Source organism: Rhinolophus hipposideros, assembly GCF_964194185.1.
Source record: "Rhinolophus hipposideros genome assembly, chromosome: 8".
Taxonomy (NCBI): domain Eukaryota; kingdom Metazoa; phylum Chordata; class Mammalia; order Chiroptera; family Rhinolophidae; genus Rhinolophus; species Rhinolophus hipposideros.
The window spans coordinates 5225558-5369736 of NC_138054.1; the positions used below are offsets into that span (position 1 = coordinate 5225558).

Genomic DNA, 144179 nt, shown 5'->3' on the forward strand with positions numbered 1-144179 from the left:
TTTTTGTTTTCAAATAGATGCCAAGTTAGTGGAGAACATTTCAATAAAATTATGAGCAATTTGTATTTAGTGTCTGGTTTAGCTAACTACTCTTTTATTGCCTTTTCCAGCTTCTGCTTTGTCTTTTAGTCATGGACAATGATATTTATCCCTGATTTAGAACTCCACTTCTATGAACATTTACCCTAAAAAGACTGTCTTGTGTTTGTAAAATTCCTTTTTAAGAAATACATGTGAAAATATTTTGTTAGACATTGTGTTTTTGTTTTAAAAATTAACCTTTAACACTTTACTATCCTATTTGGGAGACCACCATTTTGTTACAGAAATGTAAGAAATCTTGTTGAAAATCTATTTATTCCTAGAATGAATTTGATAATGATGAATATGAATATATTTCCAAAGGTAAGATAAACACATACATCAGTAAGTTTTACATCAGCATATGTTGCAGCTAGTGCTTTTGAATAAATTCTCAATCACATTTGCACCTTTATTTAGATTTTTCTGCGAGACTTGAATTCTGCAGCTTGAATTACTTAAAAGGTATTCCTATCTTTTAGATGCCTATACTCTGTAGCTGCGTTTTCTTAGCCTTATGTCACGAATTCATTTTGAATTTTGGATTAAGTTCAGGATCAGAACTTACTTTCTGGTGCTAGAAAAGCTGTAGCTTGGGTCCTCTTTCTGGTATTCGGGACTCTCCCACCTCATTAGCTTTGAACGGAACAGTCTCTTCAAAACGCTTTCTTTAAGAAACTTGGAGATAATCTTTTCCCTTTGAACATTACTGAATACTTTGCCTTCTGGAAAACTGCTGATCTTGTCACATCCACCATGGCAGAGGGGAAGAGGAAGGTGTTCAGGACACATAACAGCCCTCTTTGGAACAAAAAAGGGAATTGCCATTCACCTAAAGGTCATGAATAAGATCAGCCTAACTAGAAAAACAACCCAGAATCCTGCAGCTGCTATGCTGAGAAACCAATTTAGTTAACAATATAACTGCTAGCACTTAAGCGGTGCTGCTGGCCTTTCAGAGCAACTCAAGTCACAATAAGAAAAGAAGTGCTGGCTTAGGAGGATTCTTTTTCATCTTTTCTTGTGGGAAAATAACATATTACAAATGTGGTTATGAGAAGGTAAATATGAAGGTCTAACAATTAAGTTCACAAACTCATCCTAGAAAAAATGCTACACACCTCATTGCGGAGTGTCACTACGGTCACCTTCGAAGTACTCCCCTTGGGAAGCTATGCACCGACGCCAGCTCCTAGTCCACCATTCAAAGCCATGTTGGAACTCTTTTTCTGGAATGGCCATCAGAGCTGGCGTTGTATTACCCTTGATGTCCTGAATGTCATCAAAATATCTTCCTTTCAATATTTCCTTTATCTTCAGGTAAAGAAAGAAGTCATTGGGGGCCAGATCAGGTGAGAGGGGAGGGTGTTCCAACACAGTTATTTGTTTACTGGCTAAAAACTCCCTCACAAACAGTGCCCTGTGAGCTGCTGCATTGTTGTGATGCAAAAGTCATGAATTGTTGGCGTAAAGTTCAGGTTGTTTAATTTTTTCACGCAGCCTTTTTAGCACTTTCAAATAGTAAACTTGTTAATTTTTTGTCCAGTTGGTACAAATTCATAATGAATAATCCCTCTGATATCAAAAAAGGTTAGCAGGGCCAGCCCCGTGGCTCATGCAGTTGGAGCGCCCTGCTCCTAATGCCAATGTCACCCGTTGGATTCCCACATGGGCCAGTGAACTGCGCCCTCTACAGCTAAGATTGTGAACAACGGCTCTCCATGGAGCTGGGCTGTGGTGAGCAGCCAGAGGTTGGCGTGAGCTGGCGTGAGCTGGCGAGAGCTGCCATGAGCTGCTATGAGCAGCCCACCAATGGATGACTGGCGACCGACTGCCTCAGCCAGGGGGGAGTGCAAGGCTCATAACACCAGCATGGGCCAGGGAGCTGTGTCCCACACAACTAGACTGAGAAACAACTACTTGAACCGGAGAGGGAGTGGGAGAGGCAGAAGAAAGGAGGGGGAAAAAAAGGTTAGCAATAGCATTACAACAATTTTGCGAACTTAATTGTCAGACCTTCGTACATTGGACATTGAGGAATAGAATTGGAAATAAGTGGAATACAGAACAACATATATGTGGGAGGATTTGTTTTATCAAAGACTGTTAGTGCCAGGGCCTGAGACGTGGTTGGCTGCAATCAAGATCACACAACTAGTTAGCAACAGGGCGTTGGCAGCCTCCATTCTTGACTGTTAAGTCCCATCCTGATTCACCACACCAGAATTAGAGAAAATGAATTAGGTTGGTTCCTTGAAGAAATATTTCCCATTACAAAAAACATTTATCCATAAGATAATTTATTTTAAAATAAAATCTAATCATTGTGGCCTACTTCTGATTTCAGCCAAGATGAATAAACTTCAGATAGAAACATTTTATCAGTTGCTATTTGGAGCAATGATTAAGAATAGATGAGTCAATTTACATGGAGTACAAACAATCAATTTTAATAGATCACTTCCTTGGCCTGTTGAATGGCTTAAAACATGGTTTGTTCTTTTTTATTTACATAAATGAGGATTTAGAATAATAAACTCAAATTTGCTTGGAAGAAAGAAGCTTCTGGCTATCAAAATATTCTGCCCCCATGACCTCCACCAATTCCTTTCTCTCTCATAAAACACCCATGAAATTATGAGAATCACATTATATTTAAGTGATTCTGCTTAGCTATGTATTTTACGTACATTTGTATTTAAAGCACACGTTTTGTTCATTTTTTCAACTTTTACTTTCTAAGTTTGCAAGTTGAAAATTAAGAAGTGGAATTGTGTATCTCCTACTCTGGGCCCTAACGTATCATAGGATATAATCATAATTTTTTATAGTCTTGACCAAAGGTTTTTAAGTGTGGTAAGAAGTCGGCAAACAGTGCCAGATTTTGCCTAGCATGCTATAATGCGGGGCAGCCTGCGGGGTCTCTGGTTCCGCTCCCCACATAAGAACGCAGGACATGGTGAGGCCAAAAAGGAACACCCACGGAGCCACAGATAGAGGAGTCACACCACTATAGTCTTGCTGGCGGCTGGGTTGGAGACACAGGAGGCAGGAGCCACACTATCCGCAACCCGCCATCCACTTGTCTCTGCCAAACAATCTCACTTGCTAGCGATCTGCTTCTCTGCAATCTGCAATCCACACTCCGCCGCTTGCTAGCTCAGCCACCATCATCTTCTTGCTAGCCCCCATTTTCTGCTAGCGTAGCCACGGCAGTTATATTCGTGGCCAATGGCTCACTGGTTACAGCTGACGGCCAACTAGCCACAGCTGATGGCCCTTTGATCACAGTTGATGGCCATTTACTTCCTGAGCCAGCACCTTTCTGTGTGAGGCCGAGAGCCTGGAAACTGCACTCCTGGCTCTGTCCCCATACATGCTTGGCTTGCAGGATGTTCCTAGTTGCTCACCACCTTGCAGTGTGATGACCCAGTCAGTTCCCAGAGTAGAGCAATTATGGGGAAACTGGGTCAGGTGATGAAGCATGCTGAGATTAAGAAGTAGCTATAACAAACCTTATTATTTCCATTTTTCCCCCCAAATCTGGAAGTAGTTCTTGGCAGCTTCTATCTTGTTTGGGGCTGTGCTATCAAGCATGATGGTTTAAGATTATTTAATGTGTTGTCATGCAGGGTTTCAGCTCCCGCTCCCGGCACAAGAACGCAGGATGTGGGGAGGCCAAAAAAGAAACACCAATGGAGCCATGGATAGGAGAGTCATACCACTATAGTATCGCTGATGGCTGAGTTGGAGACACAGGAAACGGGGTCCACACGATCTGCAACCAGCCGTCTGCTTCTCTGCCAACCAACCAACCTCACTTGCTAACTGCAGTCCATGCTTGCTAGCTCAGCCACCATCTTCTTGCTAGCCCCCATCTTCTGCTAGCGTAGCCACAGCAGTTATATTAGTGGCCAGTGGCTCACTGGTTACAGCTGACGGCCAACTAGCCACCGCTGATGGCCATCCAATCACAGTTGATGGTCATTTACTACCCGAGTGAGGGTGAGAAACTGCACTCCTGGCTCTGTCACCACATGTGTACTGCAGGATCTCTGCTCCCGCTCTCCACACAAGAACGCAGGATGTGATCAGGCCAAAAAGGAACACCCATGGAGCCATAGACAGGGGAGTCAAACCACTATATTCTCACTGGCGGCTGGGTTGGAGACACAGGAAGCAGGAGCCACAATCTGCCGTCCACTTCCCTACCAACCAACCAACCCCACTATCATAGCCACAGCAGTTATATTAGTGGCTAATGCCTAACCGGTAACAGCTGATGGTCACCCAGCCACAGCGGATGGCCGTCTGATTAAAGCTAATGCCATATAATAACTGAACCAGCACCTTTCCATGTGAGGCCAAGAGCCTGGAAACTGCTCTCTCCACATAGTACTTCTATTGTCCTCTGCTTTTGATCCACAATGAAGAATGGCTTCTACCAGGAAAGCTAGAGTTGAAAATTTTGTTTGTTTACTTTGTTTCCTCAGTGCTAATTGGGTTAAGAGAACAAGAAGCAGTTGGGCCTCTTACCTGAGTTAATCCAGACATTTCCTCAGTTTTGGATGATGAAGCTCTTTTCTCAGTTCTGCTTGCAAACTGTGCTGATGTAACTAACCACTCTCCCTCAGGGTCTGGAAGGTCTGTGGAGCATTAATTATGTACAAACGGGGTGCACATCGTCTAGATGCCAGACGGGAAAATAGCACTAGATGTATACACACCGCTTTCCCTCTTCCTTTTAGGAAAGCACTCTGTTTTCCTCAGGTATTGTCCATGACCAGACAGGAAACTGGAGTTTTTGCCTAAAATCCCTGTAAGACTTGTCAAGATATTTTTGACAGGCTGATCTGATTTCCTCTGGTTTGAAGATACAGGATGAGCACTTAGAATTCCAGGCTAAGATCTGGGCCATTGTGACTCTCAGAATGCTAAGCAATTAGAGACCAGGAAATAGATTCTATGACATCTTCTTGGAGATGGAGAAAGAACAAGTGCAAGGGACTTCACTCTTCAAATTCTCTATTTGTTCTCTGGAACTCAGTGAGTCATCATGGAAACAGCCCAAAACAATCAAATTGTACTGAAACTTTCACTTGTTGACAAACCTAAGACACCTAAAAACTATGACCATCCTGAAGTTCTGCGTCACACCTTTGAGACACTATCTAACCTTCACAAGCTGCTTCCAAATCATCAGCTGGAGATGCTTTATTCCTATAAGAGTGAACAGGACCAAAAAAAATGTATGTGTATAGAGGGAGGAGGTGTGTGAATTCCTTTAGTAAGCACGTACTTTATCTTGGTACAAGCTGCCTCTTCTTTCAGCCATTAGTAAACACTTATTCTTTACATTGCAGGTGTGCTCAGTCCTTGAGACCCATGCGCCATCGATACTGATCATGCTATAGGGGCTCATGTTCCCAGAGCTTACTGTGGAATTTACTCATGCACTGACTTCACAATTACTTCTTTACGTGCCTTTTATGAATCAAGATATGTCTGTCACTCTTCTTTAGCCAAAGCATACCTGTGGAAAGATGGAAAGGGGCCTAAGTTGGAAATACCACTAAATTTACAATTTTAGCTTTAGATTTGATTTTAAGATTAGTGAGAGAACATCTAAGTTGAAGGTCAAGTGTTGAAGTTTATTCCTTTGCTCCATTTCCTACCCCTTCCTCCTATTGCCAGGATTGTACAACCACAGAGAGGAGCTGGGTATCTCCCCTGAGGATTACACGCAACTTTCACTTATTGCAGTTTGAAGAAGCCCGTCACTCCTGAAGTTCCATCAAGGCAGTTGATAACTGGACTGCTTTGCAAAATTGAGTGTAGCCTGCCTTCTGGATTGTTCACACTTAAGTGAAAGACAAAAGGTAGATGGTAGCCACTTGTGCCTATGAACTTAGAAAGCAAAATAGCAGCTGCCACAGTGATTAAGACACAAGTTTTGGGTAAGAAGTCAGGTATTGGAGTAATGATTTTAAAACATTATGACAAATTTGTCCATTTGAATTCTGATCAATCTCTAATCTTCAAATCCACAATATTGTGAATCAATACTAATATCCTTATTACACTAAAAATTACATAAAATCATTAATAAAAATATAAGCAACTTAATAGACTAGATAAATGTTACAGACAGGCAATTCACAAGGTGAAATACAAATCATCAACAAACATGAAAGATATTCAAACACTCCAGTAATCAAGGAAGTAAAAGATAAATCAAGAGGATGTTCTTAGGTCATTATACTGGTCAAATATAAAAGATCGATAACGATGAACCTGTGGGGACATAAATACCCTCATAATCGATGGCATGTTAACTGATTCAGGCTTTTTCAAAGATAATTCCAAAGTCTTGTCAAAATTAAAATGTATGATACTGGCTTATTAAATGAGTTGAACTTGGTAAAGAGGAGGCAGAAAATACTTTTCTTTTTCCTCACAACTTTCCCCTCCGGCCCACTCTGTGGATCTTCACTCATCACCTTTGGATGACATCACAAGCATATCTCATAACTTTCCTCGCCATATTTAAATAATAAAAAGTTCATTCACATCTGAACTCTATACGCTTATCCAATTTAAAACCTCTCTCCTCCCCACCACTCTGGTAGGCCTGGCAGTGTAGTTCTTTTTCTTGCTCTGTGTGCTCCTTCACTGGCTATAGTTTGGTTGACGAAGGTGACGGTGGGAGGAACTGAAAAGCTTTTCCTTGACTGGTGAAATAAATTGTCGTCTGTCATTCTAGCACTCTGGGAGTGGCAGCTTTCAAAGCTGACATTTTCATTCCTGGGGCATTTTTGTGGGTTCTTCGGTGATTTCCTGCTGCTGGAGGTCTCTCACTTGACAGACTCCTGCTGATATTTCCCCTCTTCCAGCTCCATCCCCTCCCCAGCTTTGGCATGGTACACTTCCGTCCTGTTTCAACAGAGATTGCCTCACCCTTTGGATGAAACCCTCTTGAAATGCTTCTCAAGATGATTCAAAAACAACTACTTTCCAGGAGGTTCACATACAGCTTTGAACCCCTGCCCTCCATATCTTTACCCAGTTGGTGAAAGTACAACTGGCTTCCAACACTGGCTTCTTTTCTCTGTGGCCACAGGCGACTGTGGTCCTAACCGCTTACTGATAGACTTTTCTAGGTGTTAGGGACTGAATTGTGTTTCTCAAAAAGATATGTTGAAGTCCTAACCCCTAGTCCTCCAGAATGTGATTCCAGAATATGGCCTTATTGGGAAATAGCGTCTTTATAGAGGTGCAGATGTAACTGAATTGAAGTCACACTGGAGTAGGGTGAGTTCTTAATTCAATATGACTGGTTCTTATAAAAAGATAGAGACACACAGGGAGAAGATGGCCATATGACAGCAGAGGCAGAGATTGGAGATTGGAGATTGGAGATTTATCAGTCTGGAAAGTAAGGACTGTGAGCAAACAATAGAAACTAGGAAGAAGCAAGGAAGAATTTTCTCCTAGAGGTTTCAGAAGGAACAAGGCCCTGATGATACCTTGGTTTTAGACTTGTAGGTTCCAGAACTGTGAAACATTAAATTTGTTGTTTTAAGTAACCCATTTTGTGGTCTGCAATTAAGTTTGCAAACTTGCCACCGTGCACTTACATTGGCAGCACTGTACAAACAGCTCAGTAAGATATCATAACCATGGTATATCAGTGTCTCACAGCTGTGTTCATGTCGACGTGTGGCAGTGTCTTCCTGAGTGGCGTTCATTATTGTTGTTGCATGTTTTTGTGTGCTGTCGAGAATGTCTGGACTTGAATTAGAGCAACCAGCAAACATTAAATTTCTTGTTAAACTTGGCAAGAGTGGAAGTGAAATCAGGGACATGTTAGTCCAAGTTTATAGGGATAATGCCATGAAGAAAAAGGCAGTGTAAAAGTGGATTAAACGTTTTTCTGAGGGGACAGAATGCGTCACTGATAAAGAGAGGTCAAAGAGGCCAGTAACAAGCAGAACTGATGAAAACAGTGCAAAAATTAATCGAATTGTATGTCAAAATTGTCACTGACTGTGAAAAGTATAGCAGACCAAGTAACATATATAGAGAAACCGTTAGGAAAATCTTAACTGAAAATCTTGGCATGAGAAAGATATGTGAAAAAAGGGTCCCGAAGGAACTCACCGATGAACAAAAGCAAAGGAGAGTCGAAGTTTGCCAAGACCTTTTGGAGAGGCAAGATGATGTTTTGGGCCATGTTATCACTGGTGATGAAACATAGGTGTACCAATAGGACCCTGAAACAAGGAGTCAAAATGCACAATGGAAGTCAGCCAATTGTCCACGACCAAAAAAGTTCCGTCAGTTCAAATCCAGAGTCAAAATGATGTTGCTAACCTTTTTTGATATGAGAGGGATTATTCATTATGAATTTTTACCAACTGGACAAACAATTAACCAAGTTTACTATTTGGAAGTGCTGAAAAGGCTGCGTGAAAAAGTTAGACGAAAACAACCTAAACTTTTCGCCAACAATTCATGGCTCTTGCATCATGACAATGCACCAGCTCACCCAGCACTGTCTGTGAGGGAGTTTTTAGTCAGTAAACAAATAACTATTGGAACAGCCTCCCTATTCACCTTATCTGGCCCCCAATGATGTCTTTCTTTACCTGAAGAGAAAGAAAATATTGAAAGGAAGATATTTTGGTGACATTTAGGATATTAAGGGTAATACGATGAGAGCTCTGATGGCCATTCTAGAAAAAGAGTTTCAAAATGGCTCTGAAGGGTGGACTAGGCACTGGCATTGGTGCATAGCTTCCCAAGGGGAGTGCTTCGAAGGTGACCATAGTGATATTCACCAATGAGGTATGTAACACTTTTTCTAGGATGAGTTCTCAAACTTAATTGTCAGACCTAGGAAAGTAATTGGCAGCCCTAGGAAATTAATAAATGAGGCATTAGTGGACATAGTCCAGTACCTTCATTTGCCAGGGAAGATGCTACAGTACATAGCACTACAGTAACTTTGCCTAAAGAAAACTTCACTTGCCTTGAAGAATGTTTAGCTTTTTCTTATATAGATAAGTATGTTGTACATATATGGGTACCTGGCACCTACTGAATTTTTCTCAGACTGTGTGGCCTTAGGACAAAATAGAGACAACAGAAAAATTCATATTTTAACACGCCCTTCCATATACATGTTCTTCAAGTTAGCAATTCCACTTTTAGTTAGTGTTCTAGAGAAATACTCACACCTGTGCACACAGGTGTGTGAACAAAGTTGTGTGTTGAAGCATTATTTATAAAGGTGAAAAACTGTAAACAGCCTAATGTCGTTTGATAGTAGAATGATTAAATAAACTGATACACCCATACTGTGGAATCTATTTTTTAAAAAGTTAACATTAAAATATCTACAGAACACACTGTAGAGTTTTAATAAACTGCAAAATAAGAAACAAGGATTCCATTTATGTCCGAAGAAGACCATATTTTGTACATACAAATATGTATGTAAATATATAGAAAAGAGTTCTGAAAAGAGACACACCAAATTCAGGACAGTGGCTATATCTGGAGAAAGAATAGAAAGTGAAGGAAAGAAGACTTTCCTTTTGACTATGTATACTTCTTTAAGTTGTTTGATTTTATGTATCCTAGTGGAAATCTCTCCATGTATTCTTGTAATTAAAATGTGATGTTAAAATTGAAAATGCAGTGAGTGTTCATGTGAGATTGAAGAAATGATTTATCTTCTGTTCCCTTATCTGCCCAGTTAGATACTGATGGATATTGATACACCTTTGGCAAACAACAGGCATATAAAACTGCTGCCCATACTGTCTGGGCCTTTGTTTCCAAGGGACTTGGCAACCATCATTGTCTGCTGTGCTTGGAAGCCAGTTTAAAAACATGCGCACTGCAGCTGAGGTGAATGGTGTTGGGGGAAGAAATGTCACCTCTGTGTTCCAAGTCTGTTCCTTGAAGGACCTGCAACCTTAAGGCAGGATTCAGTCACTGAGGGGACATTAGCCTTTGACGCCCTGACTTCTTCACTTCAAATGTTTGCTTCATTTCCCAAATTCCATTCCAAATGTGTAGTGCTTGCCTTGAAGGTGCATCCTGAAGGGATGACCCTATTTCTCACACTTTCTTTCATCAGATTATGAATTAGAGAATGGATACCAATGTTACATTGCTACCATATCTAACGCCTTCCTTGTATAGAAATTTCATCTGACTTTCAAAATGGGTTTTATCCTTCCCCTGGCATCTGCCTCTTCATCTGCATGGGAACTTTCCTTTTGTTAGCCTGTATTTGCTACTCAGAGCCATTGCAAGAAGAAAGAAAGAAAAAAAGAACTAAAAATTTATTGCTAAAAACCCAGGTTTTCCTCTCTACTTTAAATAACAATGAAGTTAAATCATAAGGACAACATAAAACTGAGAAATGAGGATCCATTACATATAAGTATTTAGATATACTGCTGTCCAGAAAATTGTCCCCAAAACATCATAAGACTCTACAAGACGTTCCCTCCCTCTTCCCACCCCAGCCCCAGTACAGCAATGTAAGGGGCTATGCTGAGATCTCGGTACCACTGGCTTTATGATATTTAATACATTCTCCATATCACTTTCCTAAATGACCGAGCAGCACCAAACCAATAAGTAGAAAGTGGGAGGAAGTTTATAGCTTTTTTTTGTTGTTTTTAATGCTTAAGAAGATACCTCCCTTGGTTAATTCACTGCTTCTATTCCCTCTTCCCCAAATACTTAACTGGGTGGTAGGGAAGTGCAGGGAGAGGTGAAGCAAGCAGGAAGAGTGGTTTCCACAGAGTGAGTGGCCTTAGAGAGGAGACTAGTGGGCAGCTCGAGAAGCAGTGTGTGCTGGTCACACGTTTGCAGTTGACTAATGGCCACCAAATCGATGACTTTTGTTCATACATTGAAGACAATTCTGAGGTGCAAAAGTAACAAATCACCTTACAGCCCAAAGTTTTAAGTTACCTGTTTTTACTGTCTCTGGTACCATGTTTCCCCCAAAATAAGACCTAACCAGAAAATAAGCCCTAACATCATTTTTTCAGGATGCTCGTAATATAAAATAAGCCCTACCATATTTCCCCCAAAGTAAGACTGGGTCTTATATTAATGTTTGCTCCAAAAGACACATTAGAGCTTATTTTATATTACGAGCATCTTGAAAAATCATGCTAGTGCTTATTTTCCGGTTAGGTCTTATTTTCGGGGAAACACAGTAAATACACACAACACACAAGCACACACACATGCAGTAGCTTGTGTACTGGTTTATATACCTTATTTATGCTGATTTGTGTTGTGATTACTAATTTATCAATCCATTCATCTGTTCATTTATCCATCAACCATGTATTGCATTCCACACATTGAAATAAGAAATTAAAAACAAAAAACATCCAAGCAACTTACAGTTCAATATCTCCAAAATGTCATCTATAAATTGACAATCAATAGTTTTTTACTTCCAATAATTTCTGGAGCTGTCCCTATGTTTACTGTACTTTCTTTCAAAACCAGGGAACTTGCTTATAATTTCAAATAAGGTGAGCTGTATGACCCAATTAAATATTCAAAGTGAATTCTGAGTTTTTATCTCATTTTGGTTACAGTACTAAATATACTTATCATACTCGAGAACGTGAAAATTTGTAAATATTATTCTCTTTAATTTATCCCTAGTTGCTTACAAAAATTATACGAGGCAGTATGCAATGCTGTATACACAAAATATGTGTATACAACAAGACAATCAAAAAAATTATTTTGAGGCAAAAAATTTTTATTTTAACTGGATGTCACCAAATACCTGAATTGGGTTGATTAATTTAGTTGAATATTAAATTTAGCTATGAAATTCTGACAACCAAAACAAAGCACATGCTTTTCCTATTGTTTGAGTGTACCTGTGAGAGTTTCTGGGTGCCCCAGCTGTGTGCTCACTGAGCTAATAAACTGCTACTAAGAGCAGTGTGTGGGAGCTGTCTGGGCCAGGCCTTGACCACTGGGCAGGAGCCCCAGATTCCAGTCCTGTTTTTCACTCACTTGGAGTGGTTGGGGGGCCTGTAAGGATCAAGCTATTCATTAAGTCATTATATCATTTAGATTGCCAAGCTGAGGTGCCTCGAGCCAGTTCTTTGTTCTTTGGGGGTCTCTGCCTATTACCCTGTCTGGCAGGAATCGTCAGTGGTTCAGCATGAGAAACAACAGGGGATGGACAAGTTCTGATCTAATTCCTATGAAGGGTCACCCTGAATCTCTCTGACGCTCAGCTTCTCTTCCTGCACTAGTTTATGGCAGCTCTTTTATTCTCTAATACACCTAAACGGATTGCTGAGCTACTCACAGTGTAGACTGCAAGCACCAGCTGGCAGAGATAAGAAGCTTACACTACAATATAAGTCAACTATGTCACTAAATAGTTCAGCTATTATGTAGTTCAGCTGACCCTTTCCTTCTTTCTTCTTCCGTCCCTTCTTCCCTCCCTCCTTTCTTCTCTGCCTCATTCCTCCCTCTCTTCCTCCCGCTCTCCCTCCTTCTTTTTCTTCTCCCTTCTTCCCTTCCTTCATTCGTTCCTTCCTTCCTTCCCTCCTTCCCCCCTCCTTTCTTTTCTGTCTTCTTTCTTTTTCTTTTTCTTTTTTTTTGTAGCAGGACTGTTTTGATGAAGGAAAGTGTATTGAATTACATTCTGAGGCAGGCTCTTTGTCTCATTGCAGATGGGTAATTTGGTTAGGGGCCAATTGAAGTCAATGTGAAGCAGTGTATGTGATGTAAATGAAGAATGTCATTGATATCTCTGAAAATAAAATAATTGTAATGACAGTAATTTGCCATTAGTTTGAGAATAATGCGTAAACTGTACAAATAACCTTCAATATGTGTGGTACGAGCATATCTGCTCGTTCATTCATTCACTGGGCATCTATTAGATGTCTAGGATCAGGCTAAAGTCTAAACGTTGCTCAGTAATATTTTTGTAGTGAAGGAGCAGAAGAGCTAAATAACAATTATTAAGTGGCATAAATATTCTTTCTCAAATTAATGTCATGTTATTTACTCTTGCTATGCAAAAATGAAGAGGAACACTGAATTACAGTAATGCTTATTCTATTACTACTAGGTGAGAATTCTGAACTCTCTGGCTTAGAAAGGATCTTAGCAAGACATCAGTTTCCAAAGGAGATTAATCTGACCCCAAAGCCAAGCAATATGCCCCTGTGGAAAAGAAAAACCATCAACAATGAAAATGGGTGGAAGAAATGCCACTTGTTGAATAAAAACATAAAATATTCTTCAATGTCAACTATAGTTGTCAGGTAGGTGTCTAAACTGTCCTATGCAGACATATTTACTGATATACAGGGTGATCACAAACTCTCTTTATGACTTAGCTAAAAAAATGACTTAATATTGTCTTTGAGTTAGATAGCAAGCATAAAAACAAGCATTGCTCTGTATCAAAGCACATGAACCCCATTTTCAAACAGCCCAAGTGTCTGGAAGAGCCCTCATTGGGAGAAAACTCATCGAGATAAGAGAAGGCATGTGGGTCCCCCAAGGTTCTTCCATGCTGTAGCATGTATACTTTTTAAGGCTGAATAATATTTCATTGCATGTGTACACCACATTTTGTTTTATACATTCATCTGTCTATAAACATTTGGGTTGCTTCCACATTTTGTGAATAATGCTGGTATGTATACGGATGTACAAATATTTGTTTGAGTGCTTACTTTCAATTCTTTTGCGTATATATCTGGAAGTGGAATTGCTAGATCATAATGATATTTCTATGCTTAATATTTTGAATTCCCACCAGCAATACACACAGTGTTGCAATTTTTCAATTCCTTGACAATATGTGCTACTTTCTGAGTTTTTGTTTTGTTTGTTTGTTTGTTTTTGATAATAGCCATCCTAATGGGTTTGAAATATTATCTCGTTGTTTTGATTTGCATTTTCCTAATGATTAGTGATGTTGATAATCTTTCCATGTGCTCATTGGCCATTTGTATATCTTCTTTGGATAAATGTATATTCAAGTCCTTTGCCCATTTTTATTTTCTATTTATGTTTTTCTTTTTTTGCTTCAAAAATCTTTATCATTTCAATTTGGTCCACGGCATGGGATAGAGCTCCAGGGTGGTTAGAAGGCTGCCTACTGGTTGCAGGGAGAGTCTCAGGCAGAAGCCCAATGCCAGAGGGATGCAGAGGGGTGCTTCAAAGCCTCTGGGCTCCAAAGGCTCCTACTCATACTTAAGGGGGAGCCTTTCAAAGAGATACTCACTCAGTCCAGCCTGCGGGCCAGGCCAGCCAGCCTGTGGAGATTAGTCAGGTAGTTGCCCATCTTCTTGATGAGTTTCTCATTCTCATCTAAGAAGCAGTTCTCCAGGAAGTCACAGAGATTGGGGGCTTGTGTGGGCAGAACCCAAGGAATGCAGGTTCAAAAGGTCCTGGTTTAGGTTTTGCTCAATGACCAAGGTGGCTTCCATGGCATCCTGAGTTTTACCCCACTCATCTTGGAAAAGCTTCTGCAGGTCCTGGAAGAGGGTATAGCCACCATGCTTGTTTTGTATCTCCAAGAGATGTTCAGCACCCTCACGCTTTTCATCAGCAACCCGTGGAAGAAGAGGCCCATGGCCTCTAGAACCACATCTTTGCAGTTGAAATCCAAGCCCAGTGAGACGTAGGTGTAGGAGGCCTGCAGATGCAGGCTGACAAGGCAGTTAACAGGGGCCTTCACCTCGGTGGAATAATTCTGATGAACGTGGGAGCTCATGGTTGCTCGGCAATAAGGAGTTAAGCTCAAAACACAGTATTGTCTGGGGGCCAGCTGGAGGCTCAGGCAGTTGGAGCTCCACTCCTAATACGGAAGGCTGCCGGTTGGATTCCCACATGGGCCAGTGGGCTCTCAACCACAAGGCTGCCAGTTCGATTCCTCGATTCCTACAAGTCATGGTGGGCTCCGCCCCCTGCAACTAAGATTGAACACGCACCTTGAGCTGAGTTGCCGCTGAGCTCCCAGATGGCTGTTGGTTGGAGTGCGTCCTCTCAACCACAAGGTTGCTGGTTCAACTCCCGCAAGGGATGGTGGGCTGCGCCCCCTGCAACTAGAAAATGGCAACTGGACCTGGAGCTAAACTGCACCCTCCACAACTACGATTGAAAGGACAACAACTTGACTTGGAAAAAATCCTGGAAGTACACAATGTTCCCCAATAAAGTCCTGTTCTGCTTCCCCAATAAAATTAAAACCAAAAAAACCCCAGTATTGTCTGGCCTTGGGGGCTACGGATGACTGAGATGGTTCTGAAGGTTGCAACTGGAAGAGATTGGAGGTTAGTCGGAGGCTGAAGAAAGGGGTCTGTTCTGTCCAAACACGGTTGAAGACAGAGACAGATTTGGAGGACCATGGAGGTCACTGTGTCCTTTCTCATTTTTAAATTGAGTTATTTATTTTGTGTTGTTGAGCTGCAGGCATTCTTTACGTATTCTGGATATTAATCCTTTATCAGATATATGAATTGCAAATATTTTCTCCCATTTTGTGGGTTTTCACTTTGTTGATAATTTTCTTTAATGAACAAAGTTTTTAATTTTTGATGAATTCCAATTCATCTATTTTTTTTCTTTTGTTGCTTCTGATTTTGGTATCATATCCAAGAAATCATTGCCAAATCCAATGTCATGAAGTATTTATCTTATGTTTTTTTGCCAAGAATTTTATACTTTTAGCTCTTACATTTAGGTCTGATCCAGTTTGAGTTAATTTTTGTGTATGGTGTAAAGTAAAGGTCCAACTGTGGTGAGTACACAATGTGATATATAGATGATGTATTATGAAAATGTACAATTGAAACCTATGTAATTTTAATAACCATTGTCACCCCAATATATTTAATAATAAAATTTTTTCCAGAATTAATCCTAACATCAGAATATATCAATTTTCATATGTAGAATGTATAACTTAATGGAAATATACATGTTTTTGTAGATAAAATAGAAGTAGCAGAAACATGATGAAAGCATGATTTAATTGAAAGGATGTGAAAAAGTTTGGTTATATTTGTTTTAGTTAAAGAGTTCGTGGTAAAGGATGCAAGTCAAGAAATAAACCTATCTTTAGAACAATAACAATAAAAAATTCCAACTTTTTTCTTTGCATATGGATATCCAATTTTCCTAGCATCATTTATGAAGAAGACCATCCTTTCCCTATTAAATGGTGTTGGCATCTTTGTGGAAATCATTTGATCACATATGCAAAGTTTTATTCTGAGTTCTCTATTCTATTCCGTTAGTTTATAGGTGTGCTTTTATGCCAGAACCACACTGTTTTGATTACTGTAATTTTGTAGTAAGTTTTGAAATCAGGAAGTTTGTCTACCAACCTTTTTTTTTCAAGAATGTTCTGGCTATTCGGGATTCCTTAAAATTCCACATGACTTTTGGGTGACTTCTATTTTTGCAAAAAAGAAAACACCATTAGGTTTTTATAGAAATTGCATTGATTCTGTATATCACTTTGGGTGGTATTAATATCTCTACGCTATTAAGTCTTCCAATCCATGAACATGGTATATCTGTCTATTTATTTATGTTTTATTTAATTTCTTTCATCAGTGTTTTGTAGTTTTCATTGTAAAAATCTTTTGCCTCATTGGTAAAATTTATTCCTAAGCATATTCTTTTTGATGCTATTGTAAATGGAATGTTTTTTCTCAATTCCCTTTTAGATTGTTCATAGCTAGTACATAGAACCGCAACTGATTTTTATGTGTAGATTTTACATCCTACAATTTTGGTAAATTTGTTAATTCTATCATTTTTTGATGGAATCTTTAGGATTTTCTATATACAAATCACGTTGCCTGTGAACAGAGATAATTTTACTTCTTCCTTTCCAGAGTGTCTTTTTTTTCCCCCTTGTCTAATTGTTCTGGCTAGAATGTTTAGTACTAAGTTGAATAGAAGTGGTGAATGCAGGCATTCTTGTCTTGTTTTTGGTCTCAGAAGGAAAGGTTTCAGTTTTGGAAAGATGTCATCTTTGGGGTGCTTATCTCTAGTGTTTTCTGAGTGTGAAGGTGAGAAATACACTCACAGAAACCTTTCAATAGATATATTTAACATTCCAGAGGTAGTATGGTTCAAAGGTTACTGCATGACATGGTTAGCCTTGGAATAGTTGGCCACTGACTTCCCCCTCTAAATTCCCCTCTAGAATTAAGGTTATTCACTGAAAATGTTCTGCATCATATTTAAAAAAAAATTAAGTGTTAAAAAAGGTTTTTCATATATGGTCTATATTATATTGAGGTAGTTCCCTGCTATTCCTAGTTTGTTCAGTGTGTTTATCATGAAATGGTTTTGAATTTTCTCAAATGCTCTTTCTGTATCAATTGAGATGATCATGTGTTTTTTCCCTTATGTGATATACTACATTGATTGATGTTCGTTCATATGTTGAACCATCCTTGTATTCCAGGAAAAATATCTTACTTGGTCATAGTATATAATTTTTCTAATATGCTGTTGTATTTGTGTTTGCTTAGATTTTGTTGAGGATTTTTTCATCAATATCAATAATGGATATTAGTCTGTAGTTTTCTTTTTATTGTAGTGTGTTTGTCTGGCTTTGGTAGCAGCGTAATGTTAGCCTCATAGGATGAGTTAGGAAGTGCTTCCTTCTCTTCAATTTTGTGGTAGAGTCTGAGAAGTATTGGTGCTAATTCTTTAAATGTTTCATAGAATTCACCGTAAAGCTAACTGATCCGGGGCCTTTCTTTGGGAGGTTTTTAATTACTGATATAATCTGCTTACTAATTATAGTTCTATTCAGAAGTTTCATTTCTTTATGATTCATTCTTCTTGGTAGGTTGTGTGTCTAGGAATTTGTTCATTTTATGTTATTCAATTTGTTGGCATACAGTTGTTCATAGTAATCCTTTATATTTCTGTAAAATTGGTAGTAATGTTCTCTCTCATTTCTGATTTCAGTTTTTTAAGTCTTTTTTCCCTTAGTTTTCTCTATTGTTTTTCTATCTATATTTTACTGTTGCTCTAATGTTAATTTTTCCCTTCCTTCCTTCTGTTACTTTTCCATTTAGTTTGTTCTTTTTCTAGTTTTGGGGGGGTGTAAAGCTAGATTGCTGACTTAAGACTCTTCTTTTTTTAATGTGAGCGTGTACAGCTATAAATTCCACCCTTAACACTGATTTTGCTTCATCTGGTATGTTATTTTCATTTAATTTGTCTCAAGACATAATCTAATTGCCCTGTGATTTCTTCTTTAACCTGTTGATTGCATAAAAGTGTGTTCTTAATTTCCACTTATTTGTAGATTTTCCAGTTTTTATTCTGTTATTGATTTCTAGTTTCATTCCATTGTGAATAGAAAATACTTTTTATATGATTTCAGTCTTTTAAATTTATTAAGACTTGCTCTGTGCTAATATAATCTCTCCCAGAGAATGTTCCATGTATACTTGAGAAAAACTGTATTCTGTTGCAGTCAGGTGGGTTGTTCTGTATATGTCTGTTAGGTTCAGTGGGTTCATAGTGTTGTTCAAGTCATATTTCCTTAGTGACCTTTTGTCTGGTTTTCTATTCACTATTTAAAGTGAGGCATTGAAATCTCCAACTGTTATTGTAGAACTATTTCCCCCTTCAATTCTTTCAATGTTTGCTTACACATATTAGAGTTCTAATATTCGGTGTGTAAATGTTTATAATTTTTATATCTTCTTGCTGGATTGACATTTTTATTGTTATATTATGTCCTTAACTCTTCCAACAATTTTGAGTCTATTTTGTGTGATATGAGTATATCCATCCCTGCTCTATTTTGGTTATTTGCCTGAATATCTTTTTTCATCCTTTCATTTTAAACTTATGCATGTCCATAGATCTAAAATGAGACTCTTATAGGAAGTGTGTAGTTGAATCATGATTGTTTTATACATCTGTCAATCTGTGTTTTTTGATTGGAAAGTTTAATCCATTTACATTTAAAGTAATTGCTGATAGGAAAGCACTTTTGCCATTTTGTTTTTTGTATTTCATATACCGTTTTTTTTTTTTTTTTTTTTTTTGGTCCCTCATTTTCTCTGTTATGCTTTCCTTTGAGTTCTGTTGATTTTTTTTTGTAGTGACACATTTTGGTTCCCTTCTCATTTGTTTTGTGTGTTTTCCATAGACGTTTTCTTTGTAGTTACCATGGGGATTGCACATAACATTCTAAAGTCATGACAATCTATTCTAAATTGTTACCAATTTAACTTCAATTGCATCCAAAAACTACTGTTTTACAACTCTGCTCTCTGCTTATAAGGTCTGACAATTAAGTTCACAAATTTGTTGCAATGATGTTGCTAACTTATTTTGATATCAGAGGGATTATTCATTATGAATTTGTACCAAGTGGACAAAAAATTAACTAAGTTTTACTATTTGGAAGTGCTGAAAAGGCTGCCTGAAAAAGTTAGACAACCTAAATTTTTGGCCAACAATTCATGGCTTTTGCATCACAACAATGCACCAGCTTACACGGCACTGTCTGTGAGGGAGTTTTTAGCCAGTAAACAAATAACTGTATTGGAACACTCTCCCTACTCACCTGATCTGGCCCACAATGACTTCTTTCTTTACCTGAAGATGAAGGAAACATTGAAAGGAAGACATTTTGATGACATTCAGGACATCAAGGGTAATATGATGACAGCTCTGATGGCCATTCCAGAAAAGAGTTCCAACATGGCTTTGAATGGTAGACTAGGCACTGGCCTCAGTGCATAGCTTCCCAAGGGAAGTACTTCGAAGATGACCATAATGATATTTAGCAATGAGGTATGTAGCACTTTTTCCAGGATGAGTTCACGAACTTAATTGTCTGACTTCATATGTTATTCATGCCACAAATTACATTTTTATACATTGTATACCCATTAACATAGATTGCATTTTTCTCTTAAATCTTATAGAAAATGAAAGTGGGGTTACAAACCAAAATTGTAGTATTATAAATTATGTTTGTGCATGTATTTACCTTTATTGGAGCACTTTATATTTTCATGTGGCTTTGAGTTATTATCTAGCATCTTTTAATTTCAACTTGGACTCACTAACACTTCTTATAGTGCAGGTCTAGTGGTAAAGAAATCCCTCAGATTTTGTATAGAAATCTCTTAAATTTTCCCCTCATTTTTGAAAGACAGCTTTTCTAGATGTAATCAGTTGACAATTGTTTTATTCTTTCAGTACTTTAAATATATTATCCCACTGCCTTCTGGCCAGCAAGGTTTCTGCCAAAGAATCTGCTGGTAGTCTTATTGACAATCCCTTGTATGTGGTAAGTTGTTTTCCTCTTTGTCTTTATTTTTGACAGGTGTCTCAATGTAGATTTTTTATATATATCCTGGTTATAGTTCATCAAGCTTCTTGGATTTGTATATCCACGTATTTCCTCAAATGTGGAAAGTTTTCAGCCATTATGTTTTCAAATAGAAACTCTATCCTTTTCTCTCCCCCTCTTCTTTCACCTGTGCGTGTATTAATCTGCCTAATGGTATCCCATCAGTTCCTTGAACTCTGTTAACTTCTCTTCAATCTTTTCTTTTTTTGCTCCTTGAACTTGATAATTTTAAATGACCTCTCTTTAAGTTTGATGATTCTTTCTTCTACCTTTTTGAATCTGCTGTTGAAACCTTTTAGTGAATTTTTTAATTCAGTTATTGTAATTTTTAGCTCCAGAATTTGTTTAATAATTTCCATCTTTGTTGATGTTCTTATTTGTTTACATATCATTTTCCTGATTTCCTTTAGCTCTTTCTCTGTTTCACGTTAGCTCTTTTGAGCATATCTGACAGTTATTTTAAAGTCTTTGCTAGTAACACTGATGCTTATGCTACTTCAGGGACTTTTTGTGGGGATTTTGTTCCCTTGAGTGAGCCTTAGTTCCCTGTTTCCTTGAATGCCTTATAATGTTTAGTTGAATATTGGACATTTGAGGGGAAAAGAAGAGCCCATTCTCCTGGTGTTTGCACGCTGGTGTGTGTCATCTTTTTAAATTAGTGAACCCATGAGTTAAGATCAGACCAGGACTTCTCAGCTCTTTTCTGGGCATACTTTCTGTCGGAGTCGGTGTGTATGCTTTATTATCTTTTTAAAAACTTTCCTGCAGATGCTTTTAGATTCCTTTATTTCCTAAACAGTCTCATTCCAGATTTTTCTTAGGGCCTTAAATGGTCTATTTTATTCCTCTCTGTGTAATATCTTCCCCTACATCTGTTACTGTGTGAAAGGTTTCGCTGTTCAGTGCACGAATGCCAGAACTTGAGAGAGTGGTGGAAAGAAAAGCAGGTTTATTAAAAAATGTTGGCGTTCTGGGAGGGAGGTAGACTCCTGTGCAAAGACCATGCCATCCTCCTCTCAGTTTGGCCAAAATGTTTTATAGGCAGGTGAGAAAAGGCAGACCAAAGGAAAGGGGAAGTTGGAAAAAGGTACTTCCCAGGGACTGGTTTGTTTCAGGGATAGGCGTGAATTTTACACTTGATGTAAAAATTTCTTTCAAATCAGTGTCCTGGAGGTTTCCTTCCTGGAACTAGAGTTGTTGCTCCTGGTTGGCATATGGTCTGGAGTAAACAGAATCATTGAAACTGGTATGCATAGTAAATGTATAGTAAACCGTATCATTAATGTTTGGCGTGAGGAGAGTAAAGCAAAGAAAAGGAAAACTTTCAAAAAGTCCCAAGCTTAACTACTATTAACTTGAATTACACTAGAGGTTTAAATCTCAAAATTGAAGAGATAGTGTCACCATTACACATCCACAGATCTGCAATCAGCTGTACTTTTCATGTGTTTCATTGCCTGCCGCTGCCTTCTGTGACTTCTAACCTGAGATCCAAACTATGCCGATGTTTCCTGTGTAAACATGAGTGAGGCAAGAGAGCAACCAGTCCCACAGTCAACTTACAGATAGGCCAGAATGTTGCAAACAACTTCCACTCTGCTCCTTCCATCCTAATGGAGGGGTCTGGGAATTACGTTAATTCCTTCCAACCACATCATGCAAGGGAGTGGGTGGGCCAATGGCAAATAAAAATGCCACAAATTTCCTATATTTTTAATGTGATTTTTTTTCTTGGTTGGACATTCACTTGTAGATGTTAGACTTGTTTCTATCATTGTTCATTTCATGTTTCTATGGGAGAAATGAGGGCTTGAAACTTCCTAGTGTTCCATCTTGCCGATGTCAAGATGTCAATCTATTTATGTTCTCCCAATATTTTCTTCTCTTTATCCTTCACATTGTTTAATTTCTATTGATTTATCTTCCAGGTTCATCAAATCCTTCTTTTGTCATTAAGTCTGCTAACAACTCCCTTCAGAGAATTTTTGTTTTAATTTTAGATTTAATTGTTTAATTGTTCAGCATTCTAATTTTTATTTTGTTCTCTTTTTATAATTTGTGTTTCTCTGCTGAATTCATATAGTTTTAATCATTTCAGGTGTGTTTTTCTTTTTTTAATTAAATTTATTGACGTAACATTAATAACATAAATTTCAGGTGTACAATATTATAATTCAATATCTGTGCTCATTGCCAAAAGACTAATTTTATTCTGTTACCATATATTTGACCCCCTTTATACAATTCATACCTCCTCCACCCCATTCCCCTCTGGTATCTACCATTTTGTTTTCAGTATCCATGAGTTTGTTTTTGTTTGTTTTCTTAATTCATTTGTTATTTTTTGTTTTATATTTCACATATTGTCGCTTCCAGCGCAACACAGGCTGTGGGGATGCGAGAAGAGGCAGCTTTGGGTTACCTTTAAGAAAGAAGCAGAGACTCAATGCGGTTAAATCTCAGAGGGCCAAGGGTCTTGCAGTCTCGAAAGACTGGAGCCCCAAATCAGACCGACTGATGGCTTTTATTGATCACATACAAGGAAGTGGCATTGTTTTAGACACAGTCTGTGAAACTCTTTCACTACGTCAGAAAATTATCTCAAACCAAAACTACTTGTCCCAAAACAGCAGAAGCATATAGTCCCATGATGACTAAGGTGCGGTATGCACCTCCCTGGGGGGCAAGGTCTCTCGTGGTGAAACAATTCCTTGAGCTGAGCAGAAAGAGCTTGATCTTATCGCTCTAAAGACCTCTCTCACAATTAGGTGAGAGAGAGCAGCAAGTCAGCAGCAATTTTTCTCAAGCATGGGGAAAAGGGAGGCAAGGCCCTTTCCCAAATCTCATAAGGCAGCTCATCGGGGGTCTCTGTAGGGTCCTGTCTGGCTTGAGTTGTTACCCCCATGGGGAATCTTACTTGTCATTGGCTGCAGACCCTCTTTTGGAGACCAGACAGAGAGACATAAGATGTAATAAACTCAGTCCCAGAGAAGCACAGTCCCACAGACTCTTCTTTCCTTAAGGAAAGGTACAGGGGGACAGACGGCTAGGCTGTTGTGTGACTACAACATATGAGTGAAATCATACCATTTTTGTCATTTTCTGTCTGACTTATTTGGCTTAGCATAGGATGCTTAAGATCTATCCATGCTGTCACAAATGGCAATATTTCATCTTTTTAAGGGATAAATGGCATTCCATTATATATATCACATTTTTATCCATTCATCCTTCTGCAGACACTTAGGTTATTTCCACTTAATGGCTATTATAAATAATGCTGCAATGAACATAGGGGTACATATATCTTTATGAATTAATGTTTTCATATTTTCATGTAAATACCCAGCAAAGGAATTGCTGGACCATATGGTAGTTCTAGTCTTAATTTTTAAGGGAAGCTCCATACTGTTTTCCATAGTGGCTGTACCAATTTACATTCCCACCAACAGTGCACGATGGTTCCCTTTTCTCCACATCCTCTCCAATACCTGTTATTTCTTGTCTTTTTGATAATAGCCATTCTAACAAGTGTGAGGTAATATTTTATTATGGTTTTGATTTGCATTTCCATAATAATTAGTGATGTTGGACGTCTTTTCATATGCCCATTGGCCATCTGTATGACTTCCTTGGAAAAATGTCTATTCAGATTTTCTGCCCATTTTTAATCAGATTGTTTTTTGTTATATGAGTTCTTTATATATTTTGGATAGTAATTCCTTATCAAAGATCATTTGCAAATATCTTTCCCCATTCAGATGGTTGCTTTTTTGTTTTGTTGATGATTTCTTTAGCTGATCAGAAGATTTTTAGTTTGATGTAGTACCATTTGTTTATTTTTGTTTTTGTTTCCCTTGCCTTAGGACTCAAATTCACAAAAACACCTCTAAGATCAGTGTCCAGGAGGTTTGCACCTATGTTTTCTTCTATGTATTTTATTGTTTCAGATTTTACATTCAAGTCTTCAAGTCTTTAATCCATTTTGTGTCAATTTTTGTGTATGGTATAAGATAGTGGTCTAGATTTTTTTTTTTTTTTTTTGCGGTCCAGTTTTCCCAACACTTTATTGAAAAGACTTTCCTTTCTCCATTGTATATTCTTTGCTCCTTTGTCATAAATTAGTTGCGCATGTACGTGTGGGTTTATTTCTGGGTTCTCAGTTCTGTTTCATTGATCCATGTGTCTGTTTTTCTGCCAGCACCATACTATTTTGATGACTGTAGCTTTGTAGTATATTTTGAAATTAGGGAGTGATACTTCTGGCTTTGTTCTTTTTCTTCAGGATTGCTTTGACTATTCAGGCTCTTTTGTGGTTCCATACCAATCTGAGGGTTTTTGTTTTATTTTTGTGAAATGGGCTATTGGAGTTTTCACTAGGATTGCATTAAATCCGTTTATTGCTTTATGGACATTTTAACAATGTCATTCTTTTAATCCATGAACATGGAATCACTTTCCATTTCTTTGTGTCTTTTTCAATTTCTTTCAACAAGGTCTTGTAGTTTTCAGCGTACAAGCCCTTCACCTCCTTTGTCAAGCTTATTCCTAGGTACTTTATTCTTTTCATTGTGATTGCAATGAGATTGTTTTCTTTATTTCTCTTTCTGGTATTTCCTTGTTAGTATATAGAAATGGAACAGATTTTTGTATATTGATTTTTGTATCCTGCAATTTCACTATATCTCTTTATTATTTCTAATAAGTTTTTGGTGGTCTTTACAGTTTTCTATATATTAAAATCATGTCATCCTCAAATAGTGAGTTTTACTTCTTCCTTTCCAATTTGCATGCCTTTTATTTCTTTTTCTTGTCCAATTGCTCTGGCTATGACTTTCATTATTATGTTGAATAACAATGGCGAAAAAAATGGCAAAAGTGGACATACTTATTTTGTTCCTTACCTTACAGGAAAAGGTTTTAGTTTCTCATCATTAAGTATGATGTTAGCTGAGGGTTTGTCACATATCTTTTTCTGTTGAAGTACTTTCCTTCTATACCCATGTTATTAAGAGGGTTTTTTTTTTTCATAAATATATGTTGCATTTTATCAAATACTTTTTCTGCATCTACTGACATGATCATATGATTTTTATCTTTCATTTTGTTAATGTTGGTGATTGATTTGTGGATGCAATCATCCTTGCATCCCTGCAATGACTCCCACTTGATTGTGGTGTATATCCTTTTAATGTTTTGTCATATTTGATTTGCTAGTAATGGCACTACCATGTTAGAGATCCGGCTGCTTGCTGCACAAAAGCCAAAACTTGAGAGGTGAGGTTGGTAGAAAGAAAAGCAGGTTTATTCAGAATGCCTTCATTCTGGGAGTATAGCAGACTCCCAGACATGTCCAAAAAACATCTGCCCACCTCCCAGCATGGCCAAAAGGCATTATAGGCAGTTAAAGAGAGGCAGAACAAAGGAAAGGGGCTGTTGGTCCAGCAATTCCTGGAAAAAGGTGCTTCCCAGAGGCTGTTTTTTTTCAGGGATAGGAGTGGATTTTATGTAGAAGTAAAAACTTCTTTCAAGTCAGTGTCCTGGAGGTTTCCTTGAGGAAACAGGGTCATTGAGCCTGAGCCTGGTATGCAAATGATTTGGAGTAAACAGAACCATTGAAATTGGTTTGCATAGTAAATGTATAGTAAACAGAATCATTAAGGTTTGGTGGCAGGAAAGTGAAGCAAAGAAAAGAAAAACTTTCAAAAAGTTCCAAGCTAAACTGCTGTTAAATTGAATTACATTAGAGATTTAAATCTCAAAATAGAAAATACAGTGTCACCGTTACAATTGTTGATGATCTTTACATCTATATTTGAGATATTGACCTGTAATTTTTCTTTTTTTTCTGATGTCCTTGCCGGGTTTTGTTATCAGGGTATTATTGGTCTTGTAAAGTGAATTATAAAGCATTCCCTCCTCTTCAGTTTTTTGTACAAATTTGAAAGGACAGGTATTAAATCTTTGAATGTTTGGTAGAACTCATTAGTGAAGCCATTTGGTCCTATTTTGGGAGGTTTTTGATTATTGCTTCAATTTCCTTATGGATGATCATTCTATTCAGGTTTTCTAATTCTTCTTGATTCAGCCTGGAAATGTTGTATGCTTCTAAGCATTTGTCCATTTATTCTAGATTGTTCGATTTGGTAGTATACAGCCTTACATACTATTCTTGTAAAATCCTTCATATTTACGTGGTATCCATTGTAACCTCTCTTTTATTTCTGATTTTATTTATTTGAATCTTATTTCATTTTTCTTTAGTGAGTCTAGATAGAGATTTGACAATTTTGTTTCTTTTGGAAGAACTGACTCTTCATTTCATTAATTTTTCCTAGCTTTTTAATTCTCTATTTCACTCATTTTCTCTCTGATTTTTATTATTGCCTTTCTTCTACTGACTTTGGGCTTCATTTGTTCTTTTTCTAGTTCCTTAAGGTGTAATGTTAGATTTTTTATTTGAGACTTTTCTTCAGATAGGCCTGTGTTGCTCTAAAATGTCCTCTTAGCACCACTGTTGCTACATCCAAAAAAATTTTGGTAAGTCATACTTTTATTTTTGTCTCTATGTATCTTTTGATTTCTTCTTTTATTTCTTCCTTGACCCAATAATTGTTTAGTAACATGTTTAATTTCCACCTCTCTTGTGATTTTTCCAGCTTTCTTCTTACAGTTGACTTTTAGTTTCATCCTTTTGTGGTCAGAGAAAATGCTTGGTATAATTGTAATCTTCCAAAATTTACTGAGATTTGTTCTACTTTCCAACATATGTTCTATCATTGAGAATGTTCCATGTGCACTTGAGGAGAATGTGTATTTTGTCATTTGGGGGTAGAAAGATCTATGAATACCTATTAAATCCATATGTTCTAATATGTCATTTAATGTTAATGTTTCCTTGTTGATTTTCTGTCTGGATGATCTATCCATTGATGTTAATGGGGTAATAAAGTCCCCTACTATTATTGTATTACTGTTCGTTTCCTTCCTTAGGTCTTTTAATTATTGCTTTGTATATTTTGGTGTTCCTAAGGTGGGTACATATACATTAATAACTTTTATGCCTTGAAGGATTGTCCCCTTTATCATTATAAAATGTCCATCTTTGTCTTGTTACTTTTTTTTTTCTTTTGGTCTTGAAATCTGTTTTGTCTCAGTATGGCTACATCCACTTTTCTTTGGATGCCATTTGCTTGAAGTATCATTTTCCACCCCTTCACTTTGAGCCTGTTTTTCTTTGAAGCTGAGATATGTCCCCTGAAGGCAGCATATAATTGGGTCTTGTTTTTTAATCCACCAAGCTACTCTGTACATTTTGACTGGTAAGTTTAGTCCATTTACATTTAAGGTGATTATTGATATACGAGGACTTGCTGCAGTCATTTTATCTATTTTTTTTCTGGTTTCTCTGTATTTCCATTTTTTCTTTCCCTTGTGTTTCTGTCTGATATTTTAGTTTGTTGATTTTCTGTGCTATTTTTCTCCATTTCCTCTTTTTTGTGTTTTGTGTCTCAGGTGGAATTTTGTTTTGTGGTTACCATGAAGTTTATATAAAATGTCTCATAGATAATCCTTTTGCTTCTGATAGCATCTTATCTGCATTCACCTATACATGTTCAGTCCTTTTCCTACTCCCCTTTTATGTTTTGTTGTCACAAATTATGTTTTTATGTTGTGCACTTGTTATCAAATTGCAGTACCTTTAGTTATTTCCAATGCTTTTTCCCTTTAACCTTTATGTTATAATTATTTATTACCCTATTCTGAAATAGAGTTGCAATTTTTCTGCTTCTGTTTGTCACCTAGTTCAAAATTTTGTATACTTTTGTCTTTCTGGTTATGGTAGAAGAGCTCCTTTCAGCATCTCTTGTAACACAGTTCTTGTGGTGGTAAATTCCATCAGCTTTTGTTTGTCTGGAAAAGCCTTTATTTCTGCTTCATATCCAATGGATAACGTCATTGGGTATATTATTCTTGGCTGGGGGTTCCACTGTAAATATCTTGAATACATAGTTCCACTTTCTCCCATCCTATAATTTCTGCTGAGAAATCTGATGGAATTTCCTTTGTAGATTACTGCTTTTATTTTTCCCTCCAGCTCTCTTAATTTTTTCTTTATCATTAACTTTTAATTGATATATAATATAATAATATAATATAATAAATATATGTCTTAGAGAAGGTCTTTTTGCATTAAGATAATTAGGTGGTTTGTTAGCTTCTTCCCTGGGTTTGGGAAGTTCTCACCAATTATTTCTTTCAATAAGCTCTCCCTTCTCCCTTTCTTCTTCTTCTCCCTCTCTTCATAGAGTTCTTTTGTTTAAAAAAATATTAGTTCTCTCTTTTCTTCTGAGTCATTTATAGGTTTCTATCTTCAAGTTTGTCAATTCTCTCTTCTGTCTCTTCCATTTATTGCATTCTTTAGCTCCAGAATTTGTTTGGTTCTTTTTTATAGTTTCAGTCTCTTTAGTGAAGTATTGCTAAGTATTAATTCCTAAAATATTCATTAATTTTCTTCCTGAGTTCTTGGAATCACCTTTTGAGTTTTCTTTTATCTAACTGAATTTCCTTGTAATGGCTATCTTGAATTCTCTGTCATTTAAATCACAGTCTTCCATGACTTTGAGTTTGGTTTCTGGAGGCTTGTCATTTTTTGTTACCATGTTGCTTGATGCTTTGTTCCTCTGCTGACACATTTGTAGTACTGGGCTGTTGTTTAGTTACTGTTTTGATCTTAACAATTCAGCACGCTGATAATTATGTCTTTCTTTTGATTTCTGGTAGATGACGCTATAGTGCAAATTTTTGTTTTCTCTCACCTGTGTTGCTTGTGCCTCACGGGATCATGGTGGCAGGGGTATGACTTTTATTCATTGAAATTGACTACTGGGTCAGAGGGTAGTGGGTTTCCCCAGTATGCCGTGTCACCTTGGTTTTGGGATATCACCACTGTGGTGGGGAGATGTGCAGGCCAGGGGAGAGCCAGACTCACAAGCCCACAGAACTGCCCCCTTGTTATGAATGGCCAATAGCACTTCTGTGCTGTTAGGCACCTCTCTACCGCAGATACGAGGGTCTCTCACAACGGAGGGGGGGAGGCAGTGGCTTCTTGGGTACCAATGTTGCTTCTGCCCCTCTTACCCTCCACTACAGAGAATTAGGGGAAGGACTCTCTCTGCTTTGTGATTCTCCTCTCATTCTTTAGCCCTTAGGGGATCCTTTTCTTGGTTAGATCCTTTTCTTTACCTCAAATTTTATTTAGCTCCACAGTAAGTCTTTCTGCCTTTGAAGCATAAATCACATGTTCAGTGGAAACATCTCAGCAATTGTTTCCTTATTTTCCAGTCTGATAAACTCATTCCTGTGCAGATGCTTCTCCATATTGACACCCCAACACACCCAACTGCTTTTAATTTCAGCATGCTCAAGTAGTTGTTTTTCATATTTTTGTTGATTTAAGTTGAAATTCGTGGAAGGATAGGCAGTAGTTGTCTCACAGTGACATAGTGCAATGGGAGTTTGACTCTGGAAAAGCTACTTAGATCTCTATGCTTCTGGATCCCTACTTGTAAAATGGTAGCAGCAACAGTACCTACCTCATTTTTAACTTTTGCATTGTGTTTTGAGAATAAAATGTGATTACAGGCAGTTAGCAATAGTAACAAACAGTAAGTGCTCAATGAGCATTAATAGTTATTACTATTCATGTATTTCCTATAAGTGTGAACATTTGGATTGGGATTATTGGAATAAAAAATTAAGAACTAAAAAGTTACAGAGTTTTGGTGGGTTGGCTACCTGGATGCTGATGCTTGAAGGAAAGTTTTAAAAGGGAGGATGTTTAGAAAGGCAAAATATTTTATGTCAATTTTGCAGCCACTGGAGTTATGCCCTCACCCTTTTCAATTGATACATATGGCAGAAATCAAAACAAGAGAGTTTCAGAGTTAAGGCAGCTTGCTGGTATGCCTTTTATAAAATACCAAGTTCAACAAGAATGAAGACTATATAATAAATAAGGAGCTAATTATTGATACAGAACATTACTTCCCCATGAAATAACCCAATCCTCCCTCCATGCCTTTTTATTAAATTAGGGGGAAAAATGAAATTAAGATTCTTAGTACTGCTTCCATTTGTTTCCTGGCTAGGTGGCTGAAAAAGAACATGCAACCCACAGAAGATCTTCGTTCAATAATCCAGAAGCTGTCCGTGTTTGGCCCAATTAAGTCAGTCAACCTCTGTGGACGGCAAAGTGCGATAGTGGAGTTTGAGAACATGACTTCAGCTTGTAATGCCATGAATGCTTTTCAAAGCAGGGCCCTTGGCACAATGTTTCAGTGTTCCTGGCAACAACGACTCATGTCAAAAGACGTAAGACTCCCCGTTACCAAAAACCTATGTAAATTCTTAAAGCTTGTTTGACATAATTTGTTTTTCATCAGGGTTCTAGTGAAATATAATCATCATAAACAATGTTTTATCCCAGAAAAAGGCACAGTGAGGTTTATTTAGTTAAAATATTAGAAATCAGAAGTCATAGCATGTCCCTTCTTAACTTCGCTGTAGTAGTTGTCACAGTTTTGCTCTCCTGGATAAGAAGTTCATGGCTGCATTTATGCATTCGTCTGACACCCATCTTTCCCGGAGGACACTGCATTCTTCAGCATTAACAGCATGGAGCTTTTCTTTCTCTGTATTTCTGATGACCTGTTTTGAAACTCTCATGGCCTGAATAAACAAAACCAACAATAAGATGAAGAGGTATTCTGATAGGAGGGATTAGTCTATAATTCTGCTTCTTGTTTCTTCATTGTTCATGTAATATAATTATACCTTAAGATATATGTGTAATATAAGACAGTACTTCTAAAACTTTAATGTGCATCCAAATCATCTCAGTAGGTATGGGACAGGGCTTGCAATTACGCATTTTTAAAAAGCCCCAGATAAACACTAAAGCTTCTGGTTCAAAGACCACATTTTGAGCAGCAAAAATATGAGAGCAATCAGTCACTAGCTATCACATATAAAAAATGGAAGTGCTACATGGTAAGAATCTCGTAAGTCAACCTATCCTATCTGATTTCTCACCTAGACTCAGAATAAAAGTGCTTGGCAAATACTGCCTACCATCCTCCTCAAAGTTATCCCCAGAAAGAACTGTCCCTCTGTCTTCATATCCTAGACATGGGATGACTATTTGATATGTTTTTAAAAATCCATATTACTAATGTTATTATAGTTATTTTAAATCTCAAATTTGGATGCACTTAAGGCCAACCAAGATATGTCTTGTTTTTTTGATTGCTTATTCTCTTAAGGTAAATAAATTATTTCCACGGTACCCACAAAGAAAAAAACAAGAATACTAACATTTGGGGGGAGCTTTGAGTATGCTTTCAGTCTGGTCCAAACTTCTTTCTGAAAAGTACTATCAGGAAAAACATCAGTAACTAGTCCTTGAGCGCACGCTTCTCTTGCTGTTAACTTCTTTCCAAAAATAAGCATCTCAGCTGCCTGAAATGAAAAGCAAGATTAAGAAATTACCTTAAAGAAAACAAGGCTCAGTTAAGTTCAGAATTAACTGCTTTTAGTAGACAGAGGAAAATTTACTTGTGGCCTTTTGAGGTTGCTAGGAATTCTCAAAGGAAGAAATTGATGACCTCAATAGGCAATGGTTTGTAAACTGTGTGCTGAGACCATTTTAGGTGCTCTAGAAGGTCTGCAGAGGTTGCTGCTTCTCTGTGTGTCTATGTTGGAGAGGCAAGAGCAAGGAGCCTAGGGCTGAAATGACCTGAAGTACATGCTGATTTTATAGCCCATGGAAGCTATGATTTTCCATTTTATACACTATAAATAATTACAAAAAAGAAAAGGGTGCCTGGATGGCTTAGTTGGTAGAGCACAAGCTCTGAACCACAGGGCTGCTGGTTCAATTCCCACACGGGCTAGTGAGCTGCGCCCTCCACAACTAGATTGAAGACAATGAGCTGCCGCTGGGTTGCCAGAGGGGCAGCCGGATGGCTCAGTTGGTTAGTGTGAGCTTTTAACAAGGTTGCTGGTTCAATTCACGTATGGGATGGTGGGCTGCGCCCTGCGCAACTAAGATTGAAAATGGTGACTGGACTTGGAGATGAGCTGCGCCCTCTACAACTAGACTGAAGGACAATGACTTGGAGCTGAAGGGCCCCAGAGAAACACACTGTTCCCCATTACTCCCCCCCCAAAAAAAGAATAAAGATCATGGTCATAGAAATGCCAGAGAATCCTAACTTTCAAAATTCCCTTCCCTGGAAAGTCTACCCAGTAGTCCAGCTCTGACGGTTTTCTTTTACCTGCACAAGTACTCAAATTACTTCTATTCGACTGAAAAAAAGTGAAGAAGACTAATATTTAGTTTCTAAAAGAACTGAGGTCACTAAGTAGGTATCTTTCTCTACATTTACAATTTCTCTTCCAGAAAAGTAAAGGCTATTCCATAGCCAAATTCTCCAAGCCTTGTGTTGGTTCTGCCCAACCTTTAAAAGTTAAAATGTATATAACAATTCAGTGACAGAATAAAGCGATTTTTAAAAATATATATGTAGTCAGATTACAGAGGGGCAGTAGTGCTCAGGCTCTGGTAAGACTGACAGGCAGCTCTGACCCAGGGAAGAGGCTGGGAAGAGTGTGATTTTGGCTGGGCTAGGAGAGAAGAGACTCCTCCACCCCTCAGCCACGACCTTTTCTGGCCTGTGGGTAGAGTGTGACACAGCTGGGCTGAGAGAGAGAAGACCCCTCCATCCCCAGCCCCTACCCTGTCTGGTCTGCCTAGGGCAGGGCAACTGCAACTGCAGAGGCTCTCCCAGAGATGAGGAGAAAGCGGCAGACACAATTACCGGCTTTCAGCAACTTAGAAATCTCCCACCCGCTCCCCACCTCCCCACACGGAAGCAGTGCCCTAAGACTCAGGAGTACTGGACACAGGGCTGGTGTTGCTACTTTTAGTGTGCATATGTGCAGGCAAAGGCAGAAACTGCACTGATTTGTAAAAACTATCATCTAGACCCCCCAGCCCCACACATTTAAATCTACAGTCCCAAAGTCACCCTGGGCACCAGGTGACCGGTTCTGCCTGCACAATAGGCAGGGACTCTCTGGTACAGCAGAGGACAACTTGGAGATTACTTGGTGGGCTTAAGCCAAGACTGGCACTGCTTTTTGTTTTGTTTTGTCTTTATACCTTTGATATCTTTGCCTGTGTTGAGTGGGGGTTATCAGGTATTTTTTTCATGTGAATGTATTTGATTTTTCTCTTTGTTGTTGTTATTGTTGTTGTTGTTGTGCTTGGAGATTTGCTTTGTTCTGAAATTGCCCTACCAGGGCCCAGCTTAAGAGGCACAATATTCAACATATCCAGAGGCCAACTCCAGGCCAAACCAGAGTACTACCGGGTTTGACCTACAAGTCACACACCCAGAGGGAATTCTCTACAGGCACAAGAGCCCATAGAGGCCAAACCACATTTAAGTGGTCAATCCTTACGCAGCAGAACACCCTGCGGTGGGCAGAGCCAAGTCTCACAACTGGTTAGCCTGGGAGTTAACCCCACCTACTCACAAACAAAAAGCAATTAAAGATCTTCTTTAACAGGACAATATACACAACACAAGAGTCACCTTTGGAGCACACGCAGAGGAGAAGAACAAAGTAGTGCAAGTCAAATATAAAGGACACAAACTACATAAGATAACCCAGCAAGAACTAAGAACTCTAGGGGATCTACCTAATACATCAAAGCAAACATAGAGAGTCAGCCAGAATGGGGAAACAAAGGAACATGTCCCAAATAAAAGAACAGAAGAAACCTCCACAACTGGAACCAAATGAAACAGAGGTAACCAACCTATCAGAGACAGAGTTCAGAACACTGGTGACAAGAATGTTTAAGGAGCTTAGAGACGACATAAAGAAAGATGTAGAAATCATCACAAACAACCAGTTAGAACTAAAGAACACAATTACTGAAATAAGAACTCTCTTGAAGGAATTACCAGCAGGTTAGATGAAGCAGAGGATCGAATCAGCTACTTAGAAGAAAAATTAGCAGAGATCACCCAAACAGAACAACAGAAAGAAAAAAGAATAAAAAACAATGAAGATGGTTTAAGACCTCTGGGATAACATCAAGCGCAACAACATGCGCATCATAGGAATACCAGAAGGTGAAGAGAGGAAGCAAGGGATTGAGAACATATTTGAAGTAATAATGTCCGAAAACTTCCCCAACCTGATGAAGGAAACCAACATACAAGCCCAGAAAGTGCAGAGAGTTCCAACCAGGATAAACCCAAACAGGTCCACACCAAGACACACTATAGTTAAAATGGCAAAGCTTTAAGACAAAGAGAGAATCCTAAAAGCAGCAAGAGAAAGACAGAGGATTACATACAAGGGAACTCCTACAAGACTATCAAATGACTTTTCTACAGAAACATTGAAGGCCAGGTGGGAATGGCACGAGATACTCAAAGTGATGGAAAACAAAGGCCTACAACCTAGATTGCTTTATCCAGCAAGGCTATCATTTAAAGTTAATGGAGAGATAAAGAGCTTCCCAGAAAAAAATAAGCTAAAGGAATTTATGACCACCAAGCCAGCATTGCAAGAAATACTAAAAGGACTTCTGTAAATAGAAGATGAAAATAATCTAACTACAAATTTAAAAATGATAATAACTATGTACCTATCAATAATCATTAAATGTAAATGGATTAAATGCTCCAATCAAAAGACATAGGGTGGCTGCGTGGATAAGAAAGCAAGACCCTTGTATATGCTGTATACAAGAGACTCATTTCAGATCAAAAGACACACACAGGCTGAAAGTGAAGGGCTGGAGTAAGATATTTCATGCAAATGGAAATGAGAAAAAAGCTGGAGTTGCAATACTTATATCTGACAAAATAGACTTTAAAATGAAGAACATATTAAAAGATGGACATTATATAATAATACAGGGATCGATCCAACAAGAGGACATAACCCTAGTAAACATCTATGCACCCAACATAGGAGCACCTAAATATATAAAACAGGTACTGACTGACATAAAGACAGATATTAACAGTAACACTATCATAGTAGGGGACTTCAACACACCTCTGACAACAAGGGACAGGTCTTCCAGACAGAAAATCAATATGGAAACAACAGTCTTAAATGATACATTGGACCACTTGGATTTAATTGATATTTTCAGAGCATTTCACCCCAATGCTGCAAAATACACATTTTTCTCAAGCGCACATGGAACATTTTCCAAGATAGACCACATGTTAGGCCACAAAACAAGTCTTGATAAATTAAAAAAAATTGAAATCATACCAATTGTCTTCTCTGATCATAGTGCTATGAAATTAGAAATGAACTACAGGAAAAAATCTGGAAGACACACCAATTCATGGAGGCTGAATAACTTATTACTAAATAATGAACGGGTCAAGCAGGAGATCAAGAAAGAAACCAAAAGATATCTCGAGACAAACGAAAATGAAAACACGACAACCCAAAATCTATGGGATGTTGCGAAAGCAGTCCTAAGAGGGAACTTCATAGCACTGCAGGCCTAACTAAAGAAATAAGAAACATCACTAATCAACACTTTATCTTTACACTTAAGGGATCTGGAAAAAGAACAGCAAAATAAGCCCAAAGGGAGCACAAGGAAGGAGATAATAAAGATCACAGCAGAAATAAATGAAATAGAAACCAGAAAAACAATACAAAAGATCAATGAATCCAAGAGTTGTTTCTTAGAGAAGATAAACTAAATTGACAAACCTTTAGCAAGACTCATCAAAAAAAAAAAAAAAAAAAAAAAAGAGGACCCAAATTAATAACATCAGAAATGAAAGAGAAGTGACAACAGACACCGCAGAAATACAAAAAATTTTAAGAAATTACTATGAGCAACTATATGCCAACAAATTTGACAATCTGGAAGAAATGGACAATTTTATAGAGGTGTACAACCTTCCAAGGCTAACTCAAGAAGAATCAGAAAACCTGAATAGACTGATTACCATCAGGGAAATTGAATCGTAATCAACAATCTGCCAACAAACAAAAGCCCTTGGACCAGATGGCTTTACAGGTGAATTCTACAAAACGTTCAAAAAAGAATTATCACCTATTTTCTTCAAGATCTTCTGAAAAATCCAGAAGGAGGAAAGACTCCCAACCACTTTTTATGAAGCCACTACCAACCTGATCCCAAAATCAGACAAAGACACCACAAAAAAAGAAAACTACAGGCCGATATCTCTAATGAACATAGATGCAAAAATCCTCAACAAAATACTAGCAAACAGAATTCAGCAATACATTAAAAAGATCATACACCATGATCAAGTGGGATTCATTCCTGGTATGCAGGGGTGGTTCAACATCCGCAAACCAATTAATGTGATACACCACATCAACAAAATTAAAAATAAAAATCACATGGTCATATCACTAGATGCAGAAAAAGCCTTTGATAAAATCCAGCAGCCGTTTATGATAAAAACCCTTAAGAAAGTGGGAATGAGGGATCATATCTCAACATAATAAAGGCCATATATGACAAACCCACAGCTAACATCATACTCCATGGGGAAAAGCTAAAACCATTCCCCTAAGTCAGGAACAAGGCAAGGTTGCCCACTATCTCCACTTCTATTCAACATAGTGCTGGAAGTTCTAGCCACAGCAATCAGACAAGAAAAAGAAATAAAAAGCATCCAAATTGGTAAGGAGGAAGTAAAATTATCATTATATGCAGATGATATACTATATATACAGAACCCTAAAGACCAAGAAACTATTGGAGCTGATAGATGAATTTAGTAAAGTAGCAGGATACAAAATTAATATTCAGAAATCAGTTGCATTTGTATATACCAATAATAAAACATCAAAAGGAGAAATTAAAAAAGCAATCCCATTTACAATTGCTCCAAAGACTATAAAATACCTAGGAATAAATTTAACCAAAGAAGCAAAGATCTGTACTAAGAAAATTATAAGACACTGAAGAAAGAAATGAAAGAAGATATAAATAGATGGAAACACATTACCATGTTCATGGATAGGAAGAATTAATATAGTTAAAATGTCCATACTGACTAAGGCAATATACATATTCAACGCAATTCCTATCAAACTATCAACGACGTTTTCGACAGAAATAGAACACATAATCCTAAAATTTATATGGGACCATAAAAGACCCCAGATAGCCTTAGCAATCTTGAGAAATAAGAATATACCTGACTTCAAATTATACTAAAGCCTACAGTAGTCAAAACAGCATGGTACTGGCATAAAAACAGACACCTAGATCAATGGAACAGAATACAGAGTCCAGAAATAAATCCATGCCTATATGGCCATTTAATCTACGACAATGGAAGCAAGAATGTATGATGGGGTAAAGACAGTCTATTCAATAAATGGTGCTGGGAAACCTGGACAGACACATGCAAAAAAATGAAGCTGGACCACCTCCTTACACCATATACAAAAATAAATTCAAAATGGCTTAAAGACTTAAATGTAAGATCTGAAACCATAAAATACCTAGATGAAAATATAGGAAGAAACTTCACAGACTTTACCCGGAGTAAGATTTTTACTGATATATCCCCTCACGCGAGGGAAGTAAGAGAAAAAATAAACATGTGGGATTACATAAAACTAAGAAGTTTTTTCACAACAAAAGAAACCATCAATAAAAGAAAAAGGGATCCTACTGAATGGGAAAAGATATTTGCCAATGATATATCTGATAAGGGGTTAATATCACAAATCTATAAAAAACTCACTCGACTCCAAAAAAACAAACAACCCATTTAAAAAATGGGCAGAGGACTTGAAGAGACATTTTTCTAAAAAGGACATACAGATGGCAAACATATGAAGAAATGCTCAACCTCACTAATCATCAGAGAAATGCGAATAAAAACCACAATGAGATACCACCTCACCCCAGTCAATGGCTATCATCAATAAACCAACAAAGAAGAAGTGCTGGTGCGGATGTGGAGAAAAAGGAACCCTTGAGCACTGTTGGTGGGATTGCAGATTGGTGCAGCCACTATGGAAAACAGTATGGAGGTATCTCAAAAACCTGAAAATAGAACTACCTTATGATCCAGTAATTCCATTCCTAGGTATCTATCCGGAAAACCCCAAAACTCCAATTCAAAAATCTTTATGCACTGGTATGTTTATTGCAGCACTATACACAATAGCCAAGACTTGGAAACAACCGAAATGCCCATCGGTCGATGACTGGATTAAGAAACTGTGGTACATTTATACAGTGGAGTATTACGCAGCCAAAAAGAAAAAAGAAGTCTTACCATTTGCAACAACACGGATGGACCTAGAGAACATTATGCTAAGTGAAATAAGTTAGACAGAAAGACAAATACCATATTATCTCACTTATATGCGGAATCTAAAGAAAAGAATAAGTGAATGAACTAATCAGAAACAGTTTTGGAGACAAAGAGGAAAAACTGAGGGTTGTTAGATGGGCGGGGCGGTGGGGATAAGGGGGAAGGTGAGGGGATTAGAAAATAGTCGGTAACCACAAGACGGCCACGGGGTTTTGAAAATTAATTTGGGGAACGTAATCAATAATGTAAAGATTTTGTAGGGTATTGAATGGACACGTCTCCCATTTGGGAGATCACCTCAGTGAAGATGTAGATGCCTGATCACTGCAATGTACACCTAAAGCCGAACAATAATGAATGCCAACTATAATTTTATATATGTATGTATACATATGTATGTATATACTTACAAGAGGCGGAGTACAGCATTGGGAGTGGAGACAGTGTAAATGTGATGGCTGGATGCGATGTCAGAGAGATAATGAATAGGGGGAGGGGAGTCCACAGTGTGAGGGATATAAATGATAAATGTCTAAGTATTACTTTGTCTTGTGAAACTGAAACTAATAACAAATATATATAAAATAAAATAAAATAAAAAAGAAAAAGTGGTAAATTGAAAAAACCCACATTTTCCATGAGAAAGAGAGTTATAGCTTAGGATAACACTCAATAATTTTCCCAGGGCTTAAAAATGATGGACATTTCAGACATGGAGAGCCTCCATGACGTATTTGTAGACACAACGGGGCTGATTGACAAACATCTGGTCTACCAAAACAGGATATAGATATGAAGTGGGTAGACTTTTTTTAAGATCTGCAACTAATTTTATGTAAGTCTAAGCTTACTTGCTGCTGCTATTAGAGCTGCAAGTCAACATTCATTTAATTTTGACTGAATTTAATTTACCACTACATAAAAGAGAAGAAGAATGACCTAAAGGTTGTAGGCAGTTCAGAGAAAGAAATCGAAATAATAGAAATATCTTAATGTATGAAAAATTATTAAAATATATTTTTCTCTCACATAATTTTTAATAAGTTCTACTACTAATTACTACTAATTGAACAGTTAACTAGTCTTACCGTTGCTTTGTTTAAATACGAACATTTATGTAATGGAAAGTAAATAATAAAAATAATATATCATTTCAAATAAATGTCAATTTTAATAACAAAAAATATATACATATGTACAACCAAAACCTAAAGGCAATGAAAATAGGCTCAATCCCACTCCTCTTTCAGATCTCAAGTGTTCACCAAACCTTTCCCTTTCCGTTGGCTCTCTGGACTGGTTAGGATCCTGTGGACTCATGCACAGAGTGTGGGCAATGGTGTTTCCATAAACACAGTGACAGATCTGAGCAGCAACTTAACCACTCCTGGGGCCTCGATACACTGGGAAAACCAGCTGATGAAAGGCTGACTGGGAGTGGTAAAACCCAGACGGCCTCATACCTGTTGGTACTTTACATGATTCTGAAAGTCAAGACGTCATCATTTAGTGGATGATACTTATCCATGAAGAAATTCAGTGGAAGAATTAGCTCAGCAACCAAGGGATGCTGGCACAGCCATGGTCCTTCACCTGATTAACACCCCCAGGCTGTGGCGGATGAGACCAGCACTGGCAGCCAGCTCAAGGAGCAGCCCCCAGTTGTGGGGCTGCAGAGAGTTTCTGACTTTCCCCCATACCAGACATTTTCTGTAGCCTGGTCCTTTTATATTTAAAACATTTAAGAGTTGGGGAGCAGACAGTTTGCTTCTCTTTTGTCTGTATCATTGAGGGAAAGAAGAGAACGTATGGGATTACTTTTCGAATAGAGATGACTTATTAAAATTTATTTTTAAGGTTTCCAAAGGTTACCTTGGCTGGGCCCATTATCTTCGGAAAAGTGTAAGAGGAGCAGCCTTCTGGACTTAGGCCTAGGTGACCAAAAGGAGTATGAAATGTTGCCTATTTGGAGGGAAAAAAAAAAATTCTTTTTGTACATGATTTTTAGAAATCATTACCTATCTCCTTACAATACTTAATTGAGAAACTTTTTTGAAAATTTAGAAATATTGTGTTCTTATATATACATAAAATTTACTCTTTTAATGTATGCAGTTTGATAAACTTTAACAAATGTATGCATTTATGTAGCCACCACCATAATCAAGATATACAATATTTCCATCACCCCAAAAAGTTCCCTTGTGTCTCTCCACAATCATCCATTCCTCTCACCCCCAAGCAACTTCTGATCTGTTTTCTGTCTCTACAGTTTTGACTTTTCTAGAAACTTATGTAAATGGGATCATACGTGTAGCCTTTTGTAGGCTTCTGCCCTTAGCATAAATCTTTGAGAATAACCATGTTGTTGTATGTATTAGCAGTTTGTTGTTATTTCAAGTAATATTCCATTGTATGGATGTGTCATAATTTGTTTATCCATTCATCAGTTGAAGCCATCAGTGTTATTTCCAGTATTTTGGCTGTTATAAATAAGGTAGTTATAAACATTTGTGTTCATGTTTCTGCACAAACGTATGTTTTCAATTCTCTTGGGTAAATACCTAGGGGTGGAATTGCTGGGTTGTGTGGTAAATGTATGGTTGAACTTTATAAGAAGCTGCTAAACTACTTGCAAAGTGGTGTACCATTTAACATTCCCACTGGCAGTATGTGTGTTCCAATGCTCCACATCCTCGCTAAGTCTTGTTATCATCAGCCTTTTTAACTTTAACCATTCTAGTAGGTGTGTAGTGGTGTCTCGTTATGGTTTCAATATACATTTCCCTAATGATGAAAGTGTTGAGCATCTTTTCATGTATTAGCCATTGGTATATCTTCTTTGGTGAAGTACCTATCACAAGTACTTCGAGTTAGATTCTTTATCTTTTTATTATGGGGTTGTAAGAGTTCCTTATACGAGGTCAGACAATTAAGTTCACGAGTTCATCCTAGAAAAAGTGCTACATACTTCATTGCTGAATATCACTATGGTCAACTTCGAAGGACTGCCCTTGGGAAGCTATGTACCGACGCCAACACCTAGTCCACCCTTCAAAGCAATTTTGGAACTCTTTTCCTGGAATGGCCATCAGAGTTGTTGTCGTTATTACTCTTGATGTCCTGAATGTCATCAAAATGTCTTCCTTTCAATATTTCCTTTATCTTCAGGTAAAGAAAGAAGTCACTGTGGGCCAGATCAGGTGAGTAGGGAGGGTGTTCCAATACAGTTATTTGTTTACTGGCTAAAAACTCCCTCACAGACAGTGCCGTGTGAGCTGGTGCATTGTCGTGATGCAAGAGCCATGAATTGTTGGCGAAAGTTCAGGTCATCTAACTTTTTCACTCAGCCTTCTCAGCACTTCCAAATAGTAAACTTGATTAACTATTTATCCATTTTGTACAAATTCATATTGAATAATCCCTCTGATATCAAAATTGGTTAGCAACATCACTGCAACACGCTCACAAACTTAATTGTCACACCTCATTCATATATGCTGGTTATAAGTCATTTTCTTGATGGTGTCCTCGTATGTTTTTAAGAGCCAGTTATACTTTATTTTCTGTGGGCTATTTATGTCTCTTCATTGCTCACCTATATATTAAGTTGTTGACCTATCCTTTTTCAGATGTATTTTTTTAAAATATTAGAGATTAACCTTCACTGAGTTGAAAAACTGTTTCCTCAATCTATCATTTGTCTTGATTTTGCCCCAGAGGTTTTTTGATTGTCTTTAAATACTAGAAACTATTTTAATATTCGTTATAATATAGTCACAATATTGGTTAAAATATAGTCAAGTTCAGGGTCTTTTTATTTTTATATTGCAGAAATATTTTTGTGTTTCTTGATGATCATTGACAATATGAAAACGGAATATTTTGGCTTCATTTCCCATAAGCAGATACGGTGTTTTATTTTAATGCATATTGTTAGGTGATATAAATATATAATGTATGCAGTATATAAATAGAAATAACAAAAATATAAAGTAAAAAGTTATTAATGTCTCCTATCTTCTCTTCCTCCCTTCCACAAAAGCAAGCTTATTTAAGGAAATATACTGAGAAGTCACAGCCTAAGGAACATAGCAGGAAACCGAAAAAGAAAAAGCCAACCATAGCTAAGGGGCTACAAACAGGTACATACAAAGCTGACAATAAGCTGCATTTAACTTATGTATAAGCATTATTATAAGTAAGCATTTAGCTTATTTTTAGAAAAGGAGCAGTAGATGTAGTTATGGGTTTAGTCTGATGTTCTGGTATCAGACCGCTTGGTAACTCTGGGAGTTTCTTATCCTCTTTATGCCACAGTTTCCTCATCTGTAAAATGGGGGTGAATATCTATCTCCCAGGACTGTTGTGTGTATTAAGTGAATATTACACTGTGCATCAACAGAGTGCCTAGTACATAACAAGTACTCAAATATTTATCACTTTTTTGATTCCTATCGTTTTATTAACTCATAGAGAAAATGTACCATTTGCTGACAGAGAAACTAACAGTCATTAACTATTGCCCATAATAAAGGGTAATTTGGTTATATGAGTTAAATATTAACCCACATCTAATACGGTATTTATTCACGAGTTAGTAATGATAAATCCTACAAAATGAATTCCTCGACACTGGTTCTTTCTTCTGTGTCTTTCCCTGATTTTAAACTGAACCTTATTTTAATTCAATTGCATGATGAACTCTTAGCACTGGTCACTATTTGTGAAATATTTTACTCTGGACCAAATCTCTTAGCATTTAAATTATGCGTGCACACACACACACACACACACACACAACATATTTATATTTCTACATATGTTCTATAATTTCAATTTTAATTCCAATTTATATCATAAGATGGAAGTCCTAGACAACTTTAAAAGGATGATGTTTAGGACAGTCATTTTGAATACAGTGGGAGACTTAGGACAAGATTCAAATATGACGATATTTGCCCTCCAAATAGTGAAGAATGAGACCCCCAAATTCAGGTCAGGAACTCCTCATGACACCCCTGTTTAAAGCAGGTCGATTAATTGGTCATTTAAGCCACAGAACGTGACCAAAGACTACTGATTTCTACCTTTGGACAGAAATTACCACCTATAAAAGTTAGGCAGCATAGCACCTAGAATTTCATTTGCTATTTTCAGGGGAAAATTATTAATAATTAGGTCTGCCAGCATGCCCAATCTGTTAAATGGAATCCAGTAAAAGATAAACCAAAGAGTTAAGGACCCTAATATATGGTCCTGTATCAGTGGGGAAAATACATCCAAACATAACTAGGAATCTCTTCAGTGGTAAAAACCACAAGTTTCCCACCAGATTGTAGATCAGCAAATCTTACCATCATATATGCAAAAGTCACTCTAAAAATCAGATAACCCTAGAAGTTGTTATTAGCTATACAGTAAAAATTCTAGGGTAAAAGTTCTAAAATAAATATTAATCATACCTTTGCTTATAATGTCAAAAACTGGAAATAGACAAGAGTCCAGTAGTAAGGGACTGGTTAAATCAGATAAGTTACATAACCCAAATGTTAGCACTGGTTATCTCTGAGTGGTAAGATAAGGAATGATGTTTAACTTTATTCTTTGTACTTTTCCACATTTTCAAAATTGTATTTTCTCCTATGACATATATTACTATTGTAGTAAGAAAAAAAAATCTGTAATTCAATGGTGAACAGAAGGCAGAATTATTTTGGGCAAGTAACTTCTCTGAGCTTTAGGAAGTTCCTTCTTATTCTAAAATTCTAAATTCCAGAATTCATTTACTTGGGAAAAAAGTATCAAATGATCCACTTGCATAACCTGCAAAGATGTTACCTACCCTCCTACCCCCTATAACAAGCTGTCAGGGTCTTCGGATTATTTTAGAGTAATATGAAAATTGCATCACTGCTGTGTATAATTTGATTAAAAGAGTTTAGACACTGGTCACAATCATATTGGTGTTTAGAAAAATTCAAGTTAAAAATTCAAAATAAAATGAGTCAAATTAGTTAGACTACCTTTTTGGGAAAAATTTAGTCCACCCAACCACAAACCAAATGTAACCTGTATGCTACTGGCAACAATAAAGGAGAATTCAAAGGATCTCATTTTTACTTGCATGACTTCCTAAATTTCTGGGAGCTCACTTACCTTGTCGGACGCATACACAACATCAAATAGCCCGAGAGTGGTGACTGCAATTCCCACAGCTGGACCATTTACCACTGCGATCAGAGGCTTAGGGAAATCTATAAAACAACCTACAAAATCCCTACAGAAATGGAAATACAAAAGCATATTCAAATGTTTCAAAGCAGCATTACTAAAGTATAGGTAAGACAGCAGGAGTCTGAAATAACAAACTCCTCTGGCCCAGCTGGGTGTTTCCACATCACCCAGCAGGGCTTCCCTGTCGTGCCACCTCCCTCATCTGCCACACCAGATTCATCCACGACACCCATCTGAATGGCACTTGATGGAAGCTCACAGAGTGAGTCCTACAGTTCAACCTTGTCTCAAATCTTGTATTCTGGGCAGTTACGTCAGGGCTGTAAACCTCCTGGTAGGCTTACAGATTAAGATGGCCGACTGAGCACGTGCTGTAACGTTACAGCCCAGTGGGAATCAGAGACTCAGCAGGGATAAATGAGATAGAATGAGAAGCCTTCACAGGCTCTGTGTTTTGAGACTACTTCAAAGTGTCCTATTACCAGCAAACATGGAAGTCATGCATTCCTCTGGCCAGATGAGAATTTGCTAAATTCCTCTGCCTTAATAGGAGAGAATTTTATTTACTACAGTTGACTTTTATGCTTTCCAAACAAATCTCCTGGAGAACAGTAGAATGAACAGAAGTTCAAGTGACAGAATGAAGGCCCACCTATTGATAGAAGCAGTTTAGGGAACTATGCCTGTTCAAAGTAACATTAATTACATTGACACAAAGAAGTATTTAAATAAATACTACTTTGATAAATACCAATGAGACCTCTATGATTACACAAATGTCACTCTTACCTCAGCATAATGGCACTATTTTTAGCTTTCTCTTCTACTCCACCAGCAGGAATATCAGTGAAGTTAGTCAGATCATTCCCACTACAGTAATAGTCACCATTTCCTGTAAATAAAATCAAGGAACTCACCATGCATTCATTCTATAATTACTGAGTATCTACTATGGACCAGGCTCTATGCCAACCACTGGAAACACACTGGTGAACCAGCTCTGGTTTTTGTCCTAATTTACAGATTAGTTGGTAAGTTGGACATATATTGAAAAACACACAAATAATAAATGTAAGCAACCCAACTATGACAGAAAGGAGAGGTACATGACGATAATACGAGAATATGTAATGGGGGTTTGCTTTAATCAAGGAGTTTAGGGAGGGACTTTCCTAAGGAAGGGGCAACTGACTGAGATCTGAAAGGCAGGCAAGATTACCTAGAAAAAAGGGTGTGGGAAGAACACTCATGCAGAGGGAACAGCATTTGCAAATGTTCTGTGGAGGGGGGAATCTCAGTGTTTATGATGGGTTCAAAGAAGTGCCACCGTGCCAGAGCAGGAAAAGGCAGGGGGAAGAAGCAGATGTAGGATGAGGAAAGGCAGGATGGAGCATGGGAGAATAGCCATTGAAGGTGTTTTATTGTTGTTGCTGTTGTAATTTTAAATTCAATTATAATTTACATACAAAATGACCAGTTTCAAGACAGTTCAATTAATTTTTTGATAATTGTAAATACCTGTGTGATCCATGTAGAACAAGATACAGCACATATCTATCATCCCAGAGAAAGTTCCCTTGAGCTCCCTTCCAGATATAATACCACCCCACCAAGTGGTGGGACTTTCTGGCTTCAATCAGCATAGAATAGTTTTGCCTTTATCTCAATGGAATCATACAATATGTACTTTTATGTGCCTGTCCTCTTTTACTGAACTAAGTTTTCAAGATTTACCATGTTCTTGTGTGTATCAATTACTCATTACTTTTTATTGCGGAGTAGCATTCCATTGTATGAATAGTCAACAACTTGTTTATTTACCCATCTATTAATGGACATTTTCTTATTTTCAGTTTTTGGCTACTGTGAAACAGGGATAATTGTTCTTGTACAAGGTTTTTTAAAATATTTTTTTTATTAGTTTCAGGTGCACAAGACAAAGTAATACTTAGACGTTTATCATTTATATCCCTCACACTGTGTGAACCCCCCTCCCCCCATTCACTGTCCCTCTGACATCGCACAGAGCCATTACATTTCCACTGTCTCTATTCCTAATGCTGTACTCCGCTTCTTGTAAGTATATACATACATATATATATATACATACATATATATATATATATACATACATATATATATAAAATTATAGTTGGCATTCATTATTGTTCAGCCTCAGGTACTTGTACAAGTTTTTTGTGAACATATCCTTAATTTATCTTAATTGCCCAGGTGTGGATTGGTGTGTCACCGAGCTGATGTGTAGTTCTATAACAAGTTGCCAAATAAAAAATAACACTCCAGAGTGTTTTCATATCAGAAATGTCTAAGAGTTCCAGTTGCTCCACATAATTACCAATATTTGGTATAGTCTGTTTTGGGATTTTAGCCATCTAGTGGGTGAAATATCTCATTGTGGTTTTAATTTGCATTCTTTGATGACTAATGATATTGAGCACATTTTCACTTCTTTTAGAGAAGTGTCCAAGTCTTTATCCAGTTTTTAAATCTGGTGGTTCATTTTATTAATTTGTAGAAGTTCTTTATGTATTCTGGATATTAGTCCTTAATCAGATTTATGTATGGCAATTTTTTTTCCCAGTCTGTGGCTTTATATTCAGTTTGTCTTTTGATAAGCAGACATTTTAAATTTTGAAAAGCCTAATTATAAATTGTTTCTTTTACGGTTAATGCTTTTTTTGTCCTGTCCAAGAAATCATTGCCTACCCCAAGGTAAACAAAGATATTTTCTTCTTATGTTTCTGGCTTTTATGCTTAAATAGCTTTTAAATTAATTTTTGTGTAGGGTGTAAGATGGGATTGAAGTTCATCTTCCCCCATATGGAAATTTAGTTGCTCTTGTACCATTTGTTAATAGATTTTTCTTTCTTATTTGGAAAAAGATTATATTGAAAGTAGTGAGGAGACTGGACTAGGAATGGGAGAGAGGCAGGCAAGAGGGGACCAGAGAGACTAGATATGGGCTCACTTCAGTTCAGAGTCCATGGTGGCTTGGACTAGTGCAGAGGAGACAGGGGACAAAAAAGGACTGATTCCAGAGACATTGATAAGGTGAAATGGGATTAGACTGGACATGGGAGGTGAGGGGGAGAAAACTGTCAATGAGTGTTAGGATTCTGGTCTACCTAATAGGGTAGATGTGCAGTCACCCACTGTGACTTGGAACATTGTAAAACATGTAGAGAGAGAAATGTGGGAGGTGACACCCATGAGGAAGTGCCAGGTGGGTACACCAGTCTGGGGCATCCTGGACTGAAGATATGCAAATCACTCACATATTGACTTTTGTTGAAGTGTGGACATGGGTGAGAGGGCCCAGGGAGAACATAGAGAAGAGTGCCTAGGGCTAAACCTTCAGGAACTCTCCCATTTGATGGCCACGTAGAGTATGAATCTGCAAAGAAGCTCGGAGAGAGCAACTAGGGAGGGGGGAAAACCAGGGGCAGGCTGTGCCACTGGAGCCCAGGGAAGACAGAACTTTAAGGATGGAAAGTTAGATGAAGCTTGAAAAAGTCCCAGTATTTAATGATACCAAGGTCAGTGGAGACCCAAGCAAATGGTAGAGATCCCAGTAGAATGGGTTCAAGGACAAGTTTCAAAGGAAAGAATCAAAGGACATGTTTGTTTTGCAGTAGGGCTTCGGACAGTTATATTTGGGGTACTGAGAAACAAAGAGCTGTGTGTGATTTTAGCAGTATTATTACATGATAAATTTGTCCCTTAATAGTTTCCTATATTTCTACCAGGAGAAAATAGTGCCACAAATAGTATTTTCAATAACTTTATGAGCAATAAAACTTCTTTTCCAAATTCTTATGCTAGTCATATATATATAATATATGTTATATTATATATGTATATATGTGTGTATATATATATATATATAAAATATATGTAGGGGTGCCAAAAAATGTATACAAGTGGACACTTTGGTCAATGTTGCTCAAGCAACAGTTCGCCACGAGAAGTGTCTGGATGCTTTGAGCACCTCTTGTCATTGCAGAAATCAAACGTGACTTGTATTCATCTTTTTCTATCGGTATGTATTGAGCATTACAATTTTAACAGTTTTTTTCTTTCTTAAAATGTGTATACATTTTTTTGGCACTGAATGTGTGTGTGTATGTGTGTAATAACATTAAGAGCTGAGCTGTCCTGTAGACTCAAAATAGAAGTGATGGACAGTAAAAAGAAATAAAAAGGTACCTGAGAGTTCAGGAACAAATGAAAGAGAAAACCATCACCATTAGGGAAATGATGCATTAGAAGCAGTAAAAGGGGAAGAGACATTGCTAAAAATGCAGTCAGGGCATTGGAGTACAGGATTGAGACAACTGAGCAAAATAAATGCAAGACAAGAGTTAAGAATTCAGAGAAAGTAACAGATAACAGTCCCTACAGACCAGACATTTCTTTCCCATAACTAGAATTTCTTTCAAAGAGAACAGATCAATTAAAACAAAAATATTCAGAGATACTATCAAAGAAAACTTGAAATAAGGTCTTAGTAATCAGTTTTTAAAAAGTGATAAAGAATGGGAAAGTATCCCATGGTCATCTAGGAAAAAAAATGATCTTATAAAGGGGCTAAAAGCAAAATTAATGGTAGCCTCAACATCTTCCCAGCAACATTCAATGCTAGAAAATAATCGAGCTGTATTTAACAGACTATACACTTGGAAGAGAGGATTAGGGGTATCGGGAAATTCATGCTAACTTTTTCGCGTTTCATAGGGGTTAACGACAGATACTGTCCAAAGGGAATAATACAAGATAGAGACGTTGGTGTGTACCCCATAAACCTATGAAAGGAATTACTAAAATAAGTAAAAAGCTTCCAAACTATGAGAAATAAAACACACACAAAGCAAAAGAAGGAAAACACAGACCATGAAGTAAAAAATAACAATCAAAAAAGCATTATAAATAGAAAGCATGTAAGGTGCCAGAACCAAAACCTAATAGGTCTGTCATACACATAAATCTAAACAGGTAAATGCACCTTTATGAGAAAAACTCAGACTGGATCAAAGGGAGAAAATACAACAATGTGCAAAAGACACTCAATAAAAAAATAATTCAGAAAAGTGTAAAGTTAAAATAATGGGTAAAGGTTTGCAGACAAGTGCAAACAATACTGAAGCAGGTGTTATGGTATTACTATTTGACAAGGCTGAGTTCAAGGCAAAAAGCATTAAATGAAACAAGACAGCCATTTTGTAATAAAAAATAAACTCCACAGTGAAGACCTGACTATAAATTTTTTAGTGTCAATAAGATAAAAACTTGCTTTATTTGAACAAAAAGGAAAAACTCACAGAAACACAAGACGCCTTTAATTCACTCTTTTTTAATCTAAGACAAATTCACTAGGAGCAAAACCAGAATTTGGCGAATCTAAATAACATCAATTAGAAAGGTAAGTCCAACTGATCTATTTTTTTAACTCTACACCTTAAAAATAAAGAATGAATACTTTTGAAGTGCTCCTGAATGATATAAAAAATTGGCCATTTTCCAATTCTTTATCTTCAAGATAAAGATTTGAATAGATAGTACCGTGTTTCCCCAAAAATAAGACCTAGCCGGACCATCAGCTCTAATGTGTCTTTTGGAGCAAAAATTAATATAAGACCCGGTCTTATATAACATAATACAATATAATATAATACCGGATCTTATATTAATTTTTGCTCCAAAAGACGCATTAGAGCTGACTGTCCAGCTAGGTCTTATTTTCGGGGAAACACAGTATATTATACTTTTATTAAAATATAGTTAATTTAAAAACATTACTTTCCTGTATCAAACCAGTGGTATGTCTAGACTATTGTATTTCTTATCTCCATTCTCCTAAATTACCTGGGTATACACATGAAATACCAGAGCCATCTTCAATGCTTCCCTTTCATTCTCTCGAATCAGCTATTACTTTTTCCCCACAAACCCCGTTTGTTTTTTTTGTTGGTTTTTTTTTTTAGTAAAAGCTATCTGATATGTCTAGATAATATTTATTTTACAAATTTTAACAAAAATTAAAAGAAAAGAAAATCACTCCTTCTGCCATGCCAACAAACAGTAATAGCTGTCTTCTATCGCGAATCGGCTGTGCTCCAGGGCCCTTACCTGCATTATCTCCTGTCACCATCGCAACCATTCAATGGCGTTAGTAAAACACTCTTCTCCATTCAGGAAGCAGAGGTCACCCACAGATAGTAAGGAGTAAGCCAGGATATAAACTCAAGTTGTTCTAAGTCCTGAGCTTAATTTAAGCCCACTACGCATGGTGCCCCTTCCAGATGCAGCGACTTTCTTTTTCCGTGTTCTCATCAGTCCAGGTCCATGGGCATCCACCATACTTTCCAGTTTGATACAATGCTAACGTAATTTTTAATATTTTTAAAAATGATCTTAAACATTTTCTATATTGTTGGTCTTTACAATTTTAATTTTTAATGCTTGTGCAATATACAATCTTGTGGATTTTCTATAATTTGCATTTTTATTCTATTATGGCAACATACTTAGAATGTTTTTACATTTTCACGATTATAAGCAATGTTACAAAAATTATTTTTCTTGCATAAGACCTTTCCTTTGGGAGGTACCCAATTTTAGTACTAATGGTATTTTTCTTACCATTGGTATCTGCTTTTTACATGACAAAGATATCAATCTTGTGTCTATTATATTTTCCATATATTTAAAAATTACAGTCTCTCAGTCCTAGAAAGTTTATTTATCTAATTTCCTATCTAGTACGAAATACCACAAATAGAAAGAAATCCAAGAAAATGTCTTACCTGTTAAAACAGTTATGGTTGAGTCATCCTTGCTTGCGGTTTTAAGTGCAAGCATGATTTCGTAATACATCTATATGAAAGAGGGAAGACGAGGGAAAGAAAGGAACTCTGAAAATGAGACCCATCAGCCAGTGGATTCACTAAATTTCAGTCTGCAAGCCTGCTCTTGGCAAAGTGCCACACATTTATGTTGGTTGTATTTACATAACCCAAAAGGCAGCCCAATACACTTGAAAGGAGTTTCATTCATTTTATAATGAATTGTATTATGTACCAAGTGCTACAGTAGGTGCTGGGGCTATATCCACTTTTTTCCAAAAGTGAACAAAAAAGATAGTCCTTGAGCTAATGAAGGGGATAGCTCTAAAATGGGTGGGAAGTACAAAGTAGCAGGAAGCTCAGAAGAGGCACTGATCTAGGGCGAGGAACAGGATGGGAGGGGTCCAGGGAGAGATTTCCTAGAAGCAATTTTTCAGTTGGGACCTCAAGAAGGAGCAGGAGGGTCCTAGGCAGTCTGGGAAGTGTTAATGAGTGTTAAAGGGCTGGGATTTCTAAGACATTGTAATGACAATCAAAGACAATGGGCCCAATATTTCAAATCAGCAACATCTCTGAAAACCTTGGCTGTGTAGTTGTTATAGCTTTTAATGCATTTAAAACAGTTACAGTTTCTACCTCGGATGAGACTTTAATGTGGGAAGAGAATGATGATGGCTGATATTTACAGATACACAGAGACTGAAAAAAAAAATGTATGGACTTTACAAAATATATGAATAAAGGTGAAATCATTTCCACTGAGGGAGGGAATGAAGAAGTCATTCCATTATTATTATAGATATGATGACACACAGCATGACAGGGTAACTGGCAAGAGCCATGATTAGGAGATGGGTATATCGGGTTTCAGTAAGGTTTTCCTGCTTATTAGTTATGTGAATTTGAGCAAGTTACTATTTAATCTAATTAGTTTATTGTTAAATAGTAACAACAGTGGGCTCCTTGTGGGGATTAAACAAACCTCTGTGTGGAAAGTGCTGACACATATTAGGCACTCTATAAGGGTAGCTAGTGTTATTATTACCATGATAATATATTAGGTTGGTGCAAAAGTACTTGCGATTTTTGCATTTGTTTTTAACCTTTTAAACAACAATCACTTTTGCACCAACTTAATAGAAATGAACAGGAGGAAAGAAAATACATTTTGAGAACCAAACATTTTATTAATTGAATGGCACATATCCAACATCATGGAATTCTTATCTAAGACTATTTTAAGTTATATGCTCTTTCTGCTACGATGTAGATGATAAATCCAATGAAAGGGGTTATAGCCTCTCAAATTTTACTTCCTTTCCAGCACCAAGCATCCAATTAATTCTTCATAAGTTTTTCAAGGTGAAAGGGCTTACGTGCTTATTTTTATTATCATTTTAGTTCAATGATAGGTTCAAAGACTAAAGTTGCTCTTGTGAAGTAGAACATTTCAAGCAAAGCTGGGTTGCAATCTATTTAAGATGAAGTCCTTCTCTCCTCTCTACTTGTATAAAATAAAGATCCATGCAGGTAGAATAGTACTCACTGTCAAGTCTAAGTGACATGAGGATACTTCTGGGCATAGTTTATATGGATCTTAGCGAACCTCTAAGCATATTCTCTTATATCAACGTATAGTCCATTGACATTAATTTATCTGGCCTTCCATCATTAGGAAAGTTACAGAGGTTTTGGGGCATGTAGGACCTGCCCGAAGCCCACAAATTCTAAATAATAAGTGCCCAACTCAGTTGTATGAAGATGTAGCCACTATTACTAATCTTTCTGCACAGACCAAATGAGATCACACAAAAAGTAGGAATGGTGCTGAAACATTATAGTTTTTGAGTGTAACAGACAGAGGAAGAAAAGAACAGGAGCATGAACTTCCAGGGCAGGTAATGTCACCTGAGTGCTGATTGCATTCTTTTTGATGGGCCGGTTCAGCATGATCTTTGTGATGCCGTCTTCAGAGGTCACCACCAGGTTTTCATATCCCTGTCGTTCCCTGTCTGCTCCAGGCTTCACTTGGCCAGAGGATTTGGATGAAGAAGTCAAACTGGACACCAAATCCACATAGTTTTGCCGGGCAGTTTCCTGAAGAGAAGATGACAAGTAACTTCAGCCCATGGTCAATGTATAAGCATTTTGAGAAACTTAACTGTGCTGAAAAGTAGCATCTTGCAATGAAGAAAGAACAGAGGTTCTGATTCAATAGAGTTACATCAAGATCTCTAAGGCTCCATCTACAGTAGATTGATAATGAGAAACACCTAACTTCCTTTAGGAGTATAGCAATTAAAACAAAAGCAGAGTAACAAGTAAATTTACCTTGGGCAGATTGCCAAGAACATTCCATGCGTCCCATTTGGCCTTATTGATCAAGTCAAACACACCTGGTTTGGGAATACTACAAGGTCCCTCAGTGGCCTGTGAAAGGAGGGGCAATTATTAGCCAAATGTCCATCCATGCAATTTGAAGCCTTAAATATTTAAGATCCATAAAATGCATAACTAGCACGAATGCACCTTTCCCTCCCAAACACTGTCACAGATGCATAAACAACAGAAAAAAGACTGGAGAGACAAAATGTGCCATTGGCTATGAGTCTCTAAAATAAGTTAACTGCCTGCATATGACAATAATGCAAGATAAAGGTTACGGGAAAGCACTTTTCAAAAACTTGAATAGTTCATTAGTTTTATACTGATGATCACATTTTTCACATATAATAGAATATTCAAGCAAACAATCTTCAAGCATAACTAGCCAATAAACATTTGAAAATCCACAGTATATTCTAAAAACCATTCAGAGGTACAAAAAACTACCACTAATTCAGCAGTGGATTTCTGGTAACTGAACAACAGAGATGTAATGTTGAGGGAGCAAGCTGAGGCTGTCAGAGCCACTGGCCCTTAGGAAACTGAACCAAAGGACTTGAATTGAAAGCAAAAAGCACCTGACTTTGTCTAAAGGGCAGAGAGAGTGTTTTCAGATGAATAAAATACCCTACTCAACTACTTTTCAGAAATGGCAATTTAAAACCCCACTTAATAACCACATTTAAAAATTTTTAATTTCATAATATAATTGGCTAAAAGAGGAAAGGAAAAAGAGGCTTTGAAAAACACAAGGAAGTAAATGAGGCTAAGACTTTGGAAAAACAGAGATAAAAGTGGCTCTGCACAAGTTAGGTACCTGAGAAATTAGAGCAACAGCCCTCAAGACTTCCCCAAATTGATACCCAGTGCGAGGCTGGGGAGGTGCTGAGACCACCTTCAGGTTCAATAATCTGCAAGAATGACTCACAAGAACTCACTGAAAGCTGTTATACTCCGATTACAGTTTATTGCTGGAAAGGATACAGAGTAACATCAGCAAGGGAGGAGACGCATTAGGGAAGTCTGGGGAAGTACCTGCCTCCGGTCCCCACTGTGGAGTTAGGACGGTGTACTTCTCCCAGAATTGATGGATGACAACGAACACGGAGCAGTGCCTAGGCAAGGTCACTGAAGCCTGAGTGTTCAGAGTTTTCACTTGGGGCTCCATCGCACAGGCATAATTGAAAGTGTAACGGAAGCCCCACCTCTAAATCATGTTGTTACTTGTGTGGCCAGTCCCACTCTAAATCACTGTTAGACTCTCCAGGGAAACAAAGACACCCCTATCAGACATGGTGTTTCAAAGCTGTAGATATTGGGTAACCTATGGTAACCTTGCCCAGAAGCCAAGGGCAAAAGCCAGATCTCTTTTTGGGTAAAGTTAAATTCTTCATTATACACACCCATATGAAAGTAAGAGAGGCTCAGACCAATCACAGAAAGAGAAAAACAGAACACACAGGAGCCCAGAGGGGCTGACTTTCCAGAGAAGTCAGTCCTTAGACATTGCAACTTAAAAACTTAAGTTTTACAATTTTGTTATAAAAACTTTCAAACATAAACAAAAATAAGTTATAATAAATTCAAAATATTCATCACCCAAATTCAACAACTATCCCTTTTTGCCATAGTTACTTTCCCCATCCTTTTTTTTGCTTCAATTATTTTATTGAATTCCAAACACCGTACTATTTCACCCCTATATACTTAGTACACATTCCTATATATAAAAAAAAAAAATCAACATTTTCTTATATAACCACAACGCCATTAACTGAAGTTCCTAGGTGTTATCTAACACTCAGTCCATATTCAAATTTCCCAGTTTTCTCAGACAACTTTTTCAGTTGATTTATTCTAATCAGCAACCAAATAAGATCTACACATTTGGTTGTTACAGCCTTTAAGTCTCTTACTCTGGAGTGATTCTGACCGGTTACTTTTTGAATAATAGCATTTGAGAGTCTAATATACAAACACTTACGTATACACCTGTGAAAAGCTGACATAGGTGGAGCCATTTTAAAATAGAGCCAGAGCAGCTATTGCAGAGGAACTGTCTTGCACATATTGGTCCTTGAAACTTTGGAATGTTTGAACTAGCAAAATAACCTTTGGATTGGGCCAAAGCAATACTGTCTTATAAACAATTTTTTGTGAAACCAACAGGAAAACTAACATTCTGACCACAAGGACTATTGATTTTGGACACTCTTTCTGAAGATATAATCAGTCAGCCATGTGTAGCTAAAGAGTAAGTCAGTTTGTTAGCACCAATAGGAATTTCTTTCCTCTATTTATATAATCATTTCCCTTTCTTTTCTCATAAAACTCCCTTGCCTTGAGACACAATTTGGATTTCTGTCTTCATCTGTACCCAAAATTGCAATTCTGTGATCTCAAATAAATACTTGTTGCCTCTTACTTTTTATTTTTAGGTTAACACATTTTTTAGAGGAAAGGCAGCAAAACAACCCCAAAATATTAAAGCTGAATTTTAGTAAACCACACAACATGTGTATTTGAGGAGCTACTTGCTCAAAATGTCTCTACATTATATCAGAACTTAGGTATTTACCTGCTTGTATAGTGCATAGAGTTTTAGCTTCACTTCATTTCCTGGATCCTTCTTCAACAGTTTCACCTGATTCATTGCATTTTCAAAGTCTTCCTGACTGGCTCTCATTGCTGTTCCACTCACGTGCAGCTGAAGTGCTGGGAAACTAATGACCTGCAGAGGACTGCAAACAGGCAAACTGATTTCTAATTATTCCCAACCCTTATATACCAAAATGCTGTTCCTCTGTAAATATTTTCCATATACTTGCCCCAGCAAGCTGATTGCAAATGGTTAGTGGTTTCCAAAATTATCCCTAGATAAGAAATCATACAGAAGCTAACTGTAGTAATTTTATAATAAAGGAAAAGGAAGATACTATCCAGCACGTTATTTGTAGCAATTCAAATTAAATACAGCCATACCTTGGAGATACTGTAGGTTTGGTTCCAGGTATTATATCCACTCAAAGTATCATAGTAAAGCGAGCCTCTTGCTGGTAGAGAAGTTCTTCCCTTCAATTTGTAAAAAATGCAATACTTGTGAAGTGCAATAAAGCCAAGTGCAATAAAATGAGGTATGCCTGTATAGATATTATAAAAGCAGCCAGAGCCCAAGGGCCATGTAAATTTTTCCACAAGCAAGAAGTAAATGAAAGGCAGGCAAGACAGAAGCGAGCAGGAGTCTTAGACCAAGGGGGTAAATAGCGTGAACAGAAAGAATTTAGTCTTGTGCCCAAAGTCCAGAAACAGCCTTTGCAGTCACTGATTAACAAAGTATAAACTATTATCAGGTTAATTCTTTTCCCTCTATGGGGAAAGAGCCAGGAGAGCAGTTTCCAGGCTCTTGGCTTCATGTGGAAAGGTGCTGGCTCGGGTAGTAGACGGCCATCAGCTGTGATTGGATGGCCGTCAGCTGTAACCAGTTAGTCATTACCCACTAATATACCGCCGTGGCTACGCTAGCAGCAAAATGGGGGCTAGCAAGAAGATGGTGCCTGGCTAGCAAGCGCGGGTTGCAGTTAGCATGGCAGATTACAGCTAGCAAGTGGGGTTGGTTGGCAGAGAGAGAAGTGGACGGCGGGTTGCGGATCATGTTGATCCTACTTCCTGTGTCTCCAACTCAGCCGCCAGCGAGAATATAGTGATATGACTCCCCTATGTATGGCTCCGTGGGTGTGCCTTTTTGGCCTCACTATATCCTGCGTTCTTATGTGGGGAGCGGGAGCTGAGACCCAGAATGACATCCTGCATGATAAGACGCCATAGAAATGAAGGCACCGAGGTGGTCTTCTTGAGTTCTCCTCCGGACCTCACCACAAATCGAACATGTATAACCCATCAAAGGACACTCTGCTCATTACACAGAACTTCTAAGAGACTCTTACAAGGATTACTTGAAGGTGGCCAACCTGGGCGAGCAGGGGAAGAGGGAAGGGAGCGGTGTGGAGACGTGGGGGCCCCAGGACACAGAACAGAGATCACAAGAGCCAGGAGGTGGGCTGTTACTACCTCCTGGCAGTAACCTCAGCTGAGATCTCCAGCTGGGCCCTAGGTCAGACAAAAAAAGCAAACACCATACGTGAGCCCCTCCCCCCACTCTCCCACAGCAATCCTACCTCTGCCCTTCCAGAGCCTTAAGTAGGTCTCTGAGGAGTAGTGTCAGATTACAAAGGATCTGGGAAGATCACGTTTGCAGCTGTGACTTAGGGAAGAGGCTGCGAAGAGTGTGAAACTGCTGGGCTGGGAGAGAGAAGACTCCTCCATCCCCAGCCCCCACCTTTTCTGGCCTGCCGGTGGCAGGACAATTACAGCTGCGGCGACACACACAGGGGTCAGCAGCAGGTAGCAGAGGCAGCTCTGGCCTTTCAGCAGCTCAGAAATCTCCAGCCCTCCACACCTCCCGATGAAAAAAGTGCCCTAAGACTCAGGAGACCTGGGCACAGGGAATAAGCCCACCTCCCAGTGGCTGGCTGTGGTGCTCTCAGCACACATATGTGCAGGCGAGAGCAGAAACTGCACTGACTTTGTAAAAACTACCATCTGCACCCCATAGCCGCACTCATCTAGAACTGTAGTGCCAGGGTCACTCTGGGTGCCAGTTGGCCGCCTCTGCCTCTAATGAGACGCAGGGGACTCTTTGTCCAGCAGAAGACAACCTGGAAATTGTTTGGTGGGCTTAAGCCAAGACTGGCACTGCCTTCTATTTTTTTTTTTTTTAGTATTACTATCATTTTTAGCATAGATAGATACACACACACACACATTTTCCCCTTTTTCGATCTCTTCTGTTCTTTTTTCTCTTACCTGCCCTACTTTTCCTCCCTCTTTCCACTTTTCTGTATTAATTTTTTTGTTTGTATTTTTGAATTTTTGATATTTTTGCCTGTGTTGAGTGTGGATTATAGGTTGCTTTTACATGTGAGTGTATTTGGTTGTGCTTAAGAGCCCAGCCCACGAGGCACAAGATTCAACACACCCAGAAGCCAACTCCAGACCAACCAGAGTACTACCGGGTTTGACCTAAAAGTGACACACCCAGAGGGAATTCTCTACAGGCACAAGAGCCCATAAAAGCTAAGCCTCATCTGAGCAGTCAACTGTCACGCAGCAGCTCATCCATTGTGGGCACAGCCAAGTCTCACAACTAGTCAGCCTAGGAGTCAATCCCACCTACTGACAAGCCAAAAGCAATTAAAGCTCAACTTTAACAGGAGAATACACACAACACAAGGGTCACCTTTGGAGCACACGCACAGAAGAATAGGGAAGTGGTGCAAATCAAATATAAAGGACACATACTACATAAACTTAATCAGTAAAGACCGAGAACCCTAGGGGATCTACCTAATACATCAAAGCAAACACAGAAGCCAGCCAGAATGGGGAAACAAAGAAACATGTTCCAAATGAAAGAATGAAAGAAACCTCCAGAACTGGAACCAAATGAAATAGGTTGGTTACCTCTATCAGAGACAGAGTTCAGACCACTGATGATAAGAATGTTTAAGGAGGGCCGGCCCGGTGGCTCATGTGGTTGGAGCTCCATGCTCCTAATTCCAAAGGCTGCCAGCTCGATTCCCACATGGACCAGTGGGCTCTTAACCACAAGGTTGCTGGTTCAACTCCCGCAAGGGATGGTGGGCTCCGCGCCCTGCAACTAAGATTGAACACAGCACCTTGAGCTGAACTGCCTCCGGATGGCTCAGCTGGTTGGAGTGCGGGTTCTCAACCACAAGGTTGCCAGTTCGATTCCTCGAGTCCCGCAAGGGATAGTGGGCAGAGCCCCCTGCAACTAAGATTGAACATGGCACCTTGAGCGGAGCTGCCACTGAGCTCCCAGATGGCTCAGTTGGTTGGAGTGTGTCCTCTCAACCACAAGGTTGCCGGTTCAACTCCAGCAAGGGATGGTGGGCTGCGCCCCCTGTAACTAGCAACGGCAACTGGACCTGGAGCTGAGCTGCACCCTCCACAACTAAGACTGAAAAGACAACAACTTGAAGCTGAACAGCACCCACCACAACTAAGATTGAAAGGGCAACAACTTGACTTGGAAGAAAGTCGGAAGTACACACTGTTCCCCAATAAAGTCCAATTCCCCATCCCTAATAAGATATTTTTAAAAAAAGAATGTTTAAGAAGCTTAGCGATGACATGAGGATAGAGAAATCATAAAGAACAACCAGTTAGAACTAAAGAATACAAACTGAAATAAAGAACACACTTGAAGGAATTACCAGCAGGTTAGATGAGGCACAGGACTGAATCAGCAATTTAGAAGACAAGTTAGCTGACATCACCCAAGTGGAACAATAAACAGAAAAAAGAATAAAAAACAATGAAAATGGTTTAAGAGACCTCTGGGATAACATAAAGCACAACAACATGCGCATCATAGGAATACCAGAAGGAGAAGAGAGGGAGCAAGGGATTGAGAACATATTTGAAGTAATAATGACCAAAAACTTCCCTAACATGATGAAGGAAACCAACATACAAGCCCAGGAAGTGCAGAGAGTTCCAACCAGGATAAACCCAAACAGGCCCACACCAAGACACATTATAGTTAAAATGGCAAAGGTTAAAGACAAAGAGATAATCCTAATAGCATCAAGAGAAAGACAGCGGATTACATACAAGGGAACTTCTGTAAGACTATCAAATGACTTTTCTATAGAAACATTGCAGGCCAGAGGAGAATGGCAGGAGATACTCAAAGTGATGGAAAACAGGCCTGCAACCTAGATTGCTTTATCCAGCAAGGCTGTCATTTAAAATTGAAGGAGAGAAAGAGAGCTTCCCAGAAAAGAATAAGGTAAAGGAATTTATGTCCACCAAGCCAGCAATGCAGGATATATTAAAAGTGATTCTGTAAACAGAAGAAAGATGAAAACAATCTAACCACAAATTTAAAAAATGGAAGTAACTATGTCCCTATCAATAATCACTTTAAATGTAAATGGATTAAATGCTCCAATCAAAAGACATAGGATGGCTGAATGGATAAGAAAGCAAGACCCTTGCATATGTTGTATACAAGAGACTCACCTCAGATCAAAACACACACAGAGACTGAAAGTGAAGGGTTGGAGTAAGATATTTCATGCAAATGGAAATGAGAAAAACTGGAGTGGCAATACTTGTATCTGATAAAATAGACTTTAAAATGAAGAATATATTAAAAGACAAAGACAGGCACTATATAATAATAAAGGGATCGATCCGACAAGAGGACATAACCCTAGTAAACATCTATGCACCCAACATAGGAGCACCTAAATATATAAAACAGGTACTGACTGACATAAAGACAGAGATTAACAGTAACACTATCATAGTAGGGGACTTCAACACACCTCTGACAACAAGGGACAGGTCTTCCAGACAGAAAATCAATATGGAAACAACAGCCTTAAATGACACATTGGACCACTTGGATTTAATCAATATTTTCAGAGCATTTCACCCCAAAGCTGCAGGATACACGTTCTTCTCAAGCACACATGGAACATTTTCCAAAATAGACCACATGTTAAGCCACAAAACAAGTCTTGATAAATGTAAGAGAACTGAAATCATACCAATTGTCTTCTCTGACCACAGTGCTATGAAATTAGAAATGAACTACAGGAAAAAAAACTGGAAGACACACCAATTCATGGAGGCTGCATAACATGTTACTAAATAATGAATGGGTCAAGCAGGAGATCAAGGAAGAAATCAAAAGATATCTCAAGATAAATGAAAATAAAAACATGATGACCCAAAATCTACATGTTACTAAATAATGAATGGGTCAACCATGAGATCAAGGAAGAAATCAAAAGATATCTCAAGATAAACAAAAATGAAAACATGATGACCCAAAATCTACGGGATGCAGCATAAGCAGTCCTAAGAGAGAAATTCATAGCATTGCAGGCTATGAATTGCAGGCCTACCTAAAGAAACAAGAAAAATCACTAATCAATAGTTTATCTTCACACTTAAGGGATCTGGAAAAGGAACAGCAAAATAACCAAAGGGAGTACAAGAAGGAGATAATAAAGATCAGAGCGGAAATAAATGAAATAGAAACCAGAAAAACAATACAAAAGACCATTGAATCCAAGAGCTGGTTTTTAGAGAAGATAAACAAAATTGACAAACCTTTAGCAAGACTAATCAAAAACAAACAAACAAAGAAAAAAAAGCAGAGGACCCAAATTAATAAAATCAGAAATGAAAGAGAAGTGACAAGCAGACACCACAAAAATACAAAAAAATTTAAGAAATTACTATGAGCAACTATATGCCAACAAATTTGACAATCTGGAAGAAATGGACAATTTTCTGGAAGCATACAACCTTCCAAGGCTAACTCAAGAAGAAACAGAAAACCTGAATAGACTGATTACCACCAGGGAAATTGAATCAGTAATCAATAATCTCCCAACAAACAAAAGCCCTGGACAAGATGGCTTTACAGGTGAATTGTACAAAACATTCAAAAAAGAATTATTACCTATTCTCCTCAACCTCTTCCAAAAAATCCAAAAGGAGGAAAGGCTCCCAAACACTTTTTACGAGGCCACTATCACCCGATCCCAAAATCACACAAAGACACTACAAAAAAAGAAAACTACAGGCCGATATCTCTAATGAACATAGATGCAAAAATCCTCAACAAAATATTAGCGAACAGAATTCAGCAATACATTAAAAAGATCATACACCATGATCAAGTGGGATTCATCTCTGGTATGCAAGGGTGGTTCAACATCCGCAAATCAATTAATGTGATACACCACATTAACAAAATGAAAAATAAAAATCACATGATCATATCAATAGATGCAGAAAAAGCACTTGACAAAATCCAGCAGCCATTTATGATTAAAAACCCTTAAGAAAATGGGAATAGAGGGATCATATCTGAACATAATAAAGGCCATGTGATAAACCCACAGCTAACATCATACTCCATTCCCCTTAAGATCAGGAACAAGGCAAGGCTGCCCACTTTCTCCACTCTTATTCAACATAGTGTTGGAAGTTCTAGCCACAGCAATCAGACAAGAAAAAGAAATAAAACGCATCCAAATTGGTAAGGAAGTAAAATTGTCATTATATGCAGATGACATAATACTATATATAGAGAATTCTAAAGGCTCCACCAAGAAACTATTAGAGCTGATAGATGAATTTTGTAAAGTAGCAGGATACAAAATTAATATTCAGAAATCAGCAGCATTTGTATATACCAATAATAAAACATCAGAAAAAGAAATTAAGAAAGCAATGCTATTCCCAATTGCTTCAAGGACTATAAAATACCTGGGTATAAATTTAACCAAAGAAGTAAAAGATCCGTACTCAGAAAATTATAAGACACTGAAGAAAGAAATTAAAGAAGGTACAAATAGATGGAAACACATACCCTGTTCGTGGATAGGAAAAATTAACATAGTTAAAATGTCCATACTGCCTAAGGCAATATACATATTCAATGCAATTCCTATCAAACTACCAAGGACGTTTTTCACAGAAATAGAACATATAATCCTAAAATTTATATGGAACCATAAAAGACCCCGGACAGCCTCTGTAATCTTGAGAAATAAGACCAAGTGGGAGGTATAACAATACCTGACATCGAATTATACTACAAGACTACAGTAATCAAAACAGCATGGTACTGGCAAAAACAGACACATAGATCAATGGAACAGAATAGAGAGCCTAGAAATAAATCCATGCCTATATGGTCATTTAAGCTATGACAATGGAAGCAAGAATTTATGGTGGGGTAAAGACAGTCTATTCAATAAATGGTGCTGGGAAACCTGGACAGACACATGCAAAAAACTGAAGCTGGACCACCTCCTTACACCATATACAAGAATAACTCAAAATGGATTTAAGACTTAAATGTAAGACCTGAATCCATAAAACAGCTAGAAGAAAATATAGGAAGAAAGTTTACAGACATTACCCGGAGTAATATTTTTATTGCTATATCCCATCGGGCAAAGAAAGTAAAAGAAAAAATAAACATATAGGATTATGTCAAACTGAAAGGTTTTTTTCACAGCAAAGGAAACCATCAATAAAACAAAAAGGGACCCTACTGAACAGGAGAAGATATTTGTCAATGATATATTTGAGAAGGGGTTAATTTCCAAAATTTATAAAAACTCATTCAACTCAACTCCAAAAAAACACAGACAACTCAATTAAAAAATGGGCAGAGGACATGAAAAGACATTTTTCTAAAGAGGTCATACAGATGGCAAACAGACATACGAAAAATGCTCAACCTCACTAATCATTAGAAAAATGAAAATAAAAACCACAATGAGATACCACCTCACCCATCAAAATCAACAAACAACAAGTGCTGGTGAGGATGTTGAGAAAAAGGATCCCTGATGCACTGCTGGTGGGATTGCAGATTGGTGCAGCCACTAGGGAAATCAGTATGAAGGTATCTCAAAAAACAAGAAATGGAACTACCTTAGGACCCAGCAATTCCATTCCTAGGTATCTATCCAGGGAAATCCAAAATACTAATTCAAAAAAATTTATGCACTCCTATATTTATTGCAGCACTACATACAATAGCCAAGACATAGAAACAACTGAAATGTCCATCGGTAGACGATTAGATTAAGAAACTGGTACATTTATACAATGGAGTATTATTACTCAGCCATAAAGAAGAATGAAATCTTACTATCTGCAACGATATGGATGGACCTAGAGAACATTACACTAAGTGAAATAAGTCAGTCGGAGAAAGACAAATACCATACGATTTCACTTATATGTGGAATCTAAAGAAAAGAATAAATGAATGAACTAATCAGAAACAATCTCAGAAATATAGAGGAAAAACTGAGGGTTGCTAGGTGGGAGTGGGGTTGGGAATGAGGAAGAAGGTGAGGGGATTAGAAAGCACAATTGGCAGCCGCTATGGAAGGCAGTGTGGAGGTTCCTCAAGAAATTACGAATAGAATTACCATATGACCCAGCAATCGCTCTCCTGGGTATCTACCCAAAAAATCTGAAAACATTTTTCTATAAAGACACGTGTACTCCAATGTTCATTGCAGCTTTGTTTACGGTGGCCAAGACATGGAAACAACCAAAATGTCCTTCGATAGATGAATGGATAAAAAAGTTGTGGTATATATACACAATGGAATACTATTCAGCGTTAAGGAAAGATGATATAGGAGCATTTGTGACAACATGGATGGATCTTGAGAGTATAATGCTAAGCGAAATAAGTCAGACAGAAAAAGCAGAGAACCCTATGATTTCACTGATATGTGGCATATAAACCAAAAACAACAAAAGAACAAGACAAACAAATGAGAAAGAAAAACTCATAGACACAGACAATAATTTAGTGGTTACCAGAGGGTAAGAGGGTGGGGGGTGGGTGATGAGGGTAAGGGGGATCAAATATATGGTGATGGAAGGAGAACTGACTCTGGGTGGTGAACACACAATGGGATTTATGGATGATGTAATACAGAATTGTACACCTAAAATCTATGTAAATTTACTAACAATTGTCACCCCAATAAATTTAATAAAAAAAAAAAGGAAAAAACAATAAAAGCACAATTGGTAACCACAAGATTGCCATGGGGATACAAAAGTGTTTGGGGAATATAATCAATAATGCTGTAAAGATTTTGTAGGGTATCCAATGGACACTTTTATTAGGGAGACCCCCTTCAGGTATGGTGTAGATGCCTGATCACTGCGTTGTACACATGAAGCTGAAGCTGAATAATAATGTCAACCATATATATATATATATATATATACACACATAGTCACAAGAAGTGGAGTACAACATTAGGAATAGAGACAGTGGAAATGTAATGGCTGTATGCAATGTCAGAGGGGTAATAGACTGGGGGAAGGGGGTTATCACTTTGTGAGGGGTATAAATGATAAGTGTCTATTACATTGTTTTGTACACCTGAAACTAATTAAAACAAAGCAAAAAAAACAGATGAGCAGTTGCTAGCATTCCAGACAGAGAGCCAGTTCTTAGTGAGGTGGGGTACCTGCCTGGGGGACATCTACCTCCCAGGTAGAGAGATGCTAGTTGGTGAAGCCCTGCTGAAATGACACAGACTCACTCCTCATCCTGGATATTTTAACCAGCCAGCCAGGTAAGTTTTTAAGCACAGTTAGCAGAGGGGAAGGGAAAATTCAGTGCACAGTACTGTGTTTCCCTGAAAATAAGACGTAGCTGGACAATCAGTTCTAATGCGTGTTTTGGAGCAAAAATTAATATAAGACCAGGTACATTATGTTATTTATCATATTATAAAGACCAGGTCTTATAGTAAAATAAGACTGGGTCTTATATTAATTTTTGCTCCAAAAGACGCATTAGAGCTGATTGTCCGGGTGTCTTATTTTCAGAGAAACACGATATTGAGCCAACAAGCAAAAAGTGGCCAACAAGCCACTTTTGAGCCAACAAGCAAAAAATTAATGTTCAACAAGCAAAATTAATGTTTGCTTGTTTGAGCCAACAAGCAAAAAATTAATGTTCACAATGATGATCCCAAATAATAAAGTTAATGACATAAAAGATGATTAAAATAATAGTTGCAAATAAAGCTCAAACCTAGCAAATGTTATCACCCCCTTTGGAATATGCAACTTTCAAAGAGTATGATGAACTTTAGGGTTCACACCTTGAAATACTAATGTGTAATTCAATAAAATTGGTCTTCAATAAGCTTTATATTAAATAACTGAACTAGGTTTCTTTCCTATTCCAGAAAAAAACTGCATCCGACATGAATTTGGTACCTGGCAAATTCCAAGTAAAAAACGAAAAGAAAATTTAAAATGTTCATAGAAGGCCTAAATGTGCAAGTTCTCACAAAATATGGTACAAATTTACTTATTTTAAAATAAAGTCAGTTTTTTAAAACAAAACACGACCGTTTAATATATAATATCGGTAAAATCATTCATAACAACATCACCTCAAGGCAACCACCATATTCCAGGTTTCTGTGGTTTCCTGCGCAGAGATTCGTTTTTTGGTGTTTACATCGTTTGTGTATCCCGCCATTTAACATTATAGCAGAAGTATTTTCTAAAAAGCAAACAAACCTCACACTGATGATAACGGCTTGCGTTTCCACAGCGTTCAGAAAATAAGCAAAGCGTGTTACGATAGGTCCTATTGCGTTAGCAACGTACGTTTGCAACCGAGAAGCAACCAGGGTGGCGACGCGCAGGCTCCGGGCCGCGGGAGGCGCGAGAGGCCCGCAGGGGGACGCGCGGAGAGCGCCCGGCGCAGGCCTCCAGAGGCGGCCGCCGGACCCTTCCGGGCCCAGCCGAGGGGGTGGGGGCGCGGTTCGGAAGGTCACGTGAGGCCACTCTCCCCTACTTGTAGGAAAACCGTGAAAGCCTACGCCTGTTGCTACGGAGACAAGATAACAGAGAGGGCGACTCCCGCGGGCGGTGACCTCAGCAAGGATGGCGGCGTCCGATGGGCGACCTTGGGCACCGGGCTCAGTACTTACTTCTTGACGGCGCTCAGCCACCAGCGCCGTACTAGTCTCCGGGAAAACTCAGTCATAGCGATTCCGGGACCCGAAAGCTGGGCCCGGGAGTCTGCAGTGGGTATATCTCAGGGGGCGGGGCCTGCGCGCGGGGGCGGAGGGAAAGGCCCAAGGGCGGGGAGGGGCGGAGATGGGCGGAGGGACTGAGACGCGCTGGGGCGTGGCGAGGGTGGGGCGGGGCCGGTGGGCGGGAACGGGGACAGTGGGCGGGGCGGGAGAAACGGGGGACGAGGGCGGGGGCAGGTGACGGGGGGTGGGGGCGAGGAGAGGGGGGTGGCCGACCGGAGGGCGAGGAGAAGCCCAGGTGAGGCGAGAAGAGGAACCCGGGTGCAGTGGGTCTGGGCGAGTCTGGGGCTTTGCCCGCACGCGTGGGAGGCTGGACTCCGGGAAGCAGTTAGGCTGGAATGCAACAGGTCGTTGCCCCGTTTTGCTGAGGTGGAAATTGAAGGCCAGAAATGTTTATTTGGTGGCTTTCCCAAAGACTCAAGACTTGCAAGTGATCAGACTCCTGATTCAACTCAGTGCCCAGAGTCGAAGTCCCAAGAAATTTTATTATCCCTTGCCCTGTTATTATTTGTGCTTCATCAGGCAGATCTGGGTAATGGTGTAGGTGGGGGCACAGTTGAAAACCAAGTAGAACAATTTGGACTTATTCTAAATATTTATTCAGATGTTCCAAGGTGATGGTTGATAGGCTGAGCTGAGTCTCTCAAAGACCCTGATCCCCTCCCAGGTTGACTTAGGTGACTCTCAGAGGTAAGGGGACTACATAGTCAGAAATTCCTTGCAGCGCTATTTATAATAGCCAAGACTTGGAAACAACTGAAATGCTCATCTGTGGAAGACTGGATTAAGAAGCTGTGGTACATTTATACAATGGAGTATTACTTAACTATGAAGAAGAATTAAATTTTACCATTTGCAACGATATAGATGGACCTAGAGAACATTATGCTAAGTGAAATAAGTCAGTCGGAGAAAGAGAAATACCATATGATCTCACTTATATGTGGAATGTAAAGAACTGAATAAATGTGCAAAGTAAAGAGAAATAGTCTCAGAGATATAGAGGAAAAACTAGATGGGAGGGGCTGGGGATGAGGGAGAAGAGGAAGGGATTAGAAAGCATAATTTGGTGACTACAATATTGCCACGGGGATATGAAAGACAGTTTGGGGAATATAATCAATAACGTTGTAAAGATTTTGTAGGCTGTCAGACGGGCACATGTCTTATTAGGGAGACCACTTCATAGACAGTGTAGATGCTTGACCACTGTACTGTACACCTGAAGCTGAATAATATTGTATGTTAACTATAATGTATATATACACACATATGGTCACGGGATATAGAGTGTAGCATAAGGAAATGTTAATGGAATTGTAATAGATACATATGATACCAGAGGGGCAATAGATTGGGGGAGGGGGGTCATCACTTTGTGAGGGGTGAAATGTCTAACTATTACATTGTTTTGTACACTTGAAACTAATGATAATGATGATAATAATAATAATAAAGAAATTGCAGATACTGGAAGATCCACTGGGCCCAGAAGATGAAACACCACTCATAGAAAAGGTATTAATCTTTTTTAAAATCTCTCATTAGTAAGCAGATGTGGATTGTGAAACCTTTCATGACACAAGTGAACTCTTCTCAGGCTTATGCCTACTATGTTTCACACAGAAAAATGGGGTGTGGGAAATTAGCTATCTTTATCAAAGAGTAATTTAAACAATAAAGAAGGAGCATGTGTCAAAAATTTGCTTATTAATTAAGGAATCAGAAGGATAGGATCGTAAAAAGGAATTTGAAAGACTGGTTTATATAGTTAATGTAAAAAAGAATGCTGGAATAGATTGCAAAGTTAGATACAAAACTGTCTAATATCCTACAGAGTAATAAAACCATAAATTTGGGGGCAATTTTTTTTCTGTTGGACAAATCATTTGCATCTTTAACAGCTGTCATTTACTAAAGACCCATCCATTAGATGGCAGTTCCTACAGAACTCTGACCAATCAAGATGCCTAATTGACATCTCAATTTTTTTATGCTGTGTGATTTTATTTATTAAAAATTCTAAAACATCCAAATGAATCTTATTTAAAATTTCTATTTTTTATTATTTGTAATTACAGTTGAAATTCAATATTATATTAATTTCAGATGTACAGCATAGTGGTTAGGCATTTATATAACTTACGAAGAGATCCCCCTAATAAGTCTAGTACCTACCTGGCACCATTCGTAGTTATTACAATATTATTAACTATATTCCCTGTGCTGTACTTTGCATTCCCATGACTACTTTGTAAATGCCAATTTGTAGTTCTTAATCCCTTCACGTTTTTTACCAAGCCCCCCAACCACCTCTCATCCAGCAACCATCAGTGTCTTCTCTGTATCTGAGTCTGTTTCAGTTTTGTTTATTATTTTCTTCTTCAGATTCCACATATAAGTGAGATCATATGGTTTTTGTCTTTCTCAGTCTGACTTATTTCACTTAGCATAATACCCCATAGATCCATCCATGTTGAAATGGTAAGATTTCATTCTTTTTCTATGGCAGAGTAATGCATCAGTGTATAAATGTACCACAATTTCTTTATCCAATAGTCTATTGATGGACTTTTAGGTTGCTTCCATATCTTGGCTATTATAAATAGTCCTGCAATGAACATAGGAATGCATATATCTTTTCGAATTAGTGTTTTGGATTTCTTTTAATAAATACCCAGAAGTGGAATTGCTGGGTCATAAGATAGTTCTATTTTTAATGTTTTACGGAATGTCCATACTGTTTTCCACAGTGGCTGCACCAATTTGCAGTCCCACCAACAGTGCAGAAGTGTTCCCTTTTCTCCACATCCTCACCAACACGTGTTTGTTTATTTATTGATGGTAGCCATTCTGACAGCTGTGCTGTGATGTGTCATTGTGGTTTAGTTTAATTCTCTGATGATTGGAGACATTGAGCATCTTTTCATATGTCTCTTGGCCATCTGTATGTCCTGTGGAGAAATGTCTATTCAGGTTCTCTGCCCATTTTTAAATTGGATTGTTTGTTTTTTGGTGTTAAGTTGTATGAGTTCTTTATAAATTTTGAATATCAACCCCTTATCAGATGAATCATTGGTAGATGTCTTCTCCCATTTATATATATATATATATATATATATATATATATATATATATATATATATATATATTTATTTATTTATTTTAAAATTGTGATTTTTATAGTTCAGTGGCATTAAGTGCATTCACTTTTTTAAAAAAATTTTATTGGGGAATATTGGGGAACACTGTATTTCTCCAGGGCCCATCAGCTCCAAGTTGTTTTCCTTCAATCTAGTCGTGGAGGGCACAGCTTAGCTCCAAGTCCGTTTTCAATCTTAATTACAGGGGGCTCAGCCCATGGTGAGAGCCTGTGCTCTAACCAACTGAGCCATCCAACCGCAGCAGATTGTTGTCTTCAATCTAGTTGTGGAGGGCGCAACTCACTGGCTCATGTGGGAATCGAACCAGCAACCCTGTTGTTCAGAGCTCACGCTCTAACCAACTGAGCCATCTAGCCGCTCCTCTTCTCCCATTTAATAGTAGTTTGTTATTTCATTTTGTTGATGGTTTCCTTTGCTGTGCAGAAACTTTTTAGTTTGATGTAGTCCCATTTGTTTGCTTGTTTGTTTGTTTATTTATTTATGTTTCCTTTGCTCAAGGAGACATATTCAGAAAAAATATTACTAAGCAATATCAGAGAGTTTATTGCCTATGTTTTCTTCCAGGACTTTTATGGTTTCGAGTCTTACATTTAAGTCTTTAATCCATTTTGAGTTTATTTTTGTATATAGTGTAAGAAAGTGGTCTAGTTTCATTATTTGCCTGTAGCTATCCACTTTTCCCAACACCATTTATTGAAGTGACTGTCTCTACCCCATTGTATATTCTTACTTCCTTTGCCATAGATTCATTGACCATATAAGCCTGGGCTTATTTCTGAGTTTTCTATTCTGTCCTATTGATCTATGTGTTTATGCCAGTACCATGCTATTCCTTCCTTCCTTCCTTCCTTCCTTCCTTCCTTCCTTCCTTCCTTCCTTCCTTCCTTCCTTCCTTCCTTCCTTTTTTATTGTAACCTTGTACTGTACTTTCATATCAGGTATCGTGATACCTCCAACTTTGTTGTTCTTTCTCGAGATCACTGTGGCTATTCAGGGTCTTTCATGGTTCCATATACATTTTAGGATTATTTACTCTGATTCAGTGAAAAATATCATTGGTATTTTGATATAGATTGCACTGACTCTATAGATTGCTTTGGGTTATGGACATTTTAATGATGTTACTTCTTCCTATCCATGAGCATGGTATATGCTTCGATTTGTTTGTGTCTTCTTCAGTTTCTTTCTTCAATGTCTTATAATTTTCTCAGTGCAAGTCTTTTACCTTGATTAAATTTATTTGTAGGTTTTTTTGATATAATTGTAAATGGGATTGTTTTCTTAATTTCTCTTTCTGATAGTTTATTATTCATGTATAAAAATGCAACTCATTTCTGAATATTAATTTTGTATCCTGCTACTGTACTGAATTCATTTATCAGTTTGAATAGTTTTTTAGTGGACTCTTTAGGGTTCTCTCTACAGAGTATCATGTCATCTGCAAATAATTACAGTTTTACTTCTTCCTTTCCAATTTGGATACATTTTATTTCTTTTTCCTGTCTGATTGCTGTGGCTAAGGACTTCCAATACTATGTGGAATAGAAGTGGTGAAAATGGACATCCTTGTCTTGTTCCTGATCTTAAGGAAAATGCTTTTAGCTTTTCACTGTGGAGTATGATGTTAGCTGTGGCTTTGCCATATATGGCCTTTATTATGTTGAGCTCTGTTTCCTCTATTCCCATTTTGCTGAGAATTTTTGTCATAAATGGAGGCTGGATTTTGTCAAATGCTTTTACTGCATCTATTGATATGACCATATGATTTTTATCCTTCATTTTGTTAATGTGGTGTATCACATTAATTGATTTGCAGGTATTGAATCAACTTTGCCTCTGGGGAATAAATCCCACTTGATCGTTGTGTACAGTTGTTGTAATGTATTGCTGGATTTGGTTTGCTAATACTTTGTTTAGGATTTTTGCATCTGTGTTCATCATGGGTATTAGCCTATAATTTTCTTCTTTTGTAATGTCTTTGCCTGTTTGGAATCAGGGTAATGCTATCCTTCTAACACTTCTCTAGGGTGTTAAAGCTTGGGAGACTACCCTCCTCTTGAATTTTTAGAATAGTTTGCGAAGGATAGGTGTTAATTCTTATTTGAATATTTGGTAAAATTCACCTGTAGCCTTTTGGTCCAGGACTTTTATTTCTTGGCAGTTTTTTTTTTTTTATTATTACTGATTCAATTTTGTTAGTAGTTCAGATTTTCTTTTTGATTCAGTTATGGAAGACTGTATGTTTCTATGAATATATCCATTTCTTCAAGGTTGTCCAATTTGTGCATATAATTATTCATAGTATTTTCTTATGATCATTTGTATTTCTGTGGTGTCAGTTGTAACTTCTCCTCTTTCAGTTCTGTCTTTATTTATTTGAGTCCTCTCTCTCTTTTTTCTTAATGAATGTGGTTAAAGGTTTATCGATTTTGTTTATCTTTTCAAAGAACCAGCTCTTGGTTTCATTGACCTTTTGTATTGTTTTTTTAGACTCTATTTCATTTATTTTTGGTCTAATATTTATTATTTCCTTCCTTCTACTCACTTTGGGCTTTGTTTGTTTTTCTTTTTCTAATTCCTTTAGGTGTAAGATTAAATTGTTTATTTGGGATTTTTCTTGTTTCTTGAGGTAGGCCTGTATTGCTATGAATTTCTCTTTCAGAACTGCTTTGTCCCATATGGGCTGTATCCCATAGATGTTTGGGTCGTTGTGTTTTCATTATAGTTTGTCTCAAGGTATCTTTTAACTTTTTCTTGATTTTGTTGTTAACCCATTCATTGTTTTGTAGCATGTTATTTAGCCTCCTTGTGTTTGTATGCTTTTCAGTTTCTTTCTTGTAATTGAATTCTAGTTTCATACTATTGTGATTGGAGAAGGTGCTTGGTATGATTTCAATCTTCTAAATTTATTGACACTTGTTTTGTGGTCTAACGTATAGTCTATCCTAGAAATGTATGCTTGAAAAGAATGTATATTCCTCTGCTTTGGGGTGAAATGTTCTGAACATATCAATTAAATCCATCTGATGTGTCATTTAAGATTGCTGTTTCCTTGTTGATTTTGCCTGTAAAACCTATTTTTTGATGTCAATGGGATGTTAAATGTTGCGTCCAGCATTACATGGGCAATGAGAGAACGAGAAGTGGTGGCGAAAGGTTAAGAAAGAAACTGAAGTCAAGAGATTTATGCAATAGGGGCCAAGGGCCTCACAGCCTCAAAGGACTGAGAGCCCTGAATCGTGCCACCTTGTGGCTTTTATTGATGTACACACAAGGAGGTAACATGGTGTTCTCCATGGTCTGAATTTCATACATTGTACTAGGAAACTGATTCAATCCAATCACCCTTGCCTGTAAGCAGCCAGAACTGAAAGTCACAGGATGTCTTAGTAATTGTTGTATGTACCTCCTCAAGGGATAAAACCTTTATGCTGAAACTTTCTGATATGAATAGATGGAGAACTGATGTTATCACATCATTGAATCTCTTCCCAAGCACGTTGTGTAGAGGATATCTAAGGATATGGGAGCTGGTGCCCTGCTTTGGAAGTTGATGATCTGCCAAGAGAATGTGGCCTGCAAACAGGTCACGCCATGCTCAGGACTGCAAACAGTTCTGAGTACTCTTGGAACATAGTCTTCCTCTCTAATGGCTAAACAAAGAGAACCAGATAACCAGTATAAGAGAACACAGCTGTTGCCGTTAAAAAAGTTGCTTTTTGAATTATGTAAAACTGTCATGCACTCCTTGTATGAACACAATAAAAATGATGAAGGCTACAGGGTGGCTGCTACTTGCCTGAGTGAGCTGTAGCCCTCTGCTCCTACATCTTAAAACTGCATCCTGTGTGCCAGTCTCATCCCTGTCTCCTGAACCCACTGAACGACAACACATTGTGGGAAGGAATATAGCCAGAGAGGCAGAAGCTCTCCTTAGCTGGGAGAAGGTGGAGGTCTATGCCCACATCTATCAACCCTGTAAGTTCTCCTGATGGCCCCTATGTGACTGTGCCTGTCTTAGGTTGTTCCTTGAGGAATCTTACTCATCATTGACTAACCAGCCATCCTTTGGGGCCAAACAGGGAGATATAAGGTGTAAGCACAAAAGTGAAACAAAGTCCCTGAAAGGATCAGTCTCAGACTCTCCTTTCTTTAGGGGTAGGTACGAGGGGACAGATGGGTAGGCTGCTGCGTGACAACAGTTAAAGTCCCTTACTATGGTATGACTGTATTACTGTTGCTCTCTCCCTTTATTTCAGTCAATATTTGATTTATATATTCAGGTGCTCCTACGTTGGGTGTGTAAATGTTTACAAAGTTTATATCCTCTTGTTGGATGGATTCCTGTATCATCATGTAGTGTCCTTCTTTATCTCTTATTATATCCTTTGTTTTAAAGTCTACTTTGTTTTATATAAATATTGCTAAGCCAGTTTTTTTATGTTTCCATTTACAGGAAATATCTTTTTCCATTCTTTTATTTTCAGTTTGTGTGTGTCCTCTCAATCTGAAGTAGGTCTCTTGTAGACAGCATATGTATAGATCTTGTTTTTTTATCCATTCAGCCACCCTATGTCTTTGGATTGGAGCATTTAATCCATTTACATTTAAAGTAATTATTGATAAGTATGTGTTATTGACATTTTATTATTCATTTTTTTAATCTTTCCTCCCTCTCTCCTTCTTCTTTGTCCCTTTCTTGTAATACTGTTTTGGTGGTGATGAACTCCTTTAGCTTTTTCTTGCCTGGGAAGCTCTTTATTTTTCCTCCAATTCTAAATGATAGTCTTGCTCAGTTGTAGGTCCTTGCTTTTCATCACTTTGAGTATTTCCTGCCAATCCCTCTGACCTGCAAAGTTTCTGTTGAGAAATCAGCTGACAGTTTATGGAAGCTCTCTTGTAGGTAACTAACTGTTTTTAAGATTCTCTGTTTGTCTTTAACCTTTGGCATTTTAATTATGATGTGTCTTGGTGTCAGTCTCTGTTCAGGTTCATCTTGTTCAGGTCTCTCTGTACTTCCTGGACTTGTTTGTCTATTTCCTTCAACAGGTTATGGAAGTTTTCTGTCATTATTTCTTCAAATAGGTTTTCAATCCCTTGTTCACTGTCTTCTCCTTCTGGTACCCCTATAATGGAAGTGTTGTTATCCTTGATTTTGTCCCTGAGGTCCCTTAAACTATCCTCATTAAAAAAAACACAAAAAACTTCTTTTTTTCTTTTTGCAGTTCCAATTGGGTGTTTTCTGTTACCTTGTCTTCCAAATCTGGTTCATTCCTATTCTTGATCTAATCTGTTGTTTTTTTAATCTAATGTATTTTTATTTCGGTTCTTGTATTCTTCATTTCTGACTGCTTCTTTTTTTTGTGGTTCCTATCTTTCTGTGTAAGTTCTCACTGAATTCATCTCTTCTTTTCCTAAGTTCATTAAGTATCCTTATAACTAGTGTTTTGAACTCTGTGTCTGGTAGATTGCTTGCTTTCCTTCTTACTTAATTATTTTTCTGGAGTTCTGTTCTTTTCGTTCATTTGGGACATGTCCTTTCATCTCTTTATTTTGGCTGCTTTCCTGTGTTTGTTCCTATGTATTAGATAGATCTGCTATGTCTCCCAGTCTTGGCCTTATAAGGGTGGCCTATATAGGAGGTATTCTGTGGGGCCCCGTGACACAGTCACCCTGGTCACTTGAGCCGGGTACTCCAGGGGTGTTCCTTGTATGGGTTGTGTGTGCCCCTCTGTTGTAGTTGAGCCTTGATTGCTGTTGGCACCTCAGTGTGTGGGACTGACCCTCAGACTGACTTGCTGTGAGGCCTGGCCATAACAACAGTGGACAAGCTATTGTGAGGGGGCTGACACCATGGAGCAAGAGTTGCTTTAGCAGGGCTCTGATGCCAACCAAAATCTGCCTTTTGGGTTTGTCATTTGTGGAGCTGGTTAGATGATGCTATGGTACAGTCTGAAAATGGCTACTGTGTGTTTTGGTTCTATAGCCTCTTGGGAAGAGCTCTGGTGTCGGTCAAGTTCAACTGCTGTTTGTGCCCATCATGGGGCTGCCTGATGGGAACGACAAAATTATCTGTAGTGGGTTTCCACTGTGGCTTGGAGGTGCTTGGGACAGGCTGTGCTGTGAACCAGGGCTATCTGCCACTAATTTTGCACTTGGGATTTTTTTGGTGGGAACCACAAAGTGTGTTAAGGCCAGGTGCTCCTTTTGCTAAGCTTGTGGCCACTTAGTTGCAGATACATTCCAAGCCAACACTGGCCGCAGCTTATGCTAGGTTTGTGGCCACTTAATGGATTATTACAATGCAAGTTCAGACTGGTTGCTGCTTGTGCCAGGCTTGGGTCTACTTAGCAATAAGTATAAGACACACCAAGGGCAACTGCTGCTTGTTTGGGGTTTGTGGACCTTTAAGAGATTTTAAGAAAATCTGCAGTGCAAGCCAAGGCAGGCCACTCCTGTGCAAAAGTGGCTTGGACCGGGTTTTGAGTTGGGCGGGGCAGGATCTCAGGGAATCACCATGGTGGGGTAAATGATATTATCCAGTTTAATGGAGAGCTCAGATTTGGCACCTACCAGTACTGGGCTGGCTGGGTGGCATGAGAGTTCAACAAGGGAGCAATGGTGCATGCCAATGCTTCTGCCCTGGAGAAGGCTATCCTGAGCTTTGCCCCTCTAGCCTTTGCCCTGAAGCTAGTCAATTCAGTTCCTCCCTATATGTCCCTGGAGTTTTTTTTGTGCTGCATTTGAGCCCAGAGTGAGTGAGTCTGTGAGCGAGCAAGTCCATACTCAGGCCCCGTAAAGGGAATACCTGGGACTCTAGCAGCCCTCCATTTCACTTGGATGTAATCTCTGCTGGTTTTCATAGCCAGATGTTATGGGGACTCCTCTTTCCAGCAATGGTGCCTTGGGCTGGAGAGCCTTGTGTGGGATTGGGACCCCTCGCTCCTCACAGGGGATCTTTGCATCTGAGATATCCCAACTGATTCTTAATTGCCACACCATGTTTGTAGGACCTGTCCGTTCTGTGTCTCTGCCCCTCTTACCAGTCTAAATGGCTCTTCTTTATATCCTTAGTTATTGGACTTCTGTTCAGCTGGTCCTCAGGTGGTTCTCAATGATGGTTGTTGTATAATTTAGTTGTAATTTTGATGTGGTCATAGGAGGAGGTGAGCATGGCCTTTACCTACTTCACCATCTTGACAGGAAGTCCATATTATTTCTTAGACTTTAACCTGAATGAGACAAAGCCAGGCTTGCTGCTTGATGTGGAGAGAGTGGGGACAGGAATATATGGGGGAAAATCAACATCCCAGAACAACACTGCAGTGCTGGCAGTGAAACCACACATTCAAGAGCCTTTTCACTGTGTATTGTTATTAAGAAGGGTATATATATATATTTTAATCCATATATTTATATATTGGGGTGAAATTTATAAAACATAAAATTAACCACTTTAAGGTGTATGGTTTAGTGGCATTTAGTACATTCACAGTGTTGTAAACCATTACCATTGTCTAGCTTCAAAACATTTTCATCACCCTGAAAGAAAACCCGTTAAGCAACCACCAATCTGTTTTTGGTCTCTGTGGCTCTATCTATTCTGGATATTTCATATAAATGGAAACATACAATATGTGGCCTTTTGTGAGTGGCTTCTTTCACTTAGTATAATGTTTTCAAGATTCATCCACATTGTAGCATGTATCAATATTCCATTCATTTTTATGGCTGACTAATATTCCACTATCTGTATATACCACAATTTGTTTATTTATTTACCTGTTAATGAACATTTGTGTTGTTTCCACCATTTGGCTATGATGAGCAGTGCTGCTATATACATCCATGTGCAAGTGTTTGAGTACTGGCATACCTTGGCGATATTGTGGGTTCAGTTCCAGACCACCGCAATAAAATGAGTCGTAATCTTTTTGCTCATGGATGATCTTGCTTTCAATTTGTAAAAACACATCTGTGATGTTCAATAAAGCGAAGAGCAATAAAACAAGGTATGCCTGTATTAGTCCCTATTCTTAACTATAGTGGGGACATTATATTTACCTTGATTATTTTCCACATTGTAGATTTGGCTCAACTATCTTGCTCAGGTGTTCTCAACCCTGTATGCGCATCATCTGGGGAGCTTTTTAAAAATACATGCTGGGACTCCACCCCAGAACAATTAAATCTATAAAAGCTCTCCAAGTGACCCTACTGTACAGCCAGAGTAGAAAAGAACTGGCCTCCTGCCCAGGATCCTCAGATTTTACCATGTATCAGATTCACTTGGGGGCTTCTTAAAACACAGATTTCCTAGTTTCTATCTCAGTAAGTCAGAATTGGGGTGTGCACGTTTGTATTTCCAATAAGTTGCTAGGTAATGCTAATGCATGGGGGCTACAGTTTGAAAATCACTGGCTTTTCACACATCATTGTTGGGGTGCGGGCATCAGAAGCACCTGGGAAGGTCTATCAAATCATTCCTTCTTTTGTTATGCTCTGGTTGGAGGAGGTGAGGTGGCATGTGTATTTTAGAAAACTTCCTAGCTCATTTTGCTCACCTGCCTCTTCTCCCTCTAGTAGCAATTAAGAACCATTGTTTTAGCTTCCATGTCTTTCTGGGTATAGCTAGTACCATCCAACCTGTTACCTATCTCTACAAGCCTTGTAAGCCCTCTTCCATGTATCCTCACATCTAAAATGCTTTCCTCCTTCCACTGTTGAAGTCCCACCCATCTTTCACTGACTAAAATATCACCCTTGTATTTTCTCCAATGTGATCTTCAGTCCTCTTTCACCTATCCTGTCTCTTGGTTCTCATTGTGTCTACAAGGCCATGAGAACTGCAATGTAGAGCACAGTCCTTAAAAATGTACTGTTTTCAATTATTCATGGATTGTTTCATCTGTGTTATGAGAGAAACATCTTTTATATATTCCGTGGTTCCTTTTGTTGTTCTGTGTGTTGATTCAATAAGAAGATTCATAAATGTTAGAGTATTTATGTAGGAGAGCATTTGCCCAGTCGTCTTATTGTACAGACAAAAGTTGGTGAGTCAATGATCTTGAACTCGACCCAAAAGACACTATTTACTGAAATACCTTGTTGAGAGCCAGCTCTACTATCAAGAGGCTCCACAGCAGAGAGGCCAACAGGCAGTGTTTTTGCTGCAGTATGCTATGGCACTAGGTCTGCTTTTCCTACTTACAAACAGCGCTCAACTAATTAAAAAGAAAACAATTTAGAATTATTATTTTTGTTGAAAACCATATGATATCTTCTCAAGTGCAATTAAAAGAAAAATCACTATATTTTTGCCAGAAGCAAACTGGATATAAATAAAATATGGGTGTCAGGTGTAGTGATACCTAAGGCCTTGAAGTTGTTCTTTTATTTTACTTTACTCACAGAGCCAATAGTTTTACATATTGCATAACTAACTAATGACATTCCCAGGGATCACTGTGGCTCAGACTAGATCAGAGATTGGCAACCTATGGCTCCCACTCTGTAAATAAAGTTTCATTGGAGCCCAGTCACAACATTTGCTTATTTATTGTCTGTGGTGACTTTTGGGCTATAAAGGCAGAGTTGAATACGTAGTTGTAACAGAGATTGTGCATTAGGTTGTTAGGGCTGCCATGACAAAGTAGTACACAGGGTGGCTTAAACAAAAAATTATTTTCTCACTGTTCTGGAGGCTGGAAGTTGAGATCAAGATGTTAGCATGGTTGGTTTCCTCCTTCACTTGTAGATGGCCACCTTCTTGTGTCTTCACATGACCGCCCTTTGGTGTGTGTGTGTGTGTGTGTGTGTGTGTGTATGTGTGTACAAGTCTCTGCTTATAGGGACACCAGTCCTATTGGATTATGGCCCACCCTCATGACCTCATTTTAACTTAATCACCTCTTCAAAGACCCTATCTCTAAATACAGTCACATTCTTAGGTACAGGTAGTTAGGACTTCAACATATGCATTTAGTGGGGGCACAATTGAGCTCATAACAGAGTACATAGCCACAAAGCCTTAAATAGCTGCTATCTGGTCCTTTATAGTAAAAGCTTGTTGACCTCTGCTATACACTATAATTTCTCCTCTACAGTTTAGTAAAACACAGCTCCAAAATGTAACCACCAAGGTTTTTCTGTGCCCTCCACGAGCAGCTTTGGCCCTGGCTGGTGCCTTCACTGGAAGAGTGCCCTGAGTCACACTGTCATGTTTCACAGCAGGACTTGCAGTTGGTCCATTCCTCTCAGAGACCAGAGAGCTATGACCATGCTGTAGTTGGCTACAACTTCCACTTTCTGGAAGTATCATTATTTTCTCACACTTATACTTCCTTTTTTTTCAACTTTCATCACCAACATAAGCACTTGGCCTTTTTGGGGGCTGTTTTTGTCAAAGAAGTGAATTTTTTTTTATCACTTAGTGGTGGTTGCTGAATATTCTTAGAGGAACTGGAAAAACCAAGCCATCTTTGCCTGTGGGGGCTGGAGGTTGGCTGACCCATTTACTGGCAAGTGGCTCACTCTGTAGCATCTACTAAAATAGGGTGCCAGAAAAATGACCCACGGTTCCATGTCACGTAGACCTTTAGAAGTTCTTGACAAAACTCAAAACTACAAATGTTAAATTAAAAATAGACAAGGCTCCACTTGATTGATATTATTTGGAGAAATAATTCCAGTATGCCCTGGTCAACATATGTCCATGAGAGACTCAGCTATTGCATATTTTTAAAATTTATTTTATTGGGGGAGGGGAAAAGGACTTTATTGGGGAACAGTGTGCACTTCCAGGACGTTTTTTCCCTAAGTCAACTTGTTGTCCTTTCAATCTTAGTTGTGGTGGGTGCCGTTCAGCTTCAAGTTGTTGTCCTTTCAGTCTTAGTTGTGGAGGGTGCAGCTCAGCTCCAGGTCCAGTTGCTGTTGTTAGTTGCAGGGTGTACAACCCACTATCCCTTGGGGGAATCGAACTGGCAACCTTGTGGTTGAGGACACAGTCCAACCAACTGAGCCATCTGGGAGCTCAGCGGCAGCTCAGCTCAAGGTGCCGTGTTCAATCTTAGTTGCAGGGGGCGCAGCCTACCATCCCTTGTGGGACTCAAGGAGTTGAACTGGCAACCTTGTGGTTGAGAGCCCACTGGCCCATGGCGGGAATCAAACCAGCAGCCTTCGGAGTTAGGAGCACGGAGCTCCAACCGCCTGAGCCACCAGGCCGGCCCAGCTATTGCATTTTAAGGAGAATTTTAGGAAACTAGGTGAAAGCTCCTATCATATTTTGGTTTCTTTGGATATCAAGCTATAGCTACTACAGTAGGTATACAACAGAGTTTCTAAAACTGGGCTTAGCTAGTAACTTTATCTTGGATGGGGTTGCTTTCAGGGCACATATCTCTGGCATAATTACATATTTTTAGGAGTGGAAGAAAATATGAGACACTCTCTGGCCAAACCTCTTTGAGACACTCTATCGCCAAACCTCTCTTTACTGAAGAGGAAACTAAAGTCAACTAGTGAAGAAAGAACCTATCAAAGGTCACAGTAGGTCATGTCATAACTAACATTGGGTAATTCTGGGTGTATACCCTACCCTCCACATTGTCCAGTGTCCCTGGTAAATGGCCTCCATCCTTCTGCCCCCAGGACTACAAAGGTTTATGCAGTCCCTTAGGACAGAGTCACCATTTCAGGAATTTTGGAAGTGTAACAAAAGTGGCAGTGTTGTGATGGATTTTAATAAAAAATGGAGAGGTTTATGTGTCTACTGAAGACATAAGAATTCTCTATTGAATGCAAGTGGTAGCCCAAGACACGGCAGTCACAGTGTGATGGAACTGGCCCAAGATTAGTCTTCTGTTTGGCAGGTCATAAAGTATAAAGTTTGTTGGAATGAAGTTTGCTCAAAGGATGGAACACTGCTGCTCTAGAACTCCCGAGCTCTCCTGTGAGTGCGAAGTTGAGATGCATAAAGCTGGGGGTGCTCACTAAATGTAAAATGGGCACAAAGACACATAGGCCTGCAGATGGCTTTCACCTGTGAGAAGTGATGGCACCAAGGCAGACATTCATGTGGCTCTTCATTCAACCATTGAACTCCTAGTCTGTGCAAAGTCCTGGAGACACAACCAGTCCTGCTCTCAGCCCTTTGTAGCTTCCAGGAAAGAAAAGGAGGCAGACATTGATGAAATAAACATACAAATAAGTATGAAATTACGGTGCTAATAAAGGCCTTGGAGGCAGAATGGATGCAGGTGTGGAGGTTAGAGGAAGGGGCCGGCTAAAGCAGCAACGCTTGCCCCAGGCTGGTGGTGAAAACTAACTGCTGCTTGGATTGAGCCTTCTCTCAGGGGCATATCCCCAATAAATACTTCTTATGAGGCATTATGGAGCTCTGGTTTGTTGACATTGGCAACTGATTGTATGAGTGATGGAATCCTAGACCTAAGAGGGACTTTGGTCTTCTAACCAAAATCCCAATCTTCTCCATCTCTATAGCATCCCTAACAGAGGGTTAGTCAATCACCTCCAGACACAAGGAACAGAATTGGTGCTGTTCTTTTAGAAAGACTCCTTGGGACACAGGTCAGGAAGTTGGGGACAATGGATATCTCTGTACAAAGGCAGTGTGGGAAGAGAGAAGTGAATACTCTTGAGCCCTAATCCAGGCCTAAAGGTGTCTGGACAATGGGGCTATGAAAATACACATTCAGAAAACAGCTCTAAAGCTAGGATATCACTACCATTCAGAAATGCTAAGGAAATACACACAAGTAACACAAAGTGCTTTTGGAATCTGTCAAATTCCCGTTTCCTGCCCCCGCAACTCCTGCTCACATTGATAATGATGCATTCAAATCAATTACACACTTGGGGGTGCTTGTTTTTGATATCAATAGATGCTATGGTTGTTTGACCTATTTAATGCCACGAGGCAAAGCACCACAGCCACCTACATCAAAACAAAAGGCCAGTGATTCCGAGCCCTCCCTTCCCCCACCCCTCCCAAATCAGTGGACAGAAGTCACAGAAGTCCCTGGTGATAACAGTGTGAACATTTACACTGTTCTACAGTGTCTTCCACTGGGAACAAAAGTGTTGAACCACATTTTACCGCTGCAAAAGGAAGCCTGCAATTCCCTCCTAATGCTCTATTTTGACTAAAAAAACCCACAAAGAAACAAACAAACAAACTCCAAAATGTCCTACATGTTTTAAAAACCTTTGCACTGTAAGAAATTAGCCCGCACTTTCAAGAACCTAAAATTTTTGTCAGCAGTTCAGGGAGTAGACAGAGGTGCATATAATAGCCGTCTCTAAAAATGCTGCCCCATTTATCTTCTAAAATGCCCCTGGTTCTTCAGCACTTAAATTGCATTATGTACCTGAGTATAGCTACCTGAAGGCAAGGGGATGTCAAAATTCAGTCCCCAATTGATGATTTATAGCTTTTCCTTCTATAGCTTTCCCTGTAAATGGCTCCTAAAAGGATTAAAAACTGGTTGAAATTCTTATGTCTGGATGATGTTTCCAGTTGTGAGGAAGAATAAGAAAAGGAACACAAAATTCTGTCTCCCTGGGGGCAGCAGCTGTTTTATTAACGGCTGTATCCATTGTTCCAACATCAGCAGGGGCACAGTAGGTGCTCAATAAATGCTGATAAATGTGGAAGGGGCAAGGGGACGACACACTCATCGATCCGTTATAGGTGGTCTGGGTTGGACTGGAACTTTTTGGCATGGTCTCCCCTTGCCACTTGCTCAAATGAAATGCAGCATGGTTAGAAACCCCAGATTCTCAGAGGTGGATTGAGGTGGGCACGGGGTGGGAGGGTAGAGAAGGGTCACAGAAAGCCTGAGGGAGGGGCTCACTGCTGCCGCCAACTTATTTGAACATTTCTTTCTGATCCATAAAGTGGCAGGTTCTAGGAATCATGCAGAAATAAGAGCAGTCAGTACTGACTAGTTCCTGGGAGCAAAATATCTGGACAACGCTGCTAAAGAGAATCCAAGTATATTACCAATAGGAGATCTATCTATCATCTATCTATCTATCTATCTATCTATCTATCTATCTATCTATCTATCTATCTATCTATAGATTATATATCTATATCTATATCTTTATCTATATCTCTCCTGGAGAGAGACAGAGAGAAATTTAAGGAATTTACTCATACTCACGTGATTATAGAAGCTTAGTAAATCCAAGATCTGCAGGGTGGTCCAGAAGCTGGAGGCGCAGGAAAGAGTTGCAGTCTGAGTCCAAAGGTGGTTTGTTGGCAGAATTCCTTCTTGCTTGGAGGTCAGTCTCTGTTCTATTCAGGTCTTCAACTGATTGGATGAGGCCCACCCACATTTGAAGGCTAATCTGCTTTATCAAAATCTATTGATTTACCCATTAAATTCATCCAAAAAACTTCTTCACAGAAACATTGAGAACAATGTTTGACAAAATATATAGGTACCGTCCAGTCAAGTTGACGTAAAATTAAGCATCACAGCAAGGTACCAGGGAAACGTTCAGAAGACGTGTTTAAGGGGTGACCAGTTCGCCCAATGGTTAGAGCACAGTCTCATAATACCAAGGTCACTGGTTTTATGCCCACATAGGCTGGTGAGCTGCACCCTCCACTACTAGATTGAAAACAACAACTTGACCTGGAGATGAGATGTGCCCTCCACAACTAGATTGAAAACAATGACTTGACATGGAGCTGATGGGTCCTGGAAAAACACACTGTACCCCAATATTCTCCAATTAAAAAAAAAAAGATGTGTTTAGTGGTTACCAGTTGGACACCACTTAGACAGTGTGCCTCCAAGAAGAGAACAGCAAGCCTCCGACCAAGAGCATGTACCACTCCCAAATCTGGGAAAGCTAGAAAGGCTCTCCTTTCACCTTGGCCTTCTACTCTTCACAACATGCCTCATTGTTGAAGAGATATTTTCATAGTACATTTCCCAGGATGAGTTTGGCACCATCATTTCTCAAAAACAGGTGACTGCAGGGATGTGTGAGTCTGTAAAGACCCCAGAAATTATCTTCTGGGTCAGAACTGGAGAATGGCAAGAGGAAGGAGGTGGGGGGGGACAAAAGAGGAGTTCCCAGATTTCCTGCCTAGGATACACTCCCACGGCTGCTCTGGTGGCAGGGCATACGGCCGTCATGGCAGTGACTGGGGTTCATTTCACAGTTCGGCTTCCTATCCAGTTATCTTTTCATCAATTTGTTGTTTATTGCAGCTATTTGCAAACTCTCTTCTGTTACTGGGTGCTCATCAATGTGATATATATATATACACATACGTACATACATGTATATGTATATATACACATACATACATACATGTATATGTATATATACACACACACACATATGAATGTAAATATACTTATTCAATTGAAACAAACTAAAATGAATTATGGAGGAATAATTTTTTTAAAATATAATTTCATGTATTCACAGTGTGAAAATAGAAGAGCTCTGGGGAGTTGAAAATACACAGTTTGGGGACGTAAGAAAAATGACTTCAGAAGTACCAAAATTCATCATTAAAAAAGATATAAAATCAATCTTTCTTCCACCTAGGTCTGGCTTTAGGTCAAAGAGTAAAAGAAGAAATTTACTTTAGCTCTCTACTATACTTACATATAGCACATTATCTCACTGTGCTGTATTCCTTTGTTAGCTTATCTCTGCTGGATGGCAAGTTCTTAAACGTAGGGATTGTGCTAAGTGTTATATTCCCAACCCCTGCACATTATAGGTGGTTAATAAATGTTTGATGAATAAGTGAACAAAGGAATAGTGTCATTTTTGTTATTGTTCATTTATACTTGGGGGGTGCATACATTTGGGGTTTTAAGACCCTGGGAAGTCTCACAACACTCTCAGACTCAACATGTCCACAACTGAACTCACTTTTTTTTTAATGCTCCTGGGACTCCTGCGACTTCTTTACTTTTGTCCCCTGTCACCACACATTTAGTCAGAAAGCCAGAATTCCTGTTATTATCCTCGACTCCCCACCTCTGGTTCCCAAGTTCAACCATCAAGTCCTGGGATTCTATCTCTTCATTTGTTCTTGGTCCCCGACTCCCAACTCACACTGCGCTCCTTATCACTTTTCACCTACCTCCCTTCAGGTGGTCCCTTTCCAGCCAGTTCCATCTCTGCCAGGGATTTTTAAAAAACTACAAACCCCATGAAGTCACATCCTGCCTCAAACCTTCCAGTAGTTTCTGGAAACTCTCCAGGCTGTTGGGATAAATCAGACTGTGATTTGGCCCTGAAAGTTCTTGAGAATCAGCCTTTGCCCACTCCTCTTGCTCAATCTTGTTACTTCCGATATTGACCTTTTGTTCCAATAACACAAGCAACTGTATCTCCATAAAATTACCAAGCTCTCCCCTTCCTCCTCACTTAGCTAATTTGTGTTATATGAGGTATGACAATTAAGTTTGCGAACCTGCCACCATATACTTCCATTGGCAGGACTGTATAACAGCTCGGTAAGATATCATAACCATGGTATATCAATGTCTCACAGCTGTGTTCCTGTCGATGTGTGGTGGTGTCTTGCTGAGTGGCGTTCATTATTGTTGTTGCACGGTTTTGTGTGCTGTTGCAAGAAAGTCTGAGCTTGACTTAGAGCAATGAACAAACATTAAATTTCTTGTTAAACTTGGCAAGAGTGGAAGTGAAATCAGGGACATGTTAGTCCAAGTTTATGCGGATAATGCCATGAAGAAAATGGCAGTGTACAAATGGACTAAACATTTTCCTGAGGAGAGAGAATGCAACACTGATGAAGAGAGGCAAGGGTGGCTAGTAACCAACAGAACTGACAAAAACATTGCAAAAATTCATTGAATTGTGCATCAAAATCATCAGCTGACTTTGAGGAGCATAGCAGACCAAGTAAATATCAATAGAGAAACAGTTAAGAAAATCTTAACTGAAATCTTGGCATGAGAAAGGTGTGTGCAAAAATAGTCCCGAAGGAGCTCACCAATAAACAAAAGCAAAGAAGAATTGAAGTTTGCCAAGATCTTTTGGAGAGGCAACACGGTGTTTTGGGCCATGTTATCCCTCGTGATGAAACATGGGTGTACCAATATAACCCTGAAACAAAGCGTCAAAGTGCACAATGGAAGTCAGCCAGTTCTCCACAAGAAGAAAAGTTCCATCAGTCCTAATCAAGAGTCAAAACAATGTTGCTAACCTTTTTTTGATATGAGAAAGATTATTCATTATGAATTTGTACCAACCAAACACACAGTTAACCAAGTTTACTATTTGGAAGTGCTGAAAAGGCTGCATGAAAAAGTCAGACGAAAACGACCTGAACTTTTCACCAACAATTCGTGGCTCCTGCATCACGACAATGCACCAGCTCAAATGGCACTGTGTGTGAGGGAGTTTTTAGCTAGTAAACACTGTATTGGAACACCCTCCCTACTCACCTGATCTGGTCCCCAATGGCTTCTTTCTTTACCTGAAGATAAAGGAAATATTGAAAGGGAGACATTTTGATGACATTCAGGACATCAAGGGTAATATGATGACAGCTCTGATGGCCATTCCAGAAAAAGAGTTCCAAAATTGCTTTGAAGGGTGGACTAGGCACTGGTGTTGGTGCCAACTTCCCAAGGAGAGTACTTCAAAGGTAACCATAGTGATATTCAGCAATGAGGTATGTAACACTTTTTCTAGGATGAGTTCGAGAACTTAATTGTCAGTATATGCAGGAATTGTGGATCTGCCAGTTATATGTTCTGACCTCCCCTGACCAAAGGGGAGTGTGAGTGACTCAGGCTGGGTCCCTGGATCCTCATCTCAGAATTTGAAAATGTGACTGAAGTGACACAAAGAAGGACAAGAAATGCTAGGAGCTCCTTTACCCAGCTCAGAAGCTCTGACACATGGTCAGTAGGTCCTTGCTGGCTGGATTCCTAGGCCCCTGGATGTTCTCTGACTGCTCCTTTCTGAGTCTCTCTTTGTTGGGTCTTTCTAATAGGGTCCCATTTTGCTGGAGTTGGCCAGAGTCAGATTCTTTGCTTGCAACAAAATAACCCAAGGCAACATCCTCTCACCCTCTACAGTGCTGTCTCTGGAAGCTACCAGATCCCCCAGCCTGTCCTAGAGCCCTATGTCCTCTGCTCTCAAAGGCCTTGACTGGTCTCAGCAGTCTGTGAATGCCTTTATAACCCTGATTCCTAGCACTGTCTCTGCTTCATAATTGGCAAGTGGTAAGTGCTTTTTGTATTCCTTAGTTAAAAATAAAGAAGAGAATCAGGTAAGCATAATTTCACAGAAATGAAAAAAATGGATTTTTTTCTACCATTTTTAATGAAAATCTTAAAATATACATGTATATAAATTATGAATATACATATACATATAATTATAAATATATATAAATTACATGTATAAATTCTCTAAACAACATAAACTGAACCAAATTCAGCCACTTCTCGATGGTTCTGTGAATACCCTTGGTTGCTGTGCACTGGCATGAGATTATGCCCTCAGGATATTCTCAACTGTCTTTTCTTCTGCACCAAATGGCTCAAAAGTTGTCTTATAGTTTCTTGGTTTGTAGCCTCTCTCCCATAACCACTGTATTAGCCTTTATTTTTCAATGTTTTTTTGATGAGTTAGTCAACATATTTTTACAGAAAGCATATCATGTGCCAGGAACTGATTTAGGTATTAGAAATGCAAAGATGTATGGCCCCAATTGTATTCTCAAGAAAAGCATAGTCTTGGGGGGGCTGGTTGGCTTAGTTGGTTAGAGCACAGTGCTCATATCACTAAGGTTACTGGTTCGAGTCCCACATGGGCCAGTGAGCTGCGCCCTCCACAACCAGAGGGAAAAACAACAGCTTGACTTGGAGCTGAGCTGCCGATGGGCAGCCAGTTGGCTCAGTTGTTTAGAGCGTTGTGCTCATAACACCAAGGTCGTGGGTTCTAGTCCCACATGGGCCAATGAGTTGCGCCCTCCACAAATAGATTGAAAACAATGACTTCACTTGGATCTAATGGGTCCTGGAAAAACACACTCTTCCCCAATAAAAAATTTTTTTAAAAGAAAAGAAAAGAAAAGCACAGTCTCGGGTGGGGGTGGGGTCAGGCTACCAGAAACTCAGTGTAGAGGCAGATATATGTGCTGGGGGCTGGAAAGTACCTAGGCAGGGCACTTCATTCAGTCTGGGGGACAGAGAAAGTTATCTTGAGCTGAGTCTTGACAGAAAATAGGAGCTACCCAGGGGAAGGATTGTCTGAACTTGCATTGGACATCTCTGTTATGGGGCGCCTAGCCCCTTCCCTTCCTTTGGGAATGGCTGCTCCTTTACTCTCACTCTGCGGTTCTCCTGGGAGCTGCCAAGAATATATATTCATAGAGTTCTCTTCCTTGCCTCCCAAAGTCACTCAATGTCATGGCAGGCTACGTGGAGTCCCCCATCCACTTGACCAAAAGTTATTGTTCAGGTGGGTACATTACCACACTGAGCCCCTGAATGTTTTGAATTGTCAGTGAAACATAGAGTGTTTGTGGAGGTAAGAGCAGCAAGATGTAGGACTCACGAGTTGGCATCCTTGTTTCTTGCCCTATGGAGACAGTTATCCAGCAATGAGGGAGAGAGAAGGTGACTGAAAAGAAGCACAGATAGAGATGAAGAGTCCAGGGTACTCTGACTCCAATTGTTCCTAAAGCCAAATACATCCCCATTTTTCTTAGAGCTTGTTGGTCAACCCTTCTTTGGATCACTTGAGGCATTCTCGTGCTTTCCAATAAATTCTTAATTATTTAATAAATAATTTATAATAAATAACAAAATTCCTGAGTAATAGCTAAAGATATTCTCAGTCGGCTTTGCCATCCACAAACAAAAAAGTTTTGACAAAGGCACTATCCTAATTTGTGGGATACCCAGCCACCATGAGTCAGTGAGAACTGGAAGACAAGCACTCTTGTTTATAATAGAAAACTGGCCTGCATTACAGAGCAATAGGTTGATGTGCACAGTGGGTGTTGTCACTCCAGCAGTACTTGATATTTCTAAGCAGATGGCTTTATAAATCTGATGTGTTAGAGTCATGGTAGAGGCTATAGGCAGCCTGGATTACTTAAAGACCATCAAAGGAGGGGCTGTCAGACACTCAGTTCAGAGACCTGTGCCTTTTGTACTATGCCACCTTTCCTTTGCTTAACTCTTTATGAGACTTATCACCTCATCTCAGCCTGCCCTTGGGTTCAGATGATCACATCAGCTTCATCCAGATTAGAGCTGTCTGCTGTTAACTCAGTCCTTGGTCTCAACCTATGTTTCTGTAGTAGCCTTTGATGATGTGCTTAGACTTTTACTAGCACATGACCACTATCTGAGTCTGTTTTTAGTTTTGACTTTTTATGTTCAAGCTGAAAACTTAAAGAGACCTTTGAGCCAGAGGGGGCCTAAGCTATGCAGTGCTACTCAAAAGCCAGCCAGACATTCATTGGCTGAAAGACCTGTAACAATTTAAGGCAGTGTTTCTTGAATTTTAGGAATAGAAGAGGCCCAGCAGGGCACAAGGGATTACAAAGAATCCCCTGAAAAGTGAAAAGCAAAAGATAGCTAAAAGAACATCTGGAGTCCATAATGAGATGGTGGGGAAGATTAACTGGGGGGTGGGAATGAAGGTAGGTACTGGGGCCAAACCCTGGTGGGATTGTCACCCAACTACTTGATTGTCCCAAGACTGGTGTGGTCTGGGGAAAACTAGACTCATACCAGTCCTCGTTTGGGGAGTTTTCCAGGCATCCCTGGAAGAGCATCTACTCCCAAAGTTGGAGCCCAGCCCTGAGTCCCAGTTATGGATAAAGACGTTCAACAAAGGTGTGACTTCAATCTTTGTGGTGGGAAAGAAGTTCAGTCTTATTTTCAATACCAATGTCGACTCAGTTTGTCCTTGAACTTTGCTTTGTTCTCCCACTCCAAACCTCTCGAGGCACTGAAAGTGTCAGGAAAACAGCGGGTCTTTTGAGACACTTCCATCTCAGAACCCAAGTTGAAGGATGTTCAATGCTCAAGTTCACCAGACAGAAGTCCTTGTTTCTTTTTAGGTTCTCATTGTGAAACATAAGGAGGTTTCTTACTGCTTGGAAAAGTTTTCTGGAAAGGATCTGAATGGAGAAAGGAACAGCAGAGATGTTGACCCATTGAGGTGCTCTCTTATCTTCCCAGCGCTGTGGAGTTTCGGGTGCTCTTACCTGATCCATTACATTGCCACGTTCCTTCTCCTCCTGCTGAAAGAGATTTGGAGGAGAGATCAGAGGCAAGATATTTTGATGAAACAGTTTTTATGCGTAGAGTCAGCTCTCTGTTCTCTGAGGTGAAAGGAGCCCTGGGCGTACATGTGAATTTGTGTGGTCTCAACAGCATTCAGCTGTTGAATAGTTATGTGGCTGAGTGGAGGGAGGCAGCAGTGAGAGGGAACAGGAGGGACGTGAAACAGCCAGGGAAATTCTCAAGTGGAATTGGCCCCTGAATTAATAAAATAAGTTATAAAAGGTCTGGGAAATGCTTAATAATGAATGACCCACCATGAAAGAAGTCAGTAAAACAGGTTCTAAAAGTCTCTGCAGAAGCCTTAAAGGGAGCAGTGCAAACACTGTGAGCTGATTGTCACTGAGGAGCTGACACCTTGATCTGAATCTGATGGACTGGGCCTCCGTGTAGCTCAGGCTGCAGGAGGCCCGCTCACTTTTATATTTGTGAAATCTAGATATGATGGTTCTGAGTGACAAGTCCCCTCCAACTTCCAAGGGAAAGGGGCAGTGTTCTAAGCAAGCCATGAGAGAGCCTGCAGAATATATTTCCACTGCAAGTAAAGGCATATTTCAAAATTATTATTTAAAGTATATACAGGCACACTTCAGAGATATGGCAGGTTCGGTTCCAGACCACGGAAATAAAGTGAGTATTGCAATAAAGTGAGTCACATGAATTGTTTGGTTTCCCAGTGCACATAAAACTTACATTTACACTATAATCTGTTAAGTGTGAAATAGCATTGTGTCTAAAACAAACATTTACGTACCTTTATTAAAATAGACTTTATTGTTCAAAAATGCTAACCATCATCTGAGCTGTTACAATTGTAACATCAAAGATCACTGATCACAGATCACCATAACAAATATAATAATAATAAAATTTGAAATATTATAAGAATTACCAAAATGTGACACAGAGACATGAAGTGAGCAAATGCTGTTGGAAAAATGGTGCCGATAGACTTCCTTGAGGCAGGGTTGCTACAAACCTTCAATTTGTAAAATAAACACAGTATCCGCAAAGTAGAATAAAGTGACGTTTGCCTGTACAGGCTTATCCGGTGCAATATGGAGACTATGTAACGGAGTGGAGGGTAGAGGATAGTCGCAATGCAGGGAGGAGATATAGGGCCAGAGGCAGCTGAGGAAGCTGCCCCCATTTCAGCTGAGAAACGTCATATCCAGCACACACAACAGCTGCACCTGCCCAGAGTTTATCTGTCAAAAATATCAGGCTGAAAGGGTTACTCCTCTTAAAGTAGATCTCCTCAGGCTAGAATGAAAATAGCCTTAAAAAAACGAGGCGTTGTGCCCATTCACCCCTAGGTGACTGCCAGCGTGGACCTCCAATCCAGAGGCCTGGGGACTGCTACAGATCATTTGGGAGCCGTTAGCATGGGGGACCGGAGGTCACATCTAGGCAAGAGACTGAGATAGCAATTGTGGGGACCCAGGACCCCCAAATCCTTGAACCAGTAGCCACTGTCCACAGGATTTTGGGAGAGTTGCACAGAGAGGAGTGGACCCCCAAGCAAAGTGTCTGTTTGTTGCTCTACGGCTTTGGGCTCCGACCCCTTCAGGAGCCCTGGCGTTGGAGCACTGAGCCCCAATCAATAATTTGTGAGGTCAATCAACAGCTCAGCGAATTGGCGTTTGGTGAACCAGCGCTTTAGTGATTTTGGCCATTTGGTAAATTCATTTTTGAAGAACTTACTTTTGGAGAAATGTATGAGAGCTTCAAGGGTCTGTCTCACAGCCCAGTAGACACAGGTCAGAAAGCTGTAACAGAGAAGCTCCGTTCAGCTTCTTGGCTGAGCAGGAGCTTAAACGGGATATGTTGCATGTGGGTAGACTTTTCCTGAGGCCTCTGTGCCCTCCAGTCCTTCAGGGCCCAGAGCTGGGGTCCTGCTGGAGCTGGGCTTCTGCCGAAGCTGCGGGGCAAAATGTGCAGCACAGAAGTGCCTCTGGGAATGGCATGACGTGGAAGTGTTGGGAGCAAGAAGAGAGGGAAGAGCTGCTTGGAACTGCAGGGATGAGACAGAACGTTCTGTCTTACCACTGGTGGTTGGTGCGGATGCCTCGCTCATCTCCCGAGCGTGCTGTCCTTTGCTTGTCAAGACCGTCATTATCTGAGACGATGTGGCTGCCCCAATGTCCCCTGAGGGAAAAGGCTCCTTGGGTGACACGGGCCTGTCAGGCTTGTCCGAGGCTCTCTGATTGCTGCTGTCTGTGCTCACCAGGTCCCTCGGGTTCACCTCAGTATCAATCTGCCCTGAGCCTGTCATTCCTGCTATGTATTTGTGCACCCTTGACAGGGAGTTCTGCCCTTTCCATAGCAGTTCTATTCTCCTTGTCCTGGGTTTTGCTGATGTCATTTTCTTCGCAAAGGTATGATTTCTGCTCCCGAGATGCCTACATTTCCCCTCTCACTCCTCCTCTTGTTAAATGAAGTTCAGAGGCTTACAGTTGAAAGTTCTTCTCTTTGTACAGAGGATGAGTTGGCTCAGGGGCTCACTTCTACACCGTCACCTGCCCCACACCCAGGGGGAAGAAGATGGCTTTCTTCTTTCTCTTCTATAAAATGATAGGGGTGGGTTTAAATATCTTTACATTCTCTTTTTTCTTGTTAAACATCTTTACTGAAATATAATAGACTGTTTTAACCATGTTACCTTGAGTGAGGTTATGGACAGACTGGATGCAGATCAAGAGGAAGAAATCAGAAAATGTGTACTGTTTTATTATATGTAGTCACAGGTCCTGGGGAGAACACAGCATGCCATGCAGAAAATCACACAGGGCTGCACCAGGCTTGGGCAGGAGTCAGAAGAGTAGGAAGAAACTGTTGGCAAGATCCTTCTTTGTGGTTTCTGATGAAGGAACAGGTTAGGCAGGTGTCGTGTGGGGCGGCCTGTGGGGTCTCAGCTCCCGCTCTCCACATAAGAACGCAAGACATGGTGATGTCAAAAAGGAACACCCACGGAGCCATAGGTAGGGAAGTCATACCACTATGGTCTCACTGGAGGCTGGGTTTACACGACGTGCGACCTGCTGTCCGCTTTGCTGCCAACCGACCAACTGTCCTCGACTCTCCTTCACTCTCCTCGGCTCCCCTCCGTAGCCGAGGCAGTTATATCAGTGGCCAATGGCTTAATGGATACAGCTGATGGCCAACCAGCCACTGCTGACGGCCATCCACTATCCGAGCCAGCACCTCTCCACATGAGGCCAAGAGCCTGGAAACTGCTTTCTGGGGCTCTGTCCCCACAGCAGGTCAGGATTGGCCAGTTTGAATAGTTTCAGTAGGCTCTGGGGCTCAGGGCCTGTCTCTATTTGCCTGGTACCTGGCCCCAGGGAGATCAGGGTAGGCAAGTGGGCAGTGGCCCAGAGTGTGAGAGCTTCACAAAGGAAGTGGTTGAGGGTGTGGACTTAATTAGCTGCTTAAGAAGGTGGAACTAAATGGCCGTCAGCTAGCCAGGGTCTCAAAGCTGGGTTGAGACAGCATTTAAAGAAACTGTATTACATTGATATAAAATAAACTGCATATATTTAAAGTGTAGTTTGATGATTTTATTATTATTATTATTATTATTATTATTAGTTCAGGTGCACAAGACAGGGTAATTGTCCCTCCTGGGGGATAGGAATCCCCCCTCCCCCAACCCCCTTCCACTATCCCTCCGATATCGCACCGAGCCATCACATTATAAATATAAAATTATAGTTGGAATTCATTATTGTTCAGCCTCAGGTGTACAGAACATTGATCAAGCATCTACATCTTCCCTGAGGTGGTCTCCCAAATGGGACACGTGTCCATCGGATACCCTACAAAATCTTTACAACATTATTGATTACATTCCCCAAATTATTTTTCAAAAACCCTGAGGCCATTTTGTGGTTACCGACTGTTTTCTAATCCCCTCACCTTTCCCCTTATCCCCACCCCCCAGCCCATCTAACAACCCTCAGTTTTTTCTTTATTCCCCAGAACTGTTTCTGATTAGTTCATTCACTTATTCTTTTCTTTAGATTCCGCATATAAGTGAGATCATATGGTACTTGTCTTTCTCTGTCTGACTTATTTCACTTAACATAATGTTCTCTAGGTCCATCCACGTTGTTGCAAATGGTAAGATTTCTTTCTTCTTTATGTCTGCATAATACTCCATTGTATAAATGTACCACAGTTTCTTAATCCAGTCATCTACCAATGGGCATTTCGGTAGTTTCCATGTCTTGGCTATTGTGTATAGTGCTGCAATAAGCATAGGAGTGCATACAGATTTTTAAATTGGAGTTTTGGATTTCTCCGGGTAGATGCTTAGGAGTGGAATTACTGGATCATAGGGTAGTTCCATTTTCAGATTCCTGAGATACCTCCATACTGTTTTCCATAGTGGCTGCACCAATCTGCAATCCCACCAACAGTGCACAAGCGTTCCCTTTTCTCCACATCCGCGCCAGCACTTGTTGTTTGTTGATTTATTGATGATAGCCATTTTGACTGGGGTGAGGTGGTATCTCATTGTGGTTTTTATTTGCATTTCTCTGATGGTTAGTGAGGTTGAGTATTTCTTTATATGTCTGTTTGCCATCTGTATGTCCTTTTAAGAAAAATGTCTCTTCATGTCCTCTGCCCATTTTTTAATTGGGTTGTTTGTTTTTTTGGAGTTGAGTTGAGTGAGTTTTTCATAGATTTGTGATATTAATCCCTTATCAGAGATATCATTGGCAAATATCTTTTCCCATTCAGTAGGATCCCTTTTTGTTTTATTGATGGTTTCCTTTGCTGTGGAAAAACTGTTTGGTTTGATGTAATCCCACATGTTTATTTTTTTTCTTACTTCCCTCGCCCGAGGGGATATATCAGTAAAAATCTTACTCCGGGTAATGTCCGTGAAGTTTCTTCCTATATTTTCTTCTAGATATTTTATGGTTTCAGATCTTACATTTAAGTCTTTAAGCCATTTTGAATTTATTTTTGTATATGGTGTAAGGATGTGGTCCAGCTTCATTTTTTTGCATGTGTCTGTCCAGGTTTCCCAGCATCATTTATTGAACAGACTGTCTTTACCCCATCGTACATTCTTGCTTCCATTGTCGTAGATTTGATGGGCATATAGGCATGGATTTACTTCTGGACTCTCTATTCTGTTCCATTGATCTATGTGTCTATTTTTATACCTGTACCATGCTGTTTTGATTACTGTAGCCTTGTAATATAGTTTGAAATCAGGTATCATTATACCTCCCACTTTGTTCTTATTTCTCAAGATTGCTGAGGCTATCCAGGCTCTTTTATGGTCCCATATAAATTTTAGGTATATATGTTCTATTTCTGTGAAAAACGCCATAGGTAGTTTGATAGGAATTGCATTGAATATGTATATTGCTTAGGCAGTATGGACATTTTAACTATATTAATTCTTCCTATCCATGAACATGGAATGTGTTTCCATCTATTTATGTCTTCTTTCATTTCTTTGTTTAGTGTCTTATAATTTTCTGAATACTGATCTTTTACTTCTTTGGTTAAATTTATTCCCAGGTATTTTATAGTCTTTGGAGCAATTGTAAATGGAATTGTTTTCTTAATTTCTCCTTCTGATATTTTATCATTGGTATATACAAATACAACTGATTTCTGAATATTTTGTATTCTGCTACTTTACTAAATTCATCTATCAGTTCTAATAGTTTCTTGGTGGAGTCTTTAGGGTTCTCTCTATATAGTATCATATCATCTGCATATAATGATAATTTTACTTCCTCCTTACCAATTTGGATGCCTTTTATTTCTTTTTCTTGTCTGATTGCTGTGGCTAGAACTTGATAGTGGGCAACCTTGCCTTGTTCCAGATCTTAGGGGGAATGGTTTTAGCTTCTCCCCATTGAGTATGATGTTAGCTGTGGGTTTGTCATATATGGCCTTTATTATGTTGAGATATGATCCCTCTATTCCCACTTTCTTAAGGATTTTTATCATAAATGATTGCTGGTTTTTATCAAATGCTTTTTCTGCATCTATTGATATGGTCATGAGATTTTTATTTTTCATTTTGTTAATGTGGTGTATCATATTAATTGATTTGCGGATGTTGAAACACCTTTGCATACCAGGGATGAATCCCACTTGATCATGATGAATGATCTTTTTAATGTATTGCTGGATACTGTTTGCTAGTATTTTGTTGAGGATTTTTGCATCTATGTTCATTAGAGATATCGGCCTGTAGTTTTCTTTTTTTGTGGTGTTTCTGTCTTATTTTGGGATCAGGGTGATAGTGGCTTCGTAAAAAGAGTTTGGGAGTCTTCCCTTCTTCTGGATTTTTTGGAAGAGCTTGAGGAGAATAGGTGATAATTCTTTTTTGAACGTTTTGAAAAATTCACCTGTAAAGCCTCTGGTCCAGGGCTTTTGTTTGTTGGGAGATTGTTGATTACTGAATCAATTTCCCTGATGCTAATCAGTCTATTCAGGTTCTCTGTTTCTTCTTGAGTTAGCCTTGGAAGGTTGTACGTCTCTAGAAAATTGTCCATTTCTTCCAGATTGTCAAATTTGTTGGCATATAGTTGCTCATAGTAGTTTCTTAAAATTTTTTGTATTTCTGCGGTGCCTGTTGTGACTTCTCCTCTTTCATTTCTGATTTTATTGATTTGGGTCCTCTCTCTCCTTTTTTTAATGAGTCTAGCTAAAGGTTTGTCAATTTTGTTTATCTTCTCTAAAAACCAACTCTTGGATTCATTGATCTTTTGTATTGTTTTTCTGGTTTCTATTTCATTTATTTCTGCTGTGATCTTTATTGTCTCCTTTCTTGTGCTCCCTTTGGGCTTATTTTGCTGTTTTTTTTCCAGATCCCTTAAGTGTGAAGATAAACTGTCTATTAGTGATGTTTCTTGTTTCTTTAGGTAGGCCTACAGTGCTATGAGTTTCCCTCTTAGGACTGCTTTCGCGGCATCCCATAGATTTTGGGTCGTCTTGTTCTCATTCTCATTTGTCTCGAGATATCTTTTGATTTCTTCCTTGATCTCCTGCTTGACCCATTCATTATTTAGTAATAAGTTATTCAGCCTCTCTGAATTGGTGTGTCTTCCAGTTTTTGTCCTGTAGTTGATTTGTAATTTCATAGCACTGTGGTCAGAGAAGACATTTGGTATGATTTGAATTTTCTTAAATTTATCAAGACTGTTTTGTGGCCTAACATATGATCTATATTGGAAAATGTTCCATGTGCGCTTGAGAAGAACGTGTATTCTGCAGCATTGGGGTGAAATGCTCTGAAAATATCGATTATATCCAAGTGGCCCAATGTATCATTTAAGGCTGTTGTTTCCATATTGATTTTCTGTCTGGAGGACCTGTCCTTCCTTGTCAGAGATGTGTTGAAGTCCCCTACTACGATAGTGTTACTGTTGATCTCTGTCTTTATGTCAGTCAGTACCTGTTTTATATATTTAGACTCTCCTATGTTAGGTGCATAGATGTTTACTAGGGGTATGTCCTCTTGTCAAATTGGTCCCTTTATTATTATATAGTGCCCATCTTCAGACAGATATTTCTGACAAACTTATACATCTTTTGGGAAAGAAATACTGCAGCCTCTCCAGGTAATCCTGTTAGGATAGAAATAGGTATTCTTTGTTTTTAATAAAGTCTCCTTTTATTTTATGTAAATATGAACATACCATCCAAGTTTACACATTTACAAATCATTCTTTAGGAGACAAGAAGAGTAATTGAATCACTTGCTTTATAGAAACCATAGAATTTTAGGGGAAGAAGGGGAATTTGAAGTCATCGCATGAGATCATTGATATTCAGAAAAGATAAATGACACCTGTCGCCCATAGATGGAGCAGAGCCAGGCCTAGAACCCAGTTCTCGGGACTCCCTATTTAGTGCTCTTTCCAGTAGGGTGGCATATATACAGCACACGTGCCCTAGCTCCCAACTTGCATATCCATGGCAGACATCCACAACTAATGCTAGCCTGGTTCCCACCATATCTCACCATCTTCTTCCACCAGAGATCTGGCAGCCCTTTCACCCAGCAGGCATCTGCACATGCACAGGGATTAAGGTGAACACAGATGTTAGAGTCACATCCTGGGTCATTACATTAATTGTTGGGAGCTTAGACAAAACTACTCAATCTTTCTGAGCCTCAGTTTCCTCTTTTATAAAATGGGGATAATAGTCATACTTACCCCATTGGTCTAAGTTGAGTATTAACTATGTCTACTCATGTAAAACATCACTTCTCTAAGTGCTCAGTAGTTGTCAGCTGTGATTTTGATAATGCCCACGATGGTGATGGTGATAATGACTCCTTTGTGCTATCCTGCTGTCCCACACTTCCAGGTCATATCTGAAATCAAGTGGAAATGCCTTCCCTTCATTTATTCTCACATATGTATTTGAGAGTGTTGCCGCTTTTGCTCTTTTGTCTTGTTTCTGCTTTCCTCTCCTTCTTGAAACTGGACCCACTGGTGTGCTCCACTCCTGGCTGAGGCCAAATCCAGGTGGTCCTATCCATATCAATGTGGAGCTGTGTCCCCAAGTATTGATATGTTAGAGTCTTAACTTCCATGACCTCGGACCATGGCCTTATTTGGAAATAGGGTCCTTGCTGATGTAATTAGTTAAGATGAAGTCACACTGTAGTAGGATGGGCCCTGAATCCAATGTGACTGGTGTCCTTATAGAGAGGACATCTGGACACAAACATGCGCACAGGGAAAATGCCATGTGAAGACTGGCATGATGTTGTCACAAGCCGAGGACTATCAGAGCTGGGAGAGAGGCTGGAACAGATGCTTCTCTAGCACCTTCAGAAGGAGAATGACCTCGCTCATACCTTGATGTTGGACATGTAACCTCTGGAACAGTGAGACAATAAATTTCTGCTTTATAAGCCACTCAGTTTGTGCTACTTTGTTATGGTAACACTAAGAAACTAACACAAGCTATAAATGAATTTACTGCTCCTGGCACAGTTTCCAGGGCCTTGGTCACAATGACAGGACTATGTGAGTTACCTCTAAGTGTCTCCACTGCCAGGAAGCCCAGGGTTTGGAGTCAAGGGAGAGCGCTTAGCTCCCCATGTAGCCTTTTCTGAACTCACTAAGTACAGAATGATTGTTTGCCTGTCCTCTAATGCCCCTTTTAAGACTGAGGCTTCACCTGTCCCCAGCTTAGATGACTCTACCTGAAATGAGATCCAATTTGAGCATTGAAGGCTCAGAAGGCAGAGCCTCTCTGTGGATAGACCTTCTGACAATAGCAGCCAGCTGCTGGGCTCCTGAGTGCTCAGTCTGCTAGGTTTCTACAGCCATCATCCACCCCCCTGCGCCCCACCCTCCATCAGACTTGTGCACTGACTGATTCAGGATTAGAACCAAGTGTGCTGTGCCCTTTTGGGCACTGCTGAGACCACTTGGTTGCTCTCTGCAATGGTATCACCTCTGCCCAGGTGCTCAGCTCTCTTCCTGAGCTCTGATTCCATTGCCAAGCAACCTGTAATGTCCCCCTGGGGAGTTTCCTGAGGTAAGACAATTATGACCTCAGAGATATCAAATATTCTGCGTAAAATTCCACTGTACCTTTTTATTGTTAAAAATGTGCATTGTAGAAAAATTAGAGGAAAAAAAAAAGAAGAGAGAAAAATTATAACCTATAATCACATGACCTAGAGACACTCTATTAATATTTTGGTTTATGTTCTTTTAGACTATTTTTCTCATTTCATTCTTACTTTGCTTAATTTTTATTTTATTAAAGAAACATGAGTACAGAATTGTAAAAAATCAAATCATTCTAAAAGGCTCATGAAAATGCTATGGTTCCTTGTTTCTCCTTCCCCACTGCTGCTGGAATCCTTCTACAGAGACAATCACTTTCAATTATTTTATCTGTCTCCTCTGGCCCTTGAACATCTAATTATTTAAAAAATTTAAACATTATCTATTGACTGACTATTGTGACAAGCAGAAAGTTATCTTTCTACAATGTCTTTGTCTCTGAATCCCGTCCTCTGCCCCTCTCTACACTGTCATTGATAATGCTAAGACCTTAGAATATTTTAATTCCATTTATTCCTCTTCCTGCCTTTTGTTATTTTAAATTTTAATTCTAGATATATTTAAAACTTCACAAGACATAACTACTATTGTTTTTTATGGTCAATATTCATGTATATTTTAAATATGTATGCCCTTTCCAGTGCTCTTCATTTTTTCCTGCATTTTTACATTTCAATCTATTGATATATTTTGTTTTCATTTTTTAAGAGGATGTTTTGCTGAGTATATATAAAGGAGCAAGAAATACATGCTCCCTCTAGTGTGAGGAATTGCAAAGTTACATAACAAAGGACGCAGATAACAGGGAATGATGAAGAATCAGCTCCTATTTCAGGGAGCCAGGCCTGTGTGTCCTTATCACTAATTTACAACATGGCTGTTTGTTACTTCAAGGCCAGCAGGAGAATCTCTCTCAGTCTACTAAGAGTCTTATATAACATAATGTAAACATGAACGTAATATCCCATTATCGTTTGCCAACAGTGTAACTTACCCAAGGTGGTAACATCCTATCATCTTTGCCATACAATGTAATCAAAGGATGAATGAACAGCCTTTGCCATGTTCTATGGTTAAAAGCAAATCACCATGGCAATTTTTTAACTGGGTTGTTTGTTTTTTTGGTGTTGAGTTAAATGAGTATTTTATAAATTTTGGATATTAACCCCTTATCAGGTATATCATTGACAAATATCTTCTCCCATTCCCTATCAGAAGAATTAGCATAGTTAAAATGTCTATACTACCTAAGGTGATGTATCGATTCAATGCAATTCCTATCAAACTACCAATGACTTTTTTGGGGTAATATAATCAATAATGTTGTAAAGATTTTGTAGGGTGTCAGGTAGGCACTTGTTTTATTAGGGAGACCACTGTATGGACGGTGTAGATGCCTGACCACTGTGCTATACACCTGAAGCTGAAGCTGAATAATATTGAATGTCAATTATAGTTTAATATATTTATAGTCACAGGATATGGAGGACAGCATAGGAAATAGAGTCAATGAAATTGTAACAGGTATATACGATATCAGAGGGTTAATAGATTGGGGGCAGGGGGCTATCACTTTGTGAGGGGTGTAAATGTCTAACTATTACATTGTTTGGTACACCTGAAACTAAAAAAGAAAAAAAAAAGCAAATCACGTGCTACACTTAAGGAGAGAGGGATGTACAAGAGTATGACTCATTAGGGGTCACCCAGGGTGTCTGCCACACTATATAGCAATATAGTCTGTTTCCTTCCCACAAAAAACGAAACAGGCTTGAATTTCCCTTTATTTAATAACAACACTGTTTTCCTCCTCTCCGTCTTTTTGTTTACCCATTTACCTCACAGATAATGCAAACAACTCATGTTACAGATGAGAAATCTGAAGCTCAAAGCGGAAATGATTTACTCCCCTTTTCAGTCTTTTCCCTAATTTCTGTGAATCAAATTTTATGATGAAAGCCCTTATAAATAATAAACTTGAAATGTATACAAATAAAACATGTTTAATATAGGAAAGATGAAAAATAGAAGTGGGCATAAACAGGAAAATGAAATCCTCTGGGATGAAGAATTTTGTTATCAGCTATTTCTAAATCAACTAGTATACTCATTAGGGAGAAAATGCATTCTTGCCCTGGGCAGGATTCATAGCATCATTGAGGTGGCCCCAAGTAAACCCTAGTGCGTTGTTTCAGCCATTTCCTAAGAAAAGAAAGGTATGGATGGATAGTAGTTCTTGGGAACTCTGACTATAGGGAATGGAAAACAATTTCTATCCTGGTGATCCTGGAAGATCTTAGAAATGGAGTTTCTTTAGATCACCTTCATTTTTGCCCATAGTTTTCATTCTGTTGAACATGACTTGGTTTCTAAGCTGGGAGTGATTTTCCCCCAGGGACATTTGGTTGTCTGAGGTGGAGAGAGAAGAGAGGGGAGAATAATGCCACTGGCAGCTGGTGGGTGGAGGCTAAGGATCCCTGTTACACATCCTACGATAGAGGACAGCCCCCCCCAGCAAAGAATTACCCGGCCCAAAATGTTGATAGTGTCAACACTGAGAAACCTGATTGCTCTATTTTCTTTGCAGTTAGGTGACCCAGTTAATGATGTGTCTAAAACGTGAGGGCTTAATTACTGCCACATCTAATCTCACCAACTTTGCTATCCCTGAGGTAACCAAACTATTCACAGAACACCAGCAACTTGTTGTTTCTGTCATGTCTTAGCACAAGGTCAAGCTTGGTTATCTTTCTAACTGCAGGGGGACAATGATTAGAAGAATCCAGAATCTAATATTTGGCCCTGTCTTTGCCCTGTGGGATTCTGCAGGCCCTCAGAGGCCATAAGGAGCCTAGGCCCTGGGAGAAAATCCAATTGTAGAAAAGGACAGTAATTGAAGGGCCTGAGACAGACAAGCTGTATCCTGCAGGCTCTTACGTAGAGCGGGAAAAGGGTCTTCCAGGTGGACCGAACAGGACCATGGAAAATCCAGAAGGTGATATTCAGAAGCCTGAGGGCAACAAGAAGGGGACCCTGACATTCATAATAATAGCTAATATTAATGAGCCCCTTTAGTGACAGGCATTGCTCTAATATGCACTATTCATCCTTTATCTATTTACTCCTCACAATAACCCTATGAAACACACTATTATTACCTCTGCTCCCAAATGAGGAAACTGAGGCCCAGAAAAGTGAAGTGACACGCTCAGTCACAGAGCCCATAAGTAGGAAGAGGAACGGAGCTCAAAACCTGCTTGGGCTCATGAACAGCACTCACAAGGACCCATGAACAGAGGGTGGACCCAGACCGCAGGAGGTCAGCCTCTGTGACACCAGGCAGGGGCTCCATAACAGACAACACAGCTTTCAGGTTTGGGTATGAGGTCAGGTTATGGCAGCAGCAAAGTGCACTTGATGCTGAGTACCATGGGGTTGGACTATGTGGGGTGAGAACTGTCTCACAACTTGGAGAAGCCTTGAGCTGGGAGGAGATTAAAAATGGAGTAACACGGGCAAGGTGTGATGGGATAAAGGCAGGAACTGACAGTTTAAACATTCCTTATCCTGTGTTTCAAATCTGGCCTTCCTCACACGGAGGGTTTGGGCAGCCCCAGCTCCTAGGCTTAGAGTAGACCTAGCAGGAGCAGCAGTTTTTGACTTCTGCTGATCTATACCAATGCTGTTCTTAACTGAAGTTGAGAATTTATTTCCCCTCCAATACATGCTCCCAAAATCAAAAACATAAAGCAATAAAAACTTGAGGTGTCAAGTTGCATCTTTGAAATTCTCTGGTAACGCTCTTTCCTATAGAGCCATTTGGTGCACAGAAGACTCTGGCTTCAGAGAAAGACAGACTTTGGTCTACATCCCAGCTCTGCTCCCTGGTACTTGTGAGAACCTGAGCAAAATCTGTAACCCCGGCATCAGTTTACTTATCTATAAAATGGGGATAAGAATAATTATAATAATTATATGTATATAATTCTATGCATGAAATTATAAAACATGAAATATAAATTAGAAATATAATCCACAAAATCATAAATATGATTACATTATAAATATAATTATAAATGGAAATATAAAACAACATATGTAATTATATAACATTTATATTATGTAAAAGTAAATCCAATAATTGTTGACAAGAGTTATACATATTAGCTATTATCATTTGATTATTTATTAATGAAATAAGTCCCAAGGTTGGCTTGTCCTGAGCTTGGCAAATCAACCTGATTCAAATTGATCACTTTTGAGGAGAAAGAGCTACCAGTGGCCAGGTTTGGGAGATGCATATCAGGGACTCTTGCAGGTGCTGGTGATGTCCTGGAGAAGACTACCTGGGTGTGGGAAAATCCCTGGGATTGGCCCTCTAGGGTTATTGCTGTAGATCCTTTATGGCTGCTACTTCTGACTTAGTAATACTTTATTTTTAATATTTTAAATTATGAAATATTTCAAACGTCCCCCAAAGTACAAAAATAGCAGGCACTTCTATACTCACCACTGATTAAATGTATGTTAAGATTTTGCCATATTTGTTTAGATCTTTTTAAGAAGCCCTAAAACAATCCTGAACAGCACTCTTCCTCCTTGGAAATTTCCCCCAGACCCCTTTCTAAGGGCACCAACATCCCTAATATGTTTGGGCTTTTTGGTATCCACAATTATACCATGTTTTTTTTAAATAGATGGTATAAATGGTATAATTAAATGTTGTTTGCAAATTACCTTTCTCCCACTCAGCAGTATGCTTTTGAGATTTAACCATGTTTGTATGCATATATCTTCCTTAGCCATTTTAACTGCTGAACAGTATGTCACAAACAATTAGTTTATATATTCTTCCTACTCAGGAACATTTAGGTTCTGCCTCCCTCCCTTTCTTTTCTCCCTTTGTCTTTCTTTTTCTATTGCAAACAGTTGTGGCCATCCTTTTGGATGTCCCCTGGGTTACATGTGTGGAAGTTGTTCTATGGTGTATCCTTAGAAGTGGAATTGCTTTATTATAGCATCTTTACCTCACTAGTATCGCAAAATTGCTTTCCAGAGTGTCCTTTCCATGCACTCTCCCACCAATGATGTATGGAAGTTCCTGCTTCTCCACATCCTGGCTAATACTTGGTATTATCAGGCATACATTTTCACCCATCTGATAGGTGTGACATGTTATGTTACTGTTTTTAATTTGCATTTCCCTGAATTTTACTGATATTGAACATTTTTTTCATGTGATTATTGGACACTGGTTTCCTCCTCTGTGAATCTTATTTATATCTTTTGTTTAGTCATCACCTGGGCTTTTCCTTACTGCTTAAACACTTTGTATATTCTAGATAATTAATCCTCTATCATTTTCATTACTTGCCAATAACTTCTTTACATTTTTAGGTTAGTTTTTCATCCGTTTGTGGTTTTTTTAAGATACAGAAGTTTTAAGTTTTAAGAAAGCCAAATTTATAAATAAACAAACAAATAAATAAATATAATTTTACATTTTATTATATATATTTTTTCTTTATAATTTGTAGTTTTCACATCTTAAGAAGTCCCATATCTGGATGTCATAAAGATATTTACCCATGATTTTTACATATTCTTTCTTTTACCTCTAGGTTTTTAATCCATCTGGACTCTATGTTTGTGTATAGTGTGAGATAGGAAACTAATTTTATCTTTTGCCATATGGATAGTCATTTATCCCAGCATCATTTATTGAATAGCCCATTTTTTCCCTCACTATTTGTAGGGTTACCTTTTTTTTTTATTTGGGGAATATTGGGGATCAGTGTGTTTTTCCAGGATGTAAAGTTGTTGTTTTCAATCTAGTTGTGGAGGGTGCAGTTCACTGGCATATGTGGGAATCAAACAGGCAACCTTGTGTTTAAGAGCTCGTGCTCTAACCAACTGACCCATCCGATCATACCAAGTCACCTCTTTCTTATACCTAATATATGTGATATACCTTTAGTGTGTTCCTGATGACTTCTAGTCACCATTATTTGATCTCTGTGCCTGAAGACTTTCACAGAACCACAGAAGCCAGAAAATGCTGGGGAACTGACAACCGAAGTCTGAAAGGACTTGGTTTAGGAATATCCTAGTTCCCTCCCTCCCTCCTCAGGTGGGATCATTCTGAGACATGTTTTAGTGAGAAGGTCTCACAGCATTTTCCTGTGGAAAATAGTACCATAGCCCACTATTGTAGTCGGCTTATTAGCTGTTCACCCTTTACAGACTACCTCTCCCCCATCTCAATTCCCCACACCTCCCAAATAAACTGCTTGTAGTAAAATTCTTGTCTCTGAGCTTGCTTCTAGGCCAGGGGTGTCCAAACTTTTTTCAACGTTTTTCACCAAGGGCCATATGCAGTAAAATACACAAACAGCCGGGCCACTCACTCAAGGTGAAGTACTTATTGCGTCACCTGGTTTATTTAAGTAAAGTAAATATATTTTTGGAATTTGCTGCAGGCCAATTAACAATGGATCATGGGCCGCAGTTGGCCTGCGGACCGCAGTTTGGACATTCCTTTTCTAGAGGGACTGAACTAACATGTGTGCATATATTTCTAGGGTCTCTAATCTGTCCCATTGTTCTATTTGTCTGTCATTCCCGCACTCAGCTTCTTAAAACTGTTGAACACACCCCCGTGTCACATAGCAGGTTGACACAAGAAAACCTCTAAAATTGTCATGTCATCCTCAACTTTGATGTCTGCTGTGTGAGCTCATCTGTTGGCCTTAGCACTCTTAGCATTTTGATTCCCCTGGCTCTTGCCTGTGATTCACCTCACCAGGTCATTTCCCTGCTGTGACTTTAGACTTGTTTCACTTGGATTTTCCTTTAGGCTATGGTGTTTAATTGGGTAGATTTTGTAACTGCATATGAACTTTCTTTAGCATAGCATGCATTTTGCTTTAATCCAAGCTAGCTTTGTGTATCCTAATAGAACTGTGACTTACTTGCATTCTTTCCCTAGACCCTCATACATGCACATATACTGTATGTCCACTCCTTTTAATCATTAAGCCCTTAGGGCATTATGTTCTGCTCAACATCAAATTCACTGAAGAATAAAGCTTTAGGTTTATCAACCATGACTAGGATGTAATAACTAAGTCTCGAACTGGAATAAGGTTTTAGTCAAACAAAGATAACATCTTGGCCTCAGTTATGTTTCAGCTTCGTACTCATCAAAGCGGAACAGATCTATGGACCGCATCCCCTGGGAACAGGACAGAACAATGACTGACATCAGGACCTGAAGTCCCCTGCTGTAGCCCCAACCAATCAGTGGAGCCCACAGCCCCCACTCCCACAGTACCCGTGATTAATGATGTTCCCCTATCTAACCCGGCCGCGAGAGGCCACGGGGACCCATGTTTGGGAGAGCACTAACTCACCTGTGTCTCGGGCTTGGTGCCAACTCCTGGAATAAACCTGTACGTTCTTTGCTGCAAACTCCTGCTCACATCTTTTGTTTTTGGCTTGGATGTGTGCATGCAAGCGGACCCTTTGAGTCTGCAGTGACAATATTACACAGTCTATCATGAAAAAATAAAACAAAACTGGAGGAGAAGGGTGCAAATAATTGGTACTTAAAAACGTGGTGCTCCTCGGGCTCCTTCTTGAGTCTTCATATTGTGTCTCAAAGAAGTTGCAGTTTCACCCTGTAAGAACGAATAGAATCATGCATTGAACATACAATTTACTTTGTTAATCTAATACATTATTCACTTTCCTATCAGGCTTTGAAAAGTCATATGAACCTTCACCTTCTACTCCTGCACCACACCAAAATAATGTGGCTTAGAAATTTCTGATCAGTCATTCTTCAAGTTAGAGCACTTAGGAACAATGTGGGGCATCCCGGGGAGCGCTCAGTCTAATTATCACTAATTTCTTTGGAGGAATTAAGAATTGGTTTCAGAACTCGCTGCATATCGTTTATAATCACATGTTGTGATTTGAACATAATTCTTATTACAAAGTATGAGTGTAGTCATTCTAAACTATTAGGTTGGTGCAAAAGTAATTGTGGTTTAAAAGGTTAAAAATAATTGCAAAACCTGGAATTACTTTTGCACCAACCTAATAATACTTTCCTTGTCTACTTCAAGTCCTGAGTGTTTGTTTTTTTTTAAATACTGTTATAATTATTATAGCTAAAAATCTAGACTATGGATGCAAAAAAGGGTTCTATGGAAAGTCACCTCACAGGGTGATCTGATCATAAATTCCTAACTGGGCAGGTCATGGTGGGTAGACATGCCCGAGGCATATAACTTCTTTTTTTTTTTTTAATTTATTGGGGGTGACAATTCTTAGTAAAATTACATAGATTTCAGGTGTACAATTCTGTATTACATCATCTATAAATCCCATCGTGTGTTCACCACCCAGAGTCAGTTCTCTTTCCATCACCATATATTTGATCCCCCTTACCCTCATCTCCTACCTCCCACTCCCCTTACCCTCTGGTAACCACTAAACTATTGTCTGTGTCTATGAATTTTTGTTTCTCATTTGTTTGTCTTGTTCTTTTGTTGTTTTTGGTTTATATACCACATATCAGTGAAATCATATGATTCTCTGCTTTTTCTGTCTGACTTATTTCGCTTAGCATTATACTCTCAAGACCCATCCATGTTGTCACAAAAGTTTCTATGTCATCTTTTCTTACTGCCGAATAATATTCCATTGGGTATATATACCACAACTTCTTTATCCATTCATCTATCAAAGGACATTTTGGTTGTTTCCATGTCTTGGCTACCGTAAACAAAACTGCAATGAACATTGGAGCACACGTGTCTTTATGGATAAATGTTTTCACATTTTTTGGGTAGATACCCAGAGAGGGATTGCTGGGTCATAAGGTAATTCTATTCGTAATTTTTTGAGAAACCTCCACACTGCCTTCCATAGTGGCTGCACCAGTCTGCATTCCCACCAACAGTGTATGAGAGTTCCTTTTTCTCCACAGCCTCTCCAACACTTGTTACTATTTGTCTTGTTGATGATAGCCATTCTGACTGGGGTGAGGTGATATCTCATTGTGGTTTTTATTTGCATTTCTCTGATGATTAGTGATGTTGACCATTTTTTCATATGTTTATTTGCCATTTGTATGTCCTCTTTGGAGAAATGTCTCTTCAGGTCTTTTGCCCATTTTTCAATTGGGTTGTTTGTTTTTTTGTTGTTGAGTTTCAAGAATTGCTTGTATATTTTGGATATGAGCCCCATATTGGAGGCACTATTTGCAAGAATCTTCTCCCATTCAGTTGGTTGCCTCTTTATTTTGTCAATGGTTTCTTTTGCTGTGCAGAAGCTTTTAAGTTTCATATAGTCCCATTTGTTTATTTTAGCTTTTACTTCCATTGCCTTTGGAGTCAAATTCATAAAATGTTCTTTGAACCCAAGGTCTATAAGTTTAGTGCCTATGTTTTCTTCTATGCAGTTTATTGTGTCAGGTCTTATGCTTAAGTCTTTGATCCATTTTGAATTAATTTTGGTACATGGTGACAGATAGCAGTCCAGTTTCATTCTTTTCCACGTGGCTATCCAATTCTCCCAGCACCGTTTATTGAAAAGGCTGTCTTTTCTTCATTGTATGTTTTTAGCTTCTCTGTCAAAAATTATCTATCTATATTTATGTGGTTTTATTTCTGGGTTCTCAATTCTATTCCATTGGTCTGTGTCTGTTTTTCTGTCAATAGCATGCTGTTTTGATTATTGTAGCCCTGTAGTACAAGCTAAAGTCAGGGAGTGTGATACCTCCAGTATTGTTCTTTTTTCTTAAGATTGCTTGGGCAATTCAGGGTATTCGTGGTTCCAAACAAAGCTGATGATTTTTTGTTTTATTTCTTTAAAAAATGCCATTGGGATTTTGATGGGGATTGCATTAAATCTGTATATTGCTTTGGGTAATATGGCCATTTTAACTATGTTGATTCTTCCAATCCATGAGAACGGAATGTCTTTCCGTTTCTTTGTGTTTTTTCAATTTCTTTCAAAAATGTCTTCTAGTTTTCAGCATATAGGTCCTTCACATCCTTGGTTAACTTTATTCCTAGGTATTTTATTCTTTTTACAACAATTGCAAAAGGAATTGTTTTTTGTATTTCTTTTTCAGAGATTTCATTGTTAGTATACATGAATGCAATGGACTTTTGTACATTAATTTTGTAGCCAGCAACTTTACTGTATTTGTTGATTGTTTCTAATAGCTTTTTGGTGGAGTCTTTAGGGTTTTCTATATATGGCATCATGTCATCTGCAAAGAGTGATAATTTAACTTCTTCATTCCGAATTTGGATGCCTTTTATTTCTTTCTGTCGCCTGATTGCTCTGGCAAGGACTTCCAACACTATGTTGAAAAGCAGAGGTGATAGGGGACTGCCCTGTCATGTTCCTGAACATAGAGCAAAGGGCTTCAGTTTTTCACCATTAATTATGAGATTAGCTAAGGGCTTGCATATATGGCCTTTATAATGTTAAGATATTTTCCTTCTATACCTATTTTATTAAGGGTTTTAATCATAAACGGATGTTGTATCTTGTCAAATGCGTTTTCTGCATCAATTGATATAATCATATGATTTTTGTCCTTTATTTTGTTTATGTGATGTATCACATTGATGGATTTGCAGATGTTGAACCATCCTTGTGCCCTGGGGATGAACCCCACTTGGTCATGGTGAATAATCTTTTTAATGCATTGTTGTATTTGATTTGCTAGAATTTTGTTTAGGATTTTTGCATCTGTATTTATCAGAGATATTGGTCTGTAGTTTTCTTTTTTTGTGTTGTCCTTACCAGGTGTTGGTATCAGGGTAATGTTGGCCTCATAAAACGAGTTAGGGAGTACTCTCTCTTCTTCAATTTTTTGGAAGAGTTTGAGCAGGATTGGTATTAGATCTTCTTTGAAGGTTTGGTAGAATTCACAAGTAAAGCCATCTGGTCCCGGACTTTTGCTTTTAGGAAGGTTTTAGATGACTGATTCAATCTGTTCATCATCTGTTAATGATGGTCGGTCTGTTTAGATTTTCCAGTTCTTCATGGTTCAGCCTTGGAAGGCTATATGTTTCTAAGAACTTGTCCATTTCTTCTAGGATATTGAATTTGGTGGCATGTAGTCCTTCATAGTATTCTTGGATGATCCTTTGTATTTCCGTGGTGTCCGTGATAACTTCTCCTTTTTCATTTCTGATTTTGTTAATTAGTGTCTTTTCTCTTTTTGTCTTAGTGAGTCTAGCCAAGGGTCTGTCAATTTTGTTAATTTTTTCAAAGAACAAGCTCTTTGTCACATAAATTTTTTCTATTGTCTTTTTGTTCTCTATTTAATTTAGTTCTGCTCTGATTTTTGTCATCTCCTTTCTTCTGCTGACCTTGGGTTTCACTTGTTCTTCTTTTTCTAGTTCTTTAAGGTGTAACATGAGGTTATTTATTTGGGATTTTTCTTGTTTCTTGAGATAGGCCTGTAATGATATAAATTTCCCTCTTAAAACTGCTTTTGCTGCATCCCCAAAATATTGGTAGGATGTATTTTTATTGTCATTTGTTTCTATGTATCTTTTGATCTCTCCTCTAACTTCTTCTTTGATCCAGTCGTTCTTTAAAAGTATGTGTTTAATCTCCATGTATTTGTGTTATTTCCTGCTTTCTTTTCGCAGTTGATATCCAATTTCAAAGCCTGTCATCAGAGAATAGCCTTGGTATGATTTCAATCTTCTAAACTTTGCTGAGGTTAGTTTTATGTCCCAATGCATGGTCTATCCTTGAGAATATTTAATGTACACTAGAAAAGATTGTATAGTCTGATGTTTTAGGATGAAGTGCTCTATATATGTCAATTATGTCCATTTCATCTAATGTGTCACTTAGGGCTGCTATTTCATTATTTATTTTCTGTTTGGATGATCTATCCATAGCTGTCAATGATGTATTTAAGTCCCCTAGTATAATTGTGTTTTGGTCAATTTCTCCCTTTAGTTATGTTAGTGGTTGCTTGGTATATTTCAGTGCTCCCTGATTGGGAGCACAACTATTGATTACTGTTATCTCTTCTTGTTGTATAGTCCCCTTTACCGTTATGAAATGTCCATCTTTGTTTCTTGTTATCTTTTTCACCCTGAAGTCTGTTTCATGTGATATCATTATGGCTACACTTGATTTTCTCTGGGTACCATTTGTTTGGAGTGTCAGTTTCCACCCTTTCACTTTGAATCTATGCTTGTCCTGGTAGCTGAGATGTGTCTCTTAGAGACAGCATATGGTTGGGTTTAGTTTTTTGATCCAATCTTCTACTCTGTGCCTTTTATTGGTGAGTTGAGTCCACTTACATTTAGGGTGATTATTGATATGTGAGGATTTCCTATCATTCTATCTTTTTTTTCTGGTAAGGCTGTGTCTCCATTGTTTCCTTGCCTTTTTGTTGTTGTCTATTATTTCTGTGTGGTGGTATTCTATCATGTTTTCCTCTGTTTCTTCTTTTATTACACTATATATTTCAGTTCTGGATATTTTTTGAGTAGTTACCATTAAGTTTTTGTAGAAGAAAGTTTGATATTTAGAGTTGTCCATTTTCTTCAGCACAATTACTTTCTCCATTTCTATATTCCGGTTCAGGACTTTACTCTCCCCCTTTTTATGTTTTGGTTGCCACAAATTGTCCCTGTTGATGGTGGTTGAATAGTCTCCTTTAGTATTTCTTGTAGTGCAGGTCGTGTATTAGAAAATTCCCTCAGCTTCTGTATGTCTGGACAGGTCTTTATTCCTCCTTCATATCTAAAGGATATCTTTGCTGGATAGATTATTCTTGGCTCATAATTTCTCTCTTTCAATAGTTTGAATATTTGGTTCCACTCCCTCCTGACTTGTAGTGTTTCTGCTGAAAAATCCGATGATAATCTAATGGGCTTTCCTTTGTAGGTTACCGTCTTCTTTTCCTTGGCTGCCTTGAGGATTCTTTCTTTGTTGTTGATTTTAGACAGCTTCAATACAATGTGCCTTGCGGAAGGCCTGTTGGGATTGAGGTAAGTAGGTGTTCTATTTGCTTCTTGGATTCGAGGATCCAGTTCTGCCCACAAGTTTGGGAAGTTCTCATCAACAATTTGTTTGAATAGATTCTCTGTTCTCTTCTCTCTTTCTTCTCCTTCTGGTATGCCCATTATTCTTATATTGCTCTTTCTGATGGATTCAGAAAGTTCTTGTAGAGTTCTTTCATTTCTTTTAAGTCACAAGTCTCTTTCTTCTTCCATCTGTGTAATTTCCAGGTTTCTATCTTTGATGTCACGGATGCTTTCCTCCATCTGGTCAACTCTACTACCTAAGCTTGTTATTTCATTCTTAATTTCTTCTATTGAGTTCTTAATCTTCAGAAATTCCATTTGGTTCTTTTTTTAAATTTCAATCTCTTTCGTAAAATGCTCATGCTCTTTCGTAAAATGCTCTTTCATAAAATGCTCATGTTGTTCTTTGATTGTGTTTCTGAGTTCATTAAACTGCCTTTCTGTGTTTTCTTGCATCTCGTTGAGTTTTTTCAGAACTGCAATCTTGAATTCTCTGTGTTTTAAGTCCCCGATTTCCATATCTTTAAGTTGTTTGTCTGGAGAGTTTTCATTTTGTTTCTGAGGTGTCTTGTTGCCTTGGTTATTCATGGCAATCACTGATTTATTATTTCTCTTCCTAGACATCTACAGGAGTGGCTTCTGCAACAGGTTGATAGGAAGAGGTCTTTCTTTTGTTTTCCAGTACTTGTTGGTGGAATGTTTTATTTTCTCTCCGAGTGTAGCCTTTTTTCCTCTCTCACACGGTAGTGCTATATTTTCTCTGCACTATTCCAGCATGTCACACAATGGAGGGGATTCCCTGGGAATGGGCTTCTCCTCTGTTAATAGTTTGCTTGGGTCACAGTGCGCAGTATCTTTGTGGGTATGCAGAGAGCTTTTGAAGTTCCAAAGCTCTTCTTGCACCAGATTCAAAGCCCGTATGTTTCAGCAGTTCTGTTTAGTCCTGCAGGGATCCACCCAGATAGATGGGGCCAAGGGCAGGGTGAGTTGTGAGAGGTGGTCCTGAGCAATGGCGGCGACCACCTTCACAGCCGGTCCCGCTTCCATAGCTCCATCCCCTTTGCTGGAACTAGTTGGTCTGCTAATCTGTGTCTGCAGTCCACATTTCTGAGAACAGCAAATATTCTGTTCTTATGATCTGATACTGCTACTGTTCTGCTTCTAGCACCTGGCAGGTGGGGGTGGGGTGAGCTCTGGGAGGGTAGGGAGGGGGCAGCTAGTCTCAGTGCCTAAGGCTCCGTTCTCTGCTCAGCAGTGAGGGCTTAAACAACAGTTTTCAGCCTTCTTCCCTCAGTCTTTTCTCCGAGGTCTCTGCTGTGAGCGTTGGGTTCAGCCGTGGTATATGCTTCCCCCTCGGCCCCGTGGGCTATAAGCGGAGCCCTAGCAGTCCGAGTTCTTCCCTCTCCCACAGCTGCGGTAGTTCCGGGATGCAGCGAGCTCAGAGCACTTAGCTATGTCTGTGTCCTGTGCCCGCGCGACTCCGTCAGCGCACTTCTCCCTTCCCTCCTCCCACGCTCGCACAATTCACCCACCTTTAGGTGAATTCAGTAGTGTGCTTCTTCGTCTTGCCTGTCTGCTGTGCAAGGAGTCCTTTGTGAAGTTATTGTTGTTTGATTAGTTGTAAATTCCAGGGTAACTTTATAGAGGCTCACCTCATGCCGCCATTTTCCACATCACTTCTTTAGTGAAAAGTTTTAAGCTAGCTCTGTCTATTGTTCTTTTGCTATCTAGCTTATCTCACCTTTGAAATGCCAGAAGTAATACCCTTGGAAAGGGACATTAACTGTCAAAAGAGCACGTAATTGTTAACTATCCTGTAATCCAATCCCTAACTTGCTCTCTCCAACCTCCTTATGTCCCTTTATTAATTTCAAATTCATAAAAGAAGCTGCAAAACTTTTATTTTCTTGAGCTTTTGAGATCTTACTCCCTGGCCCATGCCCTCAGTTTTACTCAAACTCATAAAAATTTTCTACAGCTTCAAATGTTCTTTACATCAACAAAACCTCACAGACCTTATGCTGACAATCATAGTTTAAAACCTAAATTCAAGGGTGAGCAAAACCAGGAAAAGGGCACGGGCATAGGATTCTTAACACTTTTTATTTTGTTAAGCAGAGCAAATGGAGACACTTTAGCTAGGAAACATCACCAAACCAAAATGTAACAAGTAACCTACTTGTAGCTTCAACCTCTCCCTGGATGGTATTTTAAACCAATCAGTAGTTGGAATTTCCTGGTCAATACCAGTGAGGTAACCTGCCTGATAAGACTCCCTGTCTTCCCCTAAAGGAAGCTGACCTTGCCTGAAAATCTTGTCCCACCTTCTTTATGTCTATAAACTTCTTCCCTTTTGTACAACTCATCATAGCACCCCTCTACTTGCTAGGTAGGATGCTGTCCATTTCATGAATTGCTTAATAAAGCCAATTAGATCTTCAAGTTTACTCGGTTAAACTTTATTCTTTAACAATTTCTATCTGGGAGACATGTATTCTAGAAATACTATCACACAGATAAAAGAATCCCAAAAGAAAAAAGAAGTGACTATATAATTATAGGAAGTCGTAGGAATATCAGGTAAGGGTCTTGGTACAGTGAGGGTGAGAAAAATTAAAGGTTGAGAAGAGCCACCTAATATATTCTTGATGGTTTTGATGGTTTTGAGAGAACTCCAACTCTGCCAATTTCTGTTTTCAGTTGTTTCTTTCTGGGCTCTATCACGTGATCCTTTCTCACTGTGAGTATAGTTTAGTTAAGCTAAATAAGTGCCAGAAGTATAAACTGTGATTCCAAATTGTGTGGTAAATGTGACAGAATGATTTTAAGCTTTTCTGTTAACTGTTTCTTACAGGTGGCTATGTTTTTGCTTATCTATAATGAACATTATTATTATGACCCACACACTGGCTTTTTACTTCTTTTACATATAAGTTTCCAAAGTTAGCTTCAGATACTTTCTTTTTTCATTTAGCAAATTTTGTTGGAGTTACCAATCCATTTAGTCTATCTTCCCACATTTTTTTTTCAGATTTTCAGATAAATGACTTTCATTTACTTCTGCTTTGAGGTGTGCTCCTCTTGGGATAACCCCCCCCCCCAGGTTTCCTCTGGGGAGATCTGGTGGCTTCCACTACAACTCAGGTTCTCAGGTTGCTGGCACAGCAGCCAGCGCCAGGGGCACAGCCATAGGCGCAGCCAGGACTGAACAGAGTTGTCCCAGCTCCCTTTCCTATTCCTGGGGCTTTAAATTTTACTTTTACCCCAAGGAGGGGAGCAAGAGATTCCTCTTCACAAGATTGAAAGGTGGTGGCAGAGACCCGAGAGTTACTTTCTTTTCAGGCCACATTTATTTGCACATTTCTCTTTTTAAATCTATGTTCCTTGCTTGCGAGTACTTCTTTTCTGGATGACCAAGAGCAATTTCAGTGTTTGAAACACTTGGTTAGGATCCACCTAAGGAGTTCTAAGTGCCATCGATTAATTGCATGGTGCTCGCCCATGGTGCCCTTGTTCTGACTTAGCAAGTGCCATGTGCCAGCTCGGGACTCCCCGTGGCCACTAGGAGCAGTCAGTATTAAATACAAAGCTCTTCCTTTCTTGCTGTCTTTTCCCTGAGGAAAAAGACAAGAGAAGGAAAAAAATTCTCTTCTCTGTGTTCCCAGACAACCTGTTTCTTCCTCTATTATTAGCACTAACCACACTGTGTTGTAATTACCTTGGTGTCTCGCATTTCCCCTGGTCACGTGGACACACTCAATCTAACAGAGGCAGCACTCTCAGTGGAATTGCTGCCTCTCTAAGCACTTTCTTATCCTTCCTTTTACCCTGGGTTCTGATTTTGCTTCATCTCTGCCGTCTTCAAAATGTTCTTTCTGTATGGTCATTGCCTTCCTGCTCCTGCCTCTCTCACCCGCCTTGAGTGGCATTTCCCTCCCGTGGATATCTCAGGACCTATGCAGTGCCTGGCACAGAGTAGGCCCTCGGTAGATCTGACTGTCTAAATGGAAACGTTCTAGTATTATCTCTGTTACTTATTTTTCTTTTTTTGTTCCAGTTATCACCACTGGGTAATTGGGTGGGGCAGACATTCATTCCCACTTAAGCACAACGCTTCCAGAGAAATCTTGGGTGGTCAAAACTTTTGTCAAGGATAGTTCCCATAAAGTAGTCTATTTTTCCATTTATGCTCTAGACTTGAAGCCCTCATGAATATGGTAAGCAGGTACTTTCATGTCAATGAAAGAAATATGTTCAGAGTCCTTCCCCTGACCCCCGTGTTGTTAAATGCGCCCATAAAACACACAGAAAGAGGAGATAGAAGAAGGATACCCAACCACTCTTTGGACATACTGGACCCCAGAGATGGATGAACTGACATGCTAAGAACCTAAAAGTTTATTGTAGCCAAATCTCTAGGCAGATATTTTGACACCACCATGGAAACATCTCTTCAATAGTCAAATGACAAGATGGTAATGAAAGAGATGCACTATAACAAATTAAAACAAACAGTCAGAGTTACAATTGGAAGAGAGCACCGAAAAGGCAGTTGAAGGAGGAAACAAGAAGAGGGCTCAAAGACCGGCAGAGTCAGTTATATTAAAATCTAGTATCAGGACTTGGAATTTCAGTGTTACAGATTTAGAACCTATTTGAGGCCTATACCAGTTGATTACTATGATAGCTAATAGAGTTTTGATTTCTCTACTTTAGCCTCCTGACTTGCTGCATACAGTACAGTGAGGTTTAACTGATTTGGTTTCTGCTGGTCCTAAATCTCAGCTTGCTGGCTGGACCGCTGGAATACTATTGGTAAAACAGTAACAACTTTGAGGGAGCAGAACAAGCCCTTGAAGCCTATGAAACTTGACACCACTTAAAGGCTAGTGATTTTTCCTCCTAGGATACTTCTCCCAAATTAGGGGCCTCTCTTGTGATGCCGTGTTTGAGAGTAAATACTAAGTAGTGCTCAAAGTCCCTGTCATTGTTTTCCCCAAGGAATAGATATGCCACCCCAATGGCAGATGAGTGGTCCCACAACCACCGTCATCCTTGGTTGTAATACTATTCCTACACCTAGCTTTTGAGTTCTTTGGAGAGGAGTTCCCCAGTATTCTGTATCTCTGATTGCTTGGCATCTTGTACATTGCATGTGTATAGTCAGATGGAAATTTGTAAGTATTAAAAATGATTGACAAGGGCAGAGAGGGAGAATATCTCTGTGTAATTGAATGGCCAAAGCAACTGGGAGGGCTCAGAGATGGACATTTCTACCTGGGGTCTGGGATGATGTCTGAGAATCCTGAGACACATCTGGGCACATACTTTTTCCCTCACCTCTTCTGACTTTATTTCTAAATGTACCTGCTTCCTGACATCCTAATTTAGTAATTAGGTTTAAGCATAGCTTTAAGGATGCATGCATATTTAAAAACACAGATGAACACATTTAAATATTAAGACAGCTATTGTAATATCTCCACCAGTCAGTGTTTGTATTAGTAATAAATTTGAAACACATCTTTGGAGCTGCATTTTAAACTGTGGGTCCTTTTGAATGGCAAGTGCGTTGAGCTGGGGGATCTGTTTGCATGACCTCTGTCACCAATGTTATAACTTCCTTTTCAATGTACCAACATTCCTGGATCCTCTAAGTCCCCTTCTGTCTTTGAAGACTGCTAACTAGCTATAAGGCATTTACTATGTTTTTCTCACAAAGATGGTGAGGAATAATCTTATGTAGAATCATTGCGACACCTTGTGGGCATCGCTAGGGATTTCATCCCAGCCTCCAATTGTTCTGAAAGCCTCAATCAGTCTTGTCTAGAAGGCCATTTCTCACTTTTCTCTACTGAAAAACCTCACTGCCCCTTTCCACAACCTCCCCGGTCACTCCCTGAAGAGTAAATGCTCTGGAATAGGAGTATGAGAAATTGGTGTGCTTTATTGCATGTGACAAGGCGATCCTATAAATTTGCTTCTGTCTTGAGTTGGGTTTTCAAGAAATCTCTGCCATGTAGACACAGGATTGACCGGCTTGGAATGCATTAGCTTCCCACTGGAGTGGGAAGCTCCAAACCATGCTCTTGGAGTTAGTGCAACTCCAAACTTTCTCCACCTCCCTTATGACTTTACACCATGATGCAACAGGCTTGTATGGTTCTCCTTCAGCAAATACACCTTTCTTCCCCAGAGACAGATTTCCATGGAAACCAAACCAAGAGGAAACATTCTAGACAGGCAAAATTTGTCAAGCAGGATATGGCCAGAGACACAAAAGAGGTGAGCGGAGAAGGCATTTGCCTCATGATTATATTAGAAATGTGAACAAAAACACAATCAGAGGCAGTAGAAAAGTATGTTAAATTTTTAAATGTTTTAAAATATTTCCACTTAATGAGAGTGAAAGACCCTAGAAAAATCAGAAAACCATAGTGTGTCTACTGTGTGCAAGGCAATGATACAAAGTGCTAGGAAGGGTCAGGTATCCAATGTGATCCCATCCTCAGGGAGTTTCAAGTTTTATGGGGAAGTAAGACGAGCACAGATAATCTCAACAAACAACAGTACATCAAAGTACTACATGACTGGGACCAACATAAGTGGAAAAGAGGCAGGTATGACTCTCACCTTTTTTTTTCTCAAAAATTCAAAATGCTTTTAGAAGCCAACCTTGTTTTTACTTGGCTTCTCTATTACATTAAAATAAGCAGTGAGAAGAACAAAGCCATACCAGGGTAAACGTAAAGGAACTCAATCAGTAACCCTGGTTCCCAACCCTGGCCAAAGGAGAAGTTTTAAAATATGGGAGATGCTAAGGAATGATTTTATAGTACCGTATTAGTGATGGTCCAAGAGGAAGACAGAGTTAGATGACATGGCAGAGAGGACAGTGGTTTACACCATTGGTTACACATTTGAATCACCTGGGCAGTTTTAAAATATACTGATGCATGCCTTGGAGATTCTGATTAAGTTGGGGTTGGGACCTGTACATTAGGGTTTTAAAAATTTCCCCTAATCATTCTAGTATGCAGCCAAGTTTTACAAACACTGAAGATCCTATGCCTAGCACTTTCCTGCACACATCCACATGAGCACACATAAACACATGCACACACTCTTGCTCTTGCAATTTTCAGCTCTGCCAAAAATTGGATTAAGTATTAAATGGAGTGGGACAGAGATTTCAGAATACCCGAATTTAATAGGCACATTATTACCTGTTTAATATGTTAGTGAATAAGAGAGTGATGTGGCCTGGAGGTGCACGGCTGCAATGGATTATGGGAAAGCCTTAAAATAAATGGTTGCTCTGATGTGTGCCTCTCGCTTTTGACTTGTTTTCCTCCAACCAGCTGTGATTCTGACTCTGTGCCAGTATTAGTGAAGTGCTATGCCTGTGTTGCAGGTTGTATATACAGGTAACCCCCGCACAACATGGTTGTTAGGTTCCTAAAAACGCCATGTTATGCGAATCCGTGTTATATGAAACAAAGAACTAGTACAAAAAAGGGAGTTAGGTTCCAAAAATTCAAAGAAACATGCTATTATATTTTTATAGTTAAGAGAAATATCTTTATTAAACCAATTTTCACCAAAAGTATAACATATTAATATAATAAATAATATTAATAATTAATATTATTGCGTTCCGTGTTGTTCGGGGATTTCCCTAATATTGGATGAGATATTTTTTACTCTAAAAGCTCTTATTACGTTCTTATTTCGCGCTGTGTGCTGTAACTCCCACACCGTATAGAGTGAAACCATGCTCTAGGATGCCCTGTTGTACGAGGGTTTCCCCCAGCTCTCCAACCGTGTTAGAGCGAAACCGTGTTACAGAAGTGCCCGGTAGGCGGGGGTTACCTGTATAGCATTTTTCAGGGTCAGTTACAACACAGCGCATGTCCCTGCATCTCCCTTCCCTGTGCCAGGGTCCCTGTGATGGTCTTCTCTGAACCCTCTGTTTATACCTATGCTTTTTCCCTTCTGAATCTCTCTTTAAAAACCGGAAGCTTAACAGAAAAAAGAGACCTTGCCCTATTTTCTGACGACAATGAACTTGAGCCTACGAGGAAGTATTGTTTTTTTGTGTGTGTTTTTTCTCCTGATAAAACAGGAAAAGTACCTCTAGATAAAACATCTTCCATGGCACCTAACACGACTGGTTTTCCTTTTAATTTGGTGCAGCTAGTGAGGATTTACTTAGTGTGATTTTTGGAATATTAAGAAAATCCTGGTTTCTCCTTACAATCAAATTTACTGTTCAGGAAGATCAGCCTGATGGTTGGCAGGATGGAATGGAGCAGGAGGTGTGGTGTTAGGGAGTTATTGCTATAAGACTGGGGGAGTGATAGGAGAGTCTACCCTGAGGAAGAAGCAGGAGAAATAGAAAGAGCTTGTGTGTTGGTTCACAAGACGTTCTGAGGGTAGATTTGATAGAATGTGGCACTTCTTAGGCAGGAAGGAGAGGGAAAAGCCCATGATCACAGGACTTCAAGCACGTGTAAAAGAGAATGGCAGTGGTGTGTGCAGAATCAAGGCTGATGGGAGAAGAAAATGATGGTTGGGAGCTGGCATATTTGGTTTCATACATATTGGACTTGAAGTGCCAATGGGAGTCTATGTGCAAATGTTCCGAAAGCAGTTGGGAGTTAATGAGAAAGTTTAGAACTAGAGACACAGATTTATTACCTTAGACATGATAGCAAAGTTGTGGGAGTATTAGAAATTGGCACAGGAGAATAACTAAAAAGGAAAAAAAAATAATGCCAGGACCTTGGAAGAATTCCAACATTTATGGTATCTGAAAAGGAAAATGTCCCAATGAAGAATCAGGGAGAGGGTGAGAATGGCACCGAGAACATGACCTAAGTTGGGAAGGAGAACTTCTCAAGCATTGGTCGATCCTGTGAGGTTCGCTACCAAGAGTTTGTGTAGGTTATCAATAACTTTCATGAGAACCACCATTGTTTCATTTGGTCTCTACATTTTCATTCCTTCCTTCTTTTTCTTTGTGTTCTAGACCATTTTTCCCCTGGTTTACTTCTAGATCTTTGTCCACCCTTTTCCATCCCATTTCCTTTTGTCTTTCCTTAAATTCTGAGGCTCTTGGCAGGGTTCTGTCCCCAGCCCTTTTTTCTCACACCTGTTCTATAAGGCAAACACCCTTGTAACCACCATCCAGGACAAGGAATGTCCTCCTTGTCTAGCCACATTTCCCCAATAATGCCAAACCTCTTCTATGAATAACCAGTCTCTAATCTTTATGATTGCCATGTATTTCTTTATAATTTTATCACCCAAGTGACATCACCCAAATGCTATTGCTATCCCTGTTTGCTTTTATTTCAAAATATGTTTCTTAGGTCTATATTAATTCCTAGGTGCCTCCTAGATTTTTTATTTTTGGAGAACCTCATCACAGGTGGTGTTTTGCTCTTCACTGAGACACATATGATGTCTAATTGTCTCTCTTTTTGTGCTGTTAGCAGCCACTGGTAATGCCTAGATCCTTTACTTAATTGAAGATTGCAAAATGGTAATAGTCCTATTTATCATCTTGTCTTTATTTATTAGACTGGAATACTTTTATAAATAGAAACATTCTCTCATCTACTATTTGATTACTCTGTAGTAAGTAGAATTTTTAAAGGAAAAACAAGATAATAACTCTTCTTTTTGTTTACTAGTTTGCAAACTAGTCAGTTCTCCAACATCCTCCCAGTGCAACTCACTAGGGTTAAGGTATTTTCTTTTATTTTTATTTTTTTGGCAGTGGGGATGAGTACAATTTATGAACTCAGGGATCAAATAATCTTACAGCTACTATCCTTATTGATATTCAAATTGTTCCATCTTTGGTCAGCAGGAGTCTTTTCAAGTGAGTTCCTATCTCCTTTTGACCAACCCTACCCTAAAAAGTCTTTATAGCTTTTTTTGCTGTATGACATGATTTTCCAGGCTAATCTTGTACATTTCCTTCCCAATGCCTGGAATCAGCCATTTCTCCACATCACAATCAGGAAATTACTGACACTCCTTGCTACTGGACAGGTCATTATTTCTAGGCCTTTTCAGAAGGTGGAACCCGTATATTTAAAGACTTAAAAAACTCCAAACATTTCATGAGTTCATACTGACACTTCCAATTCAAATTCAGGATTGCAGAATAATTAATGTTGTCTCTTATGTTTGTATGTATTTGTTCCTAAACCAAAATTCCTGATTCTCAAGGGCACATAGATGATAAAATTAGACATCATGAAATTATTAATTTCCTTTTGCCCAAACATTTTCAGAATAACAATCTCAACACTTTTACTCTTAGGATTATTGAAGACAATGAAAATTACAATTTTTTTTTTTGCATATGCTCTCCCTATTTTTAGAGTTGTACTACAACCTACATTATCAAGAAATATTTTATAATTTCTCTCTCATATCTTTCATTTAGCCTTCACTGTACATTTAAATATATATTTAATGCTCACTGCCAGTATTTAAGTTGATGTCTCTTCAAAGCATTTTTGGTTGATTAAAGCTCTTTTTCAAATTTTTTTTAAAATTTTTTTACTGGGAAATATTGAAGAACAGTGTATTTTTCCAGGACCCACCAGCTCCAAGTGAAGTCATTTTTCTCCCCCACCACCCAATCTAGTTGTGGAGGGCGGAACTCAGCTCCAGGTCAAGTTGTCATTTTCTCAATCTAGTTGTGGAGGGTGCAGCTTACTGGCCCATGTGGGAATTCAACTGGTGACCTTGGTGTTATGAGCACTGTGCTCTAACCACTGAGTAAACCGATAGCCGCGAAAAGTTCTTTCTCTAGTAGATTCTAAAGAAGGACTCATGAGAACAATATTTCTTCCCCCCTCTTTTTTTTCCACCCCCTCACTCCAGTTCAATCCGTTGTTTCTCAGTCTAGTTGTATAGGACACAGCTCTCTGGCCCATGCTGGAATTATGATCCTTGTGTTCCCCCCCTCCTCCCGGCGGAGGCAGTCAGTCGCCAGTTGTCATCCACGGCTCACAGCAGCTCATGGCAGCTATCCCTGGCTGCCAGCCACTCACGCTGGCTGCCAGCCACTCACGCTGACTGTCGGCCACTCACTGCTGCACATGGTAGCCCATGGCAACACACAACAGCCCAGGGCAGCACACAGCAGATCACGATGGCTGCCGGCCACTCACTCTGGCCACCAGACACTCATGGCAGCACATAGCAGCCCACGGCAACACACAGAAGCCCATAGCAGCACATGCTGGCTGCCGGCCACTCATATGGCTGCTGGCCACTCAAGGACGCCACCGGCCGCTCATGGCAGCACACAGTAGCCCATGCCAACCTCCCTCTGTTCACAGCAGCCCTGCTCCAGGGAGAGCTGTTATTCACAATCTTAGCAGTAGAGGGCGCAGCTCACTGTCCCATATGGGAATCCAACTGGTGACTTCACCTTAGGAGCACAGTCCTCCAACTGCCTGAGTCACCGGGTAGACCTAGAAAAATATATATATATATTTTTTTAATTTATTGGGGTGACATTTTTTTTTTGATTTTCATTTCTTTCTTTTTTTAAATTAAATTTATTGGGGTGACAATTGTTAGTAAATTTACATAGATTTCAGGTGTACAATTCTGTATTACATCGTCTATAAATCCCATTGTGTGTTCACCATGGGGTGACATTTGTTAGTAAAATTACATAGATTTCAGATGTACAATTCTGTATTACATCATCTATAAATCCCATTGTGTGTTCACCACCCAGAGTCAGTTCTCCTTCCATCACCATATATTTGATCCCCTTTACCCTCATCACCCACCCCCCACCCCCTTACCCTCTGGTAACCACTAAATTATTGTCTGTGTCTATGATTTTTTGTTTCTCATTTGTTTGTCTTGATCTTTTGTTGTTTTTGGTTTATACACCACATATAGGTGAAATCATATGGTTCCCTGCTTTTTCTATCAGACTTATTTCACTTAGCATTATACTCTCAAGATCCATCCATGTTGTCACAAATGTTCCTATATCATCTTTTCTTACCGCCGAATAGCATTCCATTGTGTATATATACCACAACTTCTTCATACATTCATCAATCGAAGGACATTTTTGGTTGTTTCCATGTCTTGGCCACTGTAAACAAAGCTGCAATGAACATTGGAGCACACGTGTCTTTATGCATAAATGTTTTCAGATTTTTGGGGTAGATACCAAGGAGAGGGATTGTTAGGTCATATGGTAATTCTATTCTTAATTTTTTGAGAAACCAGCACACTGCCTTCCATAACGGCTGCACAAGTCTGCATTCCCACCAACAGTGTATGAGGGTTCCTTTTTCTCCACAGCCTCTCCAACACTTGTTACTATTTGTCTTGTTGATGATAGCCATTCTGACTGGGGTGAGGTGATATCTCATTGTGGTTTTTATTTGCATTTCTCTGATGATTAGTGATGTTGAGCATTTTTCATATGTTTATTTGCCATTCGTATGTCCTCTTTGGAGAAATGTCTCTTAGGGTCCTCTGCCCATTTTTCAATTGGGTTGTTTGTTTTCTTGTTGTTGAGTTTCATGAGTTCCTTGTATATTTTGGATATTAGCCCCTTATCAAAGGCACTGTTTGCAAAAATCTTTTCCCATTCAGTTGGCTGCCTCTTTATTTTGTCGATGGTTTCTTTTGCTGTGCAGAAGCTTTTAAGTTTCATATAGTCCCATTCGTTTATTTTAGCTTTTACTTCCATTGCCTTTGGAGTCAAATTCATAAAATGCTCTTTGAACCCAAGGTCCATAAGTTTAGTACCTATGTTTTCTTCAATGCAGTTTATTGTGTCAGGTCTTATGCTTTAGTCTTTGATCCATTTTGAATTAATTTTGGTACATGGTGAGAGATAGCAGTCCAATTTTATTCTTTTACACGTAGCTATCCAATTCTGCCAGCACCATTTATTGAAGAGGCTGTCTTTCCTCCATTGTATGTTTTTAGCTTCTTTGTCAAAAATGATCTGTCCATATTTATGTGGTTTTATTTCTGGGTTCTCAATTCTATTCCATTGGTCTATGTGTCTGTTTTTCTGCCAATACCATGCTGTTTTGATTATTGTAGCCCTGTAGTACAAGCTAAAGTCAGGCAGTGTGATACCTCCAGTATTGTTCTTTTTTTTTTAATATTGCCTTGGCTATTCGGGGTCTTTTGTGGTTCCAAACAAATCTGACGATTTTTTGTTCTATTTCTTTAAAAATGCCATTGGGATTTTGATGGGAATTGCATTAAATCTGTATATTGCTTTGGGTAATATGGCCATTTTAACTATGTTGATTCTTCCAATCCATGAGAACGGAATGTCTTTCCATTTCTTTGTGTCATCTTAAATTCTTTCAAAAATGTCTTCTAGTTTTCAGCATATAGGTTGTTCACATCCTTGGTTAAGTTTATTCCTAGGTATTCTATTCTTTTTGCTGCAATTGAACAAGGAATTGTTTTTTGTATTTGTTTTTCTGAGATTTCATTGTTAGTATATAGGAATGCAATGGACTTTTGTACGTTGATTTTGTAGCCAGCAACTTTACTGTATTCGTTGATTATTTCTAATAGCTTTTTGGTGGAGTCTTTAGGGTTTTCTGTATATAGCATCATGTTATCTGCACAGAGTGACAATTTAACTTCTTCATTCCCAATTTGGATGCTTTTTATTTCTTTCTGTTGCCTGATTGCTCTGGCAAGGACTTCCAACACTATGTTGAAAAGCAGAGGTGATAGGGGACAGCCCTGTCATGTTCCTGAAGGTAGAACAAAGGGCCTCAGTTTTTCACCATTAATTATTAGATTAGCTGAGGGCTTGCATATATGGCCTTTATTATGCTAAGATATTTTCCTTCTATACCTATTTTATTAAGGGTTTTAATCATAAATGGATGTTGTGTCTTGTCAAATGCTTTTTCTGCATTCATTGATATAATCATATGATTTTTGTCCTATGTTCATATGACAAAATCATATGAATTTTGTCACATATTTTGTTTATGTGATGTATCACATTGATGGATTTGCGGATGTTGAACCATCCTTGTGCCCCGGGGATGAACCCCTCTTGGTTATGGTTAATAATCTTTTTAATGCATTGCTGTATTTGATTTGCTAGAATTTTGTTTAGGAATTTTGCATCTGTATTCTTCAGAGATATTAGTCTGTAGTTTTCTTTTTTTGTGTTGTCCTTACCAGGTTTTGGTATCAGAGTAATGTTGGCCTCATAAAATGAGTTAGGGAGTACTGTCTCTTCTTCAATGTTTTGGAAGAGTTTGAGAAGAATTGCTATTAGATCCTCTTTGAAGTTTTGGTGGAATTCACTAGTGAAGCCATCTGGTCCAGGACTTTTGCTTTGGGGAAGGTTTTGGATTACTGATTCAATTTCTTTACTGGTGATCGGTCTGTTTAGATTTTCCAGTTCTTCATGGTTCAGCCTTGGAAGGCTATATGTTTCTAAGAACTTGTCCATTTCTTCTAGGATATTGAATTTGGTGGCAGATAGTCCTTCATAGTATTCTTGGATGATTCTTTGTATTTCTGTGGTGTCCGTGATAACTTCTTTCTCATTTCTGATTTTGTTAATTAGTGTTTTTTCTTTTTTATTTTAGTGAGTCTAGCCAAGGGTTTGTCAATTTTGTTAATCTTTTCAAAGAACCAGCTCTTTGTCACATAAATTTTTTCTATTGTCTTTTTGTTCTCTATTTCATTTAGTTGTGCTCTGATTTTTGTTATTTCCTTTCTTCTGCTGACCTTGGATTTCACTTGTTCTTCTTTTTCTAGTTCTTTAAGGTGTAACATGAGGTTATTTATTTGGGATTTTGCTTGTTTCTTGAGATAGGCCTGTAATGATATAAATGTCCCTCTTAAAACTGCTTTCGCTGCATCCCCAAAATTTTGGTAGGATGTATTTTCATTGTCATTTGTTTCTATGTATCTTTTGATCTCTCCTCTAATTACTTCTTTGACCCAGTCGTTCTTTATAAGTATCTGTTTAATCTCCATGTATTTGTGTTTTTTCCTACTTTCATTTTGCAGTTGATATCCAATTTGAACGCCTTATGATCAGAGAATATGCTTCATATGATTTCATTCTTCTTAAATTTGCTGAGGCTAGTTTTACGTCCCAATGCATGGTCTATCCTTGAGAATATTCCATGTACACTCGAAAAGAATGTATAGTCTGATGTTTTAGGATGAAGTGCTCTATATATGTCAATTTTGTTCATTTCATCTAACGTGTCATTTAGGGCTGCTATTTCATTAATTATTTTCTGTTTGGATGATTTATCCATAGCTGTCAATGATGTATTTAAGGCCCCTAGTATAATTCTGTTTTTGTCAATTTCTCCCTTTAGTTCTGTTAGTAGTTGCTTGGTATATTTCAGTGCTCCCTGATTGGGGGCATAAATATTGATTACTGTTATGTCTTCTTGTTGTATAGTCCCCTTTACCATTATGAAATGTCCATCTTTGTCTCTTGTTATCTTTTTCGCCCTGAAGTCTGTTTCATCTGATATCATTATGGCTACACCTGATTTTCTCTGAGTACCATTTGCTTTGAGTGTCAATTTCCACCATTTCACTTTGAGTCTATGCTTGTTCTGGTAGCTGATATGTGTCTCTTGGAGACAGCATCTCAGGTAGCTGAGATGTGTCTCTTGGGTTTAGGTTTTTGATCCAATCTGCTACTCTGTGCCTTTTTATTGGTGAGTTCAGTCCATTTACATTTAGATATTTGATACGTGAGGCTTTCCTGTCATTCTATCTTTTTTTTCTGGTAAGGCTGTGTCTCCATTGTTTCCTTGCCTTTTTGTTGTTGTCTATTATTTCTGTGTGGTGGTATTCTATGATGTTTCCCTCTGTTTCTTCTTTTATTACAGTATATATTTCAGTTCTGGATTGTTTTTGAGTGGTTACCCTTAAGTTTATGTAAAAGAAAGTTTGATATTTAGATTATTCCATTTTCTTCAGCATGCTTACTTTCTCCACTCCCATATTACGGTTCAGGCCTTTACTCTCCCCCTTTTTATGTTGCCACAAATTGTCCCTTTTGATGGTGGTCGAATAGCCTCCTTTACTATTTCTTGTAGTGCAGGTTGTGTATTAGAAAATTCCATCATCTTCTGTATGTCTGGAAACGTCTTTATTCCTCCTTCATATCTAAAGGACATCTTTGCTGGATATAATATTGTTGGCTCATAATTTCTCCCTTTCAATAGTTTGAATATTTGGTTCCACTCCTTCCTGGCTTGTAGAGTTTCTGCTGAAAAATCTGATGATAATCTAATGGGCTTTCATTTGTAGGTTAACGTCTTCTTTTCCCTGGCTGCCTTGAGGATTCTTTCTTTTTCATTGATTTTAGACAGCTTCAATACAATGTGCCTTGGAGAAGGCCTGTTGGGAGTGAGGTAATTAGGTGTTCTATGTCCTTCTTGGATTCGAGGATCCAGTTCTGTCCACAAGTTTGGGAAGTTGTCATCAACAATTTGTTTGAATAGATTCTCTGTTCCCTTCTCTCTTTGTTCTCCTTCTGGTATGCCCATTATTCTTATATTCCTCTTTCTGATAGAGTCAGAAAGTTCTTGTAGTGTTATCTCATTTCTTTTAAGTCTCAAGTCTCTTTCTTCTTCCATCTGTGTAATTTCCAGGTTTCTGTCTTCGATGTCACTGATTCTTTCCTCCATCTGGTCAACTGCACTACCTAAGCTGGTTATTTTATTCATTGTCTTTCATTGAGTTCTTAATCTTCAGAAAATTCATTTGGTTCTTTTTTAAAATGTCAATCTCTTTTGTAAAATGCTCATGTTGTTCTTTGATTGTGTTTCTGAGTTCATTAAATTGCCTTTTTGTATTTTCTTTCATCTCATTCATTATTTGCAGATGCAATCTTGAATTCTCTGTCATTTAAGTCACATATTTTCATAACTTTAAGTTCCTTTTCTGGAGGCTTTTCACTTTCTCTTTGAGGTGTCTTGTTGCCTTGGTTATTCATGGCAATTAATGATTTATTGCTTCTCTTCCTAGACATCTACTGGAGTGGCTTCTGCAACATGGTTGATAGGAAGAGGTCTTTCTTTTGTTTTCCAGTACTTGTTGGTAGAATGTTTTATTTTCTTTACGACGGCAGCTTTTTTTTCCTCTCTCACACCCAGTAGTTCTATGTTTTCTCTGCACAATTCCAGCTTCTCACACAATGGGGGGATTCCCTGGGAAACGGGCTTCTCCTCTGTTAACAGTTTACCTGGGTCATAGGTGCCACGTCCCTGTGGGTATGCTGAGAGCTTTTGAAGTTCCAAAGCTCTTTCTGCACCAGATTCAGAGCCAGTATGTTTCAGCAGTTCTGTTTAGTCCTGCAGGGATCCACCCAGATAGGTGGGGCCAGGGGCAGGGTGAGTTGTGAGAGGTGGCCCAGAGCTTTGGCCGCGACCACCACCACAGCGGGTCCCACTCCCACAGCTCCCTCCCCTTTGCTGGAACTAGTTGGTCTGCTAATCTGTGTCTGTGGTTCACAGTTCTCAGAACAGCAAATATTCTGTTCTTTTGATCTGACACTGCTACTGTTCTGCTTCTAGCACTGGGCAGGTGGGGGTGGGGCGAGCGCTGGGAGGGTAAAGAGGGGGCGGCTAGTCTCAGTGCCTAAGGCTTAAGTTCTCTGCTAGGCAGTGAGGGCTTAAATCACCGTTTTCAGCCTTTCTCCCTCAGTCTTTTCTCCGAGGTCTGCCATGAGCGTTGCGTTCAGCCTGGTTATATGCTGCCCCCCTCAGCCCTGTGGGCCATAAGTGGAGCCCTAGCAGTCCGAGTTCTTGCCTCTCCCGCAGCTGCGGTAGTTCCGGGATGCAGCGAGCTCGGAGCACTGAGCTAGGTCTGCGTCCTGTGCCCACATGGCTCCATCTCCACACGTCTCTCTTCCCTCCTCCTCCGCTCGCGCGATTCTCCTACCTTGAGGTGAATTCAGTAGTGGGCCTCTCGTCTTGCCTGTCTGCTGTGCAGGTTGTCCTTTGTGAAGTTATTGTTGTTCGATTAGTTGTAAATTCCAGGGGAGCTTTACAGAGGCTCACCTCACGCCGCCATTTTGATGACGTCTCTGAACAATATTTCTTAATTCCTGTATGCTGATGACAATTTGCTTGAAAATAAGTTTTCCTGGATATAAAAGCCTTGCCTTATATTTTCGTCCTTTGGATACCTAAAACATGTTACTCAATATTCTTCTAGGAATGTGTTGCCATAAAAAAGTCTGATGGTGATTAAATTTTCTTTCTGTTTTATGTTTTATGTAACTTGTTATATTAACTTGGTTACCTACAGAGTTTTTTTTTTTTTTTTTTTCATTTCTTCCGAGGTTTACTAGCAAGTTAGGCTACAGTTACAAATGAAACACGGAGTTCCAATAAATCTGAATTTCAGGTAAACTGCAATAATTTACCTGAAATCCAAATTTAACTGGGCATTCCATATTTTCTTACCAAAGGTTTTTATTAAAATATAGCTAACATACAATATTAATTTCAGGGGTACACAACAGTTATTCAACATTTATATACCTAAAGAAGTTATCACCATGATAAGTCCAGCAACCATCTAATATCGTATCACGCTATCATAATATTAATGACTATATTTTACTATGCTGTATATTATATCCTCCATGACTTATTTTATACCTGGAAATTTGGACCTATTATTTCCCTTCACTTCCCCCCCTTTTTAGTTGACATTCAATACTATTTTATATTAATTTCAGCTGTACAGCATAGTGGTTACAGTTTATATGATTTAAGAAGTGATCCCCCTGACTAGTCTAGTACCCACCTGGCACTATACACAGTTATTACAATATTATTGACTATATTTCTAATGCTATACTTTACATTCCCATGACTATTTTGTAAATACCAATTAGTACTTCTTAATCTCTTTACCTTTTTCACCCTGCCATCCAAACCCCCTCCCATCTATCACCCCGATGTATCTAGTACCCATCTGATAACATACATAGTTATTGTAATACTATAGACTATATTCCTTATGCTATACCCTACATCCCCATGATTATTTTGTACAACTAATTTGTACTTCTTAATCCCTTACCCTTTTTCAACCATTCCCCCAACCCCCCTCCCATCTGGTAACCATCAAAATGTTCTCAGGGAGGAGGAACCAAATGGTACAGTAGGTAAATGCTGTGCTTACCTTCTCTCATAACCACATCAAAATTACAACTAATCTACAAAACAACTATTATTGAGAATCACCTAAAATCAAGCTGAACTAAAGCCTTTCAACTAAGGACATGCAGAAAAAGCCACCTCCAGACTGTCAGGAAGGGCAGAGATGCAGAAAGGGCTGGTCCCACACCCGCATATGACTATTAAAGATCAGGAGGGCTATTTTGGCTTTGGAGGTCTCTCACCATCCCTAGAAGGGCAAGAGATCTGAGTCCCACTCCAGTCCAGTGTTCCAGTGCCGAGGAAAGAAGTCCTCATAATTTCTGGCTGTGAAAACCAGTGGATATTGTGACTGAGTGAGACTGAGTACAGCTGCACTCACAGGCACTGCTCTTAAAGGGAATGCACACAGACTTACCCACCAATGGAGTCACTTACTCTGAGCTCCAGCGCTGGGGCAGCAGCTGGAGAGACGGCGGGGAAAAATGTTTGGGAATTGAGTTGTCTGGCTTGGGACAGCAGCTGGAGAGGCTGCTTTCTCCTGGATGGGGGAGCTGGTGGAGGCTATTGTTTCTTTGCTTAGCCCTCCTCCTTCCCAGCGTGCAAACATAGGCAGCTGCCATATCTGAGTCTCTGCTGTTCATTCGCCATGCTGTGGCAATTCAAGACCCCACCCAATCCAACTTTTGGGCACACCCAGGCTACTTCCAGTGGCTTTTTCATGCAGACTGCCTACCTTGGCTCAAGCTTCAGATTTTCCTAGATTCTCAAAGGTTCGCAGAACTCAGACAAGCAGCATCTAGCTTGAGCATATCCTGTACCTCTGGCCGAGCAGTCCTAAGCCTATACAAGCAGCAGCCAGCCTCGGTTTGCTACTTGGCCTCTCAAGGCACTTCCAAGCACAGCATGGGTGACAGCCATCTGCAGATTTCTTTCTGGCTCCCACTGGGTGGCCCCAGGTTGGGTACAGGCTGTGGCTGAAGTAGACCTACAGCGGATCCCTTCCAAGGTGGCCCTGGAGGTGTCACCCCAGTGGCCAGCTTCAAAATGAGCTGGAGCTAACCCCTGCACAACAACTCTACCACTGTAATCAAGGCCAGTCCTCACAACCAGTGAGCCCAAGGGTCAGTCCCTCCTATTAATGTGCAGTTATCAACCAAGGTTTAACTACAAGAACAGCATACACACAATCCACACAAGGGACACATTTGGAGCATGTGATTCAGGTGAATAGAAAGACTGTGCCACTGAATCTCACAGCATACCTACTACATAAGGCCACTCTACTAAGGACAGAAGACATAGCAGCTCTACCTAATACATAGAAACAAACACAGGAAGGCAGCCAAAATTGGGAGACAAAGAAACATGTCCCAAATAAAAGAATAGAACAAAGCTCCAGAAAAAGAACTCAGTGCAACAAAGGTAAGCAATCTATCAGATGCAGAGTTCCAAACACTGGTTGTAAGAATGCTCAGTGATCTCAGGGAGAACTTCAATAGCGAGATAGGAAGCATAAAAACGGAGTTGAAAACCATAAAAAAGAACGAGTCAGAAATAAAGGATACAATAATGGAAATAAAGGATATATTACAGGGAATCAACAGTAGATTAGATGAAGCAGAATATCCAACCAGTGATGTATAAGGTAAGGTAGTAGAGAACACCAAACCAGAACAGCAAAAAAAAAAAAAAAAAAAAAAATCCAAAAAATTGAGGAGAGTTTAAGGGGCCTTCGGGACAACATCAAGCATACCAACATTCACATTATAGGGGTACAAGAAGGAGAAGAGAGAAAGCAAGGAATTTACAACTTATTTGAAGAAATAATGACAGGAAAATTCCTTAGCCTGGTGAAAGAAATAGACATTCAAGCCCAGGAAGCAGAGAGAATCCTAAACAAGATGCACCAAAAGCGGCCAATATCGAGACACATCATAAAATGCCAAAGGTTAAATACAAAGAGAGAATCTTAAAAGCAGCAAGAGAAAAGTAGATAGTTACCTACAAGGGAGCTCCTATATAACTGGCAGCTGATTTCTCAACAAAAAGTCTGCAGGCAAGAAGAGAGTGGCAAGAAATATTCCAAGTGATGAAAAGCAATGACTTACAACCAAGATTTCTCTACCCAGCAAGTCTGTCGTTTAGAATTGAAGGACAGATAAGGAGCTTTCCAGACAAGAAAAAGCTGAAGGAGGTCATCACCACCAAACCAGTATTACAAGAACTCTTAGAGGGATTTCTTTAAAATGGGAGGGGGTTAAGGATGGGTGAAAGGGGAAGGAATTGAGAAGTACAAGTTGGCTGTTATACAGTAGTCATGGGGATGTAGGTATAGCATAAGGAATATAGTCAATAATATTGTAATAACTAGGTATGGTGTCAGATACATACTAGATCTATCAGGGTAATAGGTGGGAAAAGTGTTGGGAGCAGGGTGAAAAATGTGAAGGTATTAAGAAATACAGTATGGGGAATATAATAACAATGTTGTAAAGATCATGTAAGGTGCCAGATGGGCACTGGACTTATCGGAGGGATCATGTCATAGACTGTGTAGATGCCTGACCAATGCACTATACACATGAAGCTGAAGTAGAATAATATTGAAAGTCAACTATAACTAAATATTTGGATATATATAGTCACAGGATGTGGAGTACAACATAGGGAAGATAGTCGATGATATTGTAACAGCTATATAAAATGTCAGAGGGGTAGTAGCTTGAGGGTGGGTTATCACTTTATGAGGAGTTAAATGTCTAACTATTATGTTGCTTTGTACACATGAAACTAATAAAGAAAATGGAAAAGAAAATGTTCTCTGTATCTGAGTTTGTTTCTGTTTTTTGTCTTCTGTTTTTTAGATTCCACATATAAGCAAAATCACTTTGCGCCTGTCTTTCTCTGACATATTCCACTCATCACAATACCCTCCAAGTCCACCCATGTTTGTGCAGATGGCAAGAACCCATTCCCTTCCATGGCCGAGCAATACTCCATTGTATATTTGTACCACCTACTCTTTATCCATTTATCCATTAATGGACACCCCGCTGCCTCCACATTTTGGCTGTTGTAAACAATGCTGCAATGAACATATGGATGCACATGCCTTTTCAACATAGTGTTGATAAATACCCAGAAGTGGGATTACTGGGTCCTTCTTTGTCTCTTGTTATAGCCTGTTTTTAAGTCTATTTTGTCTGGTAAAAGTATTGCTACCCCATATTTTTTTGTTTCCATTTTCATGAAATATCTTTTCCCATTCCTTTACTTTCCATCTCTGTGTGTCTTTCAATCTGAAGTGATTCTCTTGTAGGCAGCATATGTAAGGTTTTCTTTCTTTTTAATTTTTTTTTAATTTATTAGTTTCAGGTGTACAAGACAAGGTAATACTGAGACGTTCATCATTTATATCCCTCACACTGTGAACCCTCCTCCCCCATCCACTATCCCTCCGACCTCACACTGAGCCATCACATTATATATATATATAAATCCATTTAACCACCCTGTGTCTTTTGATTGGAGCACTTAATCAATTTACATTGAAAGGAATTATTGATAGATATGTAGTTATTACCATTTTATTATTCATATTTTTGATCTCCCCCCACTTCTTTTCTCTTAAAGAAGTACCTGTAAAATTGTTGTAATACTCGTTTGGTGGTGATGAACTCCTTTAGCTTTTTCTTGTCTGGGAAGCTCTTTATCTGTCCTTCTAAATGATAGTTTTGCTGGGTAGAGTAGTCTTGGTTGTAGGTCCTTGCTTTTCATCATGTTGAATATTTTGTGCCAATCGCTTCTGACATGCAAAGTTTCTGTTGAGAAATCAGCTGACAATCTCATGGGAGCTCCCTTATAACTTACTCATTGTCTTTCTCTTGCTACTTTTAATATTCTCTCTTTGTCTTTAACCTTTGCTCTTCTAATTATAATCTGTCTTGGTGTTGGCCTCGTTTGGTTCATCTTGCTTGGGATTCTCTGCCCTTCCTGGCCTTGTATGTCTGTTTGTTTCACCAGAAAAGCTTCCAGTAATTATTTCTTTAAATAGGTTCTCAATCCCTTGCTTTCTCTCTTCTTCTGGTACCCCTATGATACAAATGTTATTACACTTGATGTTGTCCCAGAGGTCTCTTAAGTTATCTTCATTTTTTAAAATTATTTTTTCTTTTTGCTGTTCTGATTGGCTGTTTTCTGCTACTTTGTCTTCTAAATCACTGATTTGATCCTCTCCTTCATCTATCCTGTGGCAATTCCTTCATGTGCATTCTTCATTTCAGTTATTGTATTCTTCACATCTGACTGGTTCTTTTTTACGGTTCCTATGTCCTTTTTTTATGCTTGCTATCTCTTCATTAAAGTTTTTACTAAATTCCTTGAGCATCCTTATAATCATTGTTTTGAACTCTGTATCTGGCAGATTGCTTTCCTCCATTTCGTTTAGTTCTTTTTCTGGAGTTTCGTCCTGTTCTTTTATTTGTACATGTTTTTTTGTTTCCTCATTTTAGCTGCTTCCCTGTGTTGTTTCTATGTATTAGGTAGATATCCTATATCTTCCAGTCTTGGCCAGTGGCCTTATGTAGTAGGTGCCTTGTGGGGCTCAGTGACAGTCTCCCTGGTTACCTGCACCAGGAGTTCCAGGAGTGTCCCTTGGAGCACTTAATTGTGTGGGTTGTGTGTGCCCTCCTATTATAGTGAGGCTTGATTTCTTTTGGCATATCAGTGGGTGGGATTGACCCTCAGGCTGAGGTTTGGCCACACCTGGAATGGAGCTTTGGCTATTTTGTTTTGAAAGTTCATTAACTATTTCAGCCCCTGCAGGTCTTTGTTGGAATCCCTCAAAACCATCTGTTATTGGGGTGTACAAACCCCTCCCAGTTCTTTAATTTGTCTTGCTAAGCTTTTCACGTGATCACTTATGACTATTTTGCAGTTCTTAGGTCCATCAGATGCTCTGTTGCTTCCTGCCACTTGCATTGGTAGAGGCAGTGGTGCTATGCAGATCTTGAAGCTGCCCGATTGGCTGTTTTCTGCTACTTTGTCTTCTAAATCACTGATTTGATCCTCTCCTTCATCTATCCTGTGGCAATTCCTTCATGTGCATTCTTCATTTCAGTTATTGTATTCTTCACATCTGACTGGTTCTTTTTTACGGTTTCTATGTCCTTTTTTTATGCTTGCTATCTCTTCATTAAAGTTCTTACTAAGTTCTTACTAAAGAGATTTGTGTGCCCCTGCTTGGTTTGTGGAATCTATGAAACATCTTGTCAACCTAGTTACATTGTAGGTATTGTCCAGAGACTTTTTACCAGCCTAATTTATCTTATTACTTTTATGGAAGGGTTTGAAAAGGTGAAAAAATATGTTGCCATCACTGCTATCTTTCCCACTTCCATTTCTTAAATGATGATTTGCCCCAGGTTTCAGTTCTTGACATTGTATTCCTTTTACATATACATTTTTAAGTAAACTTATCATGTCCTTTGCTTTTATCTTTATGTCTTCAATTCCTAGAGCCCTATCTTCAGTGCCAACCTTTCCTTTGAGTTCGAGTCCCTTCTTTTCTACTGCCACTGGGCATCCTCACTTGGATGCCCATGAGCACTTTAAATATATGTCCTTTTTATTGTACCTCCCCCATGCCCTCACTCCTTTTTCTCTTTTCTTGAGAAAAAAATACTTTTGTGGGGGAGGATTTATATTTTTAACCTATTCAGTGTGTTGGCAAGAGGTTTTCTCATTGTCCCAAAATACCTGAATAGAATTTAGTTGTGATATTGGTCTAAAAAAAGTATTTGTCACTCTGATAGACCACAAAGGCATTCCACTGTTATTTGAATTTGAAATTGCTTGATTGCTAGGATTGTTCAATATCTTATTATATACATAATAGCCAATATAATTTTTTGTATTATCTTCCTGCACATAATTATAATGAGTGAGAAGGACCTATTCTGCCCAGGTGTCTACATGTCACAGTGCTTAAAGGACTTATTCAACTGAAATCTGTATGTCATCAAAACGATTAGGCAAAATAACATTTTGAATGAATATATATATATATATATATATATATATATAGTTTCCACTAGGATTTAAACATGGGTTATTACATGTTATTTTTAAATAAGATGATTTAAAATACTGTTAAATAATGAATGGTCACCAAATTCTCCCTCATACCTGCTGATAATAATGATAGCCGTCATTTATTCTACACTTGCTAAGCATTTTACAAACATTGCCTCATTTAACACAGCCTCATAAAATAGGCATTTGTTTCTGTTTTATACGATTGAGTGAGCCTTAAATGTCCTAGGCATGTTGGCTGATATCACATAGCTACTGAATGATAAAGTCACAACTGAAGCACACTTTCAAGCTGACTTTAAAGTTCACCTTCTGAACTATTATGCTCTGGGGCTTTTCCTCACTCAGTAGTTTGTGACCCTGCTGCACATTAAGGTCACTGGGGAATTTTTTTTAAAGTAATGATGCCAAATCATATAATCCAGACAAATTGCATAAGTATCTCTGGGGTGGTGCCCAATCATCTGTATGTTATAAATGCATCCTAAGTAATTGTAATGTGCAGCTGGGTTGAGAGCTGCTGTCAGTAATTATTAACCAGTGTGGCTAAGAAAATATTCTTGATTGTTCAAGTTGTAATCCTCAATGTTCCATGCTATTCATAACCCAACCTGTTTTTTTGAACAAATCCCTTTCTCTCAACTCAATTCAGCATTTTTATTACTAACTTCTCTCTCTCTTTCTCTCTCTCTCTCTCTCTCCCCCCTCTCTCTTTCTCTTACACACACACACACACACACACACACACACTCACACACAAATGTTCAGAATCTCTCTTTATATAAGTAGTAGGGATGCCAGACTTAAACTGGGGTGCATTCTCTAGAATCCAAAGTCAAACAGAGGTGGAATGTCACTCATCCAAAGACTGCAAGATTAAGCCAAGAAAGACGATTTAAAACACAAATTTTAGAGGCTGAATCAAAAGTTTGGCAGAGAATCTTCCATCTAAAGAAGCAAGACAGAAAAAGATAACCTGGGGATAAGGCCTATGGGGATAGAGATATTTATAGAACATTGGTAATATTGGATATGAGAAGAAAGGGAGCTATTAACGCAGGTCACAAACTGTTGGTTCATAGGTGTGTTTTGTTTGCCTTTCACTGACATTTCAAAAAAACTGAGTCAAAGTTAAAACTAGGAGATTGCACATACAAACTGAATTCCAGCTTTAAAAAGATCTGAAGATTTGGCAGCACATTGTTCTCACAGGGCAAACATCAGTGGCTGTGGGTAGTGGTTGTCTACTTTCAACAGACTAAGGAGTTTCTGGTTTCCTACAGCCTTTGCAGGGCTCATGACACTTATTTAGGTGATGTGACTGCCAGTACTGACAGTTGGCATTTGTGGCTTCTGATTTAAGATTTCAAACCAGCCTGGACATTAAGTAGTCACTGAACACCAATTTTTTATTGATTGATTTTTATGGCAGCCTTTGTTCTGTCCAAATATTCCTACAAGATGTTATGGCTGCCTGTTTCATTAGTTAATGGGACTGGCTGCACAGTGCTATAATTCTTTGCTTCGCTTTTTCATTTAAGTGCTACATTGTGCCCTGCTGTGTTCTTTCCTGCTTGTGATCTTTTTGTGTAGTCAACATTCAGTGTTCAGAGCCTCTTTCTGCTCACAGACTGAGCAGGGTTTGGATCCCCGATGGTGTTCATCATGGAACTTTCTGTGTAACGCTTTAACTACCCCCTCATTCACAGCCACAGATAACAGCTGAAGCCTACTCAGATCAAGCAGGCTACCCCAGCGTCTGTTTGGCCTTATCTTAGCCATCTGTGCTAGTAAATTTTGATAAGCAAATTCCTAGGAAAATCAAATGAACTTCTAACTATTCCTCTCAAGAAGAAGCTTTTATTTTTTTCTTTTTCTTAGAGTTGGTGTGGCCTATTTTCCTAAAGGTTTCTGTATTTTCCCTTTAAAGATATTGTAATCAACTTCTTTAAATTTGGCTGACCAGTTTAGGGAAGGTCTAAATGTTCTGAACTTTGTACCACTCTGGTAGGGCCTGTCCTCTCTAAAGACATTAGCTAAAGCAAAGAAAAGAAGATCAGATATTTTTCACAAAGTATTTCCACCTGGGAAATCAAAACAATCTTGAAGTCTCTTTGCTTGTTGCAAAAATAAATAAACAATTAAACAAACAAGCAAGCAAGCAAACACACCAATGAATACATAAATCCCAGAGAAATTTGTTTCCATTTATAGCTTGAAAAGGATAAATTCTTCCAACTTGTACTTAAAGTTTATTTTATTCATTCTCTTATGTATTCTAAATGTTAAGATAAAATACTCTAAATGTTAAGATAAAACCAGGATATAAAGTAAAAGGATGACCATGTCCCTTTCTTGTCATACTCAAGTATTATCTAGGGATATTGTACCTTTGTTTCACTTACTATTATTGGTTAGGGTTCAGATTCTATGAAATTAGTTGTTAACTTGTAGATTTATAAGGTAGAAATGTTTTTTTGTCCAGCAGAGATGCTCATGATTTTTCTCCTTTAAAAAAGATAGTGACAAAAGTTATGGTTTTATTGCCCTGTAGATCAATAACCAGTTGTATATGTGACCTCACAATCTTATTACAGCATTATTTCCTTCAGTGCTGAGATATGCTCAGTCTCTCCAATTTTCTTTGAACCAGCTTTACAATTCTGCTAGTTCCTTCATTAATGAGTAAAACAAATTTTTGAAGCATGTTCATCCCATATTTATGAGTCATTTTTTAAATTAAATTTATTGGGGTGACATTGGTTAGTAAAATTATATAGGTTTCAAGGGTACATTTCTGTATTACATCATCTATTTTTCACATTGTGTGTTCACCACTCAGAGTGAGTTCTCCTTCTATCACCATATATTTGACCCCCTTTTCCTATCTCATCTTCCCCTTAACCCTCTGGTAACCACTAAGCTATTGTCTGTGTCTATGAGCTTTTGTTTGTTTGTCTTATTCATTTGTTGCTTTCAGTTTTATATCCCACACATGAGTGAAGTCATATGGTTCTTGACTTTTTCTGTCTGACTTATAATCTCAAGATCCATCCATGTTGTTGCAAATGGCAGTATTTCTTCTTTTCTTATGGCAGAGTAGTACTCCATTGTGTATATATACCACATTTTCTTTATCCAATCATCTATCAAGGACACTTTGGTTGTTTCCATGTTCTGGCCACCATGAATAAAGCTGCAGTGAACATTGGGGTACATATATCTTTACAGATAAATGTTTTCAGATTACTTGGGTAATGTTTTTACCTTTAAAAAACTTATACTAGCCTTATCCCAGAAAAGAATTTTAGGTAGTACCAATCTCCTGTTCACATACAGAGCTTCTGCTCCTGTTTGCTGTGGGCTACAGCAGGCAAAATTTTGGAAGTACTTTTGTAGTTAATGTATAACACTTTGTTGAGGAAGAGAGAACTGGTTAATTGCTATGATAATCACAGGTTCACATTTGGTGGGGGATGCAGAATATTTGCTGCATTTCTCTTCTGACACATGAGTATTTCTGAGGTTCTCTTCATTTTCATGCATCATAGGATCTGAGAGGAGACTCACAAGGTCATC

The 144179-nt window shown here is 39.0% G+C and overlaps 2 protein-coding genes and 1 pseudogene across 13 annotated transcripts; 1 reads left to right on the forward strand and 2 right to left on the reverse strand.

Annotated features, from left to right (window-relative positions):
• Positions 1 to 5137: 5137 nt before the first annotated feature.
• LOC308500949 (testis expressed protein 56-like) lies at positions 5138 to 30946 on the forward strand (the record flags this gene model as incomplete). The annotated part of the gene is made up of 3 exons (XM_081056443.1): positions 5138 to 5330; positions 13229 to 13424; positions 30673 to 30946. The coding sequence occupies 3 exons, from the start codon at positions 5138 to 5140 to the stop codon at positions 30944 to 30946; spliced, it is 663 nt and encodes a 220-aa protein (XP_080912569.1).
• Positions 14355 to 14887, reverse strand: LOC308500897 (ferritin light chain-like; annotated as a pseudogene). Its single transcript has one exon. The product of its transcript is annotated as a ferritin light chain-like (transcript).
• Positions 30474 to 68170, reverse strand: ECI2 (enoyl-CoA delta isomerase 2). 11 transcript variants are annotated; one of them, XM_081057081.1, is made up of 12 exons: positions 68042 to 68150; positions 67496 to 67608; positions 57417 to 57506; positions 57013 to 57175; positions 54381 to 54479; positions 53958 to 54146; positions 52011 to 52080; positions 45976 to 46078; positions 45109 to 45229; positions 40822 to 40911; positions 31898 to 32041; positions 30474 to 31252 (listed from the first exon to the last, which is right to left on the reverse strand). In XM_081057081.1, the coding sequence occupies exons 4-12, from the start codon at positions 57118 to 57120 to the stop codon at positions 31097 to 31099; spliced, it is 1080 nt and encodes a 359-aa protein (XP_080913207.1). In that variant the 5' UTR covers positions 57121 to 57175; positions 57417 to 57506; positions 67496 to 67608; positions 68042 to 68150; the 3' UTR covers positions 30474 to 31096. The 11 variants fall into 11 exon arrangements, with proteins under 11 accessions (XP_080913207.1, XP_080913206.1, XP_080913202.1 ...); XM_081057080.1 differs by lacking the exon at positions 68042 to 68150 and adding an exon at positions 67716 to 67854; XM_081057076.1 differs by lacking the exon at positions 67496 to 67608 and having other exon boundaries at positions 68042 to 68164.
• Between the last annotated feature and the right edge of the window lie 76009 nt (positions 68171 to 144179).

Excerpts from the sequence above, each read along its gene's own strand:
- ECI2 (XM_081057071.1), bottom strand. The coding sequence starts at position 67,584 with ATGGCGGGATACACAAACGATGTAAACACCAAAAAACGAATCTCTGCG. Across the intron at positions 54,147-54,380 it reads TTCTTGGCAATCTGCCCAAG|GAAACTGCCCGGCAAAACTA; the intron begins GTAAATTTACTT and ends TCTTCTCTTCAG. Across the intron at positions 40,912-45,108 it reads TTGTGTATGCGTCCGACAAG|GCAACATTTCATACTCCTTT; the intron begins GTAAGTGAGCTC and ends CCCTCCAAATAG.